Here is a 122,273-nt window from a genome sequence, read left to right on the forward strand (position 1 = left end):
GAGGTGGAGCTCGGGGAGTTTGCCGAGGGTCCTCAGGGTCTCTCTCACCTGTTGTTTAGCTTTATGCTCTAGGCAGTGAGGAGCCTAGAGCCTTAATGAGTGTGGGAGGGGTGGGACAAAAGCAGTGTCCCTGGGGGACTGGGGGATCTGTGTGTGGGAGGATGGCAGCAGCCTGGGCGTGAGGCAGGGAGGAGCCTCCTGGTGGAGGAAGTGGGTGGAGATGTCAGAAGTACTTTTCCTCTCCCTAGGGTCCTCTGGTTCTGCTCCTTTGGGTTTCTTGCTTGCTTTTGTTTCTCCAGAGTTGGCTCTCCAGGAGGGAATCAGGAGCCTATTATAATAGACCATTCTGGCTGCTTCTTAACTTTGTATGTGCTGCCCAGGGACTCTTGAGTCCCTTGGAATCATTTAAGTGTCCTCAATCTTCCAGGACAAATTATCAGAGCCCGGGCAGTCCCCTGCCACCGCTTTGGCAGTGCCTGTTTACTGAGCCAGTGAGGAAAGGAGGCCTTGATTCTGCAGGCGATGCTTCTTCCTCGACAGTCCTGTCATTTCACTCCCGAGTGTCAGCAGAGGCCGTCAGGCACCCGCGGGTGTTCTGTGGCAGAGCTGGAGTCCCAGAGCTGAAACCGTCCCCTCCGGCACGCCTGGCGCTGGCTCCCTTGTCTGCAGTTGGGCTCACTGCATTTGCTGGCTTGTTGAGATACTATGAACTTTTCTGTTTTCTGCTGTTTTCTTGGTGCCTGTTCTGGCACCGTGTTTACTTACCATAGATGTAGGAGTGGTTATTGTTAACATAGCAGAACCAGTGGTTTGGCTGTTTAATTTTCAACTTGGTGTGTTTTGTAAAGCTTGAATCCTTCATGATTTTGCATGCAGCTTTCTCTTGATTTGTCTGTGTTAATGCTAAGGAAAATAAGGGAGACATATCAAAATAATTACCCCAAAGGGTATAAGGTCTTGAATATTTTTACCATAGCAAAATAGATGTGATAGAAAAATTTCCATTTTAACCATGCAAAAAAATGCAATTCAGTGGCATTAATGACCCTTCATAATGTTGTACAACATCATGACTGTGTATTTCCAGAACTTTTCATCACTCTAGACAGAGACTCAGTGACCAGGAAGCACTAACTCCCCATTGCCCCCCTCCCTCAGCAACCCTGGTCACCGCTAATCTACGTCTGTGCTGGGGAATGTGCCTCTTGTGGAGAAGTCCTTTATGTGTAATCATACAGTATTTGTCCTTTTGTGACTGCCTGATTTCACTTAGTATAATATATTCAAGATTCATCCGTGTTGTAGCATGTATCAGAATTGTCTTTTTTATGGGTGAATGATATTCCATTGTGTAAATAGGCCACATTTTGTTTGTTCTAGTGATGGAAACCTAGGTTGTTGCTGTCCTTTGGCTCTTGGGACTAATGCTGCTGGGCACGTTGATGTATAGATACCTCCTTGAGTCCCTGTTTTCAGTTCCTTTATGGTGGAATTGCTGAGTCATATTCTAATTCTGTGTTTGGGCCAATTTCATTCATTCTTTTAGCCTGTTTTACTCACTCTTGCTAGCAATGAGCATTGTGTTTTTACAAACAGTGTTGTTGCTGGTGAGGGTGTGGCGAAAAGAGAACACTCCTACACTGTTGGTAGGATTGCAGTTTGGTGCAGCCAATGTGGAAAACTGTATCAAGATTCCTTAAAAAAACTGAAAATAGACTTACCCAAAGATCCAGCAGTCCCACTCCTGGGCATATAACCAGAGGAAACTCTGGTTTGAAAAGGTACATGCACCCATATTCATAGCAGCACTATTTACTGTAGCCAAGACATGGAAACAACCTAAATGTCCATTGATAGAAGACTGGATAAAGAGGCTGCAGGGTGTGTGTGTGTGTGTTTATAGTGGAATACATAAGAAAAGGATAAAATAATGCTATTTGCAGCAACAGGGATGCACCTGGAGGTCATTCTATTAGGGAAAGAAAGAAATTGTCATTAAATGAATAATTTCTTTTTTTATATCACTTTTGTTGGCTTTGAAATGACCTTTTCTGCTTGTGAGAGTGTGAGAGGATGTGTGTCTGTGTCTTTGTTTGGGTATGGGAGAGTGTATGCTCACGTGTGTACCTAAACTCTCAAAACTGAGCAGTAGTAAAACAAAAACAAAGACGGGGGAATATCTCCACATTTTGCACAAAAACAAGTGATCAGCAGTGAGTTAGGAGTATGGGTGACTGATAATTTAGAGAACATTTAAACTTCTATTTTAAAAGGAAATTAAAATGATTCTTTCTAGGAGTGTGGCCCTGGGTATTGACAGATGCAAACCTTGCGAAGGGTGACATTGATGGTGTTTGTAAGTCAAAGCTGGCAATGTGACTTAAAGTCTTTAGGTCTTTCATCTCAGGTATTAAAGTTAGTTATGCAGGGGTGAGTACTTCCTGGCTGAACATGGATGCCGTGATTGTCACTTTCTGTTCTCTGATCCTACAGTGTGTGCAGTTTACAGCACTTGGAAGTACATCCGCGCCGTGACGTGGAGTGTTTTTGGCTACTGTCTAGATCTTTGTAATGAATGCTTTCCATGTGCTCTGTTATTTCGTGACGTGGTTGTATTTTTCGACCTATTGGAAGATCCTTTGCCTCCAATTTGTATTACAAACTATGCTGTTATTTTCGAATTAGACACAACACACACTGAGTTCCTCCTGGGCGGGGTCACATTTGTACATCCTAGTCCCCTGGATTGGTAAGTGGAGATGACCACCCAGCTAACAATAGTAAGTGTGCTTTTAGGAAGAAGTCATGCAAAGGTTTGACTGAAGGAAATGTATCAATGAGAAAGGTAAATTCTAGAAGTTGTTCTCTTTTCTTTTAGGTAAAATTATGCAGATATCATCTTGAAAGGCTCTAGAACTCTCCTAGTTTCTATCCATGAATTCCCTGATTCTGTCAGATGTTCCCAGTTACTCCACGCTGAGCCCCAGGCTCTCCAGCTTTAGGTTGGTTCTTGCCACCACTGGACAGCTGAGTGTCTGTCCTGAAATTAAAAGAACAATTTTATAAAGACTTTGTGAAGTTATGCATGTGTTAAAAGACGCATGGCCCATTTAGCTGTCCTCATGTAATCATCTCTCCTAGACAGCCTTCCCACAGGCTTTTCCATTCTCTGTCTGTCAGGTTCAGCCTTTACTCACCTTGGCTCGTGTTTACTTCCTGAACCCTGATGCCCACAGCAATGCTCATTCTATTCGTAGTAATAGTTTTGTGTCCTTTACCTTTTCTAGGAACCTTCTTCTACCTTCCACTGTAGCAGAAGAAGCATGATAGTCTTACTAGTGTGTCATGTTCCTAGAAACCTTCTCAAGTCACTGCCATGAATGTTTCTGCCTGTCTGCTGGTTCAGGGTCAGTAGGTATATAGGGTTCAGTATTTTCTTGGTGTCTTCAAGATCATTGTCCAACAACCCCCAATTAAGAGGACCTTATCACTTGACTCTCAAACATTTCAATTACAAATCCTTTGGTCAACATTCAGGTCACCCACTTTCCCTTTTCCTCTTCCTACATTGATGACTCTCACAAAAGATTCAAAGTCTTACTCTTGTCCTCCTGGGGGATTTGAATGTCCATGTGGTTGGTCCATCTAATGTGCACTATCCTGTGATCACCACTGTGGCAACACTGGGCACCCAGGGTCACATTATCACCTGAGCACTACTGTACCACTGACGTCTCAAATGCCTGTCCTCCCACCCTGTTTACGCCCTCACTCCTTCAATTCTATTAAATGTTTCTTTGGTCTTACTAAAGAGCAGATTATCTTCTTTCGTCTTGACATCTGGTTATTCTGGGTCACTGGCTCCTTCTGCCCCTATTTTCCTTCAGTACCTGAAGCACATGGTCAGTGAAGCTGGTAGAATTCTTCCCTAGTCCCTTGTCCTTCTATGACATCTTCCCCATGAAACCCAAGATGGACCAACTCAACTCTGTCTTACCCTGTGTCTGCACCCTGATGCCTACAAAGGCAATCTTGAGAAACAGATGAGAAAATAAATGGCAAAACAATTAATAAAATCTTAGACCCAGAGAAATGCTATTCTTCATGAGCCTGGCAACTTTGGGATACTTTATAAAAATGTACAACCAATATACACTTCCAGGACTAATATCTGAGTCATACTTTTTTGAGAATAATTTTGACAGAGACTTTTAATGAGGGTAATATTTCATTCTGTTGGTGTCAGGTTTTTCTAATGGGACCAGAGTCCCAGGATGACACAGTTGAGTCAGGCTGGTGGCAATACCATGACATGCAATGCCTTTTGTGGGCACAACCTTACCACTCACAGGCTTTGGAAAATGAGGGAATTTAATGTAAATGGGAGTTTAATGTGAGAACTGGAAGAGTGTGCTTTCCCCCACATGGCTTAAGGTAGAGTGGAAAACATAGGAAAGAAATGAGGTTTTTTTCTGATACCCTTTCGCCCTCTCCTTGGCTGAAGCTTTCCGTCTCATGTTTCTCCAAGCTTGAACCTCACAGATTGAACCACACCAAAAGCAACATTTTCTTGAGGAAGTTTAAAATGCAAAACCTTTGATGAGTTTTTCTCCCAGGTTAAGGTGATCATTGAGAATAGGGATGATTTTGATACTCTGACAGCTTCAGATGAAATCACTGCCCCAGGACCCCAGAAACTGTCCTGGTTCCCAGTGAGGATGGGGCAACTCTTCTTTTCCCAGTTACACCAGCACACCTGGGACAAATTCCTGTCACAGTCACAGCTGTCTCACTTGGTGCTTCTGATGCCGTCACCCAAAGAGTTTTAGTGAAGGTAAGGATTTGAAGTCTAAATAAATGAAATGGAAATTCATAACTGAAAAGGAAAGAGAAAGTGGTTTTTGTCTTGGTTAAATCTATTGGCAAGACCTAGTAGATCCTCTTCACCCTCCTGGCAATGCCTGATGGTTTTCCATCTGAATGGAAAACTATATCCCATGTATGTTTTAGAAGTAACTGCCAGTGTCTCCTTTAAATTTATAAGGTGACTAGAAAGCAAGTCAGTTGTATTCACAATCTGTGTGATGTTGGGATCCTCTTAAGTCATGCCAAGTTGTCATGTAGATTCTGAATTTTGGGATTCCTCAGTACGGGTAGAAGAGATTTTGTAGATGTTTTTCAGAGAAGAGAGTATGCAAACAGATGGCTCAGAATAGGGGTTAAGCGCTTGTGTTCTGGAGTGAGACAGCCCTGGGTTCGCATGCCTGCTCTGTCAAGGGTGCCTTTGGACAAGGTATTTGACCTGCCTCTTTTGATGATAATAGGACCCACCTAAGAGGATTTCTCACCACCTTTTCATCTTATTCTTTGTCATTTCCATTGCCATTCTGTGAAATGTTTTGTCCAGCTTAACTAGAATGTAAACATTTATCAACAAATTTGAAGCAAGAATCAAGACATGGTGGGTACTTATGTAACCACGCACAGGCCAGACTTACTATCTGCGTAGAGTTCTCTGTAAACAGATGAGTGGAGACCGTGTTAATTGTGTTCCTTTTCTCAACAGGCTGAAGGGATAGAAAAATCCTATTCACAATCCATCTTATTAGACTTGATGGACAGCAGGTGACAAACTGCCCTGAGAACTTCTTTTCTCCCTCCCTTCTCATACAGTGAGCGGTTGTGAGAGTTCAGATCAGCTGCAGGTGGTAAGAATAGAGTATATCACCATCACTGCTGGTTTACTTGCATATAATAATATATATTTTTTCATCAGTTTGCAGGTGTATTTTCTTACTTAGTCCTAATGAGAAGTAGTTGCAAAGTGGTTTTAGTTGGTACCCACTGCTGAAGACAGAAAGGCTGTGTGTCCTGGACCAGTTCTTGTCAGTCGTCAGCACGCATGAAGCACCTGGGGAGCTTGGGTGAAGGCAGAGTCTGGGTTAGGAGGCCTGGGGTGGGGCCTCAGATTATGCACGTCTCACAAGCTCCCAGACTAGCCTGTGGCTGGAGGGAGGGGTTATTCTAAGGGCAGAGCTTCTTGACCACTGGTGAATGCCAGCACCGTCTGTGGGGCTTTGCAAACACACGAAGCTCTGGATTCTGTTGTCACTCTGCTCAGAGTCTCTGGGGCTGTGGCTGGGCTTGCATATTTTGAAAAGTTTCCATGAGTGCTTCTGATCACCAAATGCTGAGCACTGCTGCCTGAGCCGTTCTCTGTGCAGAACACAAGTAACCTTCATGGCAGGAGCTGCCCACTGGCTGGGTGCCCCTCTCCTAGCTACCTTTTGATAGCCAACCTAAAAGTCCTTTCAACTGTCCAACAGAGCTTCCACGCAAGTGGTTTATTTATAGAGTTGTGCTGTACACATACCTGAAGGCCGTGTGTCTAAAGACATCTAAGTAGTTTGTTAGGTCTTTGAGGTGTCAGAACCGAGGGCACTTTTTCAGATGTTCTTTTAAATCTCATTTGCAGGTGTCACACTTTTTATTATAACCCCCAACAACCAGTTGCGAGGATTTTTTGGGGAGTCTTAGATAAAATTCTTAAAAAAAATTAAATAATCTTTTTTCTCAGGGATGCTCAGAGATGCCTTAGCACCTCCCACAGTGTTAAGCTGCTGAGTGATGCAGCAAACACATGCGTGGTTGAGGTGCACACACACACACAGATATACACACATACACACAAACACATAACACACATACACAAATACACACATACATACACACATAACACGCATACATACATACACCCATAACACACGCATACATACACATACACAGGAGGGGAAGAAGCCTCGGATTGTAAATGACACCACTGCTCTTCACATTGGAATGAGTCCGCCTATGGTTATTGAACTGCCGTGAGGTTTCATTCTAAAGCTTGATTTCAGTAATGGATTTTAAAGCTTTACCATTACATGGTTATTTATTGAAATAAAAAACCCCTATTGTTACTCCAGATGCAAGAATGTTAGTTTGTTGCCTGTTGTAAATTTTTGAGAGTCTGTGTTCACTTTGCATATTAGAAACGTAAGCTGCAGTGGTAATAATAGTTAAAAGCGTAGCCTGCAGCGGTGTGGACCTCACTGCGTTAACATCTAAAGTTTAAGACACACGCTCGCACGGTTGCAGCCTACTCACATGAAGCTCTTTCTCTCTTGTGGATTCAGTTTATTTTAGAAGCAGCTTTTCACTAGGTATCTGGACTTGGAAGGGTGTAAATTTCTAAAATAAGCCACATGACGGATATCCTATGCAGTTTAACCATACTGGGGTCAGAATTAGAACTCAGCCTCTATATGTGTAAAATTTTATGTATTTTCCTGAGTTATGGTGTTAGAATGCGGGTAAAGTGTGTGTTTTGTATAACTTTAAGTAACTAACTTTGAAGAATATTTCTAATCCCTTTTCATCCTGAGATTCACTGAAATGCTTGAAACACTTGTTAGCTCTGCTTTGTTGTTGCTGAATAGAGCACATTGAAACATACCACAACCCCTGCTCTTAGAAATGTCATTTCTCAAGAACTTGTAGTGTATTAGTAAGGAAATCAGAATAAAATTCTATTCCTGTGAAGAATACTAATAATAAAACCTTTTTTTTCTATATAAGAATGATGGTTTCTTGATTAATTCCTGAAATTTTTGTCTGAGAATTTTTTTAAACTTACTTTTTGCTAAAATATGCCATGTCTTTGAGCTGGAAGTCTCCTAATTTGTCACATAACCTGCAAGTTCAGTACCTCTCATTTGGCCAGTTTTCCTAAAAGCTTGATGTGCAGTTTCTGCTCTGCTCCACACAGTGGAATAACAATACTGCTTCTGGGTCAGGTGCCTTCTGCTCTCACAGGGAGTCTCTTTGCCACCAGTAGGTACAGTTATTTGAGGATTTGCTGAACATTTTAAATATCTTGTGTTTTCAGCAGATATTCTTGGTTCTTCCATAAATGGCTTTGCCTCACGAATTTGGATGCCTCATGGCTGTGGTGAACAGAACATGCTAAATTTTGCTCCAAATATTTATGTTTTGGATTACCTGACTAAAGAGAAACAAGTGACCGGATTTAAGAGAAAAAGCCCTCTCTTTCATTTATGAAGCAAGGTAAGCATTTTGGAAACATACTTTTAATTGTAAAAGTAAATTTGATTAGTTTTCTTCAGTCAGAGTTGACCCTAGACTGTTTCAAAATGGACAGACTTTTGTCTCTGTGATTGTGGGACTACACGGGGCTGAATGTGCCAGAGCTGCAAGCAGTGGGAAGCTGTCACTGTCCTCCCTCAGCTCAGTGCTCAGTAATCATCGTGAAGGTGTTTGTTGAGGAGTTCTGTTCATTCAGTTCATTAAGGGATGTGTATTTTCAGAAGGGACGTGAAATTTAAAGCCACTTAAAATGAGTGTCCACTGATACATTCCACATTCATGGAGCATCTCTTAGGGCCGGGGTCAGGTCCAGTGCTGAGGAGGTGGAGGAAGTCAGGCCTTTGCTCTCAAGGAAGTCTCCGCACCATGGAGAAAGTCTGTACAAAAATGCACATGGTGCCGTTTGGCGGGGACCTTCTCAGTGCGTTTAACATTGCAAGTAGTTGGGGGTTAGGAGAGAAGTGTGTTCATGGGGAGGCCCTGCTGGCCCCTTAGAAATGCCACACCAGCAAGTCCTCTGCCCTGCCTTCTGCAGAGGCTGATACTGTTTGCAGATGCCAGATGCTCTGTATCTACAACTGGCTAATAACAACAGTTAACATCAGTTGAGTGCTCACTATGTGGCAGGCGGTGTCCTAAGCACCTTGCATCTAATATCTCCTTTCCTGGTCACAGTCAGTGTGGTGATTGTCCTTGTGTTGTTACAAATGAGGCAACTCAGGCATAGGAAAGTTAACTAACTTGCTAGGATCACGTAGCAAGTGAGTGGCAGGGCTGGGATTTCAACTCCCTGTCTGGCCCCTGGGTCCATGCTCTTACTGTCCATACTTAGGAGAAAATGAAAAGTTGTGAGGCCTTGTGACTAATTGTAATGTAAACTTGATTTCCTCAAAAACTCCCAAAGCCAGCCACCTGAAGTCCCACTCTCAGTCTTGCACTGCCATTAGGGGCCTCTAGCAAGACCTCTGTGTGACCGAATTGATCCGTCTGCAGAGTCTGGGATGCTTGCTGTCGGTCAAACTCATGAGGATTAGAATAGTTCATGCAAAGTGATAGGAAAATGCTTGCTCAGTATAAAGTATAAATTGAATCAACGCTTTTCAAACTCGTAAACCTTTTGACTTTTTATTTTCCTAGTGAATGAGTTCAATGTCACTAGAGGCAAGCTATTAGTGGTTTTGCTAACTTTCCCAAAGTTAAGAATTAGAAAACTTAGTAAAGACATTATTTTAATGTGAGCTTTTCTTCCGGTTTCCCTCAGTGTGTAGAGACTTGTTTATCCTAAACCAAAATCTATGTACTAATGATAACTATCACTGTTTTTATGTGTTCATTTAATTCTCACATAACCCATACTGTTATCACTTCCATTTTACAGGTGAGTAAACTGGGGCATCACGAGGTTAAATAACTTCCCTTTAGTTACCCGAAGGTGGTGTGGCTCTGGGGTCCATGCTCAGAACACTATGGGACAGTGTTTCTTGCAGCATTCTTAGATTGTTGGAAACAATAAGATGTGATGGAGGAAGACCAGGGATGGGGCCAAGGTGCTTCAGTAGACCAGCCTGCCAGAGATCTCTGTGGGGGTTCTGATAAAATAGTAAGAGGACCATGGGGCCTTGTGGGTAAGGAGACACCAGAAGTTAGAATTTGGGGAGTCAGGTTGGACCAGAGAGAGCTGTACGGTGTTGGATCTGAGGGGATGAGTGGCAGGCAGCTCTCCCTGGGTGGCTGACCTGGACAAGGGCTGATTGTAAGGGGGGTAATCAGTGAGTAACCAGTGAGGCCTTGAGTTTTCCAGGATGCTTTCATAGAGGAGAGGGGGCTTGATCACCTTGTCAACTGATCTATAATACAGTTGACCCTTAAGCAACAAGGGTTGGAGCTGCATGGGTCCATTCATATGCAGATATTCATCAATATTAAGTCTACAGTACTCCACAGTGTGGTTGGCTGAGTTCAGGGATGCAGAGGAACTGTGGATGCAGAGGGCCAACTCTGTTCTATGTGGATTTACCCCAGTGTGGCTCAGGAATCTACTGTATACACTTTTCAAAGTGGTTTGGAGGTATGGAGGGTCATCCTATTCACTTAGCCTGTAGTTGGAGGCTAGTAACTTTGCGACTGTCATTCATGGGTCATTCATTTGGCCAAATAGAGCCAGAATTGTGAAGTAGGTAGGGTGGTGGTCTTTTTTCATTCATTCATTCATTCATTCATTCAGACCTTTGTTGTACACATATTTATTGAGTACCTGCTGTATGCCAGGCACTGGGAATACAAAAGGAAGAGTTCCCTTCCCTCATGTTGCTTACGCTATGGTAGGACTAGGAAGAGACGGTTAATGTATCAGTCAGTACACTGGGCAATAAGAAAAATGTCAGAGATATGTCTGGCAAAGAATTCAAAGAGAGGTCATTGACAGAGTGGAACTAGTAGCTACTTGAGGTTGAAGAGCTAACACTTAACAGTGAAATCTGAATGACACAGGCCAGCCGTCCAAAGATGAGGCAGCAAAGCATTCCCCAGAGAAGGAAGAGCCAGTGCTGCTGTGTGAGGCCGACTCCGCTCGGCATGCTTGAGGGATGCTGGCAACAGAAGGCCTGTTAGCAGGACTCGACCCCCTGATACTCAGCAGGTGGGCACTGCTTGTTGAGAGCCCTCTGCTGGAGGCCTGGCCACGTGCATGAAGGGAGACTGGAGACCCGCAGACCCCAGGAGGGGTTGTTTGTAGTGATTTTCCCATTCTTCTAGTGTTGCCCTTCTTAGAAGGATATTAGCCTTCTAGTACTATCCTTCTGAGGAGATGATATGCCAAGTAGGATTGCATGCCAGGCCAACGGCATGTTTTACACTGAAGGATTTATTAGGTGGCTAAAATGATAAATTCAAGATCTACAACATGTGAAATTCTTTCAGGTATTCTGGATTGATTTCACACAAAATGTATTTTATCTTTGATCAACCCATCGCCCCCATTCCCAGTCCTGAGGCCTGTTTTCCCTTTGCTTCTTTGGAAGAATTTCTCAGAGCTTTCATTTTGCCGCCAATATGACTTAACCCAGAACTCTCTCATTGTGTGACTTTATTTCAGTTGACAACAGGAATAAACTGAAGGGCAAGGAGGTTGAAAGAGTTTTCGGGGGGAGCTCTCCGGGGGATGAGGCCCTCAGCATCCTGAAGCTCCACACCACTCCATGACCAGTCACATGCCAACACGTCTTTCTTGGGTGAGTCTAAATTCTGCAAATGTCCTGAACCAGCCAGCCAAGTAGCAGCAATATTTGAAAGGAAAGCAGTGTGGCCCAGAAGCAGTGGCAGAGATCAGAGATGCCTGGGGCTGGCACGTGCGGGCAGGGCGTGCTGGGCCTCAGGGCCTCTGTGCGCACGGGTAGGGGCTCGGGGTTCCGAGGCGCACGGGCACTGCATCAGCGTTGCTAGGCTGCGGTTACTGTGTATGGATAGAATCCAACGGACACAGCTTCCCAGCCAGACCCCAGTGGTGGTGGAAAGCCTACTTGTAGAGATAATGAGCCGATTTTTTTGCGTTTGCCATGCGAGCTGCGAGTCGCCTGTGGGCTGTACCATCAGCCCTCAGAGAGACCGCAGGAACTCGCAGCCTGGCTACCACATTCACAGGAGGGACCTAAAAAAGATCCATAGAGCTGCCTGTGCTGGAGATGTCAGGAAGGTCCAGCGAGTACTCTTCCTGAGACAGAATGGCCTGGACGAGCGTGATAGAAAGAACAGGTCACAGGGGTGGCAGGACAGGGCGGGGCGGGTCTGGGAGGGGCCGGGGGCCGGGGGCCTGGCCCAGCTGTCAGTTTCCCTCTGAGGCTCCTGGAAACCAGCGTGGGGTCCAGTGGCCAGCAAACTTTATAGGCGGCTAAAGCTTGAGCTGGTTTTGGACCCACTCATAATTCCCCTTAGAGAGCACTTTCCTGACAGTTTTTCAGTGACTTAACTGCATGGCAGTAATAATAGAGACCAGATTCAACATAAAGATAAAAATGGCATCTTATTTTGAATGTACACTTTTATATACAGGAAAGTGTGTAATGAGAAAAATAATTGCCATGATAGGTGAGCCTCTGGGATAAAACTTCTTGGGATAAAATTCAAGATCCATTTTATATCAGTGTACACGTTTGTACATACATTCTTTACTGAAGGACCTTAGAGGACAACTTTGAAGTGGGGAGATAGATAGCTGTGCTCTTGAACACGTGGACTCATTTTCTTTAAATCTGTGGTCTTCCCATATTTATTGAATTTTCCATAAACCAAATTCAAATTACAGGCTTTTTTTGCTTGTTGCTTTCAAAGACTTGTCAGTAAAAATGAACATATTGTCTGACACAAATACACTGTACATCTTTTAAAGGCACAATGTTGGTTTTTTTTGTTAATCTTATTTTCTGATCTACAGGGTTTTAATTTTTTTTTATGTTGTTCAATCAACCTCCAGAATTCTTGCTTTTGAAGTCCTTCTTTGGAATGTCTTTGTCAGCATAAAAAATGTATAGATAGAAATTTATGTTTTCTTCTGGTACTTTTCTCACTTTGTATACTTAAAAATGTTTATCCATACGTCTTACACTTATGTATGTGAGATAAAAATCTAGCTACTTTCCTCTAAATAGATTGTTTCTCCATCACGCATGAATAACTTCTCTTTCCCTTATATGAAATTTCATCAGTAACAAGTTCTAAAGTCTTACATAGACTTGGGTGTTTGGGCATGTTCCGATCCATTCATTTATGTGTTTTTTCAACTGTTGGTAAATCAGTAATTTGTGGAAATTTACAGCACATTTTGATATCAAGAAGGGTAACGCTTTGTCTTTGTCTACTACACAGATGTTTGAATTTCATCACAAGAATTCAAAACAGCATGTGTAACTCACAATTTTTAAATGGAAGTCTAGTTGATTTACAATATTGCCTATCATGTTTTTAAGGTCTAAAGTTGATTTAAATGCCACCCGTGTGACAAGAACTGCAGTAGACCTGCGGCATGGACCATTATTGCACTTACTGAAAGGCACCATAGGTTGTCAAATGCCCCACTATTTTATGCCCCAATAAGGAAATTTGTTAAGTGCTGCCAACTCCCAGATACAGAGAACAAACTAGTGGTTCACAGTGGGAAGAGGGAAGCGGGGAGGGGCAGTATAGGGGTAGGGAACTTAGAGGCACAAACTGTAAGATTTGAAAGAAGCTACCAGAATATATTGTACAACACGGGGAGTATAGCTACTGTTTGATAATAACTCCAAGTGGAGTATAACTTTGAAAGGTTGTGAATCACTGAACTGTACACCTGTAATTTCTGTCACTGTGTTATACATCAGCTATACTTCCACAACAATAAAAATGCAACCGGAGACCAAAAGATATTCCAATAATTAGACCAACAGGAAAAATGAGAAACAGTTTTAAAAAATACTACCAATTATGGTTGTAAGACATGATGAATTTGAAATTGCCTTCCCATGCCAGAGATGTTAAACTGTGAGAAAATGAGCATCTTAGAATCATTGAAGTCCAGTGTTCTCTCTGATCCTTACAGAAGCAAAGTAGGTGTGATACCATTTTACTTCATTGAAATGCTGTCTTTGTAAAATAGTAGTGAGTCATGATTATATTGTCAGACAGCAACTGAGCTGTTACTTGTGCAAGGAACTGTTGCAAACACTTTGCATGGATTTTCACTGAAGCATCACAGCCGTGTCCTGTGAGATAACTCCTACTTCATCCCTGTTTGGTTGATGAGGAAATTGAGGCACAGAAAGGCTAAGTGGCAGCTTGTAAGTGACAGTTAAAGTAGAAGTCCGGCCCAAGTTGAGCTGAATCTCGAGGTCATGCTTACTATTCAAACAGGTTGTTCTTCCTTTAATGTGGTGAGTAATAAGAGCTTATAAATAGTGTTCTTCCTGCATAAGGAAACTGAGTAGTTCTTTTAAAGGGGTAGGAAGAGCATGCTATTGAATGTTTCCAGTGATATGAGTAATTGTATGTTTGAACTACTACGCTATAATGTCCTAAAAAGTTGTCTCCCGTTCATAGGACGGCCCTCCATTTGGCCTCTGCCAATGGCCACGGAGGCGTGGTGACTCTTCTTCTGGAGCGAGGCTGCCAGATCGATGCCCGGGACAGGAAGAAAAGGACGGCGCTGATCAAGGTGTGTAGCAGCCAGCCGTGCCCACATGAGGTGGAGTCCATGTAATGACTTAAAACTGAATTGGTTTGGTTTAAGCATAATGAACCGCTGGGACTTGTGGCATGTTGACTTGGAATTCCTGGCACTTACAGTCTGTTTCTTGGCATGATACCGACAGGCCGTACAGTGCGAGGCGGAGGAGTGCGTGGAGATCCTCCTGAAAAGTGGAGCGAACGTCAACGCCGCAGATGTGCTTGGCAACACCGCACTCCACTATGCGGCATGCCTCGACACCACGTCTATCGCGGAGAAGCTGCTGTCCCACGCCGCGGACGTGGACATGAAAAATCAGGTATAGCTCCACTCGCTTTCTTGACAAAGTATTTCAAATACAGGTTCTTTTTTAGCCACAGGTGTTTTATTTCTAATACATGTACCGAATAGACTACATCAGGCCCTGTTACCATGGAAACAAGTCCAAAGCCAACGCCAGGGGCTAGAGAAAGGTGATGCCCACAGGAAAGGCAGAGCTCTGTCACCCAGCACCTGTGCTACCCTGGAAGGAACAGCTCCCCATTAGGAAGTGCTTGGGAGTGGGTGGTAGGTTCAGAGGCCATAGAAGATGAAGGCCAGGGGGGAGTGAAATGATGATGAGGGCTGGCTGCCTTAAGAGGCGGGTTGGCTACTGGGGATGGGTGGGAGGAGGGAGGCTCAGTATGCAGCAGGGGAGCTGGGTGAGTGCACATGGGCAGGGGAGGCAGCAGGCCACAGGCCCTGAGCACCCCAGGACCCCCGGTAATAGGATCAGGGCAAGTGAGGTCAGTCAGGTCATGTTTGACAACCGGCAAGGGCATTCACTGGTGCTGGTGTCCATGTGGCCCACCACGTACACCTTAGGGTCTTCCACGCTTAGCCTGGTGTAGCTCCTCAGTGGGGCTGTGGCTCTTTGTGGGCAGCAGGTGATGGCAAAGCTGGTCCGCCTGCTTTTGCTCCAGGACATCTGTTACCTCCCGCCACTGCAGCCCTGCCAGGAATGCCCTCCGCTGACATAGTAGGTGCAGTTTTACGTATTGGAGGCTCAGGCACTTCCTGAGTGAAAATATTTGGAAAGAACTTGTCTAAGATTTCACTTTAAATAATGAGATTTGCAAAGAAGCATTAGAAGGTGCAGCTTTCTTTTGTTTATTTATGGCAGATATTTGTGCAAACGTTGCATTTGTTGCAGGTAAAAAAAAATTCTTTTCAGTTTTTACCCACTCACTTTTTTTTCTGTTTGGTGTAAAAATCAAAGAAAGCAAAACTTGCCTTGGAAATAGACTTTGTCTTAACACTGAAGCAAAACAAAAACATCTGACAGTGTAATCAACTTCTTGCTGCTATAGACAAGTTTCTGTTTTATTAAAACAAAGAATTTATCTAAAACTGATTTCTGTCTCATTGCCCAAGGCTTAAGGGGAAATAAAAGGAAACAGACTATGGATTGAGCAGTTGAAATATGCAGGCTAGTGTGGAAATTGGGAAATAGCAAGAGGAGGTTTTTGTTTTCCTTCTGTTTATGTAGTTGGGCAAGCTGTTCTTCACTTGTTGGGGAGAAACATTGTCATCTTGGGAAAGAGTGTGAGTGAACTGTACACTTGCCGAGACATCAGCTTTATGGGGACTCTGAGGAAATGACACTGGTGGTGAACAGGGGGTGAGTCCGTGGGAAATAAGAAGAACAGATAACAAACTGACCCAGTGTCCTATTCTGGCAGAAACAGCCTCTTAGATAAGAGTCTAGACTTGGCTGTCAAATCTAGGATGTCTTGATGGGAAGTAAAGAATGCAGAGATAATGAAATCAAGTTGCTTCTGAATTGAGTAGTCCCTGTTGTACTGCTGTCTACCCAGGAGAATGAAATGCAGTTTTGTTAAGTGACTTTTATGTCTCAACATTTCTTTGTTTGTGCAAATCCTCAGATGAGGGAAGGAACTGGCCCCGTGGGAAAGCGATGAGTCCGAACTGGTCGGTTGTCTCCTGTGCGAGTTCTCAGCTAAAATCGTGCCAGTGAACCACAATCACCTGGCAGCATCTCCAAAAATGTTCAAGCCTAGGCTGTCCCCTGAAGATTTTGAGTGAATAAATGTAGTAAGGCCTGGGCACGGGTAGTCGAAAGATTTCCTTGAGATTCTGATACAGCCCTTGGGTGAGAACTGTTGAATGGCTACGTGTACTACGTGTCAGTTCACAGCTCTTGAACAGAAGGCCTCTCTAGAAGAGTGGGAGTGTGACAGATGCGGCGTCCTTCAGTGCTCTCCTGTCCAGCCACAGAAGTCTGACTTCTATCCATCCCTACTTCTGTGCTTGACAAGTTAAAACGAGTATTATTGGCAGTATCTGTGGGCTTGAAGAATAACTCCTTTTTCCTTCCAATCACTGATCATTCAGTGTCACTCAAAGAGTCTTAGAAATTTGCTTCTGGTGAATGATTTAATAAGTAGAGCCCTTTAAGGATTTTGCACCTTTTGTTACCAACCAAGGCATTAGGCCAACAGGGTTTCCTGAGTGCAGTGATAGTAAATCATGACCCTTCTGTTGGTTAAATCTGTGTGACCGAATCTTGCAATATATCTGTTAGATTCACTGAGCACCTGCATCATTAAAATGGTGGGTTTTTTAAAAAAATGGCAGTATACTTGATTTACAGTGTTGTGTTAGTTTCTGCTTTATAGCGGTGATTCAGTTATATACACACACACACACTTTTTCATATTCTTGGCCGCTTTGGTTGACTACAGGATGTCGCATACAGGGCCTTGCACTGTATAGTGGGACGGTGTCGTTTATCTATTTTATATGCAGTAGTTTGTATTTGCTACTCCCAAACTACTAACTTACCCCGCCTCCACCACCTTTCCTCTCTGGTAGCCATCAGTTTGTTTTCTACATCTGTGAGTCTGTTTCTGTTTCTTCAGTAAGTTCATTGGTGTCATAGTTTGGAGTCCACATATTAAGTGATATCACCTGGGGTTTGTCTTTCTCTTTCCAACTTTCCTCATCCAGGATGATAATCTCTGGTCTCATGCATGTTGTTGCAAATGGCAGGATTTCATTGTTTTTATGGCCGAGTAGTATTCCATTCTATATGCATACACCATGCAAGATGGCAGTTTTAAACATCAAAACCCAGGAGGTTACTAACAGAAGGGAATTGTTTTAAGAACGTAGTTTCAGGCATCTTATGAACTAGACATCCATATGATTAACAATAAGGGAGACTGCGATACAGATTGTAGTCTGAGTAGTCATAGGAAAAGTTCTTAAAGTAGGTATTATGAGTCTTAATAGCACTTTTTATGACATGTTGGGGCCCAGTTTTTTTTTTTTTTTTTGGTAGGACATATGCTACTAAAGGAAGGAAAGGTTTTACATCCAAATATTTGCTTCATACCCAACTGTTTGGAAACACAGCAAACATACAAACACAAGTGGGCTATAGACAAAACATGGCCCCTGGATATGTTCAGTTGGCCTCCACACATTGAGTCAATGTTTAAAATTTAGGAGACTCGTGCAGAAATCTACATTTCAGACTTGAACTAAAGGAACAAATCTAGTCCCCCGTGAGCCCAGGCTCCCGTGTGGTCTGCTGTGCAGAGGCAGCCCCTAGTCAGTGGGGTGTGTGTTCTCCACTTTGCCGTCCTCACCTGGGACCTTCACTGAACATGGGTCCCCTACTTTGCCTCTGTAAGCATTTGATTTGACAATTCCTGTTTTACAGTATATTTTGATAATGATTTTGAGGTTTTAAAGGCAGTGTATATTAAATTTATAATCTATTTCATATTGTATAATAATCTCACGCATGGGATTGAATTTTTCAAATTAGAACTTATAAGTTGATTTTTAAAACAAACTTTTTCTTTTCATGAATATGCAAATAATCATATTCCCATCGGAATGTCTTTAAACCTGATGAGGTTGGTCGTGGTCAAATCTGTACAGGTTATGCTCACTGCAGACGGTGTGATGTCTTTCTCCTCCGCGTGGCTCCTTAGAGCTGCGCTTGACTCAGTAGCTACATGGCTCCCTGTGGAGCAGTGCTGAGAGCGCTGAGCGCAGTCACAGAGCAGTAAGGGGGCGACAGAAGGCCTGGCAGAAGCAAAGGTTCTTGGAACCAGTAAGTGCTTGAAGTGAGTTTTAGAGAATGACTTCACGGTGAACTTTCTGAAGAGCTCAAGGAGGAGTGTTTTAAAGAGTAGGAGCCCAGAGGGGTGAGGAGGAAGAGGCTACTTTGTATTTACTTTACATGATATGTTTATGTTCAGAGACTTACAAGTTTTTACATTCAGTTTTGAAATATGTAATTTTGTACATTATACACTGTTTTTGCTGTTTTACAGGATGACCTGACACCACTGTTACTTGCCAGAAGGAACAACAGGCAGCTAATGGCAGACTTTTTAAAGGAAAAACAGGCACATATGCCTACAGTTGAGAAGACGAAAAGGTACAGTAGTTTGTTACCTTTTAAAAAAAAAAACTTTGCTGTTGTTCCCGAGCAGTATCAGTTAGAAAACTTAAATTAATAAAATGATTAACTTAGAATCCACACATCTTCGGTTAGGGAGAAAAGCAATTCCGACTGGGTGTCACAAAGAACAGAATAGAACAGGATTCCTCTTCCTTTATAATATTGACTGATGTCATTTGCAACCTGATTCTTTTGATCATATGATCTTCTCATAGGTCAGGGAGATCACTTTCATTTTATTAGTATGAATTCCAATTTTAATTGATGTTATGATAGAACATTGAATATCTGAATTCTTTTATAATAATGTTTAAATTTCTACTGTGTATAGGTTTTTTCTTAAAAGATGAAGGTTAAACATAGAGGAATTTGTTTTATCTTTTAGATGACTATTAGCTTGAAATGACTTTCTTTGAAGAATACTGATATTTTTAGGTTATCACACACGAGTGTGCATCACCATTACCGGATCCTATGGGCTCATCCGTTTTTATCCTTTCTCAATTCTTGTTCATTTTGATGATTTTATTTTTAATTGATAATGGTAGAAACAGGAAAGATAGCTTTAGTGATTGAATAAACATTTCCTTTAAAGCAGACAAGGCAGTGGTAGATGATAAAGAGGAAAGAGTTGAGCTTTAGATCCAGACCAGGTTTAAGTCCTAGCTTTCCTGTTTGTCAGGTGTGTTCCCTGAGGAACATAACTTCTTATCGACAGATAAGTTTCCTGATATGTAAAGGAGGACAGGAGTACATCCTTTATGGGGGGTTGTGTGTAAGAAGGAAATACATACAGTATTTAATTCAGGGCCAAGCACATGCTTCTCAGCATGATTCACTGCAACCGGGACTATTTTCATTATTCATATTGTTTGAAGCCTGCAAACAGCTTTTGTTTTCCTGACCTCTAGCTGATTTTAAAGTATAAAATTTCAGACTCATCAAGAAATGGGGAAATCTTTATTTAAATCTTTCCCTACTTGACATAAGTGACCTCAGCATCGTTTCTTGTCCATCAGAGGACTTTAAATCTGCAAGTTCGTCTCTGTGTTACCCCAGGAGGACAGGGGGCTGCTTTTTTGTGGCTTGCTTTTGGCCTTGAGGTAACTTGCCGAGATGAACACTTGAGCATGTATATGATCAGTCTTACAGAGATGGTCAAGGTACAATATATCAAATAAGCTGTTGGAGTAAGTTAAGTAAATTCCTTGGGGAGGGGGTGGGTTTTCTTACCTGATTTTAGAACAGCCCTCATGCTTGCTGTAAATGATGAATCACCAAATATGGTCAGGCTTCTTCTTCAACAAGGCATTGATGTCTTTCCTCAAGATACCTAGGCATGGAGTGTAGAAGGATATGCTCTTATTAGTGGTTTTAATACGTAAGTGTTTACACTAAAATGGCGATGATCACTAAACTGAGGTTGAAAATAAGTGTTACTTGTCACACGACAGGTGAGAGTTCCGAGTTGGGTGCAGGCAGTTGGGGGATGGCAGTGAGCTGTGCCCATCATGAGCTGGAAATCACGCCAAAGGCCAGACTAGTGAGATGCAGCAGTGGCCCAGGATCCTTTATCTCAGGGCCTCTGAGCCCTTTGTCCTTCAGCATCCTCGTGTTCTGTATTTCATTCCAAGTGTATCCCTTATGCATGGGGTACAAACAATGTCATAACTGATTTTTCTAAGCAGCTATTTGGGTCTTAAAGTGTTTAATTGAGCAGAAAATCCTGTCTTTTGCCTTGAGGGCTTTCCTCTGTACTCTTCCTCTGGAATCTTCCAAGAAGCGAAGGGATTCCCTAAGGTCAAAGTGACACCCGTCTTCCACAGGTCACTGGGGTTGGGGTGGGGAGGAGGGCTTTCTAGCCATTCTGTTGTTCCCCCCGATTCTGTTGCTGCAGCGTCGGTATGAAAACTGGTCTCAGCAGGGTCTCGTTGGCAGCTGGGTCTGCGCTGTGCATGTTGTTCTCTAAAGACCTTTAATAACATCATTTTAAAAGAAGAAAAGAAAACAGAATGTGGCCCTGCAGTTGGTCCTGTGTGACCTCTCCTCCCAGGATGCCCGTGCTGACCCACGCTCCTCAGCCTTCCTCGTGACCCACACTCAGACTGCAGGGCGACAGCTTGTATAGTTCTCATGCATTGCTTGTGTGACGTCCTGTACTTACAAATACAGCTACAAAACATGTAATAGCTGAGGTGCCCTGAATTATAATCCCTGAAAAAGGACGGCTCATCACCATAACTTGGAACATTTTCTGAAAACTGCACCTTTGAATATTGCACCTATGAAAAAACACACATTGGTTTTTATTTGGGGTGCTAAAATAGTTCTGGCATTAAAGTTCAAGAAGGACTTGTTCAATTTCTTCACTGTTTCTTGGAGCATTGTGGGGGTATATTATGTCATTAAATCCTCTGAATACTATTGGGAATTAAGGCTATAAGATCCCAGTTTTATAGAGGAACACTTTGAGCTGATGAGAAACAACTTTTCCAGGAACAAATAACTGTTGGTTACAGAGCTCGGACTTCTGAGTTCAAGATCCTTTCCGTGTGTCAGACTAAGTCTAGTTCACTTCATGAGCTATCCTGCCCTCAACTCATGACTACTTAACCTGACTTTTTTTCTCCTTTAATTACATGTTAAAGAACAAGTGTATAGAACTTAGAAATTTGAGGTATACAGGACCATTGAAGGTTTGATATTAGCTCTGCTATTGTATGAAATAATGTAAGAGTTTAGTATCTTTGGTCATTATTTTCATATTGGCATTCAAGAGTAATATTTATCGATTACTTTTTTTAACATAGCGAACACAAAGACGAAAGGAGACGTGAAAGACCCTTTCAAACTACCAGCCTGGCGAAGACTTCTGATTGTAAGTGACTCTCTGTGGTCCTGCCATAGATGGAGAAAGTGAGAGTGAGGCAGTGCTGATCATGACAGAGCAGTCAGAACAGCCAGTGTGGGAATTCCATGTATACCTTGATTTTTACAATTAATTTCTCCCTTAATTCTCTACTGTTCCAGATTATTTAGGAAGTTAATTGTAGGTCATTTAAACCCTGAGACAGTGTTGTCTGGAAAGAAATTCATGTATTTAAACACAGCCCCTGAAATCCCATGTTCTGTCTTTGTGTAAAGAAGGAAAACAGATCTTTAAGTTTGTTGTACATTTCCTCCATCAACCACACTATAACACACTGGACTTCTCATAGAACTGGATCTAATGGGTTACACTGGGGAAATGAAGGTTAGTTATTGCATAGTGACTCATCTCACTTAAAAAGTTACTGTCTTTAAAAGGGAGAAGTCAGTAATCCCTTCCTGGTACTCTAACGCTTTGGCAACCCGTGAGTACTGCAAAGCTGAGCCAGTGCGCAGCACACCAGTAAGAGATTGTTGTTGAAAAGTACCCAGCGACAGTACAGAAGTCCGGAAAGCAGTGCCTTGTGGAGAAGCACTGGTCATTTTTCCCATCCTTACACCAACCAGGTCTCACTCTTACAACTACATTCCTCATAAGTGCGAACAGAATGTGATATGCTGACCTAATGACAACCAGATATATTCCTGTCTTTCTCCTCCTCCCTCTTCCTCTTCTTATTCTTGGATACTTGTCATGAAACTAATTTTGTTAGAACCAACTGCTCTGTTGCCATCAGTTAAAGGATTTTCATCATAAATATTCAAATAGCCCAACACAGGACTTAAGAAACTGCAGTAAAAGCACAAAAATGCTTCCCATGCGCATGAACACTGCTGTGCCGCCTAGATGAGAGCCCTGGCACTTGCACAGTCTGCGCTCTGTGGGGGCCCCTGTAACACAGCCAGCCCCTGGCAAGCAAAGAGCTTCTGCTGGTTGGCATTGCCAGTTATGGGAGACACAGAGATGGAACTGGTAGTTCTTGTCCTTAAGGCAATCAGAATACGACACAGTTGTCCCTGGTTGTTTTCTGTGTTTTTTAAAATAGAATTTTGAAAGGAAGCATTCTCATTGATCTGATAATTATTATCACTTTTTAGGTCATTTTTTTCCCACATAAATGGCTGTCAAGTGTCTCATAGGTGCTAAGCACGAACCTGATGTTACAAAATGCAGACATTTAACATGCAGCCCCGCCCCCCAGGAGCATGTCACTTATCGTCATGTTTGTGAGTCCCTCTCGGTGACTCTGCTCCCTGTGTCCCAGGGCCCCTAGGGCTTCATAAGTGTCTTTCTGTATCTTTCATTGGTATTTCATATGTGCCCAATGCTTTAAGTTCATGGTGAGGAAATGGCTCTTGAAAAAGTGGGCAGGATTGGAGGGAAGCATGCAGGGCGAGAAGTTTGCCAGGGAAGCAGAGAGAAGGACAGTGTTTGGTAGGAGGAACAACTTTCAAGATGACATTTGGCCAAAGGAACAGCAGGCAGAGGCAAAGATGTGCCAGGGAACTCAAGGGGATTCATGAGTTTCATGAAGTTGGCCCAAAAAGGATGCCGTGGGCGTGGTTGGGAACGAGGTGAATGCAGAGCTCAGGCACGCTCTGGGAAGTCCTTCTAGTTCTACAGAGAAGAGTAGGTCTCCTGTAGACCTCGGGAAATGTATCGGAATGCTGCTTGCTGTAACGAATAATAGACCTGAGGGGCAGTGGCTAAAACAAGAAGAAGTAGGATTGTGCAGATGATTCATGATGCCATCAGCATCCCAGATGTCCCTCCTTCAGCTGTGAGGCTGCCGGTGTTTGACGTCTCCTTTCCTGGTCTGCTGGTTGGCAGCAGCTCCTGGCATTATATTCTCACATGGGAATATCCAAAGGCCGGAAGGACTGCTTTTGTCTACCTCTTTTCCTACAAATAACGAAGAACAGTAGGATGCTTACAATAGCCTTCCCCGGATATTTTACTGGCTGGGTTATATCACATACTCATTCCTAAATGACCCTCTGGTGAAGGAAAGGTAGTTCCACTCATTATCTTAGAAGTCAATTCTGTTTTGGGAGCTGGGGGGAGGTTACCTTCTTTGTATATTGGGATAAAAAGATATGAAAGTAAAGTTGCAATTGTGCAACAAGAAGGAAGAAAAACAATGGCTGTCAGGTTGGAAATGAGCAACATGTGCTGCAGGGATTCCATAGGGAATTTTGAGGAAAAGAGCAAGAAGATTAGATTTGAGTATTAGGGCTCTCTGGTCATGACCTAAAGCATAGGGAGGGATGACCGAGCCAGAAATAGAGAAACAAGAAAACGGTACTGAGACGGATGCAAGCGATGAAGGTGCTCCAGAGGAGCCAACAGATGAGAAGAAGTTGACCTTTGTGGATGGAAAAGACAACACTGACATGGCCAGTAAAATAGTAAAATCTATGGAGTTTGATTTTTCTTCTCTCTGTGCTTAAAAGCCACTACAGGGTGAGGGAAGGGAATAGCTGATTGGTAGAGGGATCGCATGCTTCAGATACAGGAGTTCCTTGGTTCAATACCCAGTATGTCCATTAAAAACAAAAATACAAAAGATAATGAAATATATCTGAAGTCTGTAGCTACAGATAACATATCCATTACTGTTTCTTTTCCATTTCCCAACTACCGCAATACATAGCCAACAAAAGACCAAGGTTTTCTTAAGCAAAGTGCATCTTCCCTGTGAAATTCTTTTGGGTCACGTTAAATTACGGAAAAATTCTTGCAAGCAGTTAGGCTTCACGTGTGTGTGTGTGTGTGTGTGTGTGTGTGTGTGTGTGTGTGTTTGTGTGTGTGCAGGTCAAAGCTGTCAGTGTTGTCTGAATAATCTGTGTGACTGCACCCTCTAGGTGAAGAGTCACCTTTCCCCTCGGGACCGGAGGAGGACGCACGCACCCCTGGCGAGGAGGTACCATCTCGTTTTCTTGACTTACGTCGTCTTGTAGCACCTAGCCGTCGAGGGTCGCTAGTGCACATGAGCGGATGGATGCATCGCCCCTGCGTCCTAACGTTTGCGATTTCCCGTCGCGGTTCTTGACTCCCCTTTTGTAATCCAAGCTAACTAAGTCATTCTGTGCTTTCGGTCTCGCCAGGGCACAGTACACTTGTGTTAGTTCTCCACGCTCCCCTACGGAGAGCGGTGTCTGTGTCTCCATTCTTTGCTTGCACTGCTTTTCCCTGGTAGGTTAGTCCAAGTCACTGCATGTAGATAGCTCCCCGTGTCAGTTCGGTGAGGGTTCAGAGGTCTCCCGCTTCGCCTTGTCGTTTTGGCCCTCCTCGGTTTCGATGAGTGGACTGGTGCCTCAGTTTACTGAGTCTTGCCAGTGGGGTCTTCCCATTCCGTTCCCACCCAAGTGTGTTCCCGGTGTTCCGTGTGACTTCCCGTGCCGTTTCCCACCTCGTCCTTTGGCTCAAGCTGCCCCTCCTCGAGTCCCTCAGCCTGCCCCCTCTGCGCTCGGCCTGCCTTTGAAGACACGGTGCGGTCTTCCCAGCGTTCCCCGAGCCGAGCCCTGCCCCAGACTCTTCTGTCCTTTGTGCCCTGCCTGTCCGTTCGCGTCGGCTGTCGATAGGCTGCTGAATGGCCCTTTGCCGTGCTGATGGGTGTTCCCGTGTCCCTGCGTCTGGTAACAACACGGAGCAGAATGTCTCTTTCGTGTGTCTTCCCAGCTGTTGCCTGGGTGATGCCTGTGATTTGACACAGGCAGTGACTGGTTGCTGCCTCACCGAACTGACAGACTGAATGGCCAAGTGCAGGAGTCGGATGGTTTCTCAAGGTGGGTTGTGGGGTTCCTTTGCTTTGTTTTTACAGGAAGGGGTGCCCGAGCCCAAAGCAGAACGGGACGGCACCCGTGCTGAGACACTCGTCGCTGACGAAGGCGCTGCAGCCGAGACAACCGAAGACGAGACCCTGCCGTCTGTGCTTGCGGCAGAGCAACCTGATGAGTCCGGTAGGTTGGTGAACATCCACGGAGGTTGACTGTTCTCCTGTGTGTGCTTAAAGGCTACTGTGGGGCGGGGAAGGGTGTAGCTGATGGGTAGATGGGTGGCATGCTTCGGATGCAGGAGTTCCTGGGTCCCATGGCCAGGACCTCCTTTCAAAGGAAGAAGCCAAATGGCAATCTAAGATACCTCAAGGCTGTAGGTCCACATACCCCATGCAGTACTCCCGTTTTGTTTTCCTTCTGCCCACTGTCTCCACACATACCCCCAACACAAGCAGGCCTTCCCTCAAGAAACTGCCTCAGTTCTCTGAAACGCTCTTGGGCCACGTCAGTTTACGGAAAGCTTCTTGGGTGGAGTTAGGCTTCACGTGTTTGTGTGTGTGTGTGTGCAGGTCAAAGTGGTCAGTGTTGTCTCTGAATAATCTGTGTGACTGCACCCTCTAGGTGAAGAGTCACCTTTCCCCTCGGGACCGGAGGAGGACGCACGCACCCCTGGCGAGGAGGTACCATCTCGTTTTCTTGACTTACGTCGTCTTGTAGCACCTAGCCGTCGAGGGTCGCTAGTGCACATGAGCGGATGGATGCATCGCCCCTGCGTCCTAACGTTTGCGATTTCCCGTCGCGGTTCTTGACTCCCCTTTTGTAATCCAAGCTAACTAAGTCATTCTGTGCTTTCGGTCTCGCCAGGGCACAGTACACTTGTGTTAGTTCTCCACGCTCCCCTACGGAGAGCGGTGTCTGTGTCTCCATTCTTTGCTTGCACTGCTTTTCCCTGGTAGGTTAGTCCAAGTCACTGCATGTAGATAGCTCCCCGTGTCAGTTCGGTGAGGGTTCAGAGGTCTCCCGCTTCGCCTTGTCGTTTTGGCCCTCCTCGGTTTCGATGAGTGGACTGGTGCCTCAGTTTACTGAGTCTTGCCAGTGGGGTCTTCCCATTCCGTTCCCACCCAAGTGTGTTCCCGGTGTTCCGTGTGACTTCCCGTGCCGTTTCCCACCTCGTCCTTTGGCTCAAGCTGCCCCTCCTCGAGTCCCTCAGCCTGCCCCCTCTGCGCTCGGCCTGCCTTTGAAGACACGGTGCGGTCTTCCCAGCGTTCCCCGAGCCGAGCCCTGCCCCAGACTCTTCTGTCCTTTGTGCCCTGCCTGTCCGTTCGCGTCGGCTGTCGATAGGCTGCTGAATGGCGCTTTGCCGTGCTGATGGGTGTTCCCGTGTCCCTGCGTCTGGTAACAACACGGAGCAGAATGTCTCTTTCGTGTGTCTTCCCAGCTGTTGCCTGGGTGATGCCTGTGATTTGACACAGGCAGTGACTGGTTGCTGCCTCACCGAACTGACAGACTGAATGGCCAAGTGCAGGAGTCGGATGGTTTCTCAAGGTGGGTTGTGGGGTTCCTTTGCTTTGTTTTTACAGGAAGGGGTGCCCGAGCCCAAAGCAGAACGGGACGGCACCCGTGCTGAGACACTCGTCGCTGACGAAGGCGCTGCAGCCGAGACAACCGAAGACGAGACCCTGCCGTCTGTGCTTGCGGCAGAGCAACCTGATGAGTCCGGTAGGTTGGTGAACATCCACGGAGGTTGACTGTTCTCCTGTGTGTGCTTAAAGGCTACTGTGGGGCGGGGAAGGGTGTAGCTGATGGGTAGATGGGTGGCATGCTTCGGATGCAGGAGTTCCTGGGTCCCATGGCCAGGACCTCCTTTCAAAGGAAGAAGCCAAATGGCAATCTAAGATACCTCAAGGTTGTAGGTCCACATACCCCATGCAGTACTCCCGTTTTGTTTTCCTTCTGCCCACTGTCTCCACACATACCCCCAACACAAGCAGGCCTTCCCTCAAGAAACTGCCTCAGTCCTCTGAAACGCTCTTGGGCCACGTTAGTTTACGGAAAGCTTCTTGGGTGGAGTTAGGCTTCACGTGTTTGTGTGTGTGTGTGTGCAGGTCAAAGTGGTCAGTGTTGTCTCTGAATAATCTGTGTGACTGCACCCTCTAGGTGAAGAGTCACCTTTCCCCTCGGGACCGGAGGAGGACGCACGCACCCCTGGCGAGGAGGTACCATCTCGTTTTCTTGACTTACGTCGTCTTGTAGCACCTAGCCGTCGAGGGTCGCTAGTGCACATGAGCGGATGGATGCATCGCCCCTGCGTCCTAACGTTTGCGATTTCCCGTCGCGGTTCTTGACTCCCCTTTTGTAATCCAAGCTAACTAAGTCATTCTGTGCTTTCGGTCTCGCCAGGGCACAGTACACTTGTGTTAGTTCTCCACGCTCCCCTACGGAGAGCGGTGTCTGTGTCTCCATTCTTTGCTTGCACTGCTTTTCCCTGGTAGGTTAGTCCAAGTCACTGCATGTAGATAGCTCCCCGTGTCAGTTCGGTGAGGGTTCAGAGGTCTCCCGCTTCGCCTTGTCGTTTTGGCCCTCCTCGGTTTCGATGAGTGGACTGGTGCCTCAGTTTACTGAGTCTTGCCAGTGGGGTCTTCCCATTCCGTTCCCACCCAAGTGTGTTCCCGGTGTTCCGTGTGACTTCCCGTGCCGTTTCCCACCTCGTCCTTTGGCTCAAGCTGCCCCTCCTCGAGTCCCTCAGCCTGCCCCCTCTGCGCTCGGCCTGCCTTTGAAGACACGGTGCGGTCTTCCCAGCGTTCCCCGAGCCGAGCCCTGCCCCAGACTCTTCTGTCCTTTGTGCCCTGCCTGTCCGTTCGCGTCGGCTGTCGATAGGCTGCTGAATGGCCCTTTGCCGTGCTGATGGGTGTTCCCGTGTCCCTGCGTCTGGTAACAACACGGAGCAGAATGTCTCTTTCGTGTGTCTTCCCAGCTGTTGCCTGGGTGATGCCTGTGATTTGACACAGGCAGTGACTGGTTGCTGCCTCACCGAACTGACAGACTGAATGGCCAAGTGCAGGAGTCGGATGGTTTCTCAAGGTGGGTTGTGGGGTTCCTTTGCTTTGTTTTTACAGGAAGGGGTGCCCGAGCCCAAAGCAGAACGGGACGGCACCCGTGCTGAGACACTCGTCGCTGACGAAGGCGCTGCAGCCGAGACAACCGAAGACGAGACCCTGCCGTCTGTGCTTGCGGCAGAGCAACCTGATGAGTCCGGTAGGTTGGTGAACATCCACGGAGGTTGACTGTTCTCCTGTGTGTGCTTAAAGGCTACTGTGGGGCGGGGAAGGGTGTAGCTGATGGGTAGATGGGTGGCATGCTTCGGATGCAGGAGTTCCTGGGTCCCATGGCCAGGACCTCCTTTCAAAGGAAGAAGCCAAATGGCAATCTAAGATACCTCAAGGCTGTAGGTCCACATACCCCATGCAGTACTCCCGTTTTGTTTTCCTTCTGCCCACTGTCTCCACACATACCCCCAACACAAGCAGGCCTTCCCTCAAGAAACTGCCTCAGTCCTCTGAAACGCTCTTGGGCCACGTCAGTTTACGGAAAGCTTCTTGGGTGGAGTTAGGCTTCACGTGTTTGTGTGTGTGTGTGTGCAGGTCAAAGTGGTCAGTGTTGTCTCTGAATAATCTGTGTGACTGCACCCTCTAGGTGAAGAGTCACCTTTCCCCTCGGGACCGGAGGAGGACGCACGCACCCCTGGCGAGGAGGTACCATCTCGTTTTCTTGACTTACGTCGTCTTGTAGCACCTAGCCGTCGAGGGTCGCTAGTGCACATGAGCGGATGGATGCATCGCCCCTGCGTCCTAACGTTTGCGATTTCCCGTCGCGGTTCTTGACTCCCCTTTTGTAATCCAAGCTAACTAAGTCATTCTGTGCTTTCGGTCTCGCCAGGGCACAGTACACTTGTGTTAGTTCTCCACGCTCCCCTACGGAGAGCGGTGTCTGTGTCTCCATTCTTTGCTTGCACTGCTTTTCCCTGGTAGGTTAGTCCAAGTCACTGCATGTAGATAGCTCCCCGTGTCAGTTCGGTGAGGGTTCAGAGGTCTCCCGCTTCGCCTTGTCGTTTTGGCCCTCCTCGGTTTCGATGAGTGGACTGGTGCCTCAGTTTACTGAGTCTTGCCAGTGGGGTCTTCCCATTCCGTTCCCACCCAAGTGTGTTCCCGGTGTTCCGTGTGACTTCCCGTGCCGTTTCCCACCTCGTCCTTTGGCTCAAGCTGCCCCTCCTCGAGTCCCTCAGCCTGCCCCCTCTGCGCTCGGCCTGCCTTTGAAGACACGGTGCGGTCTTCCCAGCGTTCCCCGAGCCGAGCCCTGCCCCAGACTCTTCTGTCCTTTGTGCCCTGCCTGTCCGTTCGCGTCGGCTGTCGATAGGCTGCTGAATGGCGCTTTGCCGTGCTGATGGGTGTTCCCGTGTCCCTGCGTCTGGTAACAACACGGAGCAGAATGTCTCTTTCGTGTGTCTTCCCAGCTGTTGCCTGGGTGATGCCTGTGATTTGACACAGGCAGTGACTGGTTGCTGCCTCACCGAACTGACAGACTGAATGGCCAAGTGCAGGAGTCGGATGGTTTCTCAAGGTGGGTTGTGGGGTTCCTTTGCTTTGTTTTTACAGGAAGGGGTGCCCGAGCCCAAAGCAGAACGGGACGGCACCCGTGCTGAGACACTCGTCGCTGACGAAGGCGCTGCAGCCGAGACAACCGAAGACGAGACCCTGCCGTCTGTGCTTGCGGCAGAGCAACCTGATGAGTCCGGTAGGTTGGTGAACATCCACGGAGGTTGACTGTTCTCCTGTGTGTGCTTAAAGGCTACTGTGGGGCGGGGAAGGGTGTAGCTGATGGGTAGATGGGTGGCATGCTTCGGATGCAGGAGTTCCTGGGTCCCATGGCCAGGACCTCCTTTCAAAGGAAGAAGCCAAATGGCAATCTAAGATACCTCAAGGCTGTAGGTCCACATACCCCATGCAGTACTCCCGTTTTGTTTTCCTTCTGCCCACTGTCTCCACACATACCCCCAACACAAGCAGGCCTTCCCTCAAGAAACTGCCTCAGTCCTCTGAAACGCTCTTGGGCCACGTCAGTTTACGGAAAGCTTCTTGGGTGGAGTTAGGCTTCACGTGTTTGTGTGTGTGTGTGTGCAGGTCAAAGTGGTCAGTGTTGTCTCTGAATAATCTGTGTGACTGCACCCTCTAGGTGAAGAGTCACCTTTCCCCTCGGGACCGGAGGAGGACGCACGCACCCCTGGCGAGGAGGTACCATCTCGTTTTCTTGACTTACGTCGTCTTGTAGCACCTAGCCGTCGAGGGTCGCTAGTGCACATGAGCGGATGGATGCATCGCCCCTGCGTCCTAACGTTTGCGATTTCCCGTCGCGGTTCTTGACTCCCCTTTTGTAATCCAAGCTAACTAAGTCATTCTGTGCTTTCGGTCTCGCCAGGGCACAGTACACTTGTGTTAGTTCTCCACGCTCCCCTACGGAGAGCGGTGTCTGTGTCTCCATTCTTTGCTTGCACTGCTTTTCCCTGGTAGGTTAGTCCAAGTCACTGCATGTAGATAGCTCCCCGTGTCAGTTCGGTGAGGGTTCAGAGGTCTCCCGCTTCGCCTTGTCGTTTTGGCCCTCCTCGGTTTCGATGAGTGGACTGGTGCCTCAGTTTACTGAGTCTTGCCAGTGGGGTCTTCCCATTCCGTTCCCACCCAAGTGTGTTCCCGGTGTTCCGTGTGACTTCCCGTGCCGTTTCCCACCTCGTCCTTTGGCTCAAGCTGCCCCTCCTCGAGTCCCTCAGCCTGCCCCCTCTGCGCTCGGCCTGCCTTTGAAGACACGGTGCGGTCTTCCCAGCGTTCCCCGAGCCGAGCCCTGCCCCAGACTCTTCTGTCCTTTGTGCCCTGCCTGTCCGTTCGCGTCGGCTGTCGATAGGCTGCTGAATGGCCCTTTGCCGTGCTGATGGGTGTTCCCGTGTCCCTGCGTCTGGTAACAACACGGAGCAGAATGTCTCTTTCGTGTGTCTTCCCAGCTGTTGCCTGGGTGATGCCTGTGATTTGACACAGGCAGTGACTGGTTGCTGCCTCACCGAACTGACAGACTGAATGGCCAATTGCAGGAGTCGGATGGTTTCTCAAGGTGGGTTGTGGGGTTCCTTTGCTTTGTTTTTACAGGAAGGGGTGCCCGAGCCCAAAGCAGAACGGGACGGCACCCGTGCTGAGACACTCGTCGCTGACGAAGGCGCTGCAGCCGAGACAACCGAAGACGAGACCCTGCCGTCTGTGCTTGCGGCAGAGCAACCTGATGAGTCCGGTAGGTTGGTGAACATCCACGGAGGTTGACTGTTCTCCTGTGTGTGCTTAAAGGCTACTGTGGGGCGGGGAAGGGTGTAGCTGATGGGTAGATGGGTGGCATGCTTCGGATGCAGGAGTTCCTGGGTCCCATGGCCAGGACCTCCTTTCAAAGGAAGAAGCCAAATGGCAATCTAAGATACCTCAAGGCTGTAGGTCCACATACCCCATGCAGTACTCCCGTTTTGTTTTCCTTCTGCCCACTGTCTCCACACATACCCCCAACACAAGCAGGCCTTCCCTCAAGAAACTGCCTCAGTCCTCTGAAACGCTCTTGGGCCACGTCAGTTTACGGAAAGCTTCTTGGGTGGAGTTAGGCTTCACGTGTTTGTGTGTGTGTGTGTGCAGGTCAAAGTGGTCAGTGTTGTCTCTGAATAATCTGTGTGACTGCACCCTCTAGGTGAAGAGTCACCTTTCCCCTCGGGACCGGAGGAGGACGCACGCACCCCTGGCGAGGAGGTACCATCTCGTTTTCTTGACTTACGTCGTCTTGTAGCACCTAGCCGTCGAGGGTCGCTAGTGCACATGAGCGGATGGATGCATCGCCCCTGCGTCCTAACGTTTGCGATTTCCCGTCGCGGTTCTTGACTCCCCTTTTGTAATCCAAGCTAACTAAGTCATTCTGTGCTTTCGGTCTCGCCAGGGCACAGTACACTTGTGTTAGTTCTCCACGCTCCCCTACGGAGAGCGGTGTCTGTGTCTCCATTCTTTGCTTGCACTGCTTTTCCCTGGTAGGTTAGTCCAAGTCACTGCATGTAGATAGCTCCCCGTGTCAGTTCGGTGAGGGTTCAGAGGTCTCCCGCTTCGCCTTGTCGTTTTGGCCCTCCTCGGTTTCGATGAGTGGACTGGTGCCTCAGTTTACTGAGTCTTGCCAGTGGGGTCTTCCCATTCCGTTCCCACCCAAGTGTGTTCCCGGTGTTCCGTGTGACTTCCCGTGCCGTTTCCCACCTCATCCTTTGGCTCAAGCTGCCCCTCCTCGAGTCCCTCAGCCTGCCCCCTCTGCGCTCGGCCTGCCTTTGAAGACACGGTGCGGTCTTCCCAGCGTTCCCCGAGCCGAGCCCTGCCCCAGACTCTTCTGTCCTTTGTGCCCTGCCTGTCCGTTCGCGTCGGCTGTCGATAGGCTGCTGAATGGCCCTTTGCCGTGCTGATGGGTGTTCCCGTGTCCCTGCGTCTGGTAACAACACGGAGCAGAATGTCTCTTTCGTGTGTCTTCCCAGCTGTTGCCTGGGTGATGCCTGTGATTTGACACAGGCAGTGACTGGTTGCTGCCTCACCGAACTGACAGACTGAATGGCCAAGTGAAGGAGTCGGATGGTTTCTCAAGGTGGGTTGTGGGGTTCCTTTGCTTTGTTTTTACAGGAAGGGGTGCCCGAGCCCAAAGCAGAACGGGACGGCACCCGTGCTGAGACACTCGTCGCTGACGAAGGCGCTGCAGCCGAGACAACCGAAGACGAGACCCTGCCGTCTGTGCTTGCGGCAGAGCAACCTGATGAGTCCGGTAGGTTGGTGAACATCCACGGAGGTTGACTGTTCTCCTGTGTGTGCTTAAAGGCTACTGTGGGGCGGGGAAGGGTGTAGCTGATGGGTAGATGGGTGGCATGCTTCGGATGCAGGAGTTCCTGGGTCCCATGGCCAGGACCTCCTTTCAAAGGAAGAGCCAAATGGCAATCTAAGATACCTCAAGGCTGTAGGTCCACATACCCCATGCAGTACTCCCGTTTTGTTTTCCTTCTGCCCACTGTCTCCACACATACCCCCAACACAAGCAGGCCTTCCCTCAAGAAACTGCCTCAGTCCTCTGAAACGCTCTTGGGCCACGTCAGTTTACGGAAAGCTTCTTGGGTGGAGTTAGGCTTCACGTGTTTGTGTGTGTGTGTGTGCAGGTCAAAGTGGTCAGTGTTGTCTCTGAATAATCTGTGTGACTGCACCCTCTAGGTGAAGAGTCACCTTTCCCCTCGGGACCGGAGGAGGACGCACACACCCCTGGCGAGGAGGTACCATCTCGTTTTCTTGACTTACGTCGTCTTGTAGCACCTAGCCGTCGAGGGTCGCTAGTGCACATGAGCGGATGGATGCATCGCCCCTGCGTCCTAACGTTTGCGATTTCCCGTCGCGGTTCTTGACTCCCCTTTTGTAATCCAAGCTAACTAAGTCATTCTGTGCTTTCGGTCTCGCCAGGGCACAGTACACTTGTGTTAGTTCTCCACGCTCCCCTACGGAGAGCGGTGTCTGTGTCTCCATTCTTTGCTTGCACTGCTTTTCCCTGGTAGGTTAGTCCAAGTCACTGCATGTAGATAGCTCCCCGTGTCAGTTCGGTGAGGGTTCAGAGGTCTCCCGCTTCGCCTTGTCGTTTTGGCCCTCCTCGGTTTCGATGAGTGGACTGGTGCCTCAGTTTACTGAGTCTTGCCAGTGGGGTCTTCCCATTCCGTTCCCACCCAAGTGTGTTCCCGGTGTTCCGTGTGACTTCCCGTGCCGTTTCCCACCTCGTCCTTTGGCTCAAGCTGCCCCTCCTCGAGTCCCTCAGCCTGCCCCCTCTGCGCTCGGCCTGCCTTTGAAGACACGGTGCGGTCTTCCCAGCGTTCCCCGAGCCGAGCCCTGCCCCAGACTCTTCTGTCCTTTGTGCCCTGCCTGTCCGTTCGCGTCGGCTGTCGATAGGCTGCTGAATGGCCCTTTGCCGTGCTGATGGGTGTTCCCGTGTCCCTGCGTCTGGTAACAACACGGAGCAGAATGTCTCTTTCGTGTGTCTTCCCAGCTGTTGCCTGGGTGATGCCTGTGATTTGACACAGGCAGTGACTGGTTGCTGCCTCACCGAACTGACAGACTGAATGGCCAAGTGCAGGAGTCGGATGGTTTCTCAAGGTGGGTTGTGGGGTTCCTTTGCTTTGTTTTTACAGGAAGGGGTGCCCGAGCCCAAAGCAGAACGGGACGGCACCCGTGCTGAGACACTCGTCGCTGACGAAGGCGCTGCAGCCGAGACAACCGAAGACGAGACCCTGCCGTCTGTGCTTGCGGCAGAGCAACCTGATGAGTCCGGTAGGTTGGTGAACATCCACGGAGGTTGACTGTTCTCCTGTGTGTGCTTAAAGGCTACTGTGGGGCGGGGAAGGGTGTAGCTGATGGGTAGATGGGTGGCATGCTTCGGATGCAGGAGTTCCTGGGTCCCATGGCCAGGACCTCCTTTCAAAGGAAGAAGCCAAATGGCAATCTAAGATACCTCAAGGCTGTAGGTCCACATACCCCATGCAGTACTCCCGTTTTGTTTTCCTTCTGCCCACTGTCTCCACACATACCCCCAACACAAGCAGGCCTTCCCTCAAGAAACTGCCTCAGTCCTCTGAAACGCTCTTGGGCCACGTCAGTTTACGGAAAGCTTCTTGGGTGGAGTTAGGCTTCACGTGTTTGTGTGTGTGTGTGTGCAGGTCAAAGTGGTCAGTGTTGTCTCTGAATAATCTGTGTGACTGCACCCTCTAGGTGAAGAGTCACCTTTCCCCTCGGGACCGGAGGAGGACGCACGCACCCCTGGCGAGGAGGTACCATCTCGTTTTCTTGACTTACGTCGTCTTGTAGCACCTAGCCGTCGAGGGTCGCTAGTGCACATGAGCGGATGGATGCATCGCCCCTGCGTCCTAACGTTTGCGATTTCCCGTCGCGGTTCTTGACTCCCCTTTTGTAATCCAAGCTAACTAAGTCATTCTGTGCTTTCGGTCTCGCCAGGGCACAGTACACTTGTGTTAGTTCTCCACGCTCCCCTACGGAGAGCGGTGTCTGTGTCTCCATTCTTTGCTTGCACTGCTTTTCCCTGGTAGGTTAGTCCAAGTCACTGCATGTAGATAGCTCCCCGTGTCAGTTCGGTGAGGGTTCAGAGGTCTCCCGCTTCGCCTTGTCGTTTTGGCCCTCCTCGGTTTCGATGAGTGGACTGGTGCCTCAGTTTACTGAGTCTTGCCAGTGGGGTCTTCCCATTCCGTTCCCACCCAAGTGTGTTCCCGGTGTTCCGTGTGACTTCCCGTGCCGTTTCCCACCTCGTCCTTTGGCTCAAGCTGCCCCTCCTCGAGTCCCTCAGCCTGCCCCCTCTGCGCTCGGCCTGCCTTTGAAGACACGGTGCGGTCTTCCCAGCGTTCCCCGAGCCGAGCCCTGCCCCAGACTCTTCTGTCCTTTGTGCCCTGCCTGTCCGTTCGCGTCGGCTGTCGATAGGCTGCTGAATGGCCCTTTGCCGTGCTGATGGGTGTTCCCGTGTCCCTGCGTCTGGTAACAACACGGAGCAGAATGTCTCTTTCGTGTGTCTTCCCAGCTGTTGCCTGGGTGATGCCTGTGATTTGACACAGGCAGTGACTGGTTGCTGCCTCACCGAACTGACAGACTGAATGGCCAAGTGCAGGAGTCGGATGGTTTCTCAAGGTGGGTTGTGGGGTTCCTTTGCTTTGTTTTTACAGGAAGGGGTGCCCGAGCCCAAAGCAGAACGGGACGGCACCCGTGCTGAGACACTCGTCGCTGACGAAGGCGCTGCAGCCGAGACAACCGAAGACGAGACCCTGCCGTCTGTGCTTGCGGCAGAGCAACCTGATGAGTCCGGTAGGTTGGTGAACATCCACGGAGGTTGACTGTTCTCCTGTGTGTGCTTAAAGGCTACTGTGGGGCGGGGAAGGGTGTAGCTGATGGGTAGATGGGTGGCATGCTTCGGATGCAGGAGTTCCTGGGTCCCATGGCCAGGACCTCCTTTCAAAGGAAGAAGCCAAATGGCAATCTAAGATACCTCAAGGCTGTAGGTCCACATACCCCATGCAGTACTCCCGTTTTGTTTTCCTTCTGCCCACTGTCTCCACACATACCCCCAACACAAGCAGGCCTTCCCTCAAGAAACTGCCTCAGTCCTCTGAAACGCTCTTGGGCCACGTCAGTTTACGGAAAGCTTCTTGGGTGGAGTTAGGCTTCACGTGTTTGTGTGTGTGTGTGTGCAGGTCAAAGTGGTCAGTGTTGTCTCTGAATAATCTGTGTGACTGCACCCTCTAGGTGAAGAGTCACCTTTCCCCTCGGGACCGGAGGAGGACGCACGCACCCCTGGCGAGGAGGTACCATCTCGTTTTCTTGACTTACGTCGTCTTGTAGCACCTAGCCGTCGAGGGTCGCTAGTGCACATGAGCGGATGGATGCATCGCCCCTGCGTCCTAACGTTTGCGATTTCCCGTCGCGGTTCTTGACTCCCCTTTTGTAATCCAAGCTAACTAAGTCATTCTGTGCTTTCGGTCTCGCCAGGGCACAGTACACTTGTGTTAGTTCTCCACGCTCCCCTACGGAGAGCGGTGTCTGTGTCTCCATTCTTTGCTTGCACTGCTTTTCCCTGGTAGGTTAGTCCAAGTCACTGCATGTAGATAGCTCCCCGTGTCAGTTCGGTGAGGGTTCAGAGGTCTCCCGCTTCGCCTTGTCGTTTTGGCCCTCCTCGGTTTCGATGAGTGGACTGGTGCCTCAGTTTACTGAGTCTTGCCAGTGGGGTCTTCCCATTCCGTTCCCACCCAAGTGTGTTCCCGGTGTTCCGTGTGACTTCCCGTGCCGTTTCCCACCTCGTCCTTTGGCTCAAGCTGCCCCTCCTCGAGTCCCTCAGCCTGCCCCCTCTGCGCTCGGCCTGCCTTTGAAGACACGGTGCGGTCTTCCCAGCGTTCCCCGAGCCGAGCCCTGCCCCAGACTCTTCTGTCCTTTGTGCCCTGCCTGTCCGTTCGCGTCGGCTGTCGATAGGCTGCTGAATGGCCCTTTGCCGTGCTGATGGGTGTTCCCGTGTCCCTGCGTCTGGTAACAACACGGAGCAGAATGTCTCTTTCGTGTGTCTTCCCAGCTGTTGCCTGGGTGATGCCTGTGATTTGACACAGGCAGTGACTGGTTGCTGCCTCACCGAACTGACAGACTGAATGGCCAAGTGCAGGAGTCGGATGGTTTCTCAAGGTGGGTTGTGGGGTTCCTTTGCTTTGTTTTTACAGGAAGGGGTGCCCGAGCCCAAAGCAGAACGGGACGGCACCCGTGCTGAGACACTCGTCGCTGACGAAGGCGCTGCAGCCGAGACAACCGAAGACGAGACCCTGCCGTCTGTGCTTGCGGCAGAGCAACCTGATGAGTCCGGTAGGTTGGTGAACATCCACGGAGGTTGACTGTTCTCCTGTGTGTGCTTAAAGGCTACTGTGGGGCGGGGAAGGGTGTAGCTGATGGGTAGATGGGTGGCATGCTTCGGATGCAGGAGTTCCTGGGTCCCATGGCCAGGACCTCCTTTCAAAGGAAGAAGCCAAATGGCAATCTAAGATACCTCAAGGCTGTAGGTCCACATACCCCATGCAGTACTCCCGTTTTGTTTTCCTTCTGCCCACTGTCTCCACACATACCCCCAACACAAGCAGGCCTTCCCTCAAGAAACTGCCTCAGTCCTCTGAAACGCTCTTGGGCCACGTCAGTTTACGGAAAGCTTCTTGGGTGGAGTTAGGCTTCACGTGTTTGTGTGTGTGTGTGTGCAGGTCAAAGTGGTCAGTGTTGTCTCTGAATAATCTGTGTGACTGCACCCTCTAGGTGAAGAGTCACCTTTCCCCTCGGGACCGGAGGAGGACGCACGCACCCCTGGCGAGGAGGTACCATCTCGTTTTCTTGACTTACGTCGTCTTGTAGCACCTAGCCGTCGAGGGTCGCTAGTGCACATGAGCGGATGGATGCATCGCCCCTGCGTCCTAACGTTTGCGATTTCCCGTCGCGGTTCTTGACTCCCCTTTTGTAATCCAAGCTAACTAAGTCATTCTGTGCTTTCGGTCTCGCCAGGGCACAGTACACTTGTGTTAGTTCTCCACGCTCCCCTACGGAGAGCGGTGTCTGTGTCTCCATTCTTTGCTTGCACTGCTTTTCCCTGGTAGGTTAGTCCAAGTCACTGCATGTAGATAGCTCCCCGTGTCAGTTCGGTGAGGGTTCAGAGGTCTCCCGCTTCGCCTTGTCGTTTTGGCCCTCCTCGGTTTCGATGAGTGGACTGGTGCCTCAGTTTACTGAGTCTTGCCAGTGGGGTCTTCCCATTCCGTTCCCACCCAAGTGTGTTCCCGGTGTTCCGTGTGACTTCCCGTGCCGTTTCCCACCTCGTCCTTTGGCTCAAGCTGCCCCTCCTCGAGTCCCTCAGCCTGCCCCCTCTGCGCTCGGCCTGCCTTTGAAGACACGGTGCGGTCTTCCCAGCGTTCCCCGAGCCGAGCCCTGCCCCAGACTCTTCTGTCCTTTGTGCCCTGCCTGTCCGTTCGCGTCGGCTGTCGATAGGCTGCTGAATGGCCCTTTGCCGTGCTGATGGGTGTTCCCGTGTCCCTGCGTCTGGTAACAACACGGAGCAGAATGTCTCTTTCGTGTGTCTTCCCAGCTGTTGCCTGGGTGATGCCTGTGATTTGACACAGGCAGTGACTGGTTGCTGCCTCACCGAACTGACAGACTGAATGGCCAAGTGCAGGAGTCGGATGGTTTCTCAAGGTGGGTTGTGGGGTTCCTTTGCTTTGTTTTTACAGGAAGGGGTGCCCGAGCCCAAAGCAGAACGGGACGGCACCCGTGCTGAGACACTCGTCGCTGACGAAGGCGCTGCAGCCGAGACAACCGAAGACGAGACCCTGCCGTCTGTGCTTGCGGCAGAGCAACCTGATGAGTCCGGTAGGTTGGTGAACATCCACGGAGGTTGACTGTTCTCCTGTGTGTGCTTAAAGGCTACTGTGGGGCGGGGAAGGGTGTAGCTGATGGGTAGATGGGTGGCATGCTTCGGATGCAGGAGTTCCTGGGTCCCATGGCCAGGACCTCCTTTCAAAGGAAGAAGCCAAATGGCAATCTAAGATACCTCAAGGCTGTAGGTCCACATACCCCATGCAGTACTCCCGTTTTGTTTTCCTTCTGCCCACTGTCTCCACACATACCCCCAACACAAGCAGGCCTTCCCTCAAGAAACTGCCTCAGTCCTCTGAAACGCTCTTGGGCCACGTCAGTTTACGGAAAGCTTCTTGGGTGGAGTTAGGCTTCACGTGTTTGTGTGTGTGTGTGTGCAGGTCAAAGTGGTCAGTGTTGTCTCTGAATAATCTGTGTGACTGCACCCTCTAGGTGAAGAGTCACCTTTCCCCTCGGGACCGGAGGAGGACGCACGCACCCCTGGCGAGGAGGTACCATCTCGTTTTCTTGACTTACGTCGTCTTGTAGCACCTAGCCGTCGAGGGTCGCTAGTGCACATGAGCGGATGGATGCATCGCCCCTGCGTCCTAACGTTTGCGATTTCCCGTCGCGGTTCTTGACTCCCCTTTTGTAATCCAAGCTAACTAAGTCATTCTGTGCTTTCGGTCTCGCCAGGGCACAGTACACTTGTGTTAGTTCTCCACGCTCCCCTACGGAGAGCGGTGTCTGTGTCTCCATTCTTTGCTTGCACTGCTTTTCCCTGGTAGGTTAGTCCAAGTCACTGCATGTAGATAGCTCCCCGTGTCAGTTCGGTGAGGGTTCAGAGGTCTCCCGCTTCGCCTTGTCGTTTTGGCCCTCCTCGGTTTCGATGAGTGGACTGGTGCCTCAGTTTACTGAGTCTTGCCAGTGGGGTCTTCCCATTCCGTTCCCACCCAAGTGTGTTCCCGGTGTTCCGTGTGACTTCCCGTGCCGTTTCCCACCTCGTCCTTTGGCTCAAGCTGCCCCTCCTCGAGTCCCTCAGCCTGCCCCCTCTGCGCTCGGCCTGCCTTTGAAGACACGGTGCGGTCTTCCCAGCGTTCCCCGAGCCGAGCCCTGCCCCAGACTCTTCTGTCCTTTGTGCCCTGCCTGTCCGTTCGCGTCGGCTGTCGATAGGCTGCTGAATGGCCCTTTGCCGTGCTGATGGGTGTTCCCGTGTCCCTGCGTCTGGTAACAACACGGAGCAGAATGTCTCTTTCGTGTGTCTTCCCAGCTGTTGCCTGGGTGATGCCTGTGATTTGACACAGGCAGTGACTGGTTGCTGCCTCACCGAACTGACAGACTGAATGGCCAAGTGCAGGAGTCGGATGGTTTCTCAAGGTGGGTTGTGGGGTTCCTTTGCTTTGTTTTTACAGGAAGGGGTGCCCGAGCCCAAAGCAGAACGGGACGGCACCCGTGCTGAGACACTCGTCGCTGACGAAGGCGCTGCAGCCGAGACAACCGAAGACGAGACCCTGCCGTCTGTGCTTGCGGCAGAGCAACCTGATGAGTCCGGTAGGTTGGTGAACATCCACGGAGGTTGACTGTTCTCCTGTGTGTGCTTAAAGGCTACTGTGGGGCGGGGAAGGGTGTAGCTGATGGGTAGATGGGTGGCATGCTTCGGATGCAGGAGTTCCTGGGTCCCATGGCCAGGACCTCCTTTCAAAGGAAGAAGCCAAATGGCAATCTAAGATACCTCAAGGCTGTAGGTCCACATACCCCATGCAGTACTCCCGTTTTGTTTTCCTTCTGCCCACTGTCTCCACACATACCCCCAACACAAGCAGGCCTTCCCTCAAGAAACTGCCTCAGTCCTCTGAAACGCTCTTGGGCCACGTCAGTTTACGGAAAGCTTCTTGGGTGGAGTTAGGCTTCACGTGTTTGTGTGTGTGTGTGTGCAGGTCAAAGTGGTCAGTGTTGTCTCTGAATAATCTGTGTGACTGCACCCTCTAGGTGAAGAGTCACCTTTCCCCTCGGGACCGGAGGAGGACGCACGCACCCCTGGCGAGGAGGTACCATCTCGTTTTCTTGACTTACGTCGTCTTGTAGCACCTAGCCGTCGAGGGTCGCTAGTGCACATGAGCGGATGGATGCATCGCCCCTGCGTCCTAACGTTTGCGATTTCCCGTCGCGGTTCTTGACTCCCCTTTTGTAATCCAAGCTAACTAAGTCATTCTGTGCTTTCGGTCTCGCCAGGGCACAGTACACTTGTGTTAGTTCTCCACGCTCCCCTACGGAGAGCGGTGTCTGTGTCTCCATTCTTTGCTTGCACTGCTTTTCCCTGGTAGGTTAGTCCAAGTCACTGCATGTAGATAGCTCCCCGTGTCAGTTCGGTGAGGGTTCAGAGGTCTCCCGCTTCGCCTTGTCGTTTTGGCCCTCCTCGGTTTCGATGAGTGGACTGGTGCCTCAGTTTACTGAGTCTTGCCAGTGGGGTCTTCCCATTCCGTTCCCACCCAAGTGTGTTCCCGGTGTTCCGTGTGACTTCCCGTGCCGTTTCCCACCTCGTCCTTTGGCTCAAGCTGCCCCTCCTCGAGTCCCTCAGCCTGCCCCCTCTGCGCTCGGCCTGCCTTTGAAGACACGGTGCGGTCTTCCCAGCGTTCCCCGAGCCGAGCCCTGCCCCAGACTCTTCTGTCCTTTGTGCCCTGCCTGTCCGTTCGCGTCGGCTGTCGATAGGCTGCTGAATGGCCCTTTGCCGTGCTGATGGGTGTTCCCGTGTCCCTGCGTCTGGTAACAACACGGAGCAGAATGTCTCTTTCGTGTGTCTTCCCAGCTGTTGCCTGGGTGATGCCTGTGATTTGACACAGGCAGTGACTGGTTGCTGCCTCACCGAACTGACAGACTGAATGGCCAAGTGCAGGAGTCGGATGGTTTCTCAAGGTGGGTTGTGGGGTTCCTTTGCTTTGTTTTTACAGGAAGGGGTGCCCGAGCCCAAAGCAGAACGGGACGGCACCCGTGCTGAGACACTCGTCGCTGACGAAGGCGCTGCAGCCGAGACAACCGAAGACGAGACCCTGCCGTCTGTGCTTGCGGCAGAGCAACCTGATGAGTCCGGTAGGTTGGTGAACATCCACGGAGGTTGACTGTTCTCCTGTGTGTGCTTAAAGGCTACTGTGGGGCGGGGAAGGGTGTAGCTGATGGGTAGATGGGTGGCATGCTTCGGATGCAGGAGTTCCTGGGTCCCATGGCCAGGACCTCCTTTCAAAGGAAGAAGCCAAATGGCAATCTAAGATACCTCAAGGCTGTAGGTCCACATACCCCATGCAGTACTCCCGTTTTGTTTTCCTTCTGCCCACTGTCTCCACACATACCCCCAACACAAGCAGGCCTTCCCTCAAGAAACTGCCTCAGTCCTCTGAAACGCTCTTGGGCCACGTCAGTTTACGGAAAGCTTCTTGGGTGGAGTTAGGCTTCACGTGTTTGTGTGTGTGTGTGTGCAGGTCAAAGTGGTCAGTGTTGTCTCTGAATAATCTGTGTGACTGCACCCTCTAGGTGAAGAGTCACCTTTCCCCTCGGGACCGGAGGAGGACGCACGCACCCCTGGCGAGGAGGTACCATCTCGTTTTCTTGACTTACGTCGTCTTGTAGCACCTAGCCGTCGAGGGTCGCTAGTGCACATGAGCGGATGGATGCATCGCCCCTGCGTCCTAACGTTTGCGATTTCCCGTCGCGGTTCTTGACTCCCCTTTTGTAATCCAAGCTAACTAAGTCATTCTGTGCTTTCGGTCTCGCCAGGGCACAGTACACTTGTGTTAGTTCTCCACGCTCCCCTACGGAGAGCGGTGTCTGTGTCTCCATTCTTTGCTTGCACTGCTTTTCCCTGGTAGGTTAGTCCAAGTCACTGCATGTAGATAGCTCCCCGTGTCAGTTCGGTGAGGGTTCAGAGGTCTCCCGCTTCGCCTTGTCGTTTTGGCCCTCCTCGGTTTCGATGAGTGGACTGGTGCCTCAGTTTACTGAGTCTTGCCAGTGGGGTCTTCCCATTCCGTTCCCACCCAAGTGTGTTCCCGGTGTTCCGTGTGACTTCCCGTGCCGTTTCCCACCTCGTCCTTTGGCTCAAGCTGCCCCTCCTCGAGTCCCTCAGCCTGCCCCCTCTGCGCTCGGCCTGCCTTTGAAGACACGGTGCGGTCTTCCCAGCGTTCCCCGAGCCGAGCCCTGCCCCAGACTCTTCTGTCCTTTGTGCCCTGCCTGTCCGTTCGCGTCGGCTGTCGATAGGCTGCTGAATGGCCCTTTGCCGTGCTGATGGGTGTTCCCGTGTCCCTGCGTCTGGTAACAACACGGAGCAGAATGTCTCTTTCGTGTGTCTTCCCAGCTGTTGCCTGGGTGATGCCTGTGATTTGACACAGGCAGTGACTGGTTGCTGCCTCACCGAACTGACAGACTGAATGGCCAAGTGCAGGAGTCGGATGGTTTCTCAAGGTGGGTTGTGGGGTTCCTTTGCTTTGTTTTTACAGGAAGGGGTGCCCGAGCCCAAAGCAGAACGGGACGGCACCCGTGCTGAGACACTCGTCGCTGACGAAGGCGCTGCAGCCGAGACAACCGAAGACGAGACCCTGCCGTCTGTGCTTGCGGCAGAGCAACCTGATGAGTCCGGTAGGTTGGTGAACATCCACGGAGGTTGACTGTTCTCCTGTGTGTGCTTAAAGGCTACTGTGGGGCGGGGAAGGGTGTAGCTGATGGGTAGATGGGTGGCATGCTTCGGATGCAGGAGTTCCTGGGTCCCATGGCCAGGACCTCCTTTCAAAGGAAGAAGCCAAATGGCAATCTAAGATACCTCAAGGCTGTAGGTCCACATACCCCATGCAGTACTCCCGTTTTGTTTTCCTTCTGCCCACTGTCTCCACACATACCCCCAACACAAGCAGGCCTTCCCTCAAGAAACTGCCTCAGTCCTCTGAAACGCTCTTGGGCCACGTCAGTTTACGGAAAGCTTCTTGGGTGGAGTTAGGCTTCACGTGTTTGTGTGTGTGTGTGTGCAGGTCAAAGTGGTCAGTGTTGTCTCTGAATAATCTGTGTGACTGCACCCTCTAGGTGAAGAGTCACCTTTCCCCTCGGGACCGGAGGAGGACGCACGCACCCCTGGCGAGGAGGTACCATCTCGTTTTCTTGACTTACGTCGTCTTGTAGCACCTAGCCGTCGAGGGTCGCTAGTGCACATGAGCGGATGGATGCATCGCCCCTGCGTCCTAACGTTTGCGATTTCCCGTCGCGGTTCTTGACTCCCCTTTTGTAATCCAAGCTAACTAAGTCATTCTGTGCTTTCGGTCTCGCCAGGGCACAGTACACTTGTGTTAGTTCTCCACGCTCCCCTACGGAGAGCGGTGTCTGTGTCTCCATTCTTTGCTTGCACTGCTTTTCCCTGGTAGGTTAGTCCAAGTCACTGCATGTAGATAGCTCCCCGTGTCAGTTCGGTGAGGGTTCAGAGGTCTCCCGCTTCGCCTTGTCGTTTTGGCCCTCCTCGGTTTCGATGAGTGGACTGGTGCCTCAGTTTACTGAGTCTTGCCAGTGGGGTCTTCCCATTCCGTTCCCACCCAAGTGTGTTCCCGGTGTTCCGTGTGACTTCCCGTGCCGTTTCCCACCTCGTCCTTTGGCTCAAGCTGCCCCTCCTCGAGTCCCTCAGCCTGCCCCCTCTGCGCTCGGCCTGCCTTTGAAGACACGGTGCGGTCTTCCCAGCGTTCCCCGAGCCGAGCCCTGCCCCAGACTCTTCTGTCCTTTGTGCCCTGCCTGTCCGTTCGCGTCGGCTGTCGATAGGCTGCTGAATGGCCCTTTGCCGTGCTGATGGGTGTTCCCGTGTCCCTGCGTCTGGTAACAACACGGAGCAGAATGTCTCTTTCGTGTGTCTTCCCAGCTGTTGCCTGGGTGATGCCTGTGATTTGACACAGGCAGTGACTGGTTGCTGCCTCACCGAACTGACAGACTGAATGGCCAAGTGCAGGAGTCGGATGGTTTCTCAAGGTGGGTTGTGGGGTTCCTTTGCTTTGTTTTTACAGGAAGGGGTGCCCGAGCCCAAAGCAGAACGGGACGGCACCCGTGCTGAGACACTCGTCGCTGACGAAGGCGCTGCAGCCGAGACAACCGAAGACGAGACCCTGCCGTCTGTGCTTGCGGCAGAGCAACCTGATGAGTCCGGTAGGTTGGTGAACATCCACGGAGGTTGACTGTTCTCCTGTGTGTGCTTAAAGGCTACTGTGGGGCGGGGAAGGGTGTAGCTGATGGGTAGATGGGTGGCATGCTTCGGATGCAGGAGTTCCTGGGTCCCATGGCCAGGACCTCCTTTCAAAGGAAGAAGCCAAATGGCAATCTAAGATACCTCAAGGCTGTAGGTCCACATACCCCATGCAGTACTCCCGTTTTGTTTTCCTTCTGCCCACTGTCTCCACACATACCCCCAACACAAGCAGGCCTTCCCTCAAGAAACTGCCTCAGTCCTCTGAAACGCTCTTGGGCCACGTCAGTTTACGGAAAGCTTCTTGGGTGGAGTTAGGCTTCACGTGTTTGTGTGTGTGTGTGTGCAGGTCAAAGTGGTCAGTGTTGTCTCTGAATAATCTGTGTGACTGCACCCTCTAGGTGAAGAGTCACCTTTCCCCTCGGGACCGGAGGAGGACGCACGCACCCCTGGCGAGGAGGTACCATCTCGTTTTCTTGACTTACGTCGTCTTGTAGCACCTAGCCGTCGAGGGTCGCTAGTGCACATGAGCGGATGGATGCATCGCCCCTGCGTCCTAACGTTTGCGATTTCCCGTCGCGGTTCTTGACTCCCCTTTTGTAATCCAAGCTAACTAAGTCATTCTGTGCTTTCGGTCTCGCCAGGGCACAGTACACTTGTGTTAGTTCTCCACGCTCCCCTACGGAGAGCGGTGTCTGTGTCTCCATTCTTTGCTTGCACTGCTTTTCCCTGGTAGGTTAGTCCAAGTCACTGCATGTAGATAGCTCCCCGTGTCAGTTCGGTGAGGGTTCAGAGGTCTCCCGCTTCGCCTTGTCGTTTTGGCCCTCCTCGGTTTCGATGAGTGGACTGGTGCCTCAGTTTACTGAGTCTTGCCAGTGGGGTCTTCCCATTCCGTTCCCACCCAAGTGTGTTCCCGGTGTTCCGTGTGACTTCCCGTGCCGTTTCCCACCTCGTCCTTTGGCTCAAGCTGCCCCTCCTCGAGTCCCTCAGCCTGCCCCCTCTGCGCTCGGCCTGCCTTTGAAGACACGGTGCGGTCTTCCCAGCGTTCCCCGAGCCGAGCCCTGCCCCAGACTCTTCTGTCCTTTGTGCCCTGCCTGTCCGTTCGCGTCGGCTGTCGATAGGCTGCTGAATGGCCCTTTGCCGTGCTGATGGGTGTTCCCGTGTCCCTGCGTCTGGTAACAACACAGAGCAGAATGTCTCTTTCGTGTGTCTTCCCAGCTGTTGCCTGGGTGATGCCTGTGATTTGACACAGGCAGTGACTGGTTGCTGCCTCACCGAACTGACAGACTGAATGGCCAAGTGCAGGAGTCGGATGGTTTCTCAAGGTGGGTTGTGGGGTTCCTTTGCTTTGTTTTTACAGGAAGGGGTGCCCGAGCCCAAAGCAGAACGGGACGGCACCCGTGCTGAGACACTCGTCGCTGACGAAGGCGCTGCAGCCGAGACAACCGAAGACGAGACCCTGCCGTCTGTGCTTGCGGCAGAGCAACCTGATGAGTCCGGTAGGTTGGTGAACATCCACGGAGGTTGACTGTTCTCCTGTGTGTGCTTAAAGGCTACTGTGGGGCGGGGAAGGGTGTAGCTGATGGGTAGATGGGTGGCATGCTTCGGATGCAGGAGTTCCTGGGTCCCATGGCCAGGACCTCCTTTCAAAGGAAGAAGCCAAATGGCAATCTAAGATACCTCAAGGCTGTAGGTCCACATACCCCATGCAGTACTCCCGTTTTGTTTTCCTTCTGCCCACTGTCTCCACACATACCCCCAACACAAGCAGGCCTTCCCTCAAGAAACTGCCTCAGTCCTCTGAAACGCTCTTGGGCCACGTCAGTTTACGGAAAGCTTCTTGGGTGGAGTTAGGCTTCACGTGTTTGTGTGTGTGTGTGTGCAGGTCAAAGTGGTCAGTGTTGTCTCTGAATAATCTGTGTGACTGCACCCTCTAGGTGAAGAGTCACCTTTCCCCTCGGGACCGGAGGAGGACGCACGCACCCCTGGCGAGGAGGTACCATCTCGTTTTCTTGACTTACGTCGTCTTGTAGCACCTAGCCGTCGAGGGTCGCTAGTGCACATGAGCGGATGGATGCATCGCCCCTGCGTCCTAACGTTTGCGATTTCCCGTCGCGGTTCTTGACTCCCCTTTTGTAATCCAAGCTAACTAAGTCATTCTGTGCTTTCGGTCTCGCTAGGGCACAGTACACTTGTGTTAGTTCTCCACGCTCCCCTACGGAGAGCGGTGTCTGTGTCTCCATTCTTTGCTTGCACTGCTTTTCCCTGGTAGGTTAGTCCAAGTCACTGCATGTAGATAGCTCCCTGTGTCAGTTCGGTGAGGGTTCAGAGGTCTCCCGCTTCGCCTTGTCGTTTTGGCCCTCCTCGGTTTCGATGAGTGGACTGGTGCCTCAGTTTACTGAGTCTTGCCAGTGGGGTCTTCCCATTCCGTTCCCACCCAAGTGTGTTCCCGGTGTTCCGTGTGACTTCCCGTGCCGTTTCCCACCTCGTCCTTTGGCTCAAGCTGCCCCTCCTCGAGTCCCTCAGCCTGCCCCCTCTGCGCTCGGCCTGCCTTTGAAGACACGGTGCGGTCTTCCCAGCGTTCCCCGAGCCGAGCCCTGCCCCAGACTCTTCTGTCCTTTGTGCCCTGCCTGTCCGTTCGCGTCGGCTGTCGATAGGCTGCTGAATGGCGCTTTGCCGTGCTGATGGGTGTTCCCGTGTCCCTGCGTCTGGTAACAACACGGAGCAGAATGTCTCTTTCGTGTGTCTTCCCAGCTGTTGCCTGGGTGATGCCTGTGATTTGACACAGGCAGTGACTGGTTGCTGCCTCACCGAACTGACAGACTGAATGGCCAAGTGCAGGAGTCGGATGGTTTCTCAAGGTGGGTTGTGGGGTTCCTTTGCTTTGTTTTTACAGGAAGGGGTGCCCGAGCCCAAAGCAGAACGGGACGGCACCCGTGCTGAGACACTCGTCGCTGACGAAGGCGCTGCAGCCGAGACAACCGAAGACGAGACCCTGCCGTCTGTGCTTGCGGCAGAGCAACCTGATGAGTCCGGTAGGTTGGTGAACATCCACGGAGGTTGACTGTTCTCCTGTGTGTGCTTAAAGGCTACTGTGGGGCGGGGAAGGGTGTAGCTGATGGGTAGATGGGTGGCATGCTTCGGATGCAGGAGTTCCTGGGTCCCATGGCCAGGACCTCCTTTCAAAGGAAGAAGCCAAATGGCAATCTAAGATACCTCAAGGCTGTAGGTCCACATACCCCATGCAGTACTCCCGTTTTGTTTTCCTTCTGCCCACTGTCTCCACACATACCCCCAACACAAGCAGGCCTTCCCTCAAGAAACTGCCTCAGTCCTCTGAAACGCTCTTGGGCCACGTCAGTTTACGGAAAGCTTCTTGGGTGGAGTTAGGCTTCACGTGTTTGTGTGTGTGTGTGTGCAGGTCAAAGTGGTCAGTGTTGTCTCTGAATAATCTGTGTGACTGCACCCTCTAGGTGAAGAGTCACCTTTCCCCTCGGGACCGGAGGAGGACGCACGCACCCCTGGCGAGGAGGTACCATCTCGTTTTCTTGACTTACGTCGTCTTGTAGCACCTAGCCGTCGAGGGTCGCTAGTGCACATGAGCGGATGGATGCATCGCCCCTGCGTCCTAACGTTTGCGATTTCCCGTCGCGGTTCTTGACTCCCCTTTTGTAATCCAAGCTAACTAAGTCATTCTGTGCTTTCGGTCTCGCCAGGGCACAGTACACTTGTGTTAGTTCTCCACGCTCCCCTACGGAGAGCGGTGTCTGTGTCTCCATTCTTTGCTTGCACTGCTTTTCCCTGGTAGGTTAGTCCAAGTCACTGCATGTAGATAGCTCCCCGTGTCAGTTCGGTGAGGGTTCAGAGGTCTCCCGCTTCGCCTTGTCGTTTTGGCCCTCCTCGGTTTCGATGAGTGGACTGGTGCCTCAGTTTACTGAGTCTTGCCAGTGGGGTCTTCCCATTCCGTTCCCACCCAAGTGTGTTCCCGGTGTTCCGTGTGACTTCCCGTGCCGTTTCCCACCTCGTCCTTTGGCTCAAGCTGCCCCTCCTCGAGTCCCTCAGCCTGCCCCCTCTGCGCTCGGCCTGCCTTTGAAGACACGGTGCGGTCTTCCCAGCGTTCCCCGAGCCGAGCCCTGCCCCAGACTCTTCTGTCCTTTGTGCCCTGCCTGTCCGTTCGCGTCGGCTGTCGATAGGCTGCTGAATGGCGCTTTGCCGTGCTGATGGGTGTTCCCGTGTCCCTGCGTCTGGTAACAACACGGAGCAGAATGTCTCTTTCGTGTGTCTTCCCAGCTGTTGCCTGGGTGATGCCTGTGATTTGACACAGGCAGTGACTGGTTGCTGCCTCACCGAACTGACAGACTGAATGGCCAAGTGCAGGAGTCGGATGGTTTCTCAAGGTGGGTTGTGGGGTTCCTTTGCTTTGTTTTTACAGGAAGGGGTGCCCGAGCCCAAAGCAGAACGGGACGGCACCCGTGCTGAGACACTCGTCGCTGACGAAGGCGCTGCAGCCGAGACAACCGAAGACGAGACCCTGCCGTCTGTGCTTGCGGCAGAGCAACCTGATGAGTCCGGTAGGTTGGTGAACATCCACGGAGGTTGACTGTTCTCCTGTGTGTGCTTAAAGGCTACTGTGGGGCGGGGAAGGGTGTAGCTGATGGGTAGATGGGTGGCATGCTTCGGATGCAGGAGTTCCTGGGTCCCATGGCCAGGACCTCCTTTGAAAGGAAGAAGCCAAATGGCAATCTAAGATACCTCAAGGCTGTAGGTCCACATACCCCATGCAGTACTCCCGTTTTGTTTTCCTTCTGCCCACTGTCTCCACACATACCCCCAACACAAGCAGGCCTTCCCTCAAGAAACTGCCTCAGTCCTCTGAAACGCTCTTGGGCCACGTCAGTTTACGGAAAGCTTCTTGGGTGGAGTTAGGCTTCACGTGTTTGTGTGTGTGTGTGTGCAGGTCAAAGTGGTCAGTGTTGTCTCTGAATAATCTGTGTGACTGCACCCTCTAGGTGAAGAGTCACCTTTCCCCTCGGGACCGGAGGAGGACGCACGCACCCCTGGCGAGGAGGTACCATCTCGTTTTCTTGACTTACGTCGTCTTGTAGCACCTAGCCGTCGAGGGTCGCTAGTGCACATGAGCGGATGGATGCATCGCCCCGCGTCCTAACGTTTGCGATTTCCCGTCGCGGTTCTTGACTCCCCTTTTGTAATCCAAGCTAACTAAGTCATTCTGTGCTTTCGGTCTCGCCAGGGCACAGTACACTTGTGTTAGTTCTCCACGCTCCCCTACGGAGAGCGGTGTCTGTGTCTCCATTCTTTGCTTGCACTGCTTTTCCCTGGTAGGTTAGTCCAAGTCACTGCATGTAGATAGCTCCCCGTGTCAGTTCGGTGAGGGTTCAGAGGTCTCCCGCTTCGCCTTGTCGTTTTGGCCCTCCTCGGTTTCGATGAGTGGACTGGTGCCTCAGTTTACTGAGTCTTGCCAGTGGGGTCTTCCCATTCCGTTCCCACCCAAGTGTGTTCCCGGTGTTCCGTGTGACTTCCCGTGCCGTTTCCCACCTCGTCCTTTGGCTCAAGCTGCCCCTCCTCGAGTCCCTCAGCCTGCCCCCTCTGCGCTCGGCCTGCCTTTGAAGACACGGTGCGGTCTTCCCAGCGTTCCCCGAGCCGAGCCCTGCCCCAGACTCTTCTGTCCTTTGTGCCCTGCCTGTCCGTTCGCGTCGGCTGTCGATAGGCTGCTGAATGGCGCTTTGCCGTGCTGATGGGTGTTCCCGTGTCCCTGCGTCTGGTAACAACACGGAGCAGAATGTCTCTTTCGTGTGTCTTCCCAGCTGTTGCCTGGGTGATGCCTGTGATTTGACACAGGCAGTGACTGGTTGCTGCCTCACCGAACTGACAGACTGAATGGCCAAGTGCAGGAGTCGGATGGTTTCTCAAGGTGGGTTGTGGGGTTCCTTTGCTTTGTTTTTACAGGAAGGGGTGCCCGAGCCCAAAGCAGAACGGGACGGCACCCGTGCTGAGACACTCGTCGCTGACGAAGGCGCTGCAGCCGAGACAACCGAAGACGAGACCCTGCCGTCTGTGCTTGCGGCAGAGCAACCTGATGAGTCCGGTAGGTTGGTGAACATCCACGGAGGTTGACTGTTCTCCTGTGTGTGCTTAAAGGCTACTGTGGGGCGGGGAAGGGTGTAGCTGATGGGTAGATGGGTGGCATGCTTCGGATGCAGGAGTTCCTGGGTCCCATGGCCAGGACCTCCTTTCAAAGGAAGAAGCCAAATGGCAATCTAAGATACCTCAAGGCTGTAGGTCCACATACCCCATGCAGTACTCCCGTTTTGTTTTCCTTCTGCCCACTGTCTCCACACATACCCCCAACACAAGCAGGCCTTCCCTCAAGAAACTGCCTCAGTCCTCTGAAACGCTCTTGGGCCACGTCAGTTTACGGAAAGCTTCTTGGGTGGAGTTAGGCTTCACGTGTTTGTGTGTGTGTGTGTGCAGGTCAAAGTGGTCAGTGTTGTCTCTGAATAATCTGTGTGACTGCACCCTCTAGGTGAAGAGTCACCTTTCCCCTCGGGACCGGAGGAGGACGCACGCACCCCTGGCGAGGAGGTACCATCTCGTTTTCTTGACTTACGTCGTCTTGTAGCACCTAGCCGTCGAGGGTCGCTAGTGCACATGAGCGGATGGATGCATCGCCCCTGCGTCCTAACGTTTGCGATTTCCCGTCGCGGTTCTTGACTCCCCTTTTGTAATCCAAGCTAACTAAGTCATTCTGTGCTTTCGGTCTCGCCAGGGCACAGTACACTTGTGTTAGTTCTCCACGCTCCCCTACGGAGAGCGGTGTCTGTGTCTCCATTCTTTGCTTGCACTGCTTTTCCCTGGTAGGTTAGTCCAAGTCACTGCATGTAGATAGCTCCCCGTGTCAGTTCGGTGAGGGTTCAGAGGTCTCCCGCTTCGCCTTGTCGTTTTGGCCCTCCTCGGTTTCGATGAGTGGACTGGTGCCTCAGTTTACTGAGTCTTGCCAGTGGGGTCTTCCCATTCCGTTCCCACCCAAGTGTGTTCCCGGTGTTCCGTGTGACTTCCCGTGCCGTTTCCCACCTCGTCCTTTGGCTCAAGCTGCCCCTCCTCGAGTCCCTCAGCCTGCCCCCTCTGCGCTCGGCCTGCCTTTGAAGACACGGTGCGGTCTTCCCAGCGTTCCCCGAGCCGAGCCCTGCCCCAGACTCTTCTGTCCTTTGTGCCCTGCCTGTCCGTTCGCGTCGGCTGTCGATAGGCTGCTGAATGGCCCTTTGCCGTGCTGATGGGTGTTCCCGTGTCCCTGCGTCTGGTAACAACACAGAGCAGAATGTCTCTTTCGTGTGTCTTCCCAGCTGTTGCCTGGGTGATGCCTGTGATTTGACACAGGCAGTGACTGGTTGCTGCCTCACCGAACTGACAGACTGAATGGCCAAGTGCAGGAGTCGGATGGTTTCTCAAGGTGGGTTGTGGGGTTCCTTTGCTTTGTTTTTACAGGAAGGGGTGCCCGAGCCCAAAGCAGAACGGGACGGCACCCGTGCTGAGACACTCGTCGCTGACGAAGGCGCTGCAGCCGAGACAACCGAAGACGAGACCCTGCCGTCTGTGCTTGCGGCAGAGCAACCTGATGAGTCCGGTAGGTTGGTGAACATCCACGGAGGTTGACTGTTCTCCTGTGTGTGCTTAAAGGCTACTGTGGGGCGGGGAAGGGTGTAGCTGATGGGTAGATGGGTGGCATGCTTCGGATGCAGGAGTTCCTGGGTCCCATGGCCAGGACCTCCTTTCAAAGGAAGAAGCCAAATGGCAATCTAAGATACCTCAAGGCTGTAGGTCCACATACCCCATGCAGTACTCCCGTTTTGTTTTCCTTCTGCCCACTGTCTCCACACATACCCCCAACACAAGCAGGCCTTCCCTCAAGAAACTGCCTCAGTCCTCTGAAACGCTCTTGGGCCACGTCAGTTTACGGAAAGCTTCTTGGGTGGAGTTAGGCTTCACGTGTTTGTGTGTGTGTGTGTGCAGGTCAAAGTGGTCAGTGTTGTCTCTGAATAATCTGTGTGACTGCACCCTCTAGGTGAAGAGTCACCTTTCCCCTCGGGACCGGAGGAGGACGCACGCACCCCTGGCGAGGAGGTACCATCTCGTTTTCTTGACTTACGTCGTCTTGTAGCACCTAGCCGTCGAGGGTCGCTAGTGCACATGAGCGGATGGATGCATCGCCCCTGCGTCCTAACGTTTGCGATTTCCCGTCGCGGTTCTTGACTCCCCTTTTGTAATCCAAGCTAACTAAGTCATTCTGTGCTTTCGGTCTCGCTAGGGCACAGTACACTTGTGTTAGTTCTCCACGCTCCCCTACGGAGAGCGGTGTCTGTGTCTCCATTCTTTGCTTGCACTGCTTTTCCCTGGTAGGTTAGTCCAAGTCACTGCATGTAGATAGCTCCCTGTGTCAGTTCGGTGAGGGTTCAGAGGTCTCCCGCTTCGCCTTGTCGTTTTGGCCCTCCTCGGTTTCGATGAGTGGACTGGTGCCTCAGTTTACTGAGTCTTGCCAGTGGGGTCTTCCCATTCCGTTCCCACCCAAGTGTGTTCCCGGTGTTCCGTGTGACTTCCCGTGCCGTTTCCCACCTCGTCCTTTGGCTCAAGCTGCCCCTCCTCGAGTCCCTCAGCCTGCCCCCTCTGCGCTCGGCCTGCCTTTGAAGACACGGTGCGGTCTTCCCAGCGTTCCCCGAGCCGAGCCCTGCCCCAGACTCTTCTGTCCTTTGTGCCCTGCCTGTCCGTTCGCGTCGGCTGTCGATAGGCTGCTGAATGGCGCTTTGCCGTGCTGATGGGTGTTCCCGTGTCCCTGCGTCTGGTAACAACACGGAGCAGAATGTCTCTTTCGTGTGTCTTCCCAGCTGTTGCCTGGGTGATGCCTGTGATTTGACACAGGCAGTGACTGGTTGCTGCCTCACCGAACTGACAGACTGAATGGCCAAGTGCAGGAGTCGGATGGTTTCTCAAGGTGGGTTGTGGGGTTCCTTTGCTTTGTTTTTACAGGAAGGGGTGCCCGAGCCCAAAGCAGAACGGGACGGCACCCGTGCTGAGACACTCGTCGCTGACGAAGGCGCTGCAGCCGAGACAACCGAAGACGAGACCCTGCCGTCTGTGCTTGCGGCAGAGCAACCTGATGAGTCCGGTAGGTTGGTGAACATCCACGGAGGTTGACTGTTCTCCTGTGTGTGCTTAAAGGCTACTGTGGGGCGGGGAAGGGTGTAGCTGATGGGTAGATGGGTGGCATGCTTCGGATGCAGGAGTTCCTGGGTCCCATGGCCAGGACCTCCTTTCAAAGGAAGAAGCCAAATGGCAATCTAAGATACCTCAAGGCTGTAGGTCCACATACCCCATGCAGTACTCCCGTTTTGTTTTCCTTCTGCCCACTGTCTCCACACATACCCCCAACACAAGCAGGCCTTCCCTCAAGAAACTGCCTCAGTCCTCTGAAACGCTCTTGGGCCACGTCAGTTTACGGAAAGCTTCTTGGGTGGAGTTAGGCTTCACGTGTTTGTGTGTGTGTGTGTGCAGGTCAAAGTGGTCAGTGTTGTCTCTGAATAATCTGTGTGACTGCACCCTCTAGGTGAAGAGTCACCTTTCCCCTCGGGACCGGAGGAGGACGCACGCACCCCTGGCGAGGAGGTACCATCTCGTTTTCTTGACTTACGTCGTCTTGTAGCACCTAGCCGTCGAGGGTCGCTAGTGCACATGAGCGGATGGATGCATCGCCCCTGCGTCCTAACGTTTGCGATTTCCCGTCGCGGTTCTTGACTCCCCTTTTGTAATCCAAGCTAACTAAGTCATTCTGTGCTTTCGGTCTCGCCAGGGCACAGTACACTTGTGTTAGTTCTCCACGCTCCCCTACGGAGAGCGGTGTCTGTGTCTCCATTCTTTGCTTGCACTGCTTTTCCCTGGTAGGTTAGTCCAAGTCACTGCATGTAGATAGCTCCCCGTGTCAGTTCGGTGAGGGTTCAGAGGTCTCCCGCTTCGCCTTGTCGTTTTGGCCCTCCTCGGTTTCGATGAGTGGACTGGTGCCTCAGTTTACTGAGTCTTGCCAGTGGGGTCTTCCCATTCCGTTCCCACCCAAGTGTGTTCCCGGTGTTCCGTGTGACTTCCCGTGCCGTTTCCCACCTCGTCCTTTGGCTCAAGCTGCCCCTCCTCGAGTCCCTCAGCCTGCCCCCTCTGCGCTCGGCCTGCCTTTGAAGACACGGTGCGGTCTTCCCAGCGTTCCCCGAGCCGAGCCCTGCCCCAGACTCTTCTGTCCTTTGTGCCCTGCCTGTCCGTTCGCGTCGGCTGTCGATAGGCTGCTGAATGGCGCTTTGCCGTGCTGATGGGTGTTCCCGTGTCCCTGCGTCTGGTAACAACACGGAGCAGAATGTCTCTTTCGTGTGTCTTCCCAGCTGTTGCCTGGGTGATGCCTGTGATTTGACACAGGCAGTGACTGGTTGCTGCCTCACCGAACTGACAGACTGAATGGCCAAGTGCAGGAGTCGGATGGTTTCTCAAGGTGGGTTGTGGGGTTCCTTTGCTTTGTTTTTACAGGAAGGGGTGCCCGAGCCCAAAGCAGAACGGGACGGCACCCGTGCTGAGACACTCGTCGCTGACGAAGGCGCTGCAGCCGAGACAACCGAAGACGAGACCCTGCCGTCTGTGCTTGCGGCAGAGCAACCTGATGAGTCCGGTAGGTTGGTGAACATCCACGGAGGTTGACTGTTCTCCTGTGTGTGCTTAAAGGCTACTGTGGGGCGGGGAAGGGTGTAGCTGATGGGTAGATGGGTGGCATGCTTCGGATGCAGGAGTTCCTGGGTCCCATGGCCAGGACCTCCTTTGAAAGGAAGAAGCCAAATGGCAATCTAAGATACCTCAAGGCTGTAGGTCCACATACCCCATGCAGTACTCCCGTTTTGTTTTCCTTCTGCCCACTGTCTCCACACATACCCCCAACACAAGCAGGCCTTCCCTCAAGAAACTGCCTCAGTCCTCTGAAACGCTCTTGGGCCACGTCAGTTTACGGAAAGCTTCTTGGGTGGAGTTAGGCTTCACGTGTTTGTGTGTGTGTGTGTGCAGGTCAAAGTGGTCAGTGTTGTCTCTGAATAATCTGTGTGACTGCACCCTCTAGGTGAAGAGTCACCTTTCCCCTCGGGACCGGAGGAGGACGCACGCACCCCTGGCGAGGAGGTACCATCTCGTTTTCTTGACTTACGTCGTCTTGTAGCACCTAGCCGTCGAGGGTCGCTAGTGCACATGAGCGGATGGATGCATCGCCCCGCGTCCTAACGTTTGCGATTTCCCGTCGCGGTTCTTGACTCCCCTTTTGTAATCCAAGCTAACTAAGTCATTCTGTGCTTTCGGTCTCGCCAGGGCACAGTACACTTGTGTTAGTTCTCCACGCTCCCCTACGGAGAGCGGTGTCTGTGTCTCCATTCTTTGCTTGCACTGCTTTTCCCTGGTAGGTTAGTCCAAGTCACTGCATGTAGATAGCTCCCCGTGTCAGTTCGGTGAGGGTTCAGAGGTCTCCCGCTTCGCCTTGTCGTTTTGGCCCTCCTCGGTTTCGATGAGTGGACTGGTGCCTCAGTTTACTGAGTCTTGCCAGTGGGGTCTTCCCATTCCGTTCCCACCCAAGTGTGTTCCCGGTGTTCCGTGTGACTTCCCGTGCCGTTTCCCACCTCGTCCTTTGGCTCAAGCTGCCCCTCCTCGAGTCCCTCAGCCTGCCCCCTCTGCGCTCGGCCTGCCTTTGAAGACACGGTGCGGTCTTCCCAGCGTTCCCCGAGCCGAGCCCTGCCCCAGACTCTTCTGTCCTTTGTGCCCTGCCTGTCCGTTCGCGTCGGCTGTCGATAGGCTGCTGAATGGCGCTTTGCCGTGCTGATGGGTGTTCCCGTGTCCCTGCGTCTGGTAACAACACGGAGCAGAATGTCTCTTTCGTGTGTCTTCCCAGCTGTTGCCTGGGTGATGCCTGTGATTTGACACAGGCAGTGACTGGTTGCTGCCTCACCGAACTGACAGACTGAATGGCCAAGTGCAGGAGTCGGATGGTTTCTCAAGGTGGGTTGTGGGGTTCCTTTGCTTTGTTTTTACAGGAAGGGGTGCCCGAGCCCAAAGCAGAACGGGACGGCACCCGTGCTGAGACACTCGTCGCTGACGAAGGCGCTGCAGCCGAGACAACCGAAGACGAGACCCTGCCGTCTGTGCTTGCGGCAGAGCAACCTGATGAGTCCGGTAGGTTGGTGAACATCCACGGAGGTTGACTGTTCTCCTGTGTGTGCTTAAAGGCTACTGTGGGGCGGGGAAGGGTGTAGCTGATGGGTAGATGGGTGGCATGCTTCGGATGCAGGAGTTCCTGGGTCCCATGGCCAGGACCTCCTTTCAAAGGAAGAAGCCAAATGGCAATCTAAGATACCTCAAGGCTGTAGGTCCACATACCCCATGCAGTACTCCCGTTTTGTTTTCCTTCTGCCCACTGTCTCCACACATACCCCCAACACAAGCAGGCCTTCCCTCAAGAAACTGCCTCAGTCCTCTGAAACGCTCTTGGGCCACGTCAGTTTACGGAAAGCTTCTTGGGTGGAGTTAGGCTTCACGTGTTTGTGTGTGTGTGTGTGCAGGTCAAAGTGGTCAGTGTTGTCTCTGAATAATCTGTGTGACTGCACCCTCTAGGTGAAGAGTCACCTTTCCCCTCGGGACCGGAGGAGGACGCACGCACCCCTGGCGAGGAGGTACCATCTCGTTTTCTTGACTTACGTCGTCTTGTAGCACCTAGCCGTCGAGGGTCGCTAGTGCACATGAGCGGATGGATGCATCGCCCCTGCGTCCTAACGTTTGCGATTTCCCGTCGCGGTTCTTGACTCCCCTTTTGTAATCCAAGCTAACTAAGTCATTCTGTGCTTTCGGTCTCGCCAGGGCACAGTACACTTGTGTTAGTTCTCCACGCTCCCCTACGGAGAGCGGTGTCTGTGTCTCCATTCTTTGCTTGCACTGCTTTTCCCTGGTAGGTTAGTCCAAGTCACTGCATGTAGATAGCTCCCCGTGTCAGTTCGGTGAGGGTTCAGAGGTCTCCCGCTTCGCCTTGTCGTTTTGGCCCTCCTCGGTTTCGATGAGTGGACTGGTGCCTCAGTTTACTGAGTCTTGCCAGTGGGGTCTTCCCATTCCGTTCCCACCCAAGTGTGTTCCCGGTGTTCCGTGTGACTTCCCGTGCCGTTTCCCACCTCGTCCTTTGGCTCAAGCTGCCCCTCCTCGAGTCCCTCAGCCTGCCCCCTCTGCGCTCGGCCTGCCTTTGAAGACACGGTGCGGTCTTCCCAGCGTTCCCCGAGCCGAGCCCTGCCCCAGACTCTTCTGTCCTTTGTGCCCTGCCTGTCCGTTCGCGTCGGCTGTCGATAGGCTGCTGAATGGCCCTTTGCCGTGCTGATGGGTGTTCCCGTGTCCCTGCGTCTGGTAACAACACAGAGCAGAATGTCTCTTTCGTGTGTCTTCCCAGCTGTTGCCTGGGTGATGCCTGTGATTTGACACAGGCAGTGACTGGTTGCTGCCTCACCGAACTGACAGACTGAATGGCCAAGTGCAGGAGTCGGATGGTTTCTCAAGGTGGGTTGTGGGGTTCCTTTGCTTTGTTTTTACAGGAAGGGGTGCCCGAGCCCAAAGCAGAACGGGACGGCACCCGTGCTGAGACACTCGTCGCTGACGAAGGCGCTGCAGCCGAGACAACCGAAGACGAGACCCTGCCGTCTGTGCTTGCGGCAGAGCAACCTGATGAGTCCGGTAGGTTGGTGAACATCCACGGAGGTTGACTGTTCTCCTGTGTGTGCTTAAAGGCTACTGTGGGGCGGGGAAGGGTGTAGCTGATGGGTAGATGGGTGGCATGCTTCGGATGCAGGAGTTCCTGGGTCCCATGGCCAGGACCTCCTTTCAAAGGAAGAAGCCAAATGGCAATCTAAGATACCTCAAGGCTGTAGGTCCACATACCCCATGCAGTACTCCCGTTTTGTTTTCCTTCTGCCCACTGTCTCCACACATACCCCCAACACAAGCAGGCCTTCCCTCAAGAAACTGCCTCAGTCCTCTGAAACGCTCTTGGGCCACGTCAGTTTACGGAAAGCTTCTTGGGTGGAGTTAGGCTTCACGTGTTTGTGTGTGTGTGTGTGCAGGTCAAAGTGGTCAGTGTTGTCTCTGAATAATCTGTGTGACTGCACCCTCTAGGTGAAGAGTCACCTTTCCCCTCGGGACCGGAGGAGGACGCACGCACCCCTGGCGAGGAGGTACCATCTCGTTTTCTTGACTTACGTCGTCTTGTAGCACCTAGCCGTCGAGGGTCGCTAGTGCACATGAGCGGATGGATGCATCGCCCCTGCGTCCTAACGTTTGCGATTTCCCGTCGCGGTTCTTGACTCCCCTTTTGTAATCCAAGCTAACTAAGTCATTCTGTGCTTTCGGTCTCGCCAGGGCACAGTACACTTGTGTTAGTTCTCCACGCTCCCCTACGGAGAGCGGTGTCTGTGTCTCCATTCTTTGCTTGCACTGCTTTTCCCTGGTAGGTTAGTCCAAGTCACTGCATGTAGATAGCTCCCCGTGTCAGTTCGGTGAGGGTTCAGAGGTCTCCCGCTTCGCCTTGTCGTTTTGGCCCTCCTCGGTTTCGATGAGTGGACTGGTGCCTCAGTTTACTGAGTCTTGCCAGTGGGGTCTTCCCATTCCGTTCCCACCCAAGTGTGTTCCCGGTGTTCCGTGTGACTTCCCGTGCCGTTTCCCACCTCGTCCTTTGGCTCAAGCTGCCCCTCCTCGAGTCCCTCAGCCTGCCCCCTCTGCGCTCGGCCTGCCTTTGAAGACACGGTGCGGTCTTCCCAGCGTTCCCCGAGCCGAGCCCTGCCCCAGACTCTTCTGTCCTTTGTGCCCTGCCTGTCCGTTCGCGTCGGCTGTCGATAGGCTGCTGAATGGCGCTTTGCCGTGCTGATGGGTGTTCCCGTGTCCCTGCGTCTGGTAACAACACGGAGCAGAATGTCTCTTTCGTGTGTCTTCCCAGCTGTTGCCTGGGTGATGCCTGTGATTTGACACAGGCAGTGACTGGTTGCTGCCTCACCGAACTGACAGACTGAATGGCCAAGTGCAGGAGTCGGATGGTTTCTCAAGGTGGGTTGTGGGGTTCCTTTGCTTTGTTTTTACAGGAAGGGGTGCCCGAGCCCAAAGCAGAACGGGACGGCACCCGTGCTGAGACACTCGTCGCTGACGAAGGCGCTGCAGCCGAGACAACCGAAGACGAGACCCTGCCGTCTGTGCTTGCGGCAGAGCAACCTGATGAGTCCGGTAGGTTGGTGAACATCCACGGAGGTTGACTGTTCTCCTGTGTGTGCTTAAAGGCTACTGTGGGGCGGGGAAGGGTGTAGCTGATGGGTAGATGGGTGGCATGCTTCGGATGCAGGAGTTCCTGGGTCCCATGGCCAGGACCTCCTTTCAAAGGAAGAAGCCAAATGGCAATCTAAGATACCTCAAGGCTGTAGGTCCACATACCCCATGCAGTACTCCCGTTTTGTTTTCCTTCTGCCCACTGTCTCCACACATACCCCCAACACAAGCAGGCCTTCCCTCAAGAAACTGCCTCAGTCCTCTGAAACGCTCTTGGGCCACGTCAGTTTACGGAAAGCTTCTTGGGTGGAGTTAGGCTTCACGTGTTTGTGTGTGTGTGTGTGTGCAGGTCAAAGTGGTCAGTGTTGTCTCTGAATAATCTGTGTGACTGCACCCTCTAGGTGAAGAGTCACCTTTCCCCTCGGGACCGGAGGAGGACGCACGCACCCCTGGCGAGGAGGTACCATCTCGTTTTCTTGACTTACGTCGTCTTGTAGCACCTAGCCGTCGAGGGTCGCTAGTGCACATGAGCGGATGGATGCATCGCCCCTGCGTCCTAACGTTTGCGATTTCCCGTCGCGGTTCTTGACTCCCCTTTTGTAATCCAAGCTAACTAAGTCATTCTGTGCTTTCGGTCTCGCCAGGGCACAGTACACTTGTGTTAGTTCTCCACGCTCCCCTACGGAGAGCGGTGTCAGTGTCTCCATTCTTTGCTTGCACTGCTTTTCCCTGGTAGGTTAGTCCAAGTCACTGCATGTAGATAGCTCCCCGTGTCAGTTCGGTGAGGGTTCAGAGGTCTCCCGCTTCGCCTTGTCGTTTTGGCCCTCCTCGGTTTCGATGAGTGGACTGGTGCCTCAGTTTACTGAGTCTTGCCAGTGGGGTCTTCCCATTCCGTTCCCACCCAAGTGTGTTCCCGGTGTTCCGTGTGACTTCCCGTGCCGTTTCCCACCTCGTCCTTTGGCTCAAGCTGCCCCTCCTCGAGTCCCTCAGCCTGCCCCCTCTGCGCTCGGCCTGCCTTTGAAGACACGGTGCGGTCTTCCCAGCGTTCCCCGAGCCGAGCCCTGCCCCAGACTCTTCTGTCCTTTGTGCCCTGCCTGTCCGTTCGCGTCGGCTGTCGATAGGCTGCTGAATGGCGCTTTGCCGTGCTGATGGGTGTTCCCGTGTCCCTGCGTCTGGTAACAACACGGAGCAGAATGTCTCTTTCGTGTGTCTTCCCAGCTGTTGCCTGGGTGATGCCTGTGATTTGACACAGGCAGTGACTGGTTGCTGCCTCACCGAACTGACAGACTGAATGGCCAAGTGCAGGAGTCGGATGGTTTCTCAAGGTGGGTTGTGGGGTTCCTTTGCTTTGTTTTTACAGGAAGGGGTGCCCGAGCCCAAAGCAGAACGGGACGGCACCCGTGCTGAGACACTCGTCGCTGACGAAGGCGCTGCAGCCGAGACAACCGAAGACGAGACCCTGCCGTCTGTGCTTGCGGCAGAGCAACCTGATGAGTCCGGTAGGTTGGTGAACATCCACGGAGGTTGACTGTTCTCCTGTGTGTGCTTAAAGGCTACTGTGGGGCGGGGAAGGGTGTAGCTGATGGGTAGATGGGTGGCATGCTTCGGATGCAGGAGTTCCTGGGTCCCATGGCCAGGACCTCCTTTCAAAGGAAGAAGCCAAATGGCAATCTAAGATGCCTCAAGGCTGTAGGTCCACATACCCCATGCAGTACTCCCGTTTTGTTTTCCTTCTGCCCACTGTCTCCACACATACCCCCAACACAAGCAGGCCTTCCCTCAAGAAACTGCCTCAGTCCTCTGAAACGCTCTTGGGCCACGTCAGTTTACGGAAAGCTTCTTGGGTGGAGTTAGGCTTCACGTGTTTGTGTGTGTGTGTGTGCAGGTCAAAGTGGTCAGTGTTGTCTCTGAATAATCTGTGTGACTGCACCCTCTAGGTGAAGAGTCACCTTTCCCCTCGGGACCGGAGGAGGACGCACGCACCCCTGGCGAGGAGGTACCATCTCGTTTTCTTGACTTACGTCGTCTTGTAGCACCTAGCCGTCGAGGGTCGCTAGTGCACATGAGCGGATGGATGCATCGCCCCTGCGTCCTAACGTTTGCGATTTCCCGTCGCGGTTCTTGACTCCCCTTTTGTAATCCAAGCTAACTAAGTCATTCTGTGCTTTCGGTCTCGCCAGGGCACAGTACACTTGTGTTAGTTCTCCACGCTCCCCTACGGAGAGCGGTGTCTGTGTCTCCATTCTTTGCTTGCACTGCTTTTCCCTGGTAGGTTAGTCCAAGTCACTGCATGTAGATAGCTCCCCGTGTCAGTTCGGTGAGGGTTCAGAGGTCTCCCGCTTCGCCTTGTCGTTTTGGCCCTCCTCGGTTTCGATGAGTGGACTGGTGCCTCAGTTTACTGAGTCTTGCCAGTGGGGTCTTCCCATTCCGTTCCCACCCAAGTGTGTTCCCGGTGTTCCGTGTGACTTCCCGTGCCATTTCCCACCTCGTCCTTTGGCTCAAGCTGCCCCTCCTCGAGTCCCTCAGCCTGCCCCCTCTGCGCTCGGCCTGCCTTTGAAGACACGGTGCGGTCTTCCCAGCGTTCCCCGAGCCGAGCCCTGCCCCAGACTCTTCTGTCCTTTGTGCCCTGCCTGTCCGTTCGCGTCGGCTGTCGATAGGCTGCTGAATGGCCCTTTGCCGTGCTGATGGGTGTTCCCGTGTCCCTGCGTCTGGTAACAACACGGAGCAGAATGTCTCTTTCGTGTGTCTTCCCAGCTGTTGCCTGGGTGATGCCTGTGATTTGACACAGGCAGTGACTGGTTGCTGCCTCACCGAACTGACAGACTGAATGGCCAAGTGCAGGAGTCGGATGGTTTCTCAAGGTGGGTTGTGGGGTTCCTTTGCTTTGTTTTTACAGGAAGGGGTGCCCGAGCCCAAAGCAGAACGGGACGGCACCCGTGCTGAGACACTCGTCGCTGACGAAGGCGCTGCAGCCGAGACAACCGAAGACGAGACCCTGCCGTCTGTGCTTGCGGCAGAGCAACCTGATGAGTCCGGTAGGTTGGTGAACATCCACGGAGGTTGACTGTTCTCCTGTGTGTGCTTAAAGGCTACTGTGGGGCGGGGAAGGGTGTAGCTGATGGGTAGATGGGTGGCATGCTTCGGATGCAGGAGTTCCTGGGTCCCATGGCCAGGACCTCCTTTCAAAGGAAGAAGCCAAATGGCAATCTAAGATACCTCAAGGCTGTAGGTCCACATACCCCATGCAGTACTCCCGTTTTGTTTTCCTTCTGCCCACTGTCTCCACACATACCCCCAACACAAGCAGGCCTTCCCTCAAGAAACTGCCTCAGTCCTCTGAAACGCTCTTGGGCCACGTCAGTTTACGGAAAGCTTCTTGGGTGGAGTTAGGCTTCACGTGTTTGTGTGTGTGTGTGTGCAGGTCAAAGTGGTCAGTGTTGTCTCTGAATAATCTGTGTGACTGCACCCTCTAGGTGAAGAGTCACCTTTCCCCTCGGGACCGGAGGAGGACGCACGCACCCCTGGCGAGGAGGTACCATCTCGTTTTCTTGACTTACGTCGTCTTGTAGCACCTAGCCGTCGAGGGTCGCTAGTGCACATGAGCGGATGGATGCATCGCCCCTGCGTCCTAACGTTTGCGATTTCCCGTCGCGGTTCTTGACTCCCCTTTTGTAATCCAAGCTAACTAAGTCATTCTGTGCTTTCGGTCTCGCCAGGGCACAGTACACTTGTGTTAGTTCTCCACGCTCCCCTACGGAGAGCGGTGTCTGTGTCTCCATTCTTTGCTTGCACTGCTTTTCCCTGGTAGGTTAGTCCAAGTCACTGCATGTAGATAGCTCCCCGTGTCAGTTCGGTGAGGGTTCAGAGGTCTCCCGCTTCGCCTTGTCGTTTTGGCCCTCCTCGGTTTCGATGAGTGGACTGGTGCCTCAGTTTACTGAGTCTTGCCAGTGGGGTCTTCCCATTCCGTTCCCACCCAAGTGTGTTCCCGGTGTTCCGTGTGACTTCCCGTGCCGTTTCCCACCTCGTCCTTTGGCTCAAGCTGCCCCTCCTCGAGTCCCTCAGCCTGCCCCCTCTGCGCTCGGCCTGCCTTTGAAGACACGGTGCGGTCTTCCCAGCGTTCCCCGAGCCGAGCCCTGCCCCAGACTCTTCTGTCCTTTGTGCCCTGCCTGTCCGTTCGCGTCGGCTGTCGATAGGCTGCTGAATGGCCCTTTGCCGTGCTGATGGGTGTTCCCGTGTCCCTGCGTCTGGTAACAACACAGAGCAGAATGTCTCTTTCGTGTGTCTTCCCAGCTGTTGCCTGGGTGATGCCTGTGATTTGACACAGGCAGTGACTGGTTGCTGCCTCACCGAACTGACAGACTGAATGGCCAAGTGCAGGAGTCGGATGGTTTCTCAAGGTGGGTTGTGGGGTTCCTTTGCTTTGTTTTTACAGGAAGGGGTGCCCGAGCCCAAAGCAGAACGGGACGGCACCCGTGCTGAGACACTCGTCGCTGACGAAGGCGCTGCAGCCGAGACAACCGAAGACGAGACCCTGCCGTCTGTGCTTGCGGCAGAGCAACCTGATGAGTCCGGTAGGTTGGTGAACATCCACGGAGGTTGACTGTTCTCCTGTGTGTGCTTAAAGGCTACTGTGGGGCGGGGAAGGGTGTAGCTGATGGGTAGATGGGTGGCATGCTTCGGATGCAGGAGTTCCTGGGTCCCATGGCCAGGACCTCCTTTCAAAGGAAGAAGCCAAATGGCAATCTAAGATACCTCAAGGCTGTAGGTCCACATACCCCATGCAGTACTCCCGTTTTGTTTTCCTTCTGCCCACTGTCTCCACACATACCCCCAACACAAGCAGGCCTTCCCTCAAGAAACTGCCTCAGTCCTCTGAAACGCTCTTGGGCCACGTCAGTTTACGGAAAGCTTCTTGGGTGGAGTTAGGCTTCACGTGTTTGTGTGTGTGTGTGTGTGCAGGTCAAAGTGGTCAGTGTTGTCTCTGAATAATCTGTGTGACTGCACCCTCTAGGTGAAGAGTCACCTTTCCCCTCGGGACCGGAGGAGGACGCACGCACCCCTGGCGAGGAGGTACCATCTCGTTTTCTTGACTTACGTCGTCTTGTAGCACCTAGCCGTCGAGGGTCGCTAGTGCACATGAGCGGATGGATGCATCGCCCCTGCGTCCTAACGTTTGCGATTTCCCGTCGCGGTTCTTGACTCCCCTTTTGTAATCCAAGCTAACTAAGTCATTCTGTGCTTTCGGTCTCGCCAGGGCACAGTACACTTGTGTTAGTTCTCCACGCTCCCCTACGGAGAGCGGTGTCTGTGTCTCCATTCTTTGCTTGCACTGCTTTTCCCTGGTAGGTTAGTCCAAGTCACTGCATGTAGATAGCTCCCCGTGTCAGTTCGGTGAGGGTTCAGAGGTCTCCCGCTTCGCCTTGTCGTTTTGGCCCTCCTCGGTTTCGATGAGTGGACTGGTGCCTCAGTTTACTGAGTCTTGCCAGTGGGGTCTTCCCATTCCGTTCCCACCCAAGTGTGTTCCCGGTGTTCCGTGTGACTTCCCGTGCCGTTTCCCACCTCGTCCTTTGGCTCAAGCTGCCCCTCCTCGAGTCCCTCAGCCTGCCCCCTCTGCGCTCGGCCTGCCTTTGAAGACACGGTGCGGTCTTCCCAGCGTTCCCCGAGCCGAGCCCTGCCCCAGACTCTTCTGTCCTTTGTGCCCTGCCTGTCCGTTCGCGTCGGCTGTCGATAGGCTGCTGAATGGCCCTTTGCCGTGCTGATGGGTGTTCCCGTGTCCCTGCGTCTGGTAACAACACAGAGCAGAATGTCTCTTTCGTGTGTCTTCCCAGCTGTTGCCTGGGTGATGCCTGTGATTTGACACAGGCAGTGACTGGTTGCTGCCTCACCGAACTGACAGACTGAATGGCCAAGTGCAGGAGTCGGATGGTTTCTCAAGGTGGGTTGTGGGGTTCCTTTGCTTTGTTTTTACAGGAAGGGGTGCCCGAGCCCAAAGCAGAACGGGACGGCACCCGTGCTGAGACACTCGTCGCTGACGAAGGCGCTGCAGCCGAGACAACCGAAGACGAGACCCTGCCGTCTGTGCTTGCGGCAGAGCAACCTGATGAGTCCGGTAGGTTGGTGAACATCCACGGAGGTTGACTGTTCTCCTGTGTGTGCTTAAAGGCTACTGTGGGGCGGGGAAGGGTGTAGCTGATGGGTAGATGGGTGGCATGCTTCGGATGCAGGAGTTCCTGGGTCCCATGGCCAGGACCTCCTTTCAAAGGAAGAAGCCAAATGGCAATCTAAGATACCTCAAGGCTGTAGGTCCACATACCCCATGCAGTACTCCCGTTTTGTTTTCCTTCTGCCCACTGTCTCCACACATACCCCCAACACAAGCAGGCCTTCCCTCAAGAAACTGCCTCAGTCCTCTGAAACGCTCTTGGGCCACGTCAGTTTACGGAAAGCTTCTTGGGTGGAGTTAGGCTTCACGTGTTTGTGTGTGTGTGTGTGCAGGTCAAAGTGGTCAGTGTTGTCTCTGAATAATCTGTGTGACTGCACCCTCTAGGTGAAGAGTCACCTTTCCCCTCGGGACCGGAGGAGGACGCACGCACCCCTGGCGAGGAGGTACCATCTCGTTTTCTTGACTTACGTCGTCTTGTAGCACCTAGCCGTCGAGGGTCGCTAGTGCACATGAGCGGATGGATGCATCGCCCCTGCGTCCTAACGTTTGCGATTTCCCGTCGCGGTTCTTGACTCCCCTTTTGTAATCCAAGCTAACTAAGTCATTCTGTGCTTTCGGTCTCGCCAGGGCACAGTACACTTGTGTTAGTTCTCCACGCTCCCCTACGGAGAGCGGTGTCTGTGTCTCCATTCTTTGCTTGCACTGCTTTTCCCTGGTAGGTTAGTCCAAGTCACTGCATGTAGATAGCTCCCCGTGTCAGTTCGGTGAGGGTTCAGAGGTCTCCCGCTTCGCCTTGTCGTTTTGGCCCTCCTCGGTTTCGATGAGTGGACTGGTGCCTCAGTTTACTGAGTCTTGCCAGTGGGGTCTTCCCATTCCGTTCCCACCCAAGTGTGTTCCCGGTGTTCCGTGTGACTTCCCGTGCCATTTCCCACCTCGTCCTTTGGCTCAAGCTGCCCCTCCTCGAGTCCCTCAGCCTGCCCCCTCTGCGCTCGGCCTGCCTTTGAAGACACGGTGCGGTCTTCCCAGCGTTCCCCGAGCCGAGCCCTGCCCCAGACTCTTCTGTCCTTTGTGCCCTGCCTGTCCGTTCGCGTCGGCTGTCGATAGGCTGCTGAATGGCCCTTTGCCGTGCTGATGGGTGTTCCCGTGTCCCTGCGTCTGGTAACAACACGGAGCAGAATGTCTCTTTCGTGTGTCTTCCCAGCTGTTGCCTGGGTGATGCCTGTGATTTGACACAGGCAGTGACTGGTTGCTGCCTCACCGAACTGACAGACTGAATGGCCAAGTGCAGGAGTCGGATGGTTTCTCAAGGTGGGTTGTGGGGTTCCTTTGCTTTGTTTTTACAGGAAGGGGTGCCCGAGCCCAAAGCAGAACGGGACGGCACCCGTGCTGAGACACTCGTCGCTGACGAAGGCGCTGCAGCCGAGACAACCGAAGACGAGACCCTGCCGTCTGTGCTTGCGGCAGAGCAACCTGATGAGTCCGGTAGGTTGGTGAACATCCACGGAGGTTGACTGTTCTCCTGTGTGTGCTTAAAGGCTACTGTGGGGCGGGGAAGGGTGTAGCTGATGGGTAGATGGGTGGCATGCTTCGGATGCAGGAGTTCCTGGGTCCCATGGCCAGGACCTCCTTTCAAAGGAAGAAGCCAAATGGCAATCTAAGATACCTCAAGGCTGTAGGTCCACATACCCCATGCAGTACTCCCGTTTTGTTTTCCTTCTGCCCACTGTCTCCACACATACCCCCAACACAAGCAGGCCTTCCCTCAAGAAACTGCCTCAGTCCTCTGAAACGCTCTTGGGCCACGTCAGTTTACGGAAAGCTTCTTGGGTGGAGTTAGGCTTCACGTGTTTGTGTGTGTGTGTGTGCAGGTCAAAGTGGTCAGTGTTGTCTCTGAATAATCTGTGTGACTGCACCCTCTAGGTGAAGAGTCACCTTTCCCCTCGGGACCGGAGGAGGACGCACGCACCCCTGGCGAGGAGGTACCATCTCGTTTTCTTGACTTACGTCGTCTTGTAGCACCTAGCCGTCGAGGGTCGCTAGTGCACATGAGCGGATGGATGCATCGCCCCTGCGTCCTAACGTTTGCGATTTCCCGTCGCGGTTCTTGACTCCCCTTTTGTAATCCAAGCTAACTAAGTCATTCTGTGCTTTCGGTCTCGCCAGGGCACAGTACACTTGTGTTAGTTCTCCACGCTCCCCTACGGAGAGCGGTGTCTGTGTCTCCATTCTTTGCTTGCACTGCTTTTCCCTGGTAGGTTAGTCCAAGTCACTGCATGTAGATAGCTCCCCGTGTCAGTTCGGTGAGGGTTCAGAGGTCTCCCGCTTCGCCTTGTCGTTTTGGCCCTCCTCGGTTTCGATGAGTGGACTGGTGCCTCAGTTTACTGAGTCTTGCCAGTGGGGTCTTCCCATTCCGTTCCCACCCAAGTGTGTTCCCGGTGTTCCGTGTGACTTCCCGTGCCGTTTCCCACCTCGTCCTTTGGCTCAAGCTGCCCCTCCTCGAGTCCCTCAGCCTGCCCCCTCTGCGCTCGGCCTGCCTTTGAAGACACGGTGCGGTCTTCCCAGCGTTCCCCGAGCCGAGCCCTGCCCCAGACTCTTCTGTCCTTTGTGCCCTGCCTGTCCGTTCGCGTCGGCTGTCGATAGGCTGCTGAATGGCCCTTTGCCGTGCTGATGGGTGTTCCCGTGTCCCTGCGTCTGGTAACAACACGGAGCAGAATGTCTCTTTCGTGTGTCTTCCCAGCTGTTGCCTGGGTGATGCCTGTGATTTGACACAGGCAGTGACTGGTTGCTGCCTCACCGAACTGACAGACTGAATGGCCAAGTGCAGGAGTCGGATGGTTTCTCAAGGTGGGTTGTGGGGTTCCTTTGCTTTGTTTTTACAGGAAGGGGTGCCCGAGCCCAAAGCAGAACGGGACGGCACCCGTGCTGAGACACTCGTCGCTGACGAAGGCGCTGCAGCCGAGACAACCGAAGACGAGACCCTGCCGTCTGTGCTTGCGGCAGAGCAACCTGATGAGTCCGGTAGGTTGGTGAACATCCACGGAGGTTGACTGTTCTCCTGTGTGTGCTTAAAGGCTACTGTGGGGCGGGGAAGGGTGTAGCTGATGGGTAGATGGGTGGCATGCTTCGGATGCAGGAGTTCCTGGGTCCCATGGCCAGGACCTCCTTTCAAAGGAAGAAGCCAAATGGCAATCTAAGATACCTCAAGGCTGTAGGTCCACATACCCCATGCAGTACTCCCGTTTTGTTTTCCTTCTGCCCACTGTCTCCACACATACCCCCAACACAAGCAGGCCTTCCCTCAAGAAACTGCCTCAGTCCTCTGAAACGCTCTTGGGCCACGTCAGTTTACGGAAAGCTTCTTGGGTGGAGTTAGGCTTCACGTGTTTGTGTGTGTGTGTGTGCAGGTCAAAGTGGTCAGTGTTGTCTCTGAATAATCTGTGTGACTGCACCCTCTAGGTGAAGAGTCACCTTTCCCCTCGGGACCGGAGGAGGACGCACGCACCCCTGGCGAGGAGGTACCATCTCGTTTTCTTGACTTACGTCGTCTTGTAGCACCTAGCCGTCGAGGGTCGCTAGTGCACATGAGCGGATGGATGCATCGCCCCTGCGTCCTAACGTTTGCGATTTCCCGTCGCGGTTCTTGACTCCCCTTTTGTAATCCAAGCTAACTAAGTCATTCTGTGCTTTCGGTCTCGCCAGGGCACAGTACACTTGTGTTAGTTCTCCACGCTCCCCTACGGAGAGCGGTGTCTGTGTCTCCATTCTTTGCTTGCACTGCTTTTCCCTGGTAGGTTAGTCCAAGTCACTGCATGTAGATAGCTCCCCGTGTCAGTTCGGTGAGGGTTCAGAGGTCTCCCGCTTCGCCTTGTCGTTTTGGCCCTCCTCGGTTTCGATGAGTGGACTGGTGCCTCAGTTTACTGAGTCTTGCCAGTGGGGTCTTCCCATTCCGTTCCCACCCAAGTGTGTTCCCGGTGTTCCGTGTGACTTCCCGTGCCGTTTCCCACCTCGTCCTTTGGCTCAAGCTGCCCCTCCTCGAGTCCCTCAGCCTGCCCCCTCTGCGCTCGGCCTGCCTTTGAAGACACGGTGCGGTCTTCCCAGCGTTCCCCGAGCCGAGCCCTGCCCCAGACTCTTCTGTCCTTTGTGCCCTGCCTGTCCGTTCGCGTCGGCTGTCGATAGGCTGCTGAATGGCCCTTTGCCGTGCTGATGGGTGTTCCCGTGTCCCTGCGTCTGGTAACAACACGGAGCAGAATGTCTCTTTCGTGTGTCTTCCCAGCTGTTGCCTGGGTGATGCCTGTGATTTGACACAGGCAGTGACTGGTTGCTGCCTCACCGAACTGACAGACTGAATGGCCAAGTGCAGGAGTCGGATGGTTTCTCAAGGTGGGTTGTGGGGTTCCTTTGCTTTGTTTTTACAGGAAGGGGTGCCCGAGCCCAAAGCAGAACGGGACGGCACCCGTGCTGAGACACTCGTCGCTGACGAAGGCGCTGCAGCCGAGACAACCGAAGACGAGACCCTGCCGTCTGTGCTTGCGGCAGAGCAACCTGATGAGTCCGGTAGGTTGGTGAACATCCACGGAGGTTGACTGTTCTCCTGTGTGTGCTTAAAGGCTACTGTGGGGCGGGGAAGGGTGTAGCTGATGGGTAGATGGGTGGCATGCTTCGGATGCAGGAGTTCCTGGGTCCCATGGCCAGGACCTCCTTTCAAAGGAAGAAGCCAAATGGCAATCTAAGATACCTCAAGGCTGTAGGTCCACATACCCCATGCAGTACTCCCGTTTTGTTTTCCTTCTGCCCACTGTCTCCACACATACCCCCAACACAAGCAGGCCTTCCCTCAAGAAACTGCCTCAGTCCTCTGAAACGCTCTTGGGCCACGTCAGTTTACGGAAAGCTTCTTGGGTGGAGTTAGGCTTCACGTGTTTGTGTGTGTGTGTGTGCAGGTCAAAGTGGTCAGTGTTGTCTCTGAATAATCTGTGTGACTGCACCCTCTAGGTGAAGAGTCACCTTTCCCCTCGGGACCGGAGGAGGACGCACGCACCCCTGGCGAGGAGGTACCATCTCGTTTTCTTGACTTACGTCGTCTTGTAGCACCTAGCCGTCGAGGGTCGCTAGTGCACATGAGCGGATGGATGCATCGCCCCTGCGTCCTAACGTTTGCGATTTCCCGTCGCGGTTCTTGACTCCCCTTTTGTAATCCAAGCTAACTAAGTCATTCTGTGCTTTCGGTCTCGCCAGGGCACAGTACACTTGTGTTAGTTCTCCACGCTCCCCTACGGAGAGCGGTGTCTGTGTCTCCATTCTTTGCTTGCACTGCTTTTCCCTGGTAGGTTAGTCCAAGTCACTGCATGTAGATAGCTCCCCGTGTCAGTTCGGTGAGGGTTCAGAGGTCTCCCGCTTCGCCTTGTCGTTTTGGCCCTCCTCGGTTTCGATGAGTGGACTGGTGCCTCAGTTTACTGAGTCTTGCCAGTGGGGTCTTCCCATTCCGTTCCCACCCAAGTGTGTTCCCGGTGTTCCGTGTGACTTCCCGTGCCGTTTCCCACCTCGTCCTTTGGCTCAAGCTGCCCCTCCTCGAGTCCCTCAGCCTGCCCCCTCTGCGCTCGGCCTGCCTTTGAAGACACGGTGCGGTCTTCCCAGCGTTCCCCGAGCCGAGCCCTGCCCCAGACTCTTCTGTCCTTTGTGCCCTGCCTGTCCGTTCGCGTCGGCTGTCGATAGGCTGCTGAATGGCCCTTTGCCGTGCTGATGGGTGTTCCCGTGTCCCTGCGTCTGGTAACAACACGGAGCAGAATGTCTCTTTCGTGTGTCTTCCCAGCTGTTGCCTGGGTGATGCCTGTGATTTGACACAGGCAGTGACTGGTTGCTGCCTCACCGAACTGACAGACTGAATGGCCAAGTGCAGGAGTCGGATGGTTTCTCAAGGTGGGTTGTGGGGTTCCTTTGCTTTGTTTTTACAGGAAGGGGTGCCCGAGCCCAAAGCAGAACGGGACGGCACCCGTGCTGAGACACTCGTCGCTGACGAAGGCGCTGCAGCCGAGACAACCGAAGACGAGACCCTGCCGTCTGTGCTTGCGGCAGAGCAACCTGATGAGTCCGGTAGGTTGGTGAACATCCACGGAGGTTGACTGTTCTCCTGTGTGTGCTTAAAGGCTACTGTGGGGCGGGGAAGGGTGTAGCTGATGGGTAGATGGGTGGCATGCTTCGGATGCAGGAGTTCCTGGGTCCCATGGCCAGGACCTCCTTTCAAAGGAAGAAGCCAAATGGCAATCTAAGATACCTCAAGGCTGTAGGTCCACATACCCCATGCAGTACTCCCGTTTTGTTTTCCTTCTGCCCACTGTCTCCACACATACCCCCAACACAAGCAGGCCTTCCCTCAAGAAACTGCCTCAGTCCTCTGAAACGCTCTTGGGCCACGTCAGTTTACGGAAAGCTTCTTGGGTGGAGTTAGGCTTCACGTGTTTGTGTGTGTGTGTGTGCAGGTCAAAGTGGTCAGTGTTGTCTCTGAATAATCTGTGTGACTGCACCCTCTAGGTGAAGAGTCACCTTTCCCCTCGGGACCGGAGGAGGACGCACGCACCCCTGGCGAGGAGGTACCATCTCGTTTTCTTGACTTACGTCGTCTTGTAGCACCTAGCCGTCGAGGGTCGCTAGTGCACATGAGCGGATGGATGCATCGCCCCTGCGTCCTAACGTTTGCGATTTCCCGTCGCGGTTCTTGACTCCCCTTTTGTAATCCAAGCTAACTAAGTCATTCTGTGCTTTCGGTCTCGCCAGGGCACAGTACACTTGTGTTAGTTCTCCACGCTCCCCTACGGAGAGCGGTGTCTGTGTCTCCATTCTTTGCTTGCACTGCTTTTCCCTGGTAGGTTAGTCCAAGTCACTGCATGTAGATAGCTCCCCGTGTCAGTTCGGTGAGGGTTCAGAGGTCTCCCGCTTCGCCTTGTCGTTTTGGCCCTCCTCGGTTTCGATGAGTGGACTGGTGCCTCAGTTTACTGAGTCTTGCCAGTGGGGTCTTCCCATTCCGTTCCCACCCAAGTGTGTTCCCGGTGTTCCGTGTGACTTCCCGTGCCGTTTCCCACCTCGTCCTTTGGCTCAAGCTGCCCCTCCTCGAGTCCCTCAGCCTGCCCCCTCTGCGCTCGGCCTGCCTTTGAAGACACGGTGCGGTCTTCCCAGCGTTCCCCGAGCCGAGCCCTGCCCCAGACTCTTCTGTCCTTTGTGCCCTGCCTGTCCGTTCGCGTCGGCTGTCGATAGGCTGCTGAATGGCCCTTTGCCGTGCTGATGGGTGTTCCCGTGTCCCTGCGTCTGGTAACAACACGGAGCAGAATGTCTCTTTCGTGTGTCTTCCCAGCTGTTGCCTGGGTGATGCCTGTGATTTGACACAGGCAGTGACTGGTTGCTGCCTCACCGAACTGACAGACTGAATGGCCAAGTGCAGGAGTCGGATGGTTTCTCAAGGTGGGTTGTGGGGTTCCTTTGCTTTGTTTTTACAGGAAGGGGTGCCCGAGCCCAAAGCAGAACGGGACGGCACCCGTGCTGAGACACTCGTCGCTGACGAAGGCGCTGCAGCCGAGACAACCGAAGACGAGACCCTGCCGTCTGTGCTTGCGGCAGAGCAACCTGATGAGTCCGGTAGGTTGGTGAACATCCACGGAGGTTGACTGTTCTCCTGTGTGTGCTTAAAGGCTACTGTGGGGCGGGGAAGGGTGTAGCTGATGGGTAGATGGGTGGCATGCTTCGGATGCAGGAGTTCCTGGGTCCCATGGCCAGGACCTCCTTTCAAAGGAAGAAGCCAAATGGCAATCTAAGATACCTCAAGGCTGTAGGTCCACATACCCCATGCAGTACTCCCGTTTTGTTTTCCTTCTGCCCACTGTCTCCACACATACCCCCAACACAAGCAGGCCTTCCCTCAAGAAACTGCCTCAGTCCTCTGAAACGCTCTTGGGCCACGTCAGTTTACGGAAAGCTTCTTGGGTGGAGTTAGGCTTCACGTGTTTGTGTGTGTGTGTGTGCAGGTCAAAGTGGTCAGTGTTGTCTCTGAATAATCTGTGTGACTGCACCCTCTAGGTGAAGAGTCACCTTTCCCCTCGGGACCGGAGGAGGACGCACGCACCCCTGGCGAGGAGGTACCATCTCGTTTTCTTGACTTACGTCGTCTTGTAGCACCTAGCCGTCGAGGGTCGCTAGTGCACATGAGCGGATGGATGCATCGCCCCTGCGTCCTAACGTTTGCGATTTCCCGTCGCGGTTCTTGACTCCCCTTTTGTAATCCAAGCTAACTAAGTCATTCTGTGCTTTCGGTCTCGCCAGGGCACAGTACACTTGTGTTAGTTCTCCACGCTCCCCTACAGAGAGCGGTGTCTGTGTCTCCATTCTTTGCTTGCACTGCTTTTCCCTGGTAGGTTAGTCCAAGTCACTGCATGTAGATAGCTCCCCGTGTCAGTTCGGTGAGGGTTCAGAGGTCTCCCGCTTCGCCTTGTCGTTTTGGCCCTCCTCGGTTTCGATGAGTGGACTGGTGCCTCAGTTTACTGAGTCTTGCCAGTGGGGTCTTCCCATTCCGTTCCCACCCAAGTGTGTTCCCGGTGTTCCGTGTGACTTCCCGTGCCGTTTCCCACCTCGTCCTTTGGCTCAAGCTGCCCCTCCTCGAGTCCCTCAGCCTGCCCCCTCTGCGCTCGGCCTGCCTTTGAAGACACGGTGCGGTCTTCCCAGCGTTCCCCGAGCCGAGCCCTGCCCCAGACTCTTCTGTCCTTTGTGCCCTGCCTGTCCGTTCGCGTCGGCTGTCGATAGGCTGCTGAATGGCCCTTTGCCGTGCTGATGGGTGTTCCCGTGTCCCTGCGTCTGGTAACAACACGGAGCAGAATGTCTCTTTCGTGTGTCTTCCCAGCTGTTGCCTGGGTGATGCCTGTGATTTGACACAGGCAGTGACTGGTTGCTGCCTCACCGAACTGACAGACTGAATGGCCAAGTGCAGGAGTCGGATGGTTTCTCAAGGTGGGTTGTGGGGTTCCTTTGCTTTGTTTTTACAGGAAGGGGTGCCCGAGCCCAAAGCAGAACGGGACGGCACCCGTGCTGAGACACTCGTCGCTGACGAAGGCGCTGCAGCCGAGACAACCGAAGACGAGACCCTGCCGTCTGTGCTTGCGGCAGAGCAACCTGATGAGTCCGGTAGGTTGGTGAACATCCACGGAGGTTGACTGTTCTCCTGTGTGTGCTTAAAGGCTACTGTGGGGCGGGGAAGGGTGTAGCTGATGGGTAGATGGGTGGCATGCTTCGGATGCAGGAGTTCCTGGGTCCCATGGCCAGGACCTCCTTTCAAAGGAAGAAGCCAAATGGCAATCTAAGATACCTCAAGGCTGTAGGTCCACATACCCCATGCAGTACTCCCGTTTTGTTTTCCTTCTGCCCACTGTCTCCACACATACCCCCAACACAAGCAGGCCTTCCCTCAAGAAACTGCCTCAGTCCTCTGAAACGCTCTTGGGCCACGTCAGTTTACGGAAAGCTTCTTGGGTGGAGTTAGGCTTCACGTGTTTGTGTGTGTGTGTGTGCAGGTCAAAGTGGTCAGTGTTGTCTCTGAATAATCTGTGTGACTGCACCCTCTAGGTGAAGAGTCACCTTTCCCCTCGGGACCGGAGGAGGACGCACGCACCCCTGGCGAGGAGGTACCATCTCGTTTTCTTGACTTACGTCGTCTTGTAGCACCTAGCCGTCGAGGGTCGCTAGTGCACATGAGCGGATGGATGCATCGCCCCTGCGTCCTAACGTTTGCGATTTCCCGTCGCGGTTCTTGACTCCCCTTTTGTAATCCAAGCTAACTAAGTCATTCTGTGCTTTCGGTCTCGCCAGGGCACAGTACACTTGTGTTAGTTCTCCACGCTCCCCTACGGAGAGCGGTGTCTGTGTCTCCATTCTTTGCTTGCACTGCTTTTCCCTGGTAGGTTAGTCCAAGTCACTGCATGTAGATAGCTCCCCGTGTCAGTTCGGTGAGGGTTCAGAGGTCTCCCGCTTCGCCTTGTCGTTTTGGCCCTCCTCGGTTTCGATGAGTGGACTGGTGCCTCAGTTTACTGAGTCTTGCCAGTGGGGTCTTCCCATTCCGTTCCCACCCAAGTGTGTTCCCGGTGTTCCGTGTGACTTCCCGTGCCGTTTCCCACCTCGTCCTTTGGCTCAAGCTGCCCCTCCTCGAGTCCCTCAGCCTGCCCCCTCTGCGCTCGGCCTGCCTTTGAAGACACGGTGCGGTCTTCCCAGCGTTCCCCGAGCCGAGCCCTGCCCCAGACTCTTCTGTCCTTTGTGCCCTGCCTGTCCGTTCGCGTCGGCTGTCGATAGGCTGCTGAATGGCCCTTTGCCGTGCTGATGGGTGTTCCCGTGTCCCTGCGTCTGGTAACAACACGGAGCAGAATGTCTCTTTCGTGTGTCTTCCCAGCTGTTGCCTGGGTGATGCCTGTGATTTGACACAGGCAGTGACTGGTTGCTGCCTCACCGAACTGACAGACTGAATGGCCAAGTGCAGGAGTCGGATGGTTTCTCAAGGTGGGTTGTGGGGTTCCTTTGCTTTGTTTTTACAGGAAGGGGTGCCCGAGCCCAAAGCAGAACGGGACGGCACCCGTGCTGAGACACTCGTCGCTGACGAAGGCGCTGCAGCCGAGACAACCGAAGACGAGACCCTGCCGTCTGTGCTTGCGGCAGAGCAACCTGATGAGTCCGGTAGGTTGGTGAACATCCACGGAGGTTGACTGTTCTCCTGTGTGTGCTTAAAGGCTACTGTGGGGCGGGGAAGGGTGTAGCTGATGGGTAGATGGGTGGCATGCTTCGGATGCAGGAGTTCCTGGGTCCCATGGCCAGGACCTCCTTTCAAAGGAAGAAGCCAAATGGCAATCTAAGATACCTCAAGGCTGTAGGTCCACATACCCCATGCAGTACTCCCGTTTTGTTTTCCTTCTGCCCACTGTCTCCACACATACCCCCAACACAAGCAGGCCTTCCCTCAAGAAACTGCCTCAGTCCTCTGAAACGCTCTTGGGCCACGTCAGTTTACGGAAAGCTTCTTGGGTGGAGTTAGGCTTCACGTGTTTGTGTGTGTGTGTGTGCAGGTCAAAGTGGTCAGTGTTGTCTCTGAATAATCTGTGTGACTGCACCCTCTAGGTGAAGAGTCACCTTTCCCCTCGGGACCGGAGGAGGACGCACGCACCCCTGGCGAGGAGGTACCATCTCGTTTTCTTGACTTACGTCGTCTTGTAGCACCTAGCCGTCGAGGGTCGCTAGTGCACATGAGCGGATGGATGCATCGCCCCTGCGTCCTAACGTTTGCGATTTCCCGTCGCGGTTCTTGACTCCCCTTTTGTAATCCAAGCTAACTAAGTCATTCTGTGCTTTCGGTCTCGCCAGGGCACAGTACACTTGTGTTAGTTCTCCACGCTCCCCTACGGAGAGCGGTGTCTGTGTCTCCATTCTTTGCTTGCACTGCTTTTCCCTGGTAGGTTAGTCCAAGTCACTGCATGTAGATAGCTCCCCGTGTCAGTTCGGTGAGGGTTCAGAGGTCTCCCGCTTCGCCTTGTCGTTTTGGCCCTCCTCGGTTTCGATGAGTGGACTGGTGCCTCAGTTTACTGAGTCTTGCCAGTGGGGTCTTCCCATTCCGTTCCCACCCAAGTGTGTTCCCGGTGTTCCGTGTGACTTCCCGTGCCGTTTCCCACCTCGTCCTTTGGCTCAAGCTGCCCCTCCTCGAGTCCCTCAGCCTGCCCCCTCTGCGCTCGGCCTGCCTTTGAAGACACGGTGCGGTCTTCCCAGCGTTCCCCGAGCCGAGCCCTGCCCCAGACTCTTCTGTCCTTTGTGCCCTGCCTGTCCGTTCGCGTCGGCTGTCGATAGGCTGCTGAATGGCCCTTTGCCGTGCTGATGGGTGTTCCCGTGTCCCTGCGTCTGGTAACAACACGGAGCAGAATGTCTCTTTCGTGTGTCTTCCCAGCTGTTGCCTGGGTGATGCCTGTGATTTGACACAGGCAGTGACTGGTTGCTGCCTCACCGAACTGACAGACTGAATGGCCAAGTGCAGGAGTCGGATGGTTTCTCAAGGTGGGTTGTGGGGTTCCTTTGCTTTGTTTTTACAGGAAGGGGTGCCCGAGCCCAAAGCAGAACGGGACGGCACCCGTGCTGAGACACTCGTCGCTGACGAAGGCGCTGCAGCCGAGACAACCGAAGACGAGACCCTGCCGTCTGTGCTTGCGGCAGAGCAACCTGATGAGTCCGGTAGGTTGGTGAACATCCACGGAGGTTGACTGTTCTCCTGTGTGTGCTTAAAGGCTACTGTGGGGCGGGGAAGGGTGTAGCTGATGGGTAGATGGGTGGCATGCTTCGGATGCAGGAGTTCCTGGGTCCCATGGCCAGGACCTCCTTTCAAAGGAAGAAGCCAAATGGCAATCTAAGATACCTCAAGGCTGTAGGTCCACATACCCCATGCAGTACTCCCGTTTTGTTTTCCTTCTGCCCACTGTCTCCACACATACCCCCAACACAAGCAGGCCTTCCCTCAAGAAACTGCCTCAGTCCTCTGAAACGCTCTTGGGCCACGTCAGTTTACGGAAAGCTTCTTGGGTGGAGTTAGGCTTCACGTGTTTGTGTGTGTGTGTGTGCAGGTCAAAGTGGTCAGTGTTGTCTCTGAATAATCTGTGTGACTGCACCCTCTAGGTGAAGAGTCACCTTTCCCCTCGGGACCGGAGGAGGACGCACGCACCCCTGGCGAGGAGGTACCATCTCGTTTTCTTGACTTACGTCGTCTTGTAGCACCTAGCCGTCGAGGGTCGCTAGTGCACATGAGCGGATGGATGCATCGCCCCTGCGTCCTAACGTTTGCGATTTCCCGTCGCGGTTCTTGACTCCCCTTTTGTAATCCAAGCTAACTAAGTCATTCTGTGCTTTCGGTCTCGCCAGGGCACAGTACACTTGTGTTAGTTCTCCACGCTCCCCTACGGAGAGCGGTGTCTGTGTCTCCATTCTTTGCTTGCACTGCTTTTCCCTGGTAGGTTAGTCCAAGTCACTGCATGTAGATAGCTCCCCGTGTCAGTTCGGTGAGGGTTCAGAGGTCTCCCGCTTCGCCTTGTCGTTTTGGCCCTCCTCGGTTTCGATGAGTGGACTGGTGCCTCAGTTTACTGAGTCTTGCCAGTGGGGTCTTCCCATTCCGTTCCCACCCAAGTGTGTTCCCGGTGTTCCGTGTGACTTCCCGTGCCGTTTCCCACCTCGTCCTTTGGCTCAAGCTGCCCCTCCTCGAGTCCCTCAGCCTGCCCCCTCTGCGCTCGGCCTGCCTTTGAAGACACGGTGCGGTCTTCCCAGCGTTCCCCGAGCCGAGCCCTGCCCCAGACTCTTCTGTCCTTTGTGCCCTGCCTGTCCGTTCGCGTCGGCTGTCGATAGGCTGCTGAATGGCCCTTTGCCGTGCTGATGGGTGTTCCCGTGTCCCTGCGTCTGGTAACAACACGGAGCAGAATGTCTCTTTCGTGTGTCTTCCCAGCTGTTGCCTGGGTGATGCCTGTGATTTGACACAGGCAGTGACTGGTTGCTGCCTCACCGAACTGACAGACTGAATGGCCAAGTGCAGGAGTCGGATGGTTTCTCAAGGTGGGTTGTGGGGTTCCTTTGCTTTGTTTTTACAGGAAGGGGTGCCCGAGCCCAAAGCAGAACGGGACGGCACCCGTGCTGAGACACTCGTCGCTGACGAAGGCGCTGCAGCCGAGACAACCGAAGACGAGACCCTGCCGTCTGTGCTTGCGGCAGAGCAACCTGATGAGTCCGGTAGGTTGGTGAACATCCACGGAGGTTGACTGTTCTCCTGTGTGTGCTTAAAGGCTACTGTGGGGCGGGGAAGGGTGTAGCTGATGGGTAGATGGGTGGCATGCTTCGGATGCAGGAGTTCCTGGGTCCCATGGCCAGGACCTCCTTTCAAAGGAAGAAGCCAAATGGCAATCTAAGATGCCTCAAGGCTGTAGGTCCACATACCCCATGCAGTACTCCCGTTTTGTTTTCCTTCTGCCCACTGTCTCCACACATACCCCCAACACAAGCAGGCCTTCCCTCAAGAAACTGCCTCAGTCCTCTGAAACGCTCTTGGGCCACGTCAGTTTACGGAAAGCTTCTTGGGTGGAGTTAGGCTTCACGTGTTTGTGTGTGTGTGTGTGCAGGTCAAAGTGGTCAGTGTTGTCTCTGAATAATCTGTGTGACTGCACCCTCTAGGTGAAGAGTCACCTTTCCCCTCGGGACCGGAGGAGGACGCACGCACCCCTGGCGAGGAGGTACCATCTCGTTTTCTTGACTTACGTCGTCTTGTAGCACCTAGCCGTCGAGGGTCGCTAGTGCACATGAGCGGATGGATGCATCGCCCCTGCGTCCTAACGTTTGCGATTTCCCGTCGCGGTTCTTGACTCCCCTTTTGTAATCCAAGCTAACTAAGTCATTCTGTGCTTTCGGTCTCGCCAGGGCACAGTACACTTGTGTTAGTTCTCCACGCTCCCCTACGGAGAGCGGTGTCTGTGTCTCCATTCTTTGCTTGCACTGCTTTTCCCTGGTAGGTTAGTCCAAGTCACTGCATGTAGATAGCTCCCCGTGTCAGTTCGGTGAGGGTTCAGAGGTCTCCCGCTTCGCCTTGTCGTTTTGGCCCTCCTCGGTTTCGATGAGTGGACTGGTGCCTCAGTTTACTGAGTCTTGCCAGTGGGGTCTTCCCATTCCGTTCCCACCCAAGTGTGTTCCCGGTGTTCCGTGTGACTTCCCGTGCCGTTTCCCACCTCGTCCTTTGGCTCAAGCTGCCCCTCCTCGAGTCCCTCAGCCTGCCCCCTCTGCGCTCGGCCTGCCTTTGAAGACACGGTGCGGTCTTCCCAGCGTTCCCCGAGCCGAGCCCTGCCCCAGACTCTTCTGTCCTTTGTGCCCTGCCTGTCCGTTCGCGTCGGCTGTCGATAGGCTGCTGAATGGCCCTTTGCCGTGCTGATGGGTGTTCCCGTGTCCCTGCGTCTGGTAACAACACGGAGCAGAATGTCTCTTTCGTGTGTCTTCCCAGCTGTTGCCTGGGTGATGCCTGTGATTTGACACAGGCAGTGACTGGTTGCTGCCTCACCGAACTGACAGACTGAATGGCCAAGTGCAGGAGTCGGATGGTTTCTCAAGGTGGGTTGTGGGGTTCCTTTGCTTTGTTTTTACAGGAAGGGGTGCCCGAGCCCAAAGCAGAACGGGACGGCACCCGTGCTGAGACACTCGTCGCTGACGAAGGCGCTGCAGCCGAGACAACCGAAGACGAGACCCTGCCGTCTGTGCTTGCGGCAGAGCAACCTGATGAGTCCGGTAGGTTGGTGAACATCCACGGAGGTTGACTGTTCTCCTGTGTGTGCTTAAAGGCTACTGTGGGGCGGGGAAGGGTGTAGCTGATGGGTAGATGGGTGGCATGCTTCGGATGCAGGAGTTCCTGGGTCCCATGGCCAGGACCTCCTTTCAAAGGAAGAAGCCAAATGGCAATCTAAGATGCCTCAAGGCTGTAGGTCCACATACCCCATGCAGTACTCCCGTTTTGTTTTCCTTCTGCCCACTGTCTCCACACATACCCCCAACACAAGCAGGCCTTCCCTCAAGAAACTGCCTCAGTCCTCTGAAACGCTCTTGGGCCACGTCAGTTTACGGAAAGCTTCTTGGGTGGAGTTAGGCTTCACGTGTTTGTGTGTGTGTGTGTGCAGGTCAAAGTGGTCAGTGTTGTCTCTGAATAATCTGTGTGACTGCACCCTCTAGGTGAAGAGTCACCTTTCCCCTCGGGACCGGAGGAGGACGCACGCACCCCTGGCGAGGAGGTACCATCTCGTTTTCTTGACTTACGTCGTCTTGTAGCACCTAGCCGTCGAGGGTCGCTAGTGCACATGAGCGGATGGATGCATCGCCCCTGCGTCCTAACGTTTGCGATTTCCCGTCGCGGTTCTTGACTCCCCTTTTGTAATCCAAGCTAACTAAGTCATTCTGTGCTTTCGGTCTCGCCAGGGCACAGTACACTTGTGTTAGTTCTCCACGCTCCCCTACGGAGAGCGGTGTCTGTGTCTCCATTCTTTGCTTGCACTGCTTTTCCCTGGTAGGTTAGTCCAAGTCACTGCATGTAGATAGCTCCCCGTGTCAGTTCGGTGAGGGTTCAGAGGTCTCCCGCTTCGCCTTGTCGTTTTGGCCCTCCTCGGTTTCGATGAGTGGACTGGTGCCTCAGTTTACTGAGTCTTGCCAGTGGGGTCTTCCCATTCCGTTCCCACCCAAGTGTGTTCCCGGTGTTCCGTGTGACTTCCCGTGCCGTTTCCCACCTCGTCCTTTGGCTCAAGCTGCCCCTCCTCGAGTCCCTCAGCCTGCCCCCTCTGCGCTCGGCCTGCCTTTGAAGACACGGTGCGGTCTTCCCAGCGTTCCCCGAGCCGAGCCCTGCCCCAGACTCTTCTGTCCTTTGTGCCCTGCCTGTCCGTTCGCGTCGGCTGTCGATAGGCTGCTGAATGGCCCTTTGCCGTGCTGATGGGTGTTCCCGTGTCCCTGCGTCTGGTAACAACACGGAGCAGAATGTCTCTTTCGTGTGTCTTCCCAGCTGTTGCCTGGGTGATGCCTGTGATTTGACACAGGCAGTGACTGGTTGCTGCCTCACCGAACTGACAGACTGAATGGCCAAGTGCAGGAGTCGGATGGTTTCTCAAGGTGGGTTGTGGGGTTCCTTTGCTTTGTTTTTACAGGAAGGGGTGCCCGAGCCCAAAGCAGAACGGGACGGCACCCGTGCTGAGACACTCGTCGCTGACGAAGGCGCTGCAGCCGAGACAACCGAAGACGAGACCCTGCCGTCTGTGCTTGCGGCAGAGCAACCTGATGAGTCCGGTAGGTTGGTGAACATCCACGGAGGTTGACTGTTCTCCTGTGTGTGCTTAAAGGCTACTGTGGGGCGGGGAAGGGTGTAGCTGATGGGTAGATGGGTGGCATGCTTCGGATGCAGGAGTTCCTGGGTCCCATGGCCAGGACCTCCTTTCAAAGGAAGAAGCCAAATGGCAATCTAAGATACCTCAAGGCTGTAGGTCCACATACCCCATGCAGTACTCCCGTTTTGTTTTCCTTCTGCCCACTGTCTCCACACATACCCCCAACACAAGCAGGCCTTCCCTCAAGAAACTGCCTCAGTCCTCTGAAACGCTCTTGGGCCACGTCAGTTTACGGAAAGCTTCTTGGGTGGAGTTAGGCTTCACGTGTTTGTGTGTGTGTGTGTGCAGGTCAAAGTGGTCAGTGTTGTCTCTGAATAATCTGTGTGACTGCACCCTCTAGGTGAAGAGTCACCTTTCCCCTCGGGACCGGAGGAGGACGCACGCACCCCTGGCGAGGAGGTACCATCTCGTTTTCTTGACTTACGTCGTCTTGTAGCACCTAGCCGTCGAGGGTCGCTAGTGCACATGAGCGGATGGATGCATCGCCCCTGCGTCCTAACGTTTGCGATTTCCCGTCGCGGTTCTTGACTCCCCTTTTGTAATCCAAGCTAACTAAGTCATTCTGTGCTTTCGGTCTCGCCAGGGCACAGTACACTTGTGTTAGTTCTCCACGCTCCCCTACGGAGAGCGGTGTCTGTGTCTCCATTCTTTGCTTGCACTGCTTTTCCCTGGTAGGTTAGTCCAAGTCACTGCATGTAGATAGCTCCCCGTGTCAGTTCGGTGAGGGTTCAGAGGTCTCCCGCTTCGCCTTGTCGTTTTGGCCCTCCTCGGTTTCGATGAGTGGACTGGTGCCTCAGTTTACTGAGTCTTGCCAGTGGGGTCTTCCCATTCCGTTCCCACCCAAGTGTGTTCCCGGTGTTCCGTGTGACTTCCCGTGCCGTTTCCCACCTCGTCCTTTGGCTCAAGCTGCCCCTCCTCGAGTCCCTCAGCCTGCCCCCTCTGCGCTCGGCCTGCCTTTGAAGACACGGTGCGGTCTTCCCAGCGTTCCCCGAGCCGAGCCCTGCCCCAGACTCTTCTGTCCTTTGTGCCCTGCCTGTCCGTTCGCGTCGGCTGTCGATAGGCTGCTGAATGGCCCTTTGCCGTGCTGATGGGTGTTCCCGTGTCCCTGCGTCTGGTAACAACACGGAGCAGAATGTCTCTTTCGTGTGTCTTCCCAGCTGTTGCCTGGGTGATGCCTGTGATTTGACACAGGCAGTGACTGGTTGCTGCCTCACCGAACTGACAGACTGAATGGCCAAGTGCAGGAGTCGGATGGTTTCTCAAGGTGGGTTGTGGGGTTCCTTTGCTTTGTTTTTACAGGAAGGGGTGCCCGAGCCCAAAGCAGAACGGGACGGCACCCGTGCTGAGACACTCGTCGCTGACGAAGGCGCTGCAGCCGAGACAACCGAAGACGAGACCCTGCCGTCTGTGCTTGCGGCAGAGCAACCTGATGAGTCCGGTAGGTTGGTGAACATCCACGGAGGTTGACTGTTCTCCTGTGTGTGCTTAAAGGCTACTGTGGGGCGGGGAAGGGTGTAGCTGATGGGTAGATGGGTGGCATGCTTCGGATGCAGGAGTTCCTGGGTCCCATGGCCAGGACCTCCTTTCAAAGGAAGAAGCCAAATGGCAATCTAAGATACCTCAAGGCTGTAGGTCCACATACCCCATGCAGTACTCCCGTTTTGTTTTCCTTCTGCCCACTGTCTCCACACATACCCCCAACACAAGCAGGCCTTCCCTCAAGAAACTGCCTCAGTCCTCTGAAACGCTCTTGGGCCACGTCAGTTTACGGAAAGCTTCTTGGGTGGAGTTAGGCTTCACGTGTTTGTGTGTGTGTGTGTGCAGGTCAAAGTGGTCAGTGTTGTCTCTGAATAATCTGTGTGACTGCACCCTCTAGGTGAAGAGTCACCTTTCCCCTCGGGACCGGAGGAGGACGCACGCACCCCTGGCGAGGAGGTACCATCTCGTTTTCTTGACTTACGTCGTCTTGTAGCACCTAGCCGTCGAGGGTCGCTAGTGCACATGAGCGGATGGATGCATCGCCCCTGCGTCCTAACGTTTGCGATTTCCCGTCGCGGTTCTTGACTCCCCTTTTGTAATCCAAGCTAACTAAGTCATTCTGTGCTTTCGGTCTCGCCAGGGCACAGTACACTTGTGTTAGTTCTCCACGCTCCCCTACGGAGAGCGGTGTCTGTGTCTCCATTCTTTGCTTGCACTGCTTTTCCCTGGTAGGTTAGTCCAAGTCACTGCATGTAGATAGCTCCCCGTGTCAGTTCGGTGAGGGTTCAGAGGTCTCCCGCTTCGCCTTGTCGTTTTGGCCCTCCTCGGTTTCGATGAGTGGACTGGTGCCTCAGTTTACTGAGTCTTGCCAGTGGGGTCTTCCCATTCCGTTCCCACCCAAGTGTGTTCCCGGTGTTCCGTGTGAATTCCCGTGCCGTTTCCCACCTCGTCCTTTGGCTCAAGCTGCCCCTCCTCGAGTCCCTCAGCCTGCCCCCTCTGCGCTCGGCCTGCCTTTGAAGACACGGTGCGGTCTTCCCAGCGTTCCCCGAGCCGAGCCCTGCCCCAGACTCTTCTGTCCTTTGTGCCCTGCCTGTCCGTTCGCGTCGGCTGTCGATAGGCTGCTGAATGGCCCTTTGCCGTGCTGATGGGTGTTCCCGTGTCCCTGCGTCTGGTAACAACACGGAGCAGAATGTCTCTTTCGTGTGTCTTCCCAGCTGTTGCCTGGGTGATGCCTGTGATTTGACACAGGCAGTGACTGGTTGCTGCCTCACCGAACTGACAGACTGAATGGCCAAGTGCAGGAGTCGGATGGTTTCTCAAGGTGGGTTGTGGGGTTCCTTTGCTTTGTTTTTACAGGAAGGGGTGCCCGAGCCCAAAGCAGAACGGGACGGCACCCGTGCTGAGACACTCGTCGCTGACGAAGGCGCTGCAGCCGAGACAACCGAAGACGAGACCCTGCCGTCTGTGCTTGCGGCAGAGCAACCTGATGAGTCCGGTAGGTTGGTGAACATCCACGGAGGTTGACTGTTCTCCTGTGTGTGCTTAAAGGCTACTGTGGGGCGGGGAAGGGTGTAGCTGATGGGTAGATGGGTGGCATGCTTCGGATGCAGGAGTTCCTGGGTCCCATGGCCAGGACCTCCTTTCAAAGGAAGAAGCCAAATGGCAATCTAAGATACCTCAAGGCTGTAGGTCCACATACCCCATGCAGTACTCCCGTTTTGTTTTCCTTCTGCCCACTGTCTCCACACATACCCCCAACACAAGCAGGCCTTCCCTCAAGAAACTGCCTCAGTCCTCTGAAACGCTCTTGGGCCACGTCAGTTTACGGAAAGCTTCTTGGGTGGAGTTAGGCTTCACGTGTTTGTGTGTGTGTGTGTGCAGGTCAAAGTGGTCAGTGTTGTCTCTGAATAATCTGTGTGACTGCACCCTCTAGGTGAAGAGTCACCTTTCCCCTCGGGACCGGAGGAGGACGCACGCACCCCTGGCGAGGAGGTACCATCTCGTTTTCTTGACTTACGTCGTCTTGTAGCACCTAGCCGTCGAGGGTCGCTAGTGCACATGAGCGGATGGATGCATCGCCCCTGCGTCCTAACGTTTGCGATTTCCCGTCGCGGTTCTTGACTCCCCTTTTGTAATCCAAGCTAACTAAGTCATTCTGTGCTTTCGGTCTCGCCAGGGCACAGTACACTTGTGTTAGTTCTCCACGCTCCCCTACGGAGAGCGGTGTCTGTGTCTCCATTCTTTGCTTGCACTGCTTTTCCCTGGTAGGTTAGTCCAAGTCACTGCATGTAGATAGCTCCCCGTGTCAGTTCGGTGAGGGTTCAGAGGTCTCCCGCTTCGCCTTGTCGTTTTGGCCCTCCTCGGTTTCGATGAGTGGACTGGTGCCTCAGTTTACTGAGTCTTGCCAGTGGGGTCTTCCCATTCCGTTCCCACCCAAGTGTGTTCCCGGTGTTCCGTGTGACTTCCCGTGCCGTTTCCCACCTCGTCCTTTGGCTCAAGCTGCCCCTCCTCGAGTCCCTCAGCCTGCCCCCTCTGCGCTCGGCCTGCCTTTGAAGACACGGTGCGGTCTTCCCAGCGTTCCCCGAGCCGAGCCCTGCCCCAGACTCTTCTGTCCTTTGTGCCCTGCCTGTCCGTTCGCGTCGGCTGTCGATAGGCTGCTGAATGGCCCTTTGCCGTGCTGATGGGTGTTCCCGTGTCCCTGCGTCTGGTAACAACACGGAGCAGAATGTCTCTTTCGTGTGTCTTCCCAGCTGTTGCCTGGGTGATGCCTGTGATTTGACACAGGCAGTGACTGGTTGCTGCCTCACCGAACTGACAGACTGAATGGCCAAGTGCAGGAGTCGGATGGTTTCTCAAGGTGGGTTGTGGGGTTCCTTTGCTTTGTTTTTACAGGAAGGGGTGCCCGAGCCCAAAGCAGAACGGGACGGCACCCGTGCTGAGACACTCGTCGCTGACGAAGGCGCTGCAGCCGAGACAACCGAAGACGAGACCCTGCCGTCTGTGCTTGCGGCAGAGCAACCTGATGAGTCCGGTAGGTTGGTGAACATCCACGGAGGTTGACTGTTCTCCTGTGTGTGCTTAAAGGCTACTGTGGGGCGGGGAAGGGTGTAGCTGATGGGTAGATGGGTGGCATGCTTCGGATGCAGGAGTTCCTGGGTCCCATGGCCAGGACCTCCTTTCAAAGGAAGAAGCCAAATGGCAATCTAAGATGCCTCAAGGCTGTAGGTCCACATACCCCATGCAGTACTCCCGTTTTGTTTTCCTTCTGCCCACTGTCTCCACACATACCCCCAACACAAGCAGGCCTTCCCTCAAGAAACTGCCTCAGTCCTCTGAAACGCTCTTGGGCCACGTCAGTTTACGGAAAGCTTCTTGGGTGGAGTTAGGCTTCACGTGTTTGTGTGTGTGTGTGTGCAGGTCAAAGTGGTCAGTGTTGTCTCTGAATAATCTGTGTGACTGCACCCTCTAGGTGAAGAGTCACCTTTCCCCTCGGGACCGGAGGAGGACGCACGCACCCCTGGCGAGGAGGTACCATCTCGTTTTCTTGACTTACGTCGTCTTGTAGCACCTAGCCGTCGAGGGTCGCTAGTGCACATGAGCGGATGGATGCATCGCCCCTGCGTCCTAACGTTTGCGATTTCCCGTCGCGGTTCTTGACTCCCCTTTTGTAATCCAAGCTAACTAAGTCATTCTGTGCTTTCGGTCTCGCCAGGGCACAGTACACTTGTGTTAGTTCTCCACGCTCCCCTACGGAGAGCGGTGTCTGTGTCTCCATTCTTTGCTTGCACTGCTTTTCCCTGGTAGGTTAGTCCAAGTCACTGCATGTAGATAGCTCCCCGTGTCAGTTCGGTGAGGGTTCAGAGGTCTCCCGCTTCGCCTTGTCGTTTTGGCCCTCCTCGGTTTCGATGAGTGGACTGGTGCCTCAGTTTACTGAGTCTTGCCAGTGGGGTCTTCCCATTCCGTTCCCACCCAAGTGTGTTCCCGGTGTTCCGTGTGACTTCCCGTGCCGTTTCCCACCTCGTCCTTTGGCTCAAGCTGCCCCTCCTCGAGTCCCTCAGCCTGCCCCCTCTGCGCTCGGCCTGCCTTTGAAGACACGGTGCGGTCTTCCCAGCGTTCCCCGAGCCGAGCCCTGCCCCAGACTCTTCTGTCCTTTGTGCCCTGCCTGTCCGTTCGCGTCGGCTGTCGATAGGCTGCTGAATGGCCCTTTGCCGTGCTGATGGGTGTTCCCGTGTCCCTGCGTCTGGTAACAACACGGAGCAGAATGTCTCTTTCGTGTGTCTTCCCAGCTGTTGCCTGGGTGATGCCTGTGATTTGACACAGGCAGTGACTGGTTGCTGCCTCACCGAACTGACAGACTGAATGGCCAAGTGCAGGAGTCGGATGGTTTCTCAAGGTGGGTTGTGGGGTTCCTTTGCTTTGTTTTTACAGGAAGGGGTGCCCGAGCCCAAAGCAGAACGGGACGGCACCCGTGCTGAGACACTCGTCGCTGACGAAGGCGCTGCAGCCGAGACAACCGAAGACGAGACCCTGCCGTCTGTGCTTGCGGCAGAGCAACCTGATGAGTCCGGTAGGTTGGTGAACATCCACGGAGGTTGACTGTTCTCCTGTGTGTGCTTAAAGGCTACTGTGGGGCGGGGAAGGGTGTAGCTGATGGGTAGATGGGTGGCATGCTTCGGATGCAGGAGTTCCTGGGTCCCATGGCCAGGACCTCCTTTCAAAGGAAGAAGCCAAATGGCAATCTAAGATACCTCAAGGCTGTAGGTCCACATACCCCATGCAGTACTCCCGTTTTGTTTTCCTTCTGCCCACTGTCTCCACACATACCCCCAACACAAGCAGGCCTTCCCTCAAGAAACTGCCTCAGTCCTCTGAAACGCTCTTGGGCCACGTCAGTTTACGGAAAGCTTCTTGGGTGGAGTTAGGCTTCACGTGTTTGTGTGTGTGTGTGTGCAGGTCAAAGTGGTCAGTGTTGTCTCTGAATAATCTGTGTGACTGCACCCTCTAGGTGAAGAGTCACCTTTCCCCTCGGGACCGGAGGAGGACGCACGCACCCCTGGCGAGGAGGTACCATCTCGTTTTCTTGACTTACGTCGTCTTGTAGCACCTAGCCGTCGAGGGTCGCTAGTGCACATGAGCGGATGGATGCATCGCCCCTGCGTCCTAACGTTTGCGATTTCCCGTCGCGGTTCTTGACTCCCCTTTTGTAATCCAAGCTAACTAAGTCATTCTGTGCTTTCGGTCTCGCCAGGGCACAGTACACTTGTGTTAGTTCTCCACGCTCCCCTACGGAGAGCGGTGTCTGTGTCTCCATTCTTTGCTTGCACTGCTTTTCCCTGGTAGGTTAGTCCAAGTCACTGCATGTAGATAGCTCCCCGTGTCAGTTCGGTGAGGGTTCAGAGGTCTCCCGCTTCGCCTTGTCGTTTTGGCCCTCCTCGGTTTCGATGAGTGGACTGGTGCCTCAGTTTACTGAGTCTTGCCAGTGGGGTCTTCCCATTCCGTTCCCACCCAAGTGTGTTCCCGGTGTTCCGTGTGACTTCCCGTGCCGTTTCCCACCTCGTCCTTTGGCTCAAGCTGCCCCTCCTCGAGTCCCTCAGCCTGCCCCCTCTGCGCTCGGCCTGCCTTTGAAGACACGGTGCGGTCTTCCCAGCGTTCCCCGAGCCGAGCCCTGCCCCAGACTCTTCTGTCCTTTGTGCCCTGCCTGTCCGTTCGCGTCGGCTGTCGATAGGCTGCTGAATGGCCCTTTGCCGTGCTGATGGGTGTTCCCGTGTCCCTGCGTCTGGTAACAACACGGAGCAGAATGTCTCTTTCGTGTGTCTTCCCAGCTGTTGCCTGGGTGATGCCTGTGATTTGACACAGGCAGTGACTGGTTGCTGCCTCACCGAACTGACAGACTGAATGGCCAAGTGCAGGAGTCGGATGGTTTCTCAAGGTGGGTTGTGGGGTTCCTTTGCTTTGTTTTTACAGGAAGGGGTGCCCGAGCCCAAAGCAGAACGGGACGGCACCCGTGCTGAGACACTCGTCGCTGACGAAGGCGCTGCAGCCGAGACAACCGAAGACGAGACCCTGCCGTCTGTGCTTGCGGCAGAGCAACCTGATGAGTCCGGTAGGTTGGTGAACATCCACGGAGGTTGACTGTTCTCCTGTGTGTGCTTAAAGGCTACTGTGGGGCGGGGAAGGGTGTAGCTGATGGGTAGATGGGTGGCATGCTTCGGATGCAGGAGTTCCTGGGTCCCATGGCCAGGACCTCCTTTCAAAGGAAGAAGCCAAATGGCAATCTAAGATACCTCAAGGCTGTAGGTCCACATACCCCATGCAGTACTCCCGTTTTGTTTTCCTTCTGCCCACTGTCTCCACACATACCCCCAACACAAGCAGGCCTTCCCTCAAGAAACTGCCTCAGTCCTCTGAAACGCTCTTGGGCCACGTCAGTTTACGGAAAGCTTCTTGGGTGGAGTTAGGCTTCACGTGTTTGTGTGTGTGTGTGTGCAGGTCAAAGTGGTCAGTGTTGTCTCTGAATAATCTGTGTGACTGCACCCTCTAGGTGAAGAGTCACCTTTCCCCTCGGGACCGGAGGAGGACGCACGCACCCCTGGCGAGGAGGTACCATCTCGTTTTCTTGACTTACGTCGTCTTGTAGCACCTAGCCGTCGAGGGTCGCTAGTGCACATGAGCGGATGGATGCATCGCCCCTGCGTCCTAACGTTTGCGATTTCCCGTCGCGGTTCTTGACTCCCCTTTTGTAATCCAAGCTAACTAAGTCATTCTGTGCTTTCGGTCTCGCCAGGGCACAGTACACTTGTGTTAGTTCTCCACGCTCCCCTACGGAGAGCGGTGTCTGTGTCTCCATTCTTTGCTTGCACTGCTTTTCCCTGGTAGGTTAGTCCAAGTCACTGCATGTAGATAGCTCCCCGTGTCAGTTCGGTGAGGGTTCAGAGGTCTCCCGCTTCGCCTTGTCGTTTTGGCCCTCCTCGGTTTCGATGAGTGGACTGGTGCCTCAGTTTACTGAGTCTTGCCAGTGGGGTCTTCCCATTCCGTTCCCACCCAAGTGTGTTCCCGGTGTTCCGTGTGACTTCCCGTGCCGTTTCCCACCTCGTCCTTTGGCTCAAGCTGCCCCTCCTCGAGTCCCTCAGCCTGCCCCCTCTGCGCTCGGCCTGCCTTTGAAGACACGGTGCGGTCTTCCCAGCGTTCCCCGAGCCGAGCCCTGCCCCAGACTCTTCTGTCCTTTGTGCCCTGCCTGTCCGTTCGCGTCGGCTGTCGATAGGCTGCTGAATGGCCCTTTGCCGTGCTGATGGGTGTTCCCGTGTCCCTGCGTCTGGTAACAACACGGAGCAGAATGTCTCTTTCGTGTGTCTTCCCAGCTGTTGCCTGGGTGATGCCTGTGATTTGACACAGGCAGTGACTGGTTGCTGCCTCACCGAACTGACAGACTGAATGGCCAAGTGCAGGAGTCGGATGGTTTCTCAAGGTGGGTTGTGGGGTTCCTTTGCTTTGTTTTTACAGGAAGGGGTGCCCGAGCCCAAAGCAGAACGGGACGGCACCCGTGCTGAGACACTCGTCGCTGACGAAGGCGCTGCAGCCGAGACAACCGAAGACGAGACCCTGCCGTCTGTGCTTGCGGCAGAGCAACCTGATGAGTCCGGTAGGTTGGTGAACATCCACGGAGGTTGACTGTTCTCCTGTGTGTGCTTAAAGGCTACTGTGGGGCGGGGAAGGGTGTAGCTGATGGGTAGATGGGTGGCATGCTTCGGATGCAGGAGTTCCTGGGTCCCATGGCCAGGACCTCCTTTCAAAGGAAGAAGCCAAATGGCAATCTAAGATACCTCAAGGCTGTAGGTCCACATACCCCATGCAGTACTCCCGTTTTGTTTTCCTTCTGCCCACTGTCTCCACACATACCCCCAACACAAGCAGGCCTTCCCTCAAGAAACTGCCTCAGTCCTCTGAAACGCTCTTGGGCCACGTCAGTTTACGGAAAGCTTCTTGGGTGGAGTTAGGCTTCACGTGTTTGTGTGTGTGTGTGTGCAGGTCAAAGTGGTCAGTGTTGTCTCTGAATAATCTGTGTGACTGCACCCTCTAGGTGAAGAGTCACCTTTCCCCTCGGGACCGGAGGAGGACGCACGCACCCCTGGCGAGGAGGTACCATCTCGTTTTCTTGACTTACGTCGTCTTGTAGCACCTAGCCGTCGAGGGTCGCTAGTGCACATGAGCGGATGGATGCATCGCCCCTGCGTCCTAACGTTTGCGATTTCCCGTCGCGGTTCTTGACTCCCCTTTTGTAATCCAAGCTAACTAAGTCATTCTGTGCTTTCGGTCTCGCCAGGGCACAGTACACTTGTGTTAGTTCTCCATGCTCCCCTACGGAGAGCGGTGTCTGTGTCTCCATTCTTTGCTTGCACTGCTTTTCCCTGGTAGGTTAGTCCAAGTCACTGCATGTAGATAGCTCCCCGTGTCAGTTCGGTGAGGGTTCAGAGGTCTCCCGCTTCGCCTTGTCGTTTTGGCCCTCCTCGGTTTCGATGAGTGGACTGGTGCCTCAGTTTACTGAGTCTTGCCAGTGGGGTCTTCCCATTCCGTTCCCACCCAAGTGTGTTCCCGGTGTTCCGTGTGACTTCCCGTGCCGTTTCCCACCTCGTCCTTTGGCTCAAGCTGCCCCTCCTCGAGTCCCTCAGCCTGCCCCCTCTGCGCTCGGCCTGCCTTTGAAGACACGGTGCGGTCTTCCCAGCGTTCCCCGAGCCGAGCCCTGCCCCAGACTCTTCTGTCCTTTGTGCCCTGCCTGTCCGTTCGCGTCGGCTGTCGATAGGCTGCTGAATGGCCCTTTGCCGTGCTGATGGGTGTTCCCGTGTCCCTGCGTCTGGTAACAACACGGAGCAGAATGTCTCTTTCGTGTGTCTTCCCAGCTGTTGCCTGGGTGATGCCTGTGATTTGACACAGGCAGTGACTGGTTGCTGCCTCACCGAACTGACAGACTGAATGGCCAAGTGCAGGAGTCGGATGGTTTCTCAAGGTGGGTTGTGGGGTTCCTTTGCTTTGTTTTTACAGGAAGGGGTGCCCGAGCCCAAAGCAGAACGGGACGGCACCCGTGCTGAGACACTCGTCGCTGACGAAGGCGCTGCAGCCGAGACAACCGAAGACGAGACCCTGCCGTCTGTGCTTGCGGCAGAGCAACCTGATGAGTCCGGTAGGTTGGTGAACATCCACGGAGGTTGACTGTTCTCCTGTGTGTGCTTAAAGGCTACTGTGGGGCGGGGAAGGGTGTAGCTGATGGGTAGATGGGTGGCATGCTTCGGATGCAGGAGTTCCTGGGTCCCATGGCCAGGACCTCCTTTCAAAGGAAGAAGCCAAATGGCAATCTAAGATACCTCAAGGCTGTAGGTCCACATACCCCATGCAGTACTCCCGTTTTGTTTTCCTTCTGCCCACTGTCTCCACACATACCCCCAACACAAGCAGGCCTTCCCTCAAGAAACTGCCTCAGTCCTCTGAAACGCTCTTGGGCCACGTCAGTTTACGGAAAGCTTCTTGGGTGGAGTTAGGCTTCACGTGTTTGTGTGTGTGTGTGTGCAGGTCAAAGTGGTCAGTGTTGTCTCTGAATAATCTGTGTGACTGCACCCTCTAGGTGAAGAGTCACCTTTCCCCTCGGGACCGGAGGAGGACGCACGCACCCCTGGCGAGGAGGTACCATCTCGTTTTCTTGACTTACGTCGTCTTGTAGCACCTAGCCGTCGAGGGTCGCTAGTGCACATGAGCGGATGGATGCATCGCCCCTGCGTCCTAACGTTTGCGATTTCCCGTCGCGGTTCTTGACTCCCCTTTTGTAATCCAAGCTAACTAAGTCATTCTGTGCTTTCGGTCTCGCCAGGGCACAGTACACTTGTGTTAGTTCTCCACGCTCCCCTACGGAGAGCGGTGTCTGTGTCTCCATTCTTTGCTTGCACTGCTTTTCCCTGGTAGGTTAGTCCAAGTCACTGCATGTAGATAGCTCCCCGTGTCAGTTCGGTGAGGGTTCAGAGGTCTCCCGCTTCGCCTTGTCGTTTTGGCCCTCCTCGGTTTCGATGAGTGGACTGGTGCCTCAGTTTACTGAGTCTTGCCAGTGGGGTCTTCCCATTCCGTTCCCACCCAAGTGTGTTCCCGGTGTTCCGTGTGACTTCCCGTGCCGTTTCCCACCTCGTCCTTTGGCTCAAGCTGCCCCTCCTCGAGTCCCTCAGCCTGCCCCCTCTGCGCTCGGCCTGCCTTTGAAGACACGGTGCGGTCTTCCCAGCGTTCCCCGAGCCGAGCCCTGCCCCAGACTCTTCTGTCCTTTGTGCCCTGCCTGTCCGTTCGCGTCGGCTGTCGATAGGCTGCTGAATGGCCCTTTGCCGTGCTGATGGGTGTTCCCGTGTCCCTGCGTCTGGTAACAACACGGAGCAGAATGTCTCTTTCGTGTGTCTTCCCAGCTGTTGCCTGGGTGATGCCTGTGATTTGACACAGGCAGTGACTGGTTGCTGCCTCACCGAACTGACAGACTGAATGGCCAAGTGCAGGAGTCGGATGGTTTCTCAAGGTGGGTTGTGGGGTTCCTTTGCTTTGTTTTTACAGGAAGGGGTGCCCGAGCCCAAAGCAGAACGGGACGGCACCCGTGCTGAGACACTCGTCGCTGACGAAGGCGCTGCAGCCGAGACAACCGAAGACGAGACCCTGCCGTCTGTGCTTGCGGCAGAGCAACCTGATGAGTCCGGTAGGTTGGTGAACATCCACGGAGGTTGACTGTTCTCCTGTGTGTGCTTAAAGGCTACTGTGGGGCGGGGAAGGGTGTAGCTGATGGGTAGATGGGTGGCATGCTTCGGATGCAGGAGTTCCTGGGTCCCATGGCCAGGACCTCCTTTCAAAGGAAGAAGCCAAATGGCAATCTAAGATACCTCAAGGCTGTAGGTCCACATACCCCATGCAGTACTCCCGTTTTGTTTTCCTTCTGCCCACTGTCTCCACACATACCCCCAACACAAGCAGGCCTTCCCTCAAGAAACTGCCTCAGTCCTCTGAAACGCTCTTGGGCCACGTCAGTTTACGGAAAGCTTCTTGGGTGGAGTTAGGCTTCACGTGTTTGTGTGTGTGTGTGTGCAGGTCAAAGTGGTCAGTGTTGTCTCTGAATAATCTGTGTGACTGCACCCTCTAGGTGAAGAGTCACCTTTCCCCTCGGGACCGGAGGAGGACGCACGCACCCCTGGCGAGGAGGTACCATCTCGTTTTCTTGACTTACGTCGTCTTGTAGCACCTAGCCGTCGAGGGTCGCTAGTGCACATGAGCGGATGGATGCATCGCCCCTGCGTCCTAACGTTTGCGATTTCCCGTCGCGGTTCTTGACTCCCCTTTTGTAATCCAAGCTAACTAAGTCATTCTGTGCTTTCGGTCTCGCCAGGGCACAGTACACTTGTGTTAGTTCTCCACGCTCCCCTACGGAGAGCGGTGTCTGTGTCTCCATTCTTTGCTTGCACTGCTTTTCCCTGGTAGGTTAGTCCAAGTCACTGCATGTAGATAGCTCCCCGTGTCAGTTCGGTGAGGGTTCAGAGGTCTCCCGCTTCGCCTTGTCGTTTTGGCCCTCCTCGGTTTCGATGAGTGGACTGGTGCCTCAGTTTACTGAGTCTTGCCAGTGGGGTCTTCCCATTCCGTTCCCACCCAAGTGTGTTCCCGGTGTTCCGTGTGACTTCCCGTGCCGTTTCCCACCTCGTCCTTTGGCTCAAGCTGCCCCTCCTCGAGTCCCTCAGCCTGCCCCCTCTGCGCTCGGCCTGCCTTTGAAGACACGGTGCGGTCTTCCCAGCGTTCCCCGAGCCGAGCCCTGCCCCAGACTCTTCTGTCCTTTGTGCCCTGCCTGTCCGTTCGCGTCGGCTGTCGATAGGCTGCTGAATGGCCCTTTGCCGTGCTGATGGGTGTTCCCGTGTCCCTGCGTCTGGTAACAACACGGAGCAGAATGTCTCTTTCGTGTGTCTTCCCAGCTGTTGCCTGGGTGATGCCTGTGATTTGACACAGGCAGTGACTGGTTGCTGCCTCACCGAACTGACAGACTGAATGGCCAAGTGCAGGAGTCGGATGGTTTCTCAAGGTGGGTTGTGGGGTTCCTTTGCTTTGTTTTTACAGGAAGGGGTGCCCGAGCCCAAAGCAGAACGGGACGGCACCCGTGCTGAGACACTCGTCGCTGACGAAGGCGCTGCAGCCGAGACAACCGAAGACGAGACCCTGCCGTCTGTGCTTGCGGCAGAGCAACCTGATGAGTCCGGTAGGTTGGTGAACATCCACGGAGGTTGACTGTTCTCCTGTGTGTGCTTAAAGGCTACTGTGGGGCGGGGAAGGGTGTAGCTGATGGGTAGATGGGTGGCATGCTTCGGATGCAGGAGTTCCTGGGTCCCATGGCCAGGACCTCCTTTCAAAGGAAGAAGCCAAATGGCAATCTAAGATACCTCAAGGCTGTAGGTCCACATACCCCATGCAGTACTCCCGTTTTGTTTTCCTTCTGCCCACTGTCTCCACACATACCCCCAACACAAGCAGGCCTTCCCTCAAGAAACTGCCTCAGTCCTCTGAAACGCTCTTGGGCCACGTCAGTTTACGGAAAGCTTCTTGGGTGGAGTTAGGCTTCACGTGTTTGTGTGTGTGTGTGTGCAGGTCAAAGTGGTCAGTGTTGTCTCTGAATAATCTGTGTGACTGCACCCTCTAGGTGAAGAGTCACCTTTCCCCTCGGGACCGGAGGAGGACGCACGCACCCCTGGCGAGGAGGTACCATCTCGTTTTCTTGACTTACGTCGTCTTGTAGCACCTAGCCGTCGAGGGTCGCTAGTGCACATGAGCGGATGGATGCATCGCCCCTGCGTCCTAACGTTTGCGATTTCCCGTCGCGGTTCTTGACTCCCCTTTTGTAATCCAAGCTAACTAAGTCATTCTGTGCTTTCGGTCTCGCCAGGGCACAGTACACTTGTGTTAGTTCTCCACGCTCCCCTACGGAGAGCGGTGTCTGTGTCTCCATTCTTTGCTTGCACTGCTTTTCCCTGGTAGGTTAGTCCAAGTCACTGCATGTAGATAGCTCCCCGTGTCAGTTCGGTGAGGGTTCAGAGGTCTCCCGCTTCGCCTTGTCGTTTTGGCCCTCCTCGGTTTCGATGAGTGGACTGGTGCCTCAGTTTACTGAGTCTTGCCAGTGGGGTCTTCCCATTCCGTTCCCACCCAAGTGTGTTCCCGGTGTTCCGTGTGACTTCCCGTGCCGTTTCCCACCTCGTCCTTTGGCTCAAGCTGCCCCTCCTCGAGTCCCTCAGCCTGCCCCCTCTGCGCTCGGCCTGCCTTTGAAGACACGGTGCGGTCTTCCCAGCGTTCCCCGAGCCGAGCCCTGCCCCAGACTCTTCTGTCCTTTGTGCCCTGCCTGTCCGTTCGCGTCGGCTGTCGATAGGCTGCTGAATGGCCCTTTGCCGTGCTGATGGGTGTTCCCGTGTCCCTGCGTCTGGTAACAACACGGAGCAGAATGTCTCTTTCGTGTGTCTTCCCAGCTGTTGCCTGGGTGATGCCTGTGATTTGACACAGGCAGTGACTGGTTGCTGCCTCACCGAACTGACAGACTGAATGGCCAAGTGCAGGAGTCGGATGGTTTCTCAAGGTGGGTTGTGGGGTTCCTTTGCTTTGTTTTTACAGGAAGGGGTGCCCGAGCCCAAAGCAGAACGGGACGGCACCCGTGCTGAGACACTCGTCGCTGACGAAGGCGCTGCAGCCGAGACAACCGAAGACGAGACCCTGCCGTCTGTGCTTGCGGCAGAGCAACCTGATGAGTCCGGTAGGTTGGTGAACATCCACGGAGGTTGACTGTTCTCCTGTGTGTGCTTAAAGGCTACTGTGGGGCGGGGAAGGGTGTAGCTGATGGGTAGATGGGTGGCATGCTTCGGATGCAGGAGTTCCTGGGTCCCATGGCCAGGACCTCCTTTCAAAGGAAGAAGCCAAATGGCAATCTAAGATACCTCAAGGCTGTAGGTCCACATACCCCATGCAGTACTCCCGTTTTGTTTTCCTTCTGCCCACTGTCTCCACACATACCCCCAACACAAGCAGGCCTTCCCTCAAGAAACTGCCTCAGTCCTCTGAAACGCTCTTGGGCCACGTCAGTTTACGGAAAGCTTCTTGGGTGGAGTTAGGCTTCACGTGTTTGTGTGTGTGTGTGTGCAGGTCAAAGTGGTCAGTGTTGTCTCTGAATAATCTGTGTGACTGCACCCTCTAGGTGAAGAGTCACCTTTCCCCTCGGGACCGGAGGAGGACGCACGCACCCCTGGCGAGGAGGTACCATCTCGTTTTCTTGACTTACGTCGTCTTGTAGCACCTAGCCGTCGAGGGTCGCTAGTGCACATGAGCGGATGGATGCATCGCCCCTGCGTCCTAACGTTTGCGATTTCCCGTCGCGGTTCTTGACTCCCCTTTTGTAATCCAAGCTAACTAAGTCATTCTGTGCTTTCGGTCTCGCCAGGGCACAGTACACTTGTGTTAGTTCTCCACGCTCCCCTACGGAGAGCGGTGTCTGTGTCTCCATTCTTTGCTTGCACTGCTTTTCCCTGGTAGGTTAGTCCAAGTCACTGCATGTAGATAGCTCCCCGTGTCAGTTCGGTGAGGGTTCAGAGGTCTCCCGCTTCGCCTTGTCGTTTTGGCCCTCCTCGGTTTCGATGAGTGGACTGGTGCCTCAGTTTACTGAGTCTTGCCAGTGGGGTCTTCCCATTCCGTTCCCACCCAAGTGTGTTCCCGGTGTTCCGTGTGACTTCCCGTGCCGTTTCCCACCTCGTCCTTTGGCTCAAGCTGCCCCTCCTCGAGTCCCTCAGCCTGCCCCCTCTGCGCTCGGCCTGCCTTTGAAGACACGGTGCGGTCTTCCCAGCGTTCCCCGAGCCGAGCCCTGCCCCAGACTCTTCTGTCCTTTGTGCCCTGCCTGTCCGTTCGCGTCGGCTGTCGATAGGCTGCTGAATGGCCCTTTGCCGTGCTGATGGGTGTTCCCGTGTCCCTGCGTCTGGTAACAACACGGAGCAGAATGTCTCTTTCGTGTGTCTTCCCAGCTGTTGCCTGGGTGATGCCTGTGATTTGACACAGGCAGTGACTGGTTGCTGCCTCACCGAACTGACAGACTGAATGGCCAAGTGCAGGAGTCGGATGGTTTCTCAAGGTGGGTTGTGGGGTTCCTTTGCTTTGTTTTTACAGGAAGGGGTGCCCGAGCCCAAAGCAGAACGGGACGGCACCCGTGCTGAGACACTCGTCGCTGACGAAGGCGCTGCAGCCGAGACAACCGAAGACGAGACCCTGCCGTCTGTGCTTGCGGCAGAGCAACCTGATGAGTCCGGTAGGTTGGTGAACATCCACGGAGGTTGACTGTTCTCCTGTGTGTGCTTAAAGGCTACTGTGGGGCGGGGAAGGGTGTAGCTGATGGGTAGATGGGTGGCATGCTTCGGATGCAGGAGTTCCTGGGTCCCATGGCCAGGACCTCCTTTCAAAGGAAGAAGCCAAATGGCAATCTAAGATACCTCAAGGCTGTAGGTCCACATACCCCATGCAGTACTCCCGTTTTGTTTTCCTTCTGCCCACTGTCTCCACACATACCCCCAACACAAGCAGGCCTTCCCTCAAGAAACTGCCTCAGTCCTCTGAAACGCTCTTGGGCCACGTCAGTTTACGGAAAGCTTCTTGGGTGGAGTTAGGCTTCACGTGTTTGTGTGTGTGTGTGTGCAGGTCAAAGTGGTCAGTGTTGTCTCTGAATAATCTGTGTGACTGCACCCTCTAGGTGAAGAGTCACCTTTCCCCTCGGGACCGGAGGAGGACGCACGCACCCCTGGCGAGGAGGTACCATCTCGTTTTCTTGACTTACGTCGTCTTGTAGCACCTAGCCGTCGAGGGTCGCTAGTGCACATGAGCGGATGGATGCATCGCCCCTGCGTCCTAACGTTTGCGATTTCCCGTCGCGGTTCTTGACTCCCCTTTTGTAATCCAAGCTAACTAAGTCATTCTGTGCTTTCGGTCTCGCCAGGGCACAGTACACTTGTGTTAGTTCTCCACGCTCCCCTACGGAGAGCGGTGTCTGTGTCTCCATTCTTTGCTTGCACTGCTTTTCCCTGGTAGGTTAGTCCAAGTCACTGCATGTAGATAGCTCCCCGTGTCAGTTCGGTGAGGGTTCAGAGGTCTCCCGCTTCGCCTTGTCGTTTTGGCCCTCCTCGGTTTCGATGAGTGGACTGGTGCCTCAGTTTACTGAGTCTTGCCAGTGGGGTCTTCCCATTCCGTTCCCACCCAAGTGTGTTCCCGGTGTTCCGTGTGACTTCCCGTGCCGTTTCCCACCTCGTCCTTTGGCTCAAGCTGCCCCTCCTCGAGTCCCTCAGCCTGCCCCCTCTGCGCTCGGCCTGCCTTTGAAGACACGGTGCGGTCTTCCCAGCGTTCCCCGAGCCGAGCCCTGCCCCAGACTCTTCTGTCCTTTGTGCCCTGCCTGTCCGTTCGCGTCGGCTGTCGATAGGCTGCTGAATGGCCCTTTGCCGTGCTGATGGGTGTTCCCGTGTCCCTGCGTCTGGTAACAACACGGAGCAGAATGTCTCTTTCGTGTGTCTTCCCAGCTGTTGCCTGGGTGATGCCTGTGATTTGACACAGGCAGTGACTGGTTGCTGCCTCACCGAACTGACAGACTGAATGGCCAAGTGCAGGAGTCGGATGGTTTCTCAAGGTGGGTTGTGGGGTTCCTTTGCTTTGTTTTTACAGGAAGGGGTGCCCGAGCCCAAAGCAGAACGGGACGGCACCCGTGCTGAGACACTCGTCGCTGACGAAGGCGCTGCAGCCGAGACAACCGAAGACGAGACCCTGCCGTCTGTGCTTGCGGCAGAGCAACCTGATGAGTCCGGTAGGTTGGTGAACATCCACGGAGGTTGACTGTTCTCCTGTGTGTGCTTAAAGGCTACTGTGGGGCGGGGAAGGGTGTAGCTGATGGGTAGATGGGTGGCATGCTTCGGATGCAGGAGTTCCTGGGTCCCATGGCCAGGACCTCCTTTCAAAGGAAGAAGCCAAATGGCAATCTAAGATACCTCAAGGCTGTAGGTCCACATACCCCATGCAGTACTCCCGTTTTGTTTTCCTTCTGCCCACTGTCTCCACACATACCCCCAACACAAGCAGGCCTTCCCTCAAGAAACTGCCTCAGTCCTCTGAAACGCTCTTGGGCCACGTCAGTTTACGGAAAGCTTCTTGGGTGGAGTTAGGCTTCACGTGTTTGTGTGTGTGTGTGTGCAGGTCAAAGTGGTCAGTGTTGTCTCTGAATAATCTGTGTGACTGCACCCTCTAGGTGAAGAGTCACCTTTCCCCTCGGGACCGGAGGAGGACGCACGCACCCCTGGCGAGGAGGTACCATCTCGTTTTCTTGACTTACGTCGTCTTGTAGCACCTAGCCGTCGAGGGTCGCTAGTGCACATGAGCGGATGGATGCATCGCCCCTGCGTCCTAACGTTTGCGATTTCCCGTCGCGGTTCTTGACTCCCCTTTTGTAATCCAAGCTAACTAAGTCATTCTGTGCTTTCGGTCTCGCCAGGGCACAGTACACTTGTGTTAGTTCTCCACGCTCCCCTACGGAGAGCGGTGTCTGTGTCTCCATTCTTTGCTTGCACTGCTTTTCCCTGGTAGGTTAGTCCAAGTCACTGCATGTAGATAGCTCCCCGTGCCAGTTCGCTGAGGTTTCAGAGGTCTCCCGCTTCGCCTTGTCGTTTTGGCCCTCCTCGGTTTCGATGAGTGGACTGGTGCCTCAGTTTACTGAGTCTTGCCAGTGGGGTCTTCCCATTCCGTTCCCACCCAAGTGTGTTCCCGGTGTTCCGTGTGACTTCCCGTGCCGTTTCCCACCTCGTCCTTTGGCTCAAGCTGCCCCTCCTCGAGTCCCTCAGCCTGCCCCCTCTGCGCTCGGCCTGCCTTTGAAGACACGGTGCGGTCTTCCCAGCGTTCCCCGAGCCGAGCCCTGCCCCAGACTCTTCTGTCCTTTGTGCCCTGCCTGTCCGTTCGCGTCGGCTGTCGATAGGCTGCTGAATGGCCCTTTGCCGTGCTGATGGGTGTTCCCGTGTCCCTGCGTCTGGTAACAACACGGAGCAGAATGTCTCTTTCGTGTGTCTTCCCAGCTGTTGCCTGGGTGATGCCTGTGATTTGACACAGGCAGTGACTGGTTGCTGCCTCACCGAACTGACAGACTGAATGGCCAAGTGCAGGAGTCGGATGGTTTCTCAAGGTGGGTTGTGGGGTTCCTTTGCTTTGTTTTTACAGGAAGGGGTGCCCGAGCCCAAAGCAGAACGGGACGGCACCCGTGCTGAGACACTCGTCGCTGACGAAGGCGCTCCAGGCGAGACAACCGAAGACGAGACCCTGCCGTCTGTGCTTGCGGCAGAGCAACCTAATGAGTCCGGTAGGTTGGTGTACATCCCTGGAGGTTGACTTTTCTTCCGTCTCTTCTTAAACGCCAGTGTGGGGCCAGGAAGGGGGTAGCTGTTGGGTAGATGGATGACTTGCTTAGGCCGCAGGAGTTCCTGGGCTCCAACGCCAGGACCTCTGTCGAAAGAAAGAAGCTACGTGTGAACCTAAAGTACCTCAAGACTGTAGGTCTATATACCACCTGCAGTACTGCTTGCTTTCGTTTTGCCTGCTGTCTTCCCACACATCGCAAACACGACCTGGTTTTCCCTCAAGAAAATTCTTCAGTCCTCTGAATTTCCTTTTGGCCACGTTAGTTTACAGAAAGATTCTTGAATGGGTTAGACTTCACGGGTTTGGGTACAATTCAAAGTGGTCAGTGTTGCCGCTAACATCTGTGTGCCTGCACCCTCTAGGTGACACATCGGAGCAAGAGGAAGACACGGAGTCCCCTGACGAGGAGGTACCGTCTCCTTTTTTCTGTTTTTCTTCTTCTTTTACTACCTAACCGTCGAGGGTCATTAATACGTAAGCGGTTGGACACGTCGCCCCTGCGTCCTGACGTTTGCATTTTCCCGTCACCATTCTTGCCTAATATTTTCTAATCCACAACTGCTAAAGTCGTTCTGGGCTTTCGGTCCCGCGAGCGCACAGTACACTTGCGTGAGTTTTCCACGCTCGCCTACGGAAAGCGGTGTCTGTATCTGAGTTCTTTGCCTCCAGTACTTTTCCCCGGTTGGTTAGGCCACGTGACTGAATGTAGATGGTTCCCTGTGCGAGTTCGGTGAGGTTTAAGATGTCTCCTGTTTTGTCTTGTGTTTTCGGCACTCCTCGTTTTGGATGAGTCGACTGTTGTCTCTTATCGAAGTTTGCCAGTGGGGCCTTCCCGTTCCCTTCCCGCTCTGTGTGTTCAGGATTTCCGTGTGACTTCTCATGCCGTTTCCCACCTCGTCCTTCGGCTCAAGCTGCCCTTCCTGGAATCCCTCATCCTGTCCCCTGTGCGCTCGGCCTGTCTTCGAAGACATTGCCTGGACTTCCCAGCGTTCCCCGAGCCGGGACCCGCCCCAAAGTCTTCTCTCCTTTTTGCCCTGCCTGTCCTTTCCCTTCGGCTGTAGAGCTGCTGAATGGTCCTTTTGTGTGCTGATTGGTGTTCACGGGTCCCTGCCTCTGGTAACAGTAAAGGGCAGGCTCTGTCCTTCGTGTGTATTCCCAGCTTTTACCAGTATAATGCGTGTGAATTGATAGACACCTTACATAGCTCCTGCCTCGCTGACTGATAGACTGAATGGCCCTGTGCATGAGTAGGATGGTTCCTCAGGGTTGGGCTTGTGTCATTATCTTGTGTTTTTACAGGAAGTTTCAACGCAGCGGAAAAATGCAGTAGAATATGTTACTCAATTCCTTGACGATGCTCCTGAGGATCCAATTGTGCAGGAGGAAATCGCATTTTATGAAGGAATTTTAATGTTTATATTACTGTTCTCCAGCGTCGTTTTGATTTTTATTGTATTATATAAACCAACCATTGATGAGTTGTGGCGGGTGTAAATGGTATATCCTGCGTTGTATCCATTTGTCGATTGTTTCCCCCTCGATTCATTAAACCCGTCTTTCTGGCTCAAAAATGTGTGATTTGTATTTGTATAGATTCTGTTTGGATTCTTAACCTATGTTTTCTCTTATTTCAGAAGTATTTGTCATACTGTTTCGATGGGTTTTTTTTTTATAAATGGATGTTTTAATTTTTACAGTGATTCCGGCAAAAATATTTGCTTAAAAGGAATAGTGTTTTTGTTTTTGTTATTTTTTCTATTTTCATCTCTTGAAATTTAAAACATGTGCTTGCTTCCTTTGAAATTTTATGTTTTCAAGTAGAGCTGCAGGGACATTTCAGGAGAATGAACCCTATGGTAAGCAATATGAGATATGTTACGTTCTTATAGCATCAGTTGATGCAGTCGTGCTCTATTCAGGGCCAACCCTGATGATAGGAATGGATTCTATTCCTCAAACTACATGAGCAGTATGCACTGTTTCCTGTTTTAAAATGTGTCTACCCACCCCATCCCGCATCTCAAGTGTTTTCTCACCCTTTATGCGCTGTTCTTTACTCAGTTGAATTGTCCTTGGGGCCGCACTGCAGATTTCCAGGGGCCATTCTGTGGTCCGCTCCCTCCTCACCAGCCCTCTCTCGTCTCATCTCTTACCTGTGTTGGTTTCGTCTGACTCTCTACTTTGTCACCTCGAGTGAGGGCGTCTGGTGGACCCTCCTACCTCTGTTCCCTGTCCCTGTGTCACAGCCTTGATATTCTCCCAAGGCCGTGCACTGGGGCATCCATTAGACTCACTTCATGTGTGTTTAGGGATCACTGTCCTTCAGTGCCTGAAGTCCTGTGTGTTGAAGATTGTTTTTTCATGTATTTTGTCTGTTTTGGTTTTGCTTATTTCAAGGAGGCAGGCCCGTCAGTGCCTGTTCCTCCGTCTTGGCTGGAAGCCGCCTGCGGGAGGTCTTGGGCTCGCGCTCTAGGTGGTCTGCTTCCTCTTGGGCTTAACTGCTTCCTGCTCATCCTTCATTCCCAGTGTGACCATCTCTTCGCTGGGGAATCTTCCCCGGGCCCAGTCTAGGCCAAGCCCTGTTACATTGTCATAGAGCTCTCTTTTTCTTATAGTAGCCATCTGAATTTGTAATTATTTTACTTGTAATTCTGTTCTACTAGACTGTACACTAAAGAGGAGCCGGGGTCTTGTCTGTTTTATCTTCAGAGCTTAGTAGAATGTCTTCCACATTATAGATGCTCAGTATGTACAATTGTTCAGTCTATGGATGAGTGAATGTGAAGGTACACAGTCCTTTACACACAAAAGTTACTCATGTCTTTATTTCTACTTTTTTTCCTCCTAATGCAGATTATGGTAGCTTAGTGAAAATTCAGTATGCAATTCTTTTATAAAGAAGATGAATAGAATTTTAAAAAACAGTGTGAACTACTTACAGGGAAAATTCAAAGATTGGAAAAGAAGCTTAATAGGCTATGAAAGGAGCTGTCAGAAACAAAAGGAATGAAATCACAGAATACAAAAAAGTGGAGTGGGAACGAGAGCTCTGTAGTTGAGGCACTGAATTTCTTGTTTCTAAACATTTGAACTCTTTATATCTACTTTAATACTACAGATCTGTAGAAGTTTTATAATTGCTAACTTGGGATTTTACATTAAAGAAAATTTCATTAGTATTGTGGAGTATGAAATTCTTGGAAGTAATACAGCAAGATAAATATACATACACACACACACACACACACACACACACACACACACACACACACACACATATATATATACACACACTATATCTTTAAAAGATCTTTGATCCATATTTGTCACTTGTTCTCCAGAAAGTTTATGTTATTTTACATTCCCACTTGTAGAATTAGAAAAATGGCCATTTTTCTCAAGACAAAGTTGAAACAGCATGCAATTTTATTCTTAACATCTGAATGGGTGGAATAAAAAGTAAAATGAAAAGTGATTGTTGACTAGTTTGTTCAGCATCCCTCTCATACAGAGAGAAAATTAGTACAAGGGTCTTTACCGAAAGCACCGATTACTCTTTATTGTTTAATTAATGAACATGAATCCTGTCTTGTTCCAGAAGTGATTCTAAAAGGATTTATTAAATAGATAATAATCAACAAGGTAAGTTTAAAGTGTTGTGAAAGAAGAAACATAAAACTTGGAGGGGAAAAGGGTATATATAGCTCAGTGGTAGAGTGTGTGCCTCGCATGCATAATGTCCTGGGTTCAATCCCCAATACCTCCCTGAAAAAGTAGAAATAGAAATAAAGCTAATTACCTCCCCCCACCAAAAAGAAAAAAACCTAAGAAAAAAATGTAGGGCAACAGGGAGTAGACTCCCCAGCGTAGCCTTGGAGGATAGTAATTTGCAGATCTGTGCTCTGTAAAAGACATCTGCAGGTGCTACCTTACACCTGGGTGCCAGTCACCCAGCAGGGGCACAGGAGGAATCTCTTTGGATGCCCATCTGGAGGAAGTCACGACATCACAGGCTTTTGCACACCTCCCCCTACCATGTGCCCAGTGCCCTAGGAGGCTGAAATGGGACAGTCTAGGGCCCCTCTTCAGGCTCACTTACAGGTGGGAGCCATTCAGTCCAGCCCTGCCTGGAAACCTCCGTCCAAAGGCTAGGGGAAGCGCCAGGCCCCTGTTCTCTCAAACCACCGCTTTCTGTCATGGGATCCATGTGCCTGTGGGAGTTAGCACCCACAAGTCTGAAACTTGAACACAAGGGTTCTCACCCAGCTGGTCACCATGCACCGTGCTCCTGACAATGGCTGGAGACTACAAATCCAACCTCTCCTGCAGTCACCAGCTCCCAAACACTCCCCTGCGTCCCCTCACTCCACCCGCAGCACCCTCGTCACCCCTCCACTGTGGTGAACCTGACTCCAAAGCTGGTCCGCAGGACTGGAACCATCCCGGGCGTATGGTCGGTGCTCAGAGACGTGGAGCATGATGGACTTGCTCACCTGTCCTGTCATCGGTGAGGCGCTCGGCGCCGGAGGGCCAGCCTTGTGCTGGGCTGGGCACCTGGAGAGGGAGCCCATCGCTGTCCCCAGGGCCTCTTGAAGGGAAGACACCCTGGGCCCCGAGCTGAGCACACAGGTGCAGGGAGGCCGTGGCCTGTGGGGGAGGGAGGGCACAGCCAGGATGCCAGGCCTGGAGGGGGAGGAGTGTGTGGGCCAGGCACTGCCTGAGCAAAGGCAGGAGGTGGGAATCATCTGAGGGATGGGGTTTTGTTGGGGGAAGGCCCCAGTGATGGAGGAAGGCCAGTGACGGCCGGACAGGTGGGGCTGTTGTTTCCCGTGGTCCTCCCCCTCCACCCCACACCTCAGGCAGCCCCCGTGCAGACCTGGACCCAGGCTGCGGGTGCTGGGTGAAGCGAGCAGCGTCTGCCTGCAGTGGGTGGGCCTGGAATGAAGGGGATCAGAGACGGGACCTCCACCCTGTCCGGGCCTCCCAGGCCGGTCTGCCACTTGGGACTCCCCGGTCAGGGCCAGACATAGCCCACTGGGGTTTTCAGGAGCAGCTTGGCTGGGGCCTAGTGGGGCTGAGGGCCTTCAGGAGGTCGGCAGGGCCCCTCCCTGCAGCGGGAGGGTGGGAGGAAGGACTGCAGATGCCACCAGCTTTCTCAGCTCTGGCTCCTCCCCAGACGTGCTGTGTCCCCCTCTGCCCCTTCCCCACACCCAGCACCTTCCTTCCTAGATCCCCTTATAGCCCCCAGTGCTGTGAGGGGGATCTGCATCTGTCCCTGTTACAGAACAGAGATGGGGGAAGGAGGTGGGCACCATTCCCTTTGGCCACAGCCCTGATGGCAGAACTCACCTCTGGCAACTTCTAGGACTGGGTCTAGGCCTGGGTTCTCACAGGAGCTGGGGGACCCCTGGTGGGGTGGCCTGTGTCATCTGAGGGCTTGGAAGGAACCAGGAAGTTGTCCAGGCCCTGGGCCTCGTGGGCAGGCTGGCATCGGGCATCCACGTGACTGGGTGGCCCCAGATGCCCTGCACCTGCTCCGAGCCACAAGCACCCCCATGTGATGGTCCTGGACTTTTGGGCCCACTCTCAGGCTCCTTGTCACAAAAGCTCTCTCCGTCTGTGTCTCCCTCTCTCTGTCTCTGTTGTCTCTTGCCTACCACCACCCTCCCCAGTCCTCAGCATCCACAAGCTCTCGGTCAGTAGAGCCACAGACATCAGCTTCTCCATGAGGGCTGGTGGGCCATGGGCAACTGGGCCAATGTGCCAGAGGACAGGGTCACTGTGTCCAACAGCGTCTTCTCCATGGGGCTGGCAGGTGAGGGGCCTCGGAGTGTGGGAGGAGACCCCCCCAGGGTGGAAGGCCCACCTGCCTGGGATGTATCTTCTTGAGTCTGGCCTGCTGCTTTAAAGGCTAGGGCAGCATCCATTTCTTCTCAGTGTTCCTGAGGTTGCCCCCTCCTCCAGGAAGCCCTCCCTGCTCTCCCTGTGTTGAGAGGCTCCCAGCCAACCTTGGCTGAATGGACCAGTGGACGGCCTTATTGCAGGGAGGGCAAGTATCTAGCCTGGAGTCGCACAGCATGTGACTCTGGTTCCCAGGAAGAGAAACTATCCCCTCAAGGGTCCCTCAGGGCAACCCTCCCGGCTCAGCTGCAGACTGCATCTGTGGTGGGGGTGGATGTGACCACGGAGCCGGGGCCTCCTTCAGGGGACATGCGCTTCCCTCCCCAGAGCAGGATCGTGGCCTGGGGGCGGGCTGGGAGGAGGGCGACCGGTGGTGCTCTCTTCCAGAGGCTGATGACTCGTCTGTGCTTGTGATGAGCACCGAGCCCTACAGGAACCTGGGCAGCTTCGCGGCCCTGCAGAGGTGGGCGCGGTGGGCACGTGGGGTCGGGGAAGGCCAGGCCGGGGGAGCTGGGGTCTCGTGCAGGGGGGCTCCTGACCCTGACACGGCCCGCTGGCTCCGCCCAGGAACACGACCGCCCTGAACTCCAAGGTCATCTCCATGACCGTGAAGCCCCCGCCCCACTCCTGTTCACACCCTCGGAGATCAAGTTCACTCACATGGACAGCGTGAGTGCCCTCCGGGCGCACGTCTGTGTACACGTGTGCCCTCCGCCTGACCCCACGTGTGGTGAGTGTGCTCGGCCATCTCGGCCTCACATCAGCCTTCAGACAGAGCTGCTTTTACCCTTGGGTGATGGGTGGAGGCCACTGAGGCTGGCAGGGGACTTGCCCAGGGTCACATAGCAAGGTCGTGTGGGGGCCAACAAGCAACCCACATCCGAGGCCACTGCACCCCTGGCCCCGTCAGCCGGGCCGTTCCCTTGGGGAAGAGAGAACCATCCTCTGCTGAGAAATGAGTCTGCCCCACCTTCAGGCCCTCCATGTCCTGCTCCTGGGGGCAGCGGGCGCCAGGATGCCCTTTGGACCAGCCGAAGACAGGAGCTGCCCACTTACCCAGCTGGGACAGGGCAGTGGCAGGCCTCGATCCACAGGACAGGTTGTGGGAAGACTCGGTTCTGCCCTCTCCCTGTGTGTGGCCTTGGGCCTTGCTCAGCCTCCCTGTGCCTTGGCTCCCTCCCTCAGCAAGTGGGAACCCCCGCTGTTGTCACACCATGGCCTGCAGGACAAAGACATTTGCTGAGGCCCTCCCCCCAGATGCTTTCCAGAGGCTGAACCTCTCTGTCCCCACTAACTGCCTGCCTGAAATGCTGCAACGAGGCCTTGGATAAATGCCTCAGAGGCCCCTCCAAGGCTTGGGCCAGGGTATACCCATGTCAAGCCCCAGGCCACAAAGCGGTGGCGGAGGTTGACAAGTCGAGTGCATCCCAGGCCTGGGCGATCAGAGCTAGGATAGGGTGAGGGCGTGCGAGGGGGCCCTTGATCCCACCTGCCCCCTCGGGCAGGACTCTAGGATGAGGGGTCAGGACCTGGTCTTCACTGAGGGGATCCCTCTGACTCACGGGAGGCAGGTGCAATCAGGGTGAGCTGGGGGGAGTCCTGTGTGATGTCTGGGCCAAGATGGAGTCAGAGGAGAGACAGGGTAATGGAGATCCCTGGGTCTCCAGCTTGGGCAAGTAGGTGATGGGTGGCGAGGCCCCTTGCTGAGCAGTGGGGAGCAGACGTGTGCACGTGTGTGTGCAAGCACATATCTGTAGGTGCATGTGTCTCTGTATGCACATGCTATGTCTGCACACGTGCACACGTGAACCACACCTGTACAAGTCTCAGGGCAGGAGGAGACCTGGGCTCAGCATGTGCTACCTGGGACATACGGGGCAGTGGGACAGGGACAGGGACTGGAAGAGGAGGGCTTGCCTGCCGAGGACCATTTAGGGAGAGGCCAATGGCCAGGACAGAGCCCCAAGGAGCCGAAGGCAGGGCCTCAGAGAAGGAGGGCCAGGCCAGCAGATGGCTGGGTGCGCACCTGGCACGGGGGACCTCTGGCAACTCCCACAGCATCTGAACTGTGGCTTCCTCTGTGCTGGGCTCCCTCGAGCTGGCTCCCCCTTTGCCCTTAGCAGTGTGGGGCCTATAAGGGGCCACCAAGCACCCTGGTGTCATACTCTGCTGGGGTCAAACTGCCAGCCTGCTGACCAAAGGTGAGGGGTGGAAGAGGCTTGTGGGCTCTGACCCAGGGCCAGGGCTCAGCGTGGTCACTGGGCAGTTCTCTCCAGAAGTGCTCACTGGGTGCTCACTGTCTCCCCTAAGCCACAGGGCCCCTCTCTGGCCCTTGGTTTCCCATACACCAGCCTGGGTCACTGCAGGGCCCATCACCCACTGTCCCTCTTGGGTTCCCAAGCCCTGCCACTCAGGTCCCTGCCTCTCCCATCACACCCTCAGGACCAAAATGCCCTGCTGCCAGGAGGCTCTCCAGGGGTCCAGCCCCCATCACTTTGGTCAAATTCTTCCCCGAACCTGCCACACGGCCTCCCAGAGCCTGCAGGTTGTCCTCAGGGTGAGGGGTGGGGGACCTCAGAGAGATGGCCATGCCAGGCGGGGACAAGGAGCTGGAGCCACAGCGACGAGGGACGGAGACGATGACTGGTTTATTTACTGCACACCAGGACCGGTCTCTGGTCTCATGGGACTCCCATGGGGTAGGAGCCATATAGGCCCCACGCTGCAGCTGGCAAGGTCCCCATCAGAAGAGAGACCCCACCCCCACCTCCCACCGTCCCGGATGTACCCACGAGTGTGTGAACCATCCATGATCCCTGCCTGCGATCAGAAGCCCCAGTGCCTTGGTTTCCCTGCCGGACAACTAGGGCATGGGCTGGACACTGGTACCTAAGGCTCCAGGATTTTCCAGCCTCACCTCAGCCTTTTGGATCCTCCCCAGGCCTAGCCCAGCACACAGATAGGACCAGGTCCTGCCTCCGTACCCTCCCCATCCACCCCAAGCCGCCAATGGCATCCCCAGACACCAGCCACAAAAGACACTGCTGTCCTGCTGGCCATGTGAACAGTGCCCACCTGTGTGTCTGGGAACGGCTGCACTGGGGAGGGAGGGCAGGTGGGCACTTACGGCACTGAGGGATGCCCCAGGGACTGGTGGTGTGCAGGGCTGGGAGAGCCAACAGGAGGGGGCCCCTGACCACCCTGCCCACTGAAGCCTGCCGTCCCTGCTTGGGGGGCCCCAGGGGCCTCCACATATGCCCCCTGGGCCATAGCAGGTGAGGCAGCTCGTCACTTGGAGACAGAGGCAGCCCTGGCGGGAGACCCCATCGCAGAGCCAGGACAACCTGTCTGCGCCTTCTAAGGGGCTTGGGGTGGCGAGGAGGGGCTGGGGAGCCCAGGCAGGCCTCCCTTAATGAGCACAGAGCCAGGTGGGGTGGTAGACTAGCCTTCCCCGCAGACCCACGGCCACCATCTGCCCCCACTCACAGCCTGTGCCAGCCAACCAGCCCCCCAGTCCCCCGGCTGACTGTGGGGCACCCCAGGCCTGCCATAAGGAGGCCCCTGGCCATAGTCCACTCACTGCAGAGAGGTGGGGGCAGACCAGCGAGGTATCCCCACTGGGCAGTAGGGCCCCAGTCCCTGGTACTAAGAGGCACCAAGGCTCCCGGATCTGGGCCTCCCCAACACCTGTGGGACACCATCTCCCCTCTCCCTGGGACAGCTAGGGTGAGGGAGGTTGACAGAGAGTGTGGGCCGGGCAGAGCTCAGGGCCACCACCAGCTGCATCCCAAGCACCAGGCTGGGCTGGGTGGAGATAGGACAAGCCGGACCTGCAGCCTGGGCTGAGCTTCACCGACCTAGCAACCAGGAACAGAGCTGTGGGGCCCTCGGCTGGGACAGGCCAGGACTGAAGGACAGGCCTACGTGACTTGGGGTACATCTGTATGTGTGTGTGTGTAGGCACGGGAGTGAGGGTGTGCACTGGCAGCAGAGTAGTTGGGGGTGTGTGTGTGTGAGCGCACGCGTGCACATGTGCACGTGCTGCTGTTGAGAGAAAACCTTTCTAAAGGTGCCCCAGGTGAGGGGGGACCAGACAGTCAGGGCTCGGGTGGGGAGCAGGGACAGCAGGTGGTGGAGGGCGCTCTCATGTCCTGAAATCACTGGCACTACTCCGGGAGAACTGGGGCTCACTGACACCCGCCCTGGGTGGCCCCTGACAGCTCCCAGCGCTGCACTCAGGCAGGGCTGCACGCAAGGGAGGGCTGCAAGGCTTCCTACCCTGCGTGTGTCTCTGGGCAGCGAGAAGCGCTGTCCGAAGTCCCCATGCCAAACAAGGCGGGAGGCACCTGCTCCGCGGGGTGGGGCCCTCCACCCATAGCCAGGTGTGGGTCAGTGACACAGCCAGAGCACCGATGACCCTGTTCACCAGCACCTCAGGTGCTCTGACAGCAGCCCCTCCTCCGCCCAGTCTCAGCTCAGAGTCGGCATGCCCAGAACTGGCCACAGCTGGGAGTGGATGGGGACAGCCAGGGTCTCATCGCACTGTCCACCTCAGCCTCTGAGCCTCTGGAAACCACCAGCCCTGGAGGCTTCTCTGGGACCCACAGTCACCCAGCAGGCCCTGAGGGCCTTGAGACCCCATCTGTGCCTCCTCCAAGTGAGCCCTTGAGGATGCCCACAGATCCCATGGGCAGGGAGGTGGCTGGTGGGATCAGCAGGAATATAATGGAGAGCCAGATGGAGGTGGGGGACCCCTTGGGAGATGAGGGGTGAGGGAGCCCCACCTCTGGGCTCCTGCAGGCCACAGTCTTCTACCGCCAGGGCCCATTCACTGAGCCAATCAGGGTCTCTTTCCTCCTGTATTCCCACGCCCTCTGCCTCTCCCAAGCTGCATCTCAGGCAGTGTGTACACACGGCACCCACAGTGGGTGCCAGAAAACACAGCTCTGTCTGATGGCACAGTTGTAGCCATGGAGGCTGGAGGCCAGAGGGTTCCAGAGGGCAATGGCAAAGGGGGATTTGCCGACAGCTGGGGTAAATACAACCCTCCAGGCTTAGGGTCTTGGTGGGGGAAGGTTAGAGTTTTGCTCCTAGGTCTTCGCCTCTTGCACATAGCCAGACACCGACCTGCCACAGGTAAAACGTGGTTGGACTCAACACTGCCTTCAAGGGCGCACATTCACACAAGCCCTGCTCCATGCCATGCAAACACATGTGGCAGTTTGCGTGCCTGCCCACACATGCTGGCAACCTGCTGGCCGGACACGTACGTACACGCGTGGCACACCTGTACACGAACGCGCTAGCTCTGGCCTGTGCGTGGGGCCCAGAAGCCAGGGGCCTGGGGAGTGTGGGGAGACACGGGTGACGGTGCTCCGGTCCTGGCGGGGGAGTGCAGGGACCTGCGAGAGGGTGGGGGCCCGGGGGCTGGCGCCCGGGCCGCGGAGGAGACAGAAGGGGCGGGCAGGCGGCCGGAGCGCGGAAGCCTCTCTCCGAGAACGAGACGGCGCGCCACCCACCGCTACCGCCGCCGCAGCCCCGGGCCGCAGCAGCCGCAGGAGCTGGAGGCGTCCCTAGGAGGAGGGCTCGGGCCCCAGGACCTGCTCCGAAGTCGGAGGCGGGCTCGGGCCCCAGGCCCTGCTCCGAAGTCGGAGCCGGGCCGGCCCGCCGGCCAGGAGGCGAGGACGCCATGGAAGGCCGCCCACGCCCTGCCGTTCTTCTGGCCCTGCCGCCGCCGCCTGGTGCCGGGCCCAGCTGCCTCCGGGCCAGCTGGCCGGGACGCTGCAGACCCAGCTCGCTGAGGGCCCAGCACGTTGGATGTCCGGTTGAAAACCGAAGACCTGAGCCGGAAAGGCTCTGAGAGCCTCACCCTCGCCCCCATTTCACGGACTCGTCCACCGAGGCGCAAGAGGAGCCAGAGCCTGCGGACAGGGGCCGGCTCAACAACTTGGCTGTGTCCTCTCCCGGCCCAGGGTCCGGAGGAGTGCGGCGTGATGCCGAGGGCGGCGAATCACCTTGTCCACCCTGGCGCGGGAGCGCACCTGAAAACAAGCGCCCTTCCCCGCGACTGAGGCAGCCGACTCCCCGCTCGAGCCTCGGCGCCGTGCCCGCCAGCAGAGCCTCGCTGCCCTGGCGCATTCCCGCCGGCTTCACACTCGGCCCCTGGACGCCCCGGCTCCTGCCCGCTCCTTCGCCTGCTTGACCTTGTTCGGGTCGTCGGAGCCCCACCGGCGGCAGCGGGGCGTCGGAATGCAGAGTTTCGCTGCCGCCTGCGGTGGGGAGGGAGCGGCAAGGAACAGAAGGCTTCGGGTTCTCCCTGCTACCTTGGTGGCGGCTGGGGTCGCCAGGGAAGGAAGGCTTCGGGTCCTACCAGACGCTGTGGCCGCCTCCTCAGACTCCAAGCACCGTACACCTACAGGATGTGAAGGAGGGATGGTTCAGGGCTTGTCTGCTCCCATCCTGGGTCCCTGCACTGCAAAAAACTTGGAAGCCGAAAATAAGGTTGGGAAAGGTAAGATGCTCAGCGGGCCGCGGCTTGGGTGTCTGAGTGGGCGATCCCTCTGGGCTGCCTAGGAAGTGACCCAGCAGGAGCCACAGCCGCCCAGCAGAGGTGCCGGGGCTTGGAGTCGCAGCCTCTATCAAGTCTTTCAGGCCACCTCGCTTCACCACGATTTTCAGCTCTGCTGCTCCCTCCCGAGGCAGGCCGGAGACGTGCTGAACCCTGCCCAGAGAGCCGTGGGGACTAGGGGGAGAGGGCTCCTGGCTGGGTCCAGGGCCCCGGCCTGCCCGGGAAGGGGTAGGGGCCAGGCTCATTCCTCGAGGCAGCTCCGTGGGTCCAAGCGAGCACGGCCACCATTGAGGGCCGGCGGCTTCCGCCCACTGGGGGACATCTCGGGCCCCTCCAATGTCTGTAGGGGCTCTGGGTCTGATGAGGGGAAGGGGCCATAACGTGTCTCTCCTGAACCTCCCTGAGACTGTGTGTGGCTGTGGGGCACATCTGGAGTTCCCCAAGACCCCTGCCAGCGCCTGTATGTGTTGGGGGACACAACGGGGAACGCCTTCCCCAGCCTGCCCCGGGTGTGTGCAGGGGAGGTGAGCAGCGCCGAGGAGCCTCTCCCACGTCCAGGTCGCCCCTTCCTCAGCGTGACCGGTGCGGGTGCGCCAAGACCTGTCAGATTCTGTCCCCGCTGCTGGAGGAAGGCGGGGGGAGAAGCTGGGGGCGGGGTTCCAAACTCCCGAGATCCGAGAGCAAACTTCGGAGCTGTGAAGCGCCAAATGTGAAGTTAGAAAATCCGGCCGCCCGTCCCTCCCCTGACCCCCTCCCACCTTCGCTGCACCCCTTCTCGCCGCGCCCCCAGCCCCGCGCCGCAGCCTTTCTGGCCTTCCCCAGCAGTAGCGGCCTCAAGACTTGACCCAGCGAGTTGCAAATCCTCAGGAGGCCCGCGTCGCCGGGGGCTGAGCCGGGCATCCGATCGGAGGGTGGGCTCCTATCGCCGCCGCGCCCCCCCGCCCCTCCGTCCCCGGCCAGCTCCAGGTCTAGCCGGGGCGCCCCCGGGAGCACACCAGCTGGCCCACGAAGGCACCCTCCCGTCTCCACGCCGGCCGGGGCTCCCCTGACGCCTGGGAGGCCCGGGTGCCCGGGCTGTGGGCGATGTGGGGCGCGCGGGCCGGGCCTGGCCAGGACGCTGCGCGGCCTCCTGTGCTCCAGGCTCGCCGGCTCCGCGCTCGCTTCGCCAGGGCGGCGCCAACGCCGTGCCCTCTGCAGCCTGCGCCCGCCGATCCCTCTCTGGCAGCCGCCGCCGCTCCGCTCCTCTCAAATGCCCTCTCCTCTCGCCTTTTTTCCCCTTCCTGGGGGGCGGGGGCGGGGGGCGATCCGAGCCAGATGCCTGGAGGTGGGGGGTGGGGGAGAAGGAGGAGAGAGGCGAGCTCCTTCCTCTCACCGGGCTGCTGGCTCCTTAATCTCTTGCTCTCTGAAACTGGATCCCAAATCGGGAGCCAGAGACTGCATTACGGATTATATCAGGCTTTATAGAGCTTCCAGATCACACATTAGAGGGAGCGCGAGTGGGGAGCGGGTTGGGGTGGGGGAGAGAGAACGAGGTAGCGAGGTAGGGATAAAATGCAGACGCGCACACCGAGGAAAGCCCAGGTCCTGCCCCATGCAGCAGGAAAACCAAGAGCTGCGTCTCAGCTCTCTGCCTCTTCCAGGAGCCTAAGAGTGGCTGCAGGCTGGCTGGCTGGATAATTGGTGGATGGATGGAGGGAAGGAAATTATACCGGTTGTACATAGACAATGAACACAGGTTCACGAGAGGATGGGATGAGTGGAAGGATGGATGAGGTAAATAGGTGCAGATCGAGGAGATGCATGGGAGGATGGATGGACAGATGCCTGGAGAGATGGGCGAGATGTTGGGTGGAGGGTGGATGGACGGATAGAGAAAAGAGACAAGTGAAGATGGACAGGATAGGTGAGTGCATAAATGGACAGATGGCACACCAGTGGAGGGCTGAAGAGACTGGGTGGGCCCTGCAGTTGGAAGGATAATGAGTGGATAGGTGGATGAGAGTGGGTGGGCAGGTGAGATGGAAGAGGGAATGAGTGATTGGAGATAAGAGTCAGAGGCACAGACTCTGGACCCCATCCAGGAGGAACAGAGGCTGGTAGAGATGGGAAGAGCCAACTCGAACTGCACAGGTTGGGTTTGTCCAGTCTTTCTTCCAGGGGACTCCTGTTCTGAGAGATGCTGAGGGAGGGGCTTGAGATTAGGACCAAAAGGGTTTGAAAGTAAGGTCCAGACTTTACCCTGTGGAGCTGGTCTCAGTCATTTCCTCCCCATTCACATCTTCCACCCATCCTCCTTTGGCTTGGTGGCAGGGGGGAGAGCCCAGTCCCATATGTGGATTTTGTTTTCCATAAGCCCTGCTTCATCTCCCATCTTAAAGCATCCATAGTCTCTCTTCTTCTGAGCTCTTGGCCAGATACCTGCAGGGTGCTTCTCTAGAATGAAATACCAAATCTTGGAGGAACTGTTGCCAAAGGAGGTTCCTGTGCACCACGAGCTCAAACTATCTGAAACACTGAAGTTTGGAGGAGAGAAAGGTTTATTGCAAGGCTGAGGAAGGAGGATCGGGTGGCTTATGCCTAAGAAAACCCGGAACTCCCAGAAGGAGCTTAACAAAACATATTTAAAGGCCAGGTAAAGGAGGAGGGCCACAGAGTATGTGATCAGGTCTTACACAGTCCTCTGACTGGTTAATGTGGAGGTGGTCAACACCACCAACCACCAGGCGCCAGAAGGTCTGGGGGCTATACGCTCTTGATCATCAAGTAGTTAATTTCTTCCCTTTCGTGGTGGTTTTAAGCATCTGAAAAATTCAGGAAATATACATAAGATACTATTATCCGGATGCTTCAGAGAGGAGCTGCCCCAGAGGATATAGGTCCTGCTTCGTTACAATAGAAGTATTCATGAAAATTAATAGTGGAGTGAATCTACTTGTAGTATTTTTTTCCAAAAGAAATTAGTAATTTGTGATTTCAATATATTGATTTTGTTTAAAATAACTCAGAAATTAATGACTTAAACTGCAGTTATTTGAGGCCCAAGTTAAACTTTTTTAACTGAAAAAATGCACATCTCCTATTACGGTACCATTGTAACTTAATGCCCCAGTGCTAACAGAATGTGATTTTTTGTGTGTTTGTGGTGAATCATCACATTTTAGATAATCCAGTAAGAGCTATCAGATTGTCATATTGTCAGAACACCAAGATTTAAATTAGAATTGGGACAAACTTGTTTGGAAGCCACTTCCTGAAGGTAACCAGTATTGAAGTTTGGTGCAAATCTTTTCACTTATTTTTTTTTTAAGTAGAGCTAAAATTGTAATCCAGGTCAATGTGCTCCAAATTCTGTGTTCTTCCCATTAAACGAGATAATGTGTATAAAATATAATGAATGCCTAACATGTAGCAAGACTTAGTATTAGCTGTAGTTCTCAGTTTCATTTCTATCAACCCTGTTATATGGAATGAGCTGATCAATCAGTGAATACTTGGTGCACACGTTGTTCTCAGCACCACACTAAGGACAGAAGGTATCTGAGAGGATGTGAGAGTTACAAAGGCTATGCAATGTCATTTTCATTTTAATACATAACTACAGTTAAGCGTGGCACAGAGACCATTGTAATGTATCAGGCTATGAAATAGATCTTCAAGACCACATTGATGTTAAAGTTTGCAGATTGCCTCTGTTCTCCGCGTGTTACCAATGCCCCTCCCTCGATTTCGATAGACTGACTGCAGGAGTGTGGCAGTTCGTGTGCGGGTCTTTGCTGTTGCCGGTGTAACCAGCAGCACACAGATATGCCTGGCTTTGCGGTCCACCTCTCCGGAATAACAGGATTCCAAGTCCAGCTGCCCTCCCTGTTCAGATCAGCTTCTGTGCCAGCTCCCAGGGATGAGAAACTGTCTCCTGAGGCAGCTCAGACAGCTCTGGTTGCTAGAAAGTTCCATGTAGTGCCCTTTAAAACTAACTTTGCCAGAGTGAAAACTAAGTTGAGCCTTCAGACAGGGCCGGCACACTCGATCTTTGTTAATAGAGATCCTACACCAGCAAAACTTCAGGACTCTCAGCTAATAAAGGCCATTCAGACTAAAGTTAGCAGCTTCCTCCAAGGAGGGCTCAGTACATGGAAGTTTCTTTAACCATGTCCTTCTAGATCCAGAGATGGGGTCTTGCGTGTAAAAGTCACATTTCTGTGACACTGGGTTGTGAAAGGTGCACCTCTTACGACCTTTAACAACAGCATGAGTTAATTTTATAAATTTATAAATTTATAAATTTATAAATGAGTGAATGACTAAGGTCACATTCCTAGAACTCCTGAAAAGTGCTCAGAATTCCAGAATGCCTGAAGCTTGGGGACAGTCACCTGCCCCCTCCCCTTGCCTCAGGCACTGTGCTTTGGGTTGCTGGCCTTTCCTGCTGTGTTTTGAAATAATGCAAAATGTTGTTTAAGTTTTCTGGAGTTTAGCTTTTTGATTTATTCAGCCTGGCCATCTTAGTCCAGATAAGATAGCCTGGATGTGCAAGGGGTTACAGTTTAACTTAAAAAGAAAATGTTCAAAGAACAGGAATGTGGATATGCAGACCAAAAGGAAGCCGGTGATTTGGGCACAGGGCCTGTGCTTTCTTTGGGGAAATGAAGGGATCCATGTTATTTGTTGAAGTGTTCTGAGTTGGTTTCCCACGTTTTGTTTGTAGTGACCTTGAAGGGGCTGTGTTTGGACCCTGGCTTTGTTTTGTAACCTCTGCTTTATGGTTTTTGACTCTTACCGATGTTTGTGCTTGCAGTGGGTTTATTTTGACAGTGGCCTGTGGGCCCTGGGGTACAGATTCACGCTGTGTTGGTAGTACCTGCCACAGCTATTGCCGCGTGGACACTCAGAATTTCCACTCCCGAAGCCTCCCCAGCCCAGAAGGCCAAGCTTATTTGACCTGCTTTGGAAAGGCGTGTTTATATACATTTTAAACATTCTTCTACATCCCCTTCAGGAAGGAGGGCTTTAATATCTACTGGGTAGAGTGTTCTTTAGTAGGTGTTCTGCAGTTTTACACAGTTTGTAATATCTGTGCCGGGTGGGTCCAGAGATATTTGGGGTCCTGGTGAGTGTCTGTGTGTTTCTCGCATGATCCTAGTAACTCATTGAGAATGGAAGGCGGAGACTCCTGGGCTTCTTGCCACAGTCTTGCTTTCCAGGTGACATTTAAAATTTGGCTTATCCCGCTCAGCTCCTTGCCCTCTCCCAGGCCCTAACCCCAACCCTGAAACCATTGGGTCTGTCCTTGGGGCCCCTGCAGGCCTCTCCCAGAGACAAACTCAGAGTCTCTTTGTTTTCAAGTTTTGCTGCTAACACTTCCAGAAAAACCCAAAAAGTACATTTGATTTTTTTTTTCCAGAGTAGTAAAGGTACAAAGCTTCAGAAAATGTTTACAGAAGCCTACCGTTCAGGATTCTTTTTAGAAAATATATTTTTAAATTCCTCAGGTGATACATATTCGGTGTGAAAACATAAGCAATACAGAAATATACGAAGTAAAAAGTTTCTCTGCAGACGTTAATTTTCTGGGTGGAGGATTTGCGCGTTAAAAATTTGATAGACACTTAACAAATGGATGCTTTCCAAAAGTGTGTACCCTTTGCACACCACCACCACTGGCACCCTGTGAAGTTTCCCAGGAGGGTTCCCAACAC

The 122,273-nt window shown here is 53.6% G+C and overlaps 1 protein-coding gene and 1 long non-coding RNA gene across 3 annotated transcripts; both read left to right on the forward strand.

The window, feature by feature from the left end:
* The first annotated feature begins 5,612 nt into the window (after positions 1-5,612).
* Positions 5,613-11,375, forward strand: LOC140687404 (uncharacterized). 2 transcript variants are annotated; one of them, XR_012061675.1, is made up of 3 exons: positions 5,613-5,708; positions 7,931-8,106; positions 11,240-11,375. It is a non-coding gene; the product is annotated as an uncharacterized lncRNA (long non-coding RNA). The 2 variants fall into 2 exon arrangements; XR_012061674.1 differs by having other exon boundaries at positions 5,623-5,708; positions 7,928-8,106.
* A 124-nt stretch (positions 11,376-11,499) lies between these two features.
* On the forward strand, positions 11,500-104,078 carry LOC140687509 (uncharacterized). Its single transcript, XM_072944640.1, has 109 exons — positions 11,500-11,895; positions 14,215-14,329; positions 14,487-14,660; positions 18,691-18,797; positions 21,632-21,699; positions 24,615-24,673; positions 25,574-25,712; positions 26,151-26,209; positions 27,110-27,248; positions 27,687-27,745; positions 28,646-28,784; positions 29,223-29,281; positions 30,182-30,320; positions 30,759-30,817; positions 31,718-31,856; positions 32,295-32,353; positions 33,254-33,392; positions 33,830-33,888; positions 34,789-34,927; positions 35,366-35,424; positions 36,325-36,463; positions 36,902-36,960; positions 37,861-37,999; positions 38,438-38,496; positions 39,397-39,535; positions 39,974-40,032; positions 40,933-41,071; positions 41,510-41,568; positions 42,469-42,607; positions 43,046-43,104; positions 44,005-44,143; positions 44,582-44,640; positions 45,541-45,679; positions 46,118-46,176; positions 47,077-47,215; positions 47,654-47,712; positions 48,613-48,751; positions 49,190-49,248; positions 50,149-50,287; positions 50,726-50,784; positions 51,684-51,822; positions 52,261-52,319; positions 53,220-53,358; positions 53,797-53,855; positions 54,756-54,894; positions 55,333-55,391; positions 56,292-56,430; positions 56,869-56,927; positions 57,827-57,965; positions 58,404-58,462; positions 59,363-59,501; positions 59,940-59,998; positions 60,899-61,037; positions 61,478-61,536; positions 62,437-62,575; positions 63,014-63,072; positions 63,973-64,111; positions 64,550-64,608; positions 65,509-65,647; positions 66,088-66,146; positions 67,047-67,185; positions 67,624-67,682; positions 68,583-68,721; positions 69,160-69,218; positions 70,119-70,257; positions 70,696-70,754; positions 71,655-71,793; positions 72,232-72,290; positions 73,191-73,329; positions 73,768-73,826; positions 74,727-74,865; positions 75,304-75,362; positions 76,263-76,401; positions 76,840-76,898; positions 77,799-77,937; positions 78,376-78,434; positions 79,335-79,473; positions 79,912-79,970; positions 80,871-81,009; positions 81,448-81,506; positions 82,407-82,545; positions 82,984-83,042; positions 83,943-84,081; positions 84,520-84,578; positions 85,479-85,617; positions 86,056-86,114; positions 87,015-87,153; positions 87,592-87,650; positions 88,551-88,689; positions 89,128-89,186; positions 90,087-90,225; positions 90,664-90,722; positions 91,623-91,761; positions 92,200-92,258; positions 93,159-93,297; positions 93,736-93,794; positions 94,695-94,833; positions 95,272-95,330; positions 96,231-96,369; positions 96,808-96,866; positions 97,767-97,905; positions 98,344-98,402; positions 99,303-99,441; positions 99,880-99,938; positions 100,839-100,977; positions 101,416-101,474; positions 102,375-102,513; positions 102,952-103,010; positions 103,911-104,078. Exons 1-109 carry the CDS (start codon positions 11,603-11,605, stop codon positions 104,076-104,078), a joined length of 11,082 nt encoding a protein of 3,693 aa, XP_072800741.1. The 5' UTR covers positions 11,500-11,602.
* The last annotated feature ends 18,195 nt before the right edge of the window (positions 104,079-122,273 follow it).

Source organism: Vicugna pacos, chromosome 19 (assembly GCF_048564905.1).
Source record: "Vicugna pacos chromosome 19, VicPac4, whole genome shotgun sequence".
In the NCBI taxonomy this organism is placed as follows: Eukaryota; Metazoa; Chordata; class Mammalia; order Artiodactyla; family Camelidae; genus Vicugna; species Vicugna pacos.

What these genes read in the sequence shown, in the direction of transcription:
- LOC140687509 (XM_072944640.1), top strand. Translation starts at nt 11,603, where the DNA reads ATGGATAGAATCCAACGGACACAGCTTCCCAGCCAGACCCCAGTGGTG. An exon ending in CACGCACCCCTGGCGAGGAG is followed by an intron (nt 52,320 to 53,219) that starts GTACCATCTCGT and finishes TTGTTTTTACAG; the next exon opens with GAAGGGGTGCCCGAGCCCAA. An exon ending in AGAGCAACCTGATGAGTCCG is followed by an intron (nt 59,502 to 59,939) that starts GTAGGTTGGTGA and finishes TGCACCCTCTAG; the next exon opens with GTGAAGAGTCACCTTTCCCC.